We start from the raw sequence: 125,948 nt of genomic DNA, 5'->3' as shown, positions 1-125,948 counted from the left end.
ATGCAATACTTTCATTCACTCCCTAAATATTTTGAAACTATCCTTACATTATTAATTTATAAGATTTCGTACGAATATTAAGATCTGAAATGGTGTGATTTGAAATTTAGGACATCTTCACATCATTTAATATCTCGATTTTTATATGAAATACTAAAATATTTCTACTCAATGGTGGTTTTAAAATAAATGAGAGAACTTTGAAGCATTCTTTTTATATATAAATTAACTTAATAAAATCCTTAACATTTAAAAAATATATTTTAAAATTATATACTAAAAAAGTTTTTTTAGAGACTATTTGGGATGTTGAATTGAAGGTCCTATTGATTTTATGGTTTTAAATGATTATTTTTGTATGAAAACTTTTTTATTCAATAATTCTACATATTTTTTAGAAACAAAATATTTATTGCATTTCATTTAATTATTTTTTAAGTACACATGTATAACTGGGAATTTTGAAAAATGGGGTTTGGAGTTTAGGGTTTACTTTTGGATCATGAGTTTTTTTTTAAAAAAAAAATTTAACCAATCATTCTACAAATTTGTGCATATGACATTTCTAGTTAAAGTTGGATAAAATATATTGAATTTATTAGAACAAAACAAATTTGTTTACATAGTTGCCATAAAAAATATGTAACAAATGGTTACATTCTCCATACCAGTTATATGATACAGAAAGATTATTTAAAATAAAAACACTCATGTGTTTGGCAATTTTCTTTTAAGAATGTTTTTATATTCAAGTTTGTTTGGTTTGTTATATGCTAAAAGTATTTTCATTAATATGTACTGAAAAAGGTGTTTTTATCAATATCAAATTACTATAAAAGATAGATTTATAAAATACTATGAACTAATAATTTAAAATAATAGTCGTTAGAATTGGTGGAGGTGACTGTTGGCAGAGGTCGCTAGAGTTGGGTATCAGTGATGGCGGTCGTGTTGGGATTGATGCCTTAAATCTTGTGGTCTTGTAGTTTGTAATTGTATTGTATAAACATTTTATTTATCTAATAATATAAGAGGTATTTTATTCAACATTTATTTGTATTAACCCACAAAAACCAATAAACTGAGATCTAGGGTTATCTTTTGTAACCTAAACATGCATATGGAGACATACAAGTGGATCTTGTTTAAGTGATAACCTAAACAGTCTGTAGTAGATAGATAAGACTGGCATTTATCCTTGTGACACTACAACCTAAAAAGACTGATTCTTCTTTCTTTTACGAATCCGGAAAAAGTCATGTTTAACCTTGAATGCTATTAATAAATTCTAGATTTATTGGATTTGTTGCTAAAATATCGGTATTAAATCCAAAACTCTCGGCGGATGGCCAGTAACCCAAAGAAATATTTTCTTTAATAATTCAGTTAAACCAATGATTCGTTATTGTAACAGATAGCAACAACCATTTCATCCTACAAGTGAATATTTGCGACAAGAAATGAATCCTAATTTTAGGAGGGTATGGTATGTTTTGTAGTTGTTACAATTATTGTAAAGTGCTACATGGAGACATGTGAACAGGGGTATTCTATACAAAGAGTTTGTATAAAATCGGACCACGAAATGAATAGTTTCTCTGTATAACACCGTTGCTAGAAGAGGCTTACATTTCATCAGGATGACTATAGGTGACTTGACCTGAATCCTGAGTGAGTTGTGTACTTCTACATACGAAGGCAATTATTTGATTTATATGGGTGAGAGTGGACAGTTTCACCGACTGAATATATCTATCATTTTGGGGATTCGTCTGATCGAAGAGTTGGGAACACAACTACACAAGATGGAATTCGCTCCTGCCCTATAGTTAGGGTAAGTAGATAAGTTGTTCCTTTAAGGGCTAATTTTAAGGATGAACAACGTGGTGCCACATTTTCCCCTAGCTCAGGTGGGTTTGGTTATAGTTGAACTATAACTTATTGTTAATTAGAGGGGTCGGTGGTACTTAAGAAGTTAGGTGTAACTATAGGGACAAAACGATAATTTCAACCCAACTATAATTATGAGCACTTTGTGAATGGTCAATGCTCTGTTGATTGGTTATATTTAATGGACACAGAAATATATCTATAGTGTGGAGAGTGCAACTACCGATTTTTAGTGGAGTGACTGGCAGTTAATTAATCAAGTACCATTGGATCTTCACACGATAGGTCCATAAGGTCCCCTTGTTAGCTCAACTGGAATTAATGAAAATCGAATTAATTTGATTAATTTGAATTGTTGAAATTAATAAAAGGAATTAATTATATAAGATACAATTAATATAAAATTATTTATATGAATAATGTATATGATACATTATAATGTAGATTTTTATTTGAGAGAAAATAAATATTTGAATATGGTTCAAATATTCATATGAATATGATTCATATAAGAACTAAAATTAATATGAATTTGATTCGTATTAAATACTCTAGGTTAAATGAGAGAATATTAAACTATAGGTTATATTATATGTGATATGATAGGTTATTTGCTATATTAGATATAACATATGGTTTATATATATTAAATTAATTAAATAATTAGTTCTTTAACTAAATAATTAAATTATTAGGATGAAGTTATTTGATAACTCCCCCCATTACGCTCCCAACGTGGAAGTGGAAGGGCAAGGAGATAGTAGATGAACCATCCTCTTCTTGCATTCAAAAAGACATAAAAATAGAAAATTCAAAATGAATTTTGCTCAGTCAATATCAAGAACATCATCCCTTCCAAATTGATCTTGAAACCCATAAAACTCTCATCGATTCTCTATGAAGGAAATCAAACATGAGGATTTCCATGAGCAGCAGAAGGATCGTTCCAAATTCCATTCAGATTGAACATAAACAATTACACTACAAGAATGGAAACTAATAGGTCATGCACAACAAGAAATTACAGCATGTTTTAAGAGTATCAAGGGATAGAATATGCATACCTTTGAAGAAACATTCTTCAAGAATCCCTCGAATAGTCTCCTATGCGTCCAAGACAGCAACACAGCCCTCGAATGCAACGACTGGTACATTGCACGACCAATAGCATGAACACAACAAACGGCCAATAACTCCTCGAAACCAATCGAGTCACACTCGATTCACAAAGTGAGTGAGAATACCACCACAATGGTTACCTTGGTATTCTCGATGTGAGAATCCAAGAGTTGTGGGCTCTGTATGATCTTGGCTCGAGGAAGAGACTAGATGACTACAATCGAGCAAGTGGGAGATAATCAACTGGTCTATCGCATAGACGATGTGCTCGATTGTGTAATAAATGGTAGCCTATCGTATAAACTATGTCACTCGATCGTTTAGCTATGATCAACTAATGAACTATTGTATAGTCAAAGCTCCACGATCATTTAGTCTTTGTACATCTATCGCTTAGTGAAACTCTTTCACTTGATAGTTTATCCGTGAATTCTTTCCGAATCAAGTAACTCAGCAAAATTAGGAAAACCATTTTCCTTTTATCTCACGGTTACCATAAAACCACCAATAACCTCCCACTCAATTGGTTATTAGAGAAAAAGATTTAATTATCATATAATTAATATATTATAAATAAATATGATAACCAACTTATCATATTATATTCATATCCCATAGTTTTAATATTTCATCTCATGAAACATACAATCCATAGTTCTTTTTCCATCTTATGGTACTTAATGTAAATCATATTTACATTAATTCTCCACTTGATGTATCTCATACATCACACTAATTATATCATATATAATTGAATTTTCTCTTGTTAATTTGAACATGTCAAATTAACACCAAGAACTGATTATCAACTTGAACCCACTGAGCTACCAAGGGGACCTTATGGACCTATAGCTTAGCTCCAACGGTACGTGAATAGCTTATAAACTCTTTAGTCACGAGATCCACCATCCGTTAACTGTTGTGCACTTTTCTCACTACAGATATATTTCTGTGTCTATATCAACCAATCAACAGTGCGATAACCTTTCACAGATTGCTCGTAAGTACAATTGGGCCAATTTACCGTTTTTTCCCTGTAATTACATCTAACTCCTTAAGTACCATTGATTCCTCTAATGAACAATAAGTCATAGTCCTACTATGACTTGTTCCTCTCTTAATGTGGTCACTATGTTCAAAACCCGAAACCAGTCCTTACAGGAGCAATCTATCTACTTAACCCTACTTTGAGGAAGGAGTGAATTCCATCTTGTGTAACTGAGTTCTCAGCTCCCCAATCAAACAAATCCCTATAAAGGTAGGCTTGTTTAGTTGGCAATCTGGCCACTCTCGCCCATACTACTCAAAGGACCGCCCTCAAAGGCAGGAGTTCCCAAAACACTTAGGATTAAGGTCATTTCACCTATGGTCGTTATAGTGAGATATAAGTCTCAATTATTAATGGCGTTATATAAAGAGACGAATCATCTCGTGGTCCAGTCTTATACAAACTCTTTGTATAGGACACCCCTACTCGCAGTTCTCCACATGAATGGTCAGGATCAGACCATCTGTAGTAGTTCACAATACTTGTAAACTTCTACAAAGCAGACCGTATCCATAGTGTCACCAGAATAAGGTATCCCTCCTTTATCCTTATATTACAGACCTTTTAGGTTATTACTTAAGGCATGATCCATTTGTATATCTCATATACATGCTTAAGTTTACATACAATAACCACGGATCTTTGTTTATTGGATATGAGTAAATGCAAATAAAATAACTCTTATTTTATTAATAACAATGTAAATAATGTTTACAAACTACGAGGCTCCGGGAGAATTAGGACACCAATCCCAACACTCTACCCTTCAAGAATACCGAGGTTTTCGTATAGCTTTGTTCGAAATTTGGAGAACCGTTGCTGCGTTTTTTCTGGTTGTTCGTGAGTTCGAAGGGAACTAGAAGAGTTCGTGACTTCGAGAGGAACATGAATAGTTTTGGTCTTCAAAGGTGAGTGATCTTTTGATCTCTTCTTCCTCTTCAATTTTGTGTAATTGCATGCTTAATAATTAAATCAAGTGGTTATGTTTCCGTCCTCTGTTTGTACATATGTTCTGTAAAACAAAATTGGCTAAGGAAGTTCCTTACCGATTTGGAAGTCATTCCAAATATGTCTTTATCCATCACACTTTCTTGTGATTATAGTGGTGTTATGACAAATTCTAAGAACCTAGGAGTCATAAAAGAGGCAAACACATTGAAAGAAAATATCACTTGATTCGTAAGATTGTGCAACGAGGTGACGATGTCATGAAAATTGCTTTGGAGCACAATATTACTAATCCATTTACGAAGGCTCTCACAGCAATCGAGGGTCATTTAGAAATTCTGGGTTTACGAGATATGTGGCATATTGTCTAGGGCAAGTGGGAGATGTTACTGAGGTATAGTATATGCCCTAATTTATTATATTTTGTACTTTATTTGTATTGTACTCTTCTCTCCACTAGTTTTAGGACAAGTGGGAGATTGTTGGGATTAGTGTCCTAAATCTCTTATATTCTCATAGTTTGTAAACTTATGTAAACAAATTGCTATAAATAAAATAATTGTTATTTTATGTGCAATGACTCAATCCAATAATCTAAGATCCTGGGTTATTTTATGTAGTTTAAACATGTATATAGAGACATATAGGTAGATCATGTTTAGGTAATGTAACGATCAAAATCTCAGGAAAATGTATTCATTTATCTTGCATTATTCAGATTGTATTTCGGATTTTAGGGATTTGGAATTTGTTTATTTTTTAGGGGTAAATAAATTCAAATTAATCTTGATGAAAGATATGGATTTAATTCAATTAGTGAGAATTTAATTTAATTTTTGGTTTAATTGGATTAATGGTTGAGATTTTATTTCCTTTAGAATTTTATTTGAATTTTGGAGATAATGAAATTGATTGGAGTTGTTGTGATTTGGATTGATGTGATGGAGAAAATGTAAAATATCATATATTTATTTAGGGTTTTCTTTTAGGGAAAATAGTTGTTTTTGTTTTCACATAATCGAAATTACATAATACAAATTATGCATTATCACAGAAAAACAACATGCTAATAAAATTAGAGAATAAGAAATTAGGGTTTCAATAAATCTTTACTTTTGAAGATCTGATCTTCTTTGAATTTTCTCCTCTCCAAAATTGGTCACGTAATGTCACGAACTTGAAACCCTCGAACAAAGATGACCACCACCAATTGAAGCCTTCTGTATTCTCTTGGGATGAGAATCATAGGAGTTGTTTGGGCTCTGTGAATTTTGGAAGAGAGGGAGATTGAGAGGAGAAGAGATTTTTGGGAAAAAAATTTCAAATAACCGTTTTTTGTAAAATCAAGAAGAAGAAGAAGTTAAAAAATAAACTTTTCTCACTTTCCCATACACACACAAAGTAGAGAGAGAAAAAAAAAAAGGGAAAGAGTTACAACTCCCTCCTAAAATATTTTCAAAAATAAACTAAAATTATTTTAATAAATCATTTAATATATATATTTATATGATAACCACCTTATCATATAATATATATTAAACTATATGTTATATCAAATACAACATATAACTTATAGTTTAATATTGTATCAAATACAATATAACCTATAGTTTTCATTCTCTCATTAATGCATGAAATTTAATATAAATCTCATTTATATTAAATTCAATGATATGAATCCAATTCACATAATTAATATTTGAAACATATTCAAATATTTATTTCCTCTCAAATAAACTTTATATTATAATGTTTCATATATATAATAGTAATTATATCATATATATTATTAAGTAAAATTAATTATATCATATATAATTAATTCCTTCAATTAATTTGAACAATCCAAATTAATCCAAAATTGATTATCATTTAATCCATGCTAAGCTATAGAGAGGACTTCATGGACCTGTAGATTGAACTCCAATGGTACTTGAATAATTAATTAAACTCCTTTAATTAAATTATTCAACATTCATTAACTGTCGGGTACTCTACTAAAGACCAACGATGCACTTTTCGCATTACAGATATATTTTTGTGTCTATTAGGTATAACCAATCAACATTGCGATTACCTTTCACAAATTGCTCATAAGTACAGTTGAGCCAAAATTACCATTTTGCCCTATAGTTACATCTAACTCCTTAAGTACCACTAATCTCTCTAATGAACAATAAATCATAGTCCAACTGACGATTTGGCCACTCTCACCCATACAAATCAAAGGACTGCCTTCATAGGCAAAAGTTCACAACTCACTCAGGATTCAGGCCATGTCACCTATGGTCATCCTGGTGAAATGTAAGTCTCTATTATGAACGGTATTATATAATGAGACTAAGCATTTCGTGGTCCAGTCTTTAACAAACTCTTTATATAGGATACCCTCGCTTACATATCTCCACATGAATAATCAGGATTAGATCATTTGTAGCACTTTACAACACTTGTAACATCTATAAAACGAGTCATATCCGTGATATCACTAGGATAAGGTACCCACTCTTATCCTTTTACAACAAACCGTTTAGGTTATCATTTAAACATGATCCACTTTTATGTCTTTATATACATGTTTAAATCACATAAAATAACCTGGGATATTAGTTTATTGGATTGAGTATATGCTCATAAAATAACAATTATTTTATTAATAACAATTTATTTATACAATGTTTACAAACTACGAGAATACAGGAGTGATTTAGGACACCAATCTCAACAATCTTCCATTTGTCCTAAACTTGTCAAGTGTACAATACAAATAAAGTACAAAATACAATAAAGTAGGCATACATTATAACCCAGTAACATCTCCCACTTGCCCCAGACAATATGTCGCATGTCCCATAGACCCAGACTTTTTAGATGACCCTCAAACACTTTAACCGTGAGAGCCTTTGTAAACGGATCAGCAACGTTGTGCTCCAAAGCAATCTTCATAATAGTCACGTCACCTTGATGCACAATCTCCCAAACATGTGATATTTTCGCTCAATATGTTTACCTCTTCGATGACTCATAGGTTCCTTAGAATTTTCCATAGCACCACTGTTATCACAATAAAGTGTGATCGACAAAGACATATTTGGAACAACTTCCAAATCATTAAGGAACTTATTAAGCCAAACAATCTCTTTAGTAGCTTCACAAGTAGCTACGTATTCGACTTCCATAGTGGAGTCTGCGATGCATCCTTATTTAATGCTTCGCCAAACTATAGCTCTTTCATTTAGAGTAAAAACTAACCCTGACGTGGATTTTTTAGAATCCCAATCAGTCTGAAAGTCAGAGTCCATGATCCTATAAGGATTAAATTCTTATCTTCATACACAAACATATAGTCCTTTGTTCTCCGAAGGTACTTGAGGATTATTTTAACCGTTGTCCAATGATCTAATCCTGGGTTGGATTGATATCTACTGACAACCCCTACTACATAGAAAATGTCAGGTCTAGTACATAACATTGCATACATAAGGCTACTGAGCCGATGCATAGGGAATTTTTCTCATTGCCCCAACCTCTTGAGGAGTCTTAGGACACTGCTCTTAAGATAATACAATTTCATGCCTGAAAGGTAATAAACCCTTCTTGGAATTTTGCATCAAATATCTGACAATCATCTTGTCAATACACGATGCTTGAGATAAGGTTAACCTCTTGAGGAGTCTTAGGATACTGCTCTTAAGATAATACAATTTCATGCCTGAAAGGTAATAAACTCTTCTTGGAATTGTCTATCGAATATCTGACAAACATTTTGTCAATACACGATGCTTGAGACAAGGTCAACCTTTTGTACTTAAGATCCCTGATTTTCTAGATCCCTAGAACAAAGTACGTCTCTCCCAAATCTTTCATTTTGAATTGGGTGGCTAGCCATTTCTTTACATCAGTTAGAAAACCTACATCATTCCCAATAAGTAAGATATCATTCACATACAGCACAAGAAAAGCTACTAAGTTGTTGATGATTTTCTTGTAAATACAAGGTTCATCAACATTCTGATTAAAGCCATAAGATTTGATCGCAGTATCAAATCTTATTTTCCAATATCAAGATGCTTATTTTAGTCCACAAATAGACTGATTAAGCTTGCAAACCTTTTTCTCTCGATCTTATTCAATGAATCCTTCTGGTTGATTCATGTAGATGATCTTTTCAAGATTGTCATTCAAAAAAGCAGTCTTGACGTCCATTTGTCATATTTCATAGTATAATTTGTAGGTATGGATAAGAGAATTCTAATAATTTTAACATGACAATGGGTGAGAAAGTTTCTTCATAGTCCACTCCCTCAACCTAAGGTATAACCCTTTTCCACAAGTCTGACTTTAAAGGTCTGTACCTTTTCACCTACACCCCTTTTTCTCTTGTAGATCCATTTACAACCTATAGGTTTTATCCCATCAGGTTGATCTACAAGGTCCCAAACAGAATTGAAGTACATAGAATCCATTTTTTTTATTCATGGCTTTAGTCCATTCATCCTTGTCAACATCTTTCATTGCTTGTTTGTAAGATAATGGATCTTCAACACCATCATCAGCTATGATGTCTTGGACTTTTGTTAAACCCATGTAGCATGCAGGTGGGTTCAAAGAAAGCCGCACGAGATCCTTGTAGCTTTGCCTGCCGCCCTTCGGTGGTATAGTAGTCTCGATAGCAAAGCCGCCTTCGGCCCTTCGCTTAGTAAGCCCCTCTTCGAGCCTCTACAGAATTCCGCTCGCCCCAGTCCTTAGTAGCGTTGACAAAGAAGAACAGCCATGACATTCCTTGTGGCAAGAGTCGAACGCGAATTCCCTGACTGAAGGGCTGAGAATGAACACAAGGCTTTGAAGACCAGACTCAAGAAAGCGGACGGGAAGCGTTCGGTATGGTAGGGTGCCCGTCGACATGAAGTTTGGTTTATTCAAAAGCATCTGCCATAGAAAATATTACCCTCAGGCTATCTCGTAATTCGCCTACTACTAAGTTAAGTAAAGGCGGAGAGTGGATTCTAGATTATATCAGTCGGGTAGGCTGGACTGGGGTTCTGGAAAAATCTCTACGAATTCTTCTTTGCAAGAGACATCCCCGGGTGGTTTAGTGATGTCTCCGGCAGCCTTGCTGGGATCTCCAGATCGAATAATTTGTTTACAAGACAAGGCACATTGTCAGCCCTAAGATTTTGGGCAGTGAGTTCCGATGAAGAGCCGTAAGTCGAAGAGTCTGAAAGAGATGAGCTTTATTCCCGCGTTAAGTACGGTTACCCTATTCCCACAGCTAATGGTAAGTTGTAGCTACACAGGAGTATATACACCCATAAGAGGTAGTTCAATCCTGGTGTTCATTCAATCCTCGAACACCTAGCTTTGTTAGAGCGCCCAAGCACTTTTTAGGCCTGCTCCGTTCTCTTATCCATCGGTCCAATGCACTGGGCTCATCTCGTGGAGGGAAAAGCCAAAATTGAGTTGTAGTCTTGTTGTTCGCCGCCTCGACGCATTCCGGAGCATATAGATCCACCCAATCGATGAACACTCAAACCAAACTCGCCCCCCGTTCGAGACACTAACCATGTAAAAAAATGATGGGTGGGAAGATTGCTTTAGTAGATTCGGGAGTGATTGTGCTCTAAGGGAAATGTGAGACTGATCTCAAGAAGGCAAAGACAAAATGGGGCATTCGGGTGCTTCCAAGATAGAAAAGATAGTGATAGAAGAATCGACAGCTGCTCCTGCGAATGGGATCAATCACTTCTTATGGACTCGTTGAGAATGATTCTGATCAGTTCATGGCCTATTCGGCCGTAGAAGGCGCTCTGGTGAGATCCTCACAGACAGAGGGAAGAATCGTGGGACATCAAAAGTGGGAAGTTGTTGGTTTTGGCCTAAATGGATGAATGAAGAAGGGGGCGGGCAGCACTATAAAGAAAGAAGCCATAAGAAAATCCCACTACATCGAGCCAATCTCAACTCTTGAGATGGATGTGAATGACTAGATGAACCGATATCAGCAACCCTTATAGATGTATCAGCTCCTTCAACAACCCTTGTTGAAGTCTCAATAGATTCATTAGAAATTTCACTTAAAACAATTTTGCGTTGTGGTTTATGATCCTCTATGGTCTTCTTCTAAGAAGATAGAATTTGTCGCTACAAATACTTTATTCTCACTTGGATGAAAGAAGTACCCACCTCTCGTTTCCTTTGGATAGCCTACAAATAGGCATACTTTTGAATGAAGTTCAAACTTTTTGGGTTTTTCCATTAACACATGGGTTGGACATCTCCAAATTCTGAAGTAGCGTAAACTACCTTTACGACATCTTTATAACTCAAAAGGTATTTTAGAAACACTCTTTGAGGGAACATTGTTTAAAATATAAACAACAGTCTATATGTATATCCCCAAAACGAGTCAGGAAGTTGAGCATAGCTCATCATAGACTGAACCATGTTCAACAGGATTTTATTTCTCCTTTCTGATACCCCATTCTGTTGAGGTGTACCAGGGTCTGAGAGTTGGGACATAATTCCATGTTCTATCATATAGTTTTGGAATCTTAAGTCCATATACCCTCCACCACGATTAGATCGTAGCGTTTTTAGTATTTTTATCTTTTTACCTAACAAGTTTTCAACTTAAGTCTTATATTCCTTGAACTTTTCAAGTGCTTCAAACTTATGTTGCATTAGGTATTGACACCCATATCTAGAATAATCATCTATGAAAAAGATGAAATATTCATACCCTTCTCGTGCTCTTACATTCATCGGATCATAGAAATCTAAATGTATAAGCTCCAAGGTCTCTTTGGCTTTATAACCTTTTTCAGTAAAAGGTCGTTTTGTCATTTTGCCTTCAAGACATAATTCACATATAGGTAAAGAGTTTTCTTCTAAATCATTTAGAAGTGGATTCACCAATCTCTCAATCCTATTGAAATTAGTGTGACCTAAACTTAGATGCCAAAAATGGGCATTTTCTTTAAGAGAAGCTCTCGGTCTTTTAACAATTATTTCCGTTTTGAACATTTTAGTATTTAGCACAGCTTTTGAAACTAATAGCCTTAGTACATATAAGTTACTTTTCCTTGAACCAAAGCCTAGTTCCATTCCATTCTTAAAAATAAGTACTTTATTTGCAGAGAAGGATAAAGAATACTTTTGTTCTATCAGACAAGAAACAAAATTTTTCTCTTGGTATGGGGAACTACATATACGTCATCCAATAACATATATCATTTCTTGTCTAAAAATAACTTAAGCCTGCCTACAACAATAGCTGAAATGGCCTCACCAATACCAACTCTAAGAGTCATCTCCCCAGCTACTAATTGTCTCCAAGAATTAAATCCCTGATAGGAAGAACATACGTGATTAGTAGCTCCTAAATCAACTATCTGACAGAGTCATCATTCTCCACCCAGCACGTCTCCTAGACAAATATATCAGATTTATTTTATTTAGAGTTCTTCTTCTTTTTTTGCATAGTAGTGGGATCAACTCCATAAACTATATCATAAATTCCAAGTTTCATCTCAGAGGACAATCCTCATTGATTAACTTCACTAGATTTAGCAATATTTGCTTTTTCTATTTGTCCCTTAATATTCAATATGGACTGCAGTTTATCTAGGGAGCTGACAATACTGGTTTCATCGTCATCAACCCCATTTAGCTTGAATTGTGAGAACTTTTACTCAAACAATTCTTGCATTGATTGCAAAATCTAATGTACAATGACCATACTCTCAAATCTTTTGGCTAAGGCATCAGGTATGTTTGCCAAAATGTACACTCAGGCCTTACCCGTCCACATTTTGTATGCATCATGAATATTTCGTGTTGCATCAGGTGTTAGGACTTGAGGACAATCCTCAATCAAGACGATATTGAGGTCGTTAACCACGAAAAAAGTTATAATTGAATCTTTCCAAGTCATATAATTAAAACCGATTAAATTACTAGAGGCAAAAAACAGAAAAATATAGTTTAACATTTTTGCTGAAAATAAACAAATTGAGCTACATTAGATTTTAGCATAACTCTAAAACATCCAATCAATTTTAGCAAAAACTATATGAACCCATTTAACATCTAATTTTGCAATGATTCTTCAGTGATTTAGGACAAAAGCCACTGAAAGGTAGTCAGTTGTCCCTTCACTAAACTGAGACATTCTCAATTATTACACCAGAATAACTCTTATTCCTATAACAATCAATCATCATTAATTTGCTCAAGAAATCATTAACTAGCTTAACAATTTCTCATAAGTATGACCCTTCATTTTAGACCCTAAGGTACTGTAAGAGAAAAAACAATTGGGGCAAAAACTAAAGCGATCCTATCCATTTCTAGACTTCGCCTTGATATTGACCTAATGCACAAACCATCCGAAGGAGGATGCTCCCAAGACGCTTTGAGGCCGTACAAGAAGATCTCACGATACAAACTAATGAAGGAGACCGTAGGACATGTTAACATACATCTCTCTCCCATTTATTATAAACACTCTCTCCATTCACCTTAATATTGACCCATGCAAACACCATCCGAAAAGGGATGCTCCCAGGGCGCCTCAAGGTCAAGCATGAGTCTCACAGTGTGAATATTAAGGGAGAAACATGAGTGAAAAATTGACGTATCGTATACATCTTTTTCCTCCCGCTGAGTATTTAAAAAAAACTTAAGGTTTAATTAACTTAGAAAAAATATGGTTAATTATTTTCACTAAGTGATTATTTAAGTTTGCCCAATAGTAATACTTACTCTGGATAGTTAAACAATTTTGATTAATGTTCGTTAAAAACTTTAACAAACCTTAATCAACAAATGCATGCTTATAGCATATTTATCTAATTCACTTTTCTAGGTTAGTTCCTAGATAGGGGTGTTTCGTTTCCGTCAATTTAAATACCCCGACCTAGACAAAACTAGCTTTAGATAAAAGGTCCCTTATAGATATGTTTGCTACAAATTTAATCTTTTAGTACGACAAATTTAATCCTATTAAACTGATTAAAAAATTAAACTAATTTCTAATCTCATTAGAAATTTGTGATCTAAGGTCTATGTAAATCATATTTTAAAACTATTTTAAAAAATGATTTTAACCTAAGGTTTGCATGCAATTCTGAATTATTGATTTTAATTTTTAGTTTCATTTAATTATAACTTTTATAAAAGAAATGAAACAAATTAAAATAATTCATTGCATGTTATGACGTACTTCGTAAAATTATAACGATTATAAAATTACCTAAAGTAGTGTCATGCATCATGCAATTCCATTTCATCACTAAACTTATATAATACTTATAAATAAAGCAATGAAATAATTAATAACATACAACCATCCATCCATACATACCATATATTATAACTCTTATAATATAAATGATGCATGGATATGTTCTTAATGCATGCAACCATATACTATAACACTTATATTATATGATGCATGAGCATGCTATAAATATAAAATCATGCAAATATATATATTATAACATTTGTAATATAAATGATGCATAAATAATGCATAACCTATGGTGGGATTTATACTATATGACATATATTATGACATATAATAATAAAATCAAATCATACATCATATGCGTAATTTTTTTAAAAAATTATTGGACCAGGATTGAACACCTAAACAATTAACTAAATTAATTATTTAAAAAAATATAACTATTACAAATTAACAATCAAACCAGTTCGAAACAAGTGAACCGAACTTTGAAACTAGACTGGGAACAACTTGAACTAGTCACGAACTGAACAATGAACCGCACTTCTTCTTCGTCTTGGAGCATCGCGATGCTATGAAAAAAAATCTCCAAATCAGTTGCATCAGAGCATCGCAACGCTAGGGCATAGTGTTGCGACACTACTATACGACACCTACTGTACAAATTCGAGTTCTTTCGTTTCTACTCTGATTTGGGCTTCAGTTTCTCCAGAAAATCACCGGAAACATCACGAGCGACTCAAAACTATAATAATATAGACTCTATCGCAAAACTTATGCCCAAAACACTGGTCCTTACAAAACCAAATTTGTAAATTAAAGTTGTTAATCTAAATGGCCAATCCCGAAACATCCAATAATTATAAACCATTTATATTTTATACACATTCATCACATGAATAAAAACACAAAATGCAAACCCACCATAACTGCAATTAACTTCTAGAAAATTAAAAAATATTGAGACCAAAACCACGCTCTGATACTAATTGAAGGAATCTATGAAGGCCTTGAGCGGAAACATGAGCCGTCCCAATTTTTAGTTTTCACAGAATCGAAATTACAAAATACAAATTATGCAATATCACAGAAAAACAACATGCTAATAAAATTAGAGAATAAGAAATTAGGGTTTCAAGAAACCTTTACCTTTGAAGATCAGATCTTCTTTGAATTTCCTCCTCTCTAAAATTGGTCACGTAATGTCACGAACTTGAAACTCTCAAACAAAGATGGCCACCACCAATTGGAGCCTTTTGTATTCTCTTGGGATGAGAATCACAGGAGTTGTGTGGGCTCTGTGGAGAGAGGGAGATTGAGAGGAGAAGTGATTTTTGGGAAATTTTGTTTCAAAGAAACCTTCTCCTATTTTCTGTAAAACTCAAGAAAAAGATGAAGCTAAAAAATAAACTTTTATGCACGTTCCACACATGCACGAAGTAGAGAGAAAAAGGAGGAGGGAGTTACAACTCCCTCTTAAAAATATTTTAAAAACTAAATTAAAATTTATTTTAATAAACCATTTAATATATATTTATATGATAACCACCTTATCATATAATATACATTAAACTATATGTTATATCAAATACAACATATAGTCTTTAATTTAAATTGTATCAAATAGAATATAACCTATAGTTTTCATTCTCTCATTAATGCATGATATTTAATATAAATCCTATTTATATTAAATTCAATTATATGAATCCAATTCACCTAACTAATATTTGAATCATATTAAAATATTTACTTCCTCTTAAATAAACTTTATATTATAATGTATCATATACATTATAGTAATTATACCATATATATCATTAAGAAAAATTAATTATATCACATATAATTAATTTCTTAAATTAATTTGAACAAGTCAAGTTAATCCAAAATTGATTCTCATTTAATCCCTGTTGAGTTATAGAGGGGATCTCATGGACTTGTAGATTGAAGCTTCAATAGTACTTGAATAATTAATTAAACTATTTTAATTAAATTATTCAACATCCATTAACTGTTGGGCACTCCACTAAAGACTGACAGCTATACTCTTCTCACTATAAATATATTTCTGTGTCCATTGGATATAACTAGGCAGCAGCGCGATGACCCTTCACAAATTGCTTGTAAGTATAGTTGGATCAAAATTATCATTTTGCCCCTATAGTTACTTCTAACTCCTTAAGTACCACTGATCCCTCTAATGAACAATAAGTCATAGTCTAACTATGACCAAACCTCTCTCGGGCAAGGAGAGGGTGTGGTGTCACATTGTTTAAACCTCAGAATCAGCCTTTAAGGGAGCAATTTATTTACTTACCCTGACGTCGGGGAAAGAGTGAATTTCGTTTTGTGTAACTGTGTTTCCAACTTCCAATCAGACGAATCCTCAAAATGGTAGACTTATTAAGTCGGTGATCTGGCCACTTTCACCCATACAAATCAAATGATTGTCTTCATAAGCAAGAGTTCACAACTCACTCAGAATTTAAGTCATATCACTTATGGTCATCCTGGTGAAATGTAAGTCTCTATTATGAATGGTGTTATATAATGAGACTAATCATTTCATGGTTTAGTCTTATACAAACTCTTTGTATAGGATACCTCCACTTACATATCTCCATATGAATGATTAGGATCAGATCATTTATAACACTTTACAACACTTGTAACTTCTACAAAGCGTGTTGTATCCGTAGTGTCACCAACATAAGGTACACAGTCTTATCTATCTACTACAAACCATTTAAGTTATCATTTAAACATGATCCACTTGTATTTCTCTACATACATGTTTAAATTACATAAAATAGCCTGGGATATTAGTTTATTGGATTAAGTATATGCTCATAAAATAACAAATATTTTATTAATAATAATTTATTTATACAATGTTTACAAACTACGAGAATACAATAGAGATTTAAGGCATCAATCCCAATAGTTTTGAGGAAGTAAGTGTAGTGGTTATCTGACAACCATTATTTATTGGGTAGGTTATTTGGAGATATTTGAGATAAAACTTGGGTAATTGGAATTTGGCCCTAATGATAAAAAATTAAATTTAGTTAATGTTTAGTGTTTGATTCAAGAATTTTACTCAAGATAAGGAAGAGTTGGGATTGCTAGTTTGCTTAGGCTTAGTATCAAGGTAAGTTACCTACTACTTGTTCGCCCCCAAACCCAAGTATGTGTTAAGTATTGGTTCCATGTTTGTTGGTCAGCTGGAATTATGGAAGCTTATGTTTATGTCATGAAATTTCGATATTATGTATTGTTACAGGGTTTGATTGATACATGAATTGTGAAACTGTTCTGAAACCTAAGCATGATTTAAGACTTTGATTCTATGCTTATGCCTATGTGAGATTGATAATGATTGTTAGCATTTTTTTTATCAGGCTATGTTCATTGTATGTTGTGAGCCTTTAGGTTCACACTTTATGCTTCTGTACGGTGCTCCCCTTGGAATCACCTCGTATGCTTATGACTGTGTCCCTCCGATGTCACTACCTATGAAAGTGTGCCTTCGGGTTCGCCCCTTATGCTTATGCTTATGCCTATACTTGTAATGACCCAACCCTCTATGGCTTAAGTTAGGCCGTTACTAAATACATGCATGCATGAAACTCAAAACGACACTCTGTTATGGCGAAATAAATACTAATTAAATAAGGTACATTTAAAAGACTTTCATTAAATTCAAATATTAAAACAATAGTAGGGTACCCAGAAATCATAAAGGATAGTAAATAAGTCTGAAAACGATTCTTAAAAGTAAGTCTGAAAAACGATTCTTAAAAGTAAGTTTTAAACATCAAAACTAAAAGTTAAGAGAAACATGAAAAGAACTCTAAATTTCATGAGGGGAAGCGTAAAAACTAGTCCCAGTGGCTCGATCACGAATTTCGCTTGTCCATCGCCGGTGCATCTCTACCTTTACCTGAAACAATAACATGAGAAAGAATGAGTATAAAATACTTAGTAAGTAACCCCACTACTGGGGTCAGGCTAGGCATCTATGTCCTCTAAATACCTACCTCTGGTGAAACATATAAACTGCTCTAGTCCTCATGGGACACATGTACACGTGAAACAAGAAGGAGACTGAGTTTTATCCTACTGTAGTTAAGTAGGCCCACTACCTCTGGTGAATCCTGAAGGAGACACAAACTGGTGAATCCCGAAGGAAACACAAAATATAATGGGCATCTAACTAATCAGTAAGGACATTTGCACAGTCTCAACATCATAATCATCACTCTACGAATCTATGACATACATATAAACCTCAACATCATAGCTCTACAACATACACATATACTTCAACATTATGGTTCTACAACACACATTTATACCTCAACATCATTAGATCAAATACAACCATATAGAATCACATATCATCTCATACTAGCATTCAAGTGTTTATGTGCACAAATAAATAATCCAGATCTCGTACCAAAATATACTTTGATCATATTATACTATCAGTCTATCATGCTGTCATTCTGCCATAACATTCATTTACCATGCTAGCATACATCTAATGCCTGGTCCGTGGGCAGTTCCAGTAGTAAGATTACTTACCTCAAAGTTAAATCCAAAGAAACCCAAGCAAGCTTATCCTTTTCGAAACAAGCAACACCAAGATAAATCAATATTTTGTGTCTAACACCAATTAACCAAATTATTCAAAGACCTCAAATTTTACTTTACCTAAACTATAGCTCGGTCTAAACTTAATTCCAAAACCCAATTCTACTGGCTACCTAAACATACACAAAGTTCAAAATTAATAACTTAATTCTCCACAATTAATCTTAATTCAAAATAACTACCCAACAACTTACTCCAAACTTAACAAACTTCAAAAGATAATTGGCCTTTACTTTGACGAGCAACACCCTAAATGTCTCAAGTCTTGAATCTAAAATCCAAACCCAAGAGATATAAACAATTTTAACCCAAAACCAAACATATAAAATTTAATCTAACAATCCCCAGACCAAACCACAATGGGGGTTACCAAGCCTTGGAACTTACCAAATCACCACGAAGAAAGAACTTCAACACCCGCTGGACAGCACACAAATTCTCCTCCAAAACCCCTAATTAACCTTTAAATGCAAAGAGGAACACTATTATAAACCCAAGACATAATAAGTGATCCAGAAAACAACCAAGAACAACAACAACACCCAAAAACTTACGCAAAAAATCTTACTCCAACCAAGATTCGATCAAAACCAAGTGGCGAAGGAGATTTGCGATGGAAGCTGGGTCGACGACAAGGTCGAGCTAACGGTGATAGGAGGGCACGGCTGGCTGGGAGTGCGTATGTCTAGGCGGTATGGACCTGGGCGACTGGGCGTCGACGGCGTGACTTCAGTTGGCGGGAGCAGATCTGGGTAGTGGCTTTGGTGGGAGACCGGAATCAGATCTGGGCGGTGGGAAGGTTGAGGCGCGAAGAAGCCGAAGTCGAAGCTGGGCTGCTCACGGCTCGGATCTGGGCTGGCGGTCAAGGTCTGTGGCGAGGAGATGCTGGTCGAGGTCGGCGGTAGGAGATGCTGGGTTTACGTGAGGAAGAAGATGGAATGGGGGGAAGAAAAAGAGGAAAGAAGAAAAAAGAAAGAAAAAGAAAAGGAATAAAATAAAATATATTTTATTTTATTTCCTTCCTATTCCCCTTTATTATTATTATTATTATTTCCATTCTCTTCCTTTTCATTTTTAAAACAACAAATCTTACCCTTGATTTCCAACACTAAACTCCAGAATTAATTTCCAATATTAATTTCCACTTAAATGATTTAAATTCCAACAATTGCACTTAAATGTCTAAAAATTTGAAAAATGTCCTCGATTAGTAAAAATTTACTGAAATTACATTATTACTAAAAAAAATATACTGAGTGTTACAATACCTATGATGCATTCGTACACTTGAGTCCCAATAGGAAGGTTAATCACTACTAGGTATATTTATATACTCATACTTTTCTCTTCATGTTTTTTTTTTCAGGTAAAGGTAAAGATAAACCGGCAAATGATAGGAGGGATCTATGATCTGACCATTGGGACACATATTGTTTCCATACTTATGTTTCTATTGATTTGATATGTTTTGATTTAGGAGTCTAGCGTTTCAAACTCTGGTTATATCACTCATTCATTTGTTAATTAATTTATTTGTTTAATTTGTTTTAAATTAGAGTCAGGGCTACCCCAAACGATGCATTTTTTTCAGGATTTTATTATTTTAGAACTTTACTTAATGAAATAAAAGTTTTGGTATTCTTTTATTTATCATTCAAATTTTCCTTTGAAAAATATAATGTCAAGCTTATGCATGCATATAGTAACACTCTAAAAATATAATAGAAAGTTTGGGTGTTACAGGTAATAACCTAAATGGTCTATAGTATATGGATAAGGTTGGATATCTTATCTTGGTGACACTATGGATACAACCTACTTTGTAGTTGTTATAAGTGTTGTAAAGTGCTATAAATGATCTGATCCCGATCATTCATGTGGAGACATGTGAGCGGGGGTATCTTATACAAAGAGTTTGTATAAGACCGGACCACAAAATCAATAATTTTTTTTATAACACCGTTGCTAGAAGAGACTTGCATTTCACCAGGATGACTATAGGTGACTTGAACTGAATCTTGAGTGAGTTGTGAACTCCTGCCTATGAGGGCGGTCCTTTGATCTGCATGAGTGAGAATGGTCAGATTTGCCGACTCAATATGCTTACCATTTTGGAGATTCGTCTGATTGAGGAGTTAGGAACGTAGCTACACAAGAAGAAATTTGCAAGGATAAAAACCCTAACACAGCGAAAGAACCCAGACCCAACTCGAAATTAGTCTAGACTCCAAAATACCAGTATACTAGCAAAATATACAAATTAAGACAGTAAAAGAAAAACTTCAACCTATAATTTAGGTTAAGCATGTTTTACCTTTTGGGAATTTAATTTTATAGAGAATGGAAAAACATCACTTACTTTCGTTGACGACTTAGATGAAAAGACCAATTCTCCTTGGGATGGAATACATGAACACCGCCACTTGGGAACCTCCCTATTCTCTAAGAAATTGGGATTATTGCTTTGTGGGAACTAATCTCAAATTGGGAAAATGAGAGAATTTCAAGAAATTTTTTTTTTTCACCAAATCACTTTCTATGATCGATCTTCTTCCTTCTCCATGTTTATTTAGGCGTGAGAGACTAAGAGTTAAATGTGGGAAGTATCCCACGTTTTATGATAACTCCCTTACGTGGAAGTTATCTTTTAAATTCATTTAGTTTAACAAATTAAATTAAATGATTAATTTAATCGATTAATAAAAAAAATTAATAATTAAATCTAATTTATATTTCATTTAAATCATATTTAAATGAACATCTCTCACATAACCTATAGTTTTAATTTAATTAAATCAAATTTAATTTAATTTAATTAATTAATTAATTAATCTTCAAATTAATTAATTACTAAATAAAAATCACATATTTAATTTGACATACACTTGAATCAAATTCAATTGTATTTCTTTTATAACCTATAGTTTTAATGTGCATCTAACACGCATTAATTTTAATCTATAGTTTTAATATGAATCCAATTAATATTAAATTAATATTTGAACTTCTTTAAATATTTAATTCTCTCATAAATCAATTTTGAATCATATCCAAAATTAAATTTATGTTATAAAGTTTAATTAAAATATAAACTTTATATTATAATGTATCATTATACATTACCAGCGGTCATGAGCATCCTCGTCGCTATGGATGAATTTTGAGCAAAGATTGGAGGAGAATCCTCCATTAAAACAAACCGCATATTATTTTTAACTAGAATCGTATTCAAGTTAGATTTTCACGTTGCATAGTTTTCATCTGTTAATTTTTCATTCTTTAGCAATGATATAATTGTGGAAAACATGCTGAAAAGAATAACAAGCAATTGACCCTATGAGTTATATTTGTTTTAACCCATCACACAAAATACAAGCATCCAATCAATTCAACAAAAACAAACAATCAAAGAACCCTAATTTAGTTTTTGCAACAATACTCAGAGGTTTAGAGCAACAGTCACTGAAGAATGACCAATTACCCCTCGTCTGAATTGAGACATTCTCAACTAATTACTAACTCCTTCAAATATTTAATTATCTCATAAATTAATTTTGAATCATATCCAAACTTAAATTTAATTATAAAATTTAATTAAAATATAAACTTTATATTATAATGTATCATTATACATTATACTATTTCTCTAAGTGAATTTGAATATTTCAAACTCTATTAAAGACATAATTAGCTCAATACCCTTTACGTACTACCAATGATATGAGATTAATTGGCTAAACTCATTAACCACATTAATCAATATTCATTAACTATGGGTACACTTCACTAGAAACCCACAACTGCACTCTTTTTACTGCAAATATATTTCTGTGTCCACTGAGATAAACCAACAACTGCAAGTTAGTCCTTCACGAGTGTTCGTAACATTAGTTGGATCAAAATTACTGTTTTACCCATGGGTTACTTTTTTTTATCCTTAAGTACCATAACTCCTCTAATGAACGACCTATTTATGGTCCAACCGTTAAACATAAACCCCTCTCGGGCTAGTGAGAGGGTACAACCCTTTGTTCAAGTCTTGGAAACATCACTTAAACGACCACTCATCTACTTACAATATAGTCAGGAAGAAGTGAAATTCATCTTGTATTATTATGTTTCCAACTCCCCACTCGATCTTGTCCTCAAAACTGTAGGCATATTGAGTTGGAGAACTGGTCATTCTCACCCGTATAAATCAAAAGAAAATTCCTCATGAACAGGAGTTCATAATACACTCAGGATTAAGACTAAGTTACCTAGTCATCCTATTGAAATAGAAACCAAACTAGTCAACGGAGTTACATTTAATGGTTACTATTTTGCGATCTGATCTTATGCAAACTTATTACTTAGGATACCTCCACTTGTATGTCATTTACACAAATGCGTTGGATCATTACGTTTGTATCAAATACAAAGTGGGTTATATCCCGCATATAATCGAAGGCTCATAAGACAACCTAGAATGTTAGTTAATTGGATTTATGATTACTAAGACAAAACAAATACAACACAATCAATAACACTTATTGAAATAAAATTGATAACTCTTTATTGATGACAGTCAATTATTTACATTTTCTATCCACGAGCTTCAGGGCATAAAACCTAATAAAATTCACTCATTCCTTATTGGTAGGGTAAGTAGAAAAATTGCTTCCTTAATAGCTGATTTCGAGTCTTAAAAAATGAGGCTTCACCCTCTCATTGGCCCAATAGGGGTTTGGTTATAGGTTGACTATAACTAATTGTTCATTAGAGGGATCGGGGGTACTTAAGGAGTTGGATGTAATTACAGGGCAAAACGTTAATTTTGACCCAACTATACTTACGAGAAATTTGTGAAGGGTCAACGCACTATTGATTGGCTATATCCAATGGACACGAAAATATATCTATAGTGTGAAGAGTGCAGCTATTGGTCTTTAGTGGAGTGATCGACAGTTAATGACAAGTTGATTAATTTAATTAAAGAGTTTAATTAATTAATCAAGTATCATTGGAGCTTCAATCTATAGGTCCATAAAGTCTCCTCGTTAGCTCAATTAGGATTAGTGAGAATCGAATTAATTTTGGATTATTTTGAATTGTTCAAATTAATTATATAAGATATAATTAACATAATGTATCTGATACTATATATATATATATATATATATATGATACATGATAATTTAATGGGAGAAATAATAGAGACTATAGGTTAAAATTAATATGAATGTGATTCATAATAATTCCATAGGTTATATGAGAGATTAATAAACTACAAGTTATATGTTATATGTGACATAACATATAGTTTTATTAATATATAATAAAGGTAGTTATTACATATTTTTATTTAAAATTCAAAATATTATTTATTTAATTTTTTTAAAAAATAATTATACAAGGAAGTTATTTGGGCATAACTTCCCCTTTTATTTTTCAACAATATCCTCCCACGTTTTTTTATAGATGAGAGATTATCATCTTCTACCTCCTTTTGATTCACGTTTGACTCCCCCTAGTAAAAGCTCTCTGTGAAAAATTCCAAGTGATTTCTCTTACAAAAATCATTTGTTCCCTTCTCTACAAATTAATCATAGCGAGCTTACAACTCACGGTGATTCTCACCCAAGAGAATAACGAGGAAGTCCTTGTGGTGGTGTCGTTTTTTTTCCTGCCATTGTTGCATTCATGGAGGTAAGACCGGAAACGTTGCCATTTGTGAGGCCGGGAGAGGATTCAAGAAGATTGTATATTTTACAAGGATAAGTAGAATTTCTTTCTCTTTTCCTCTCTAGCATGTTGAATTTTGAGTATGTTTATTTTGTATTTTAATTGTACTTTATATTTTCTGGTTGTATCTCGAATTGAAATTAAATTCGTACAACATTCACACGTTTTTGCTTGAGATTCAATCCCTTCAATTGGTATTAGAGTCAGGTTATACGATTTTAATTTCCCAATTTGTTGCGAAAATAAAAGTTTAGGTGGGATTTTTGTTCTGCATTGTGAATGTATGGATGTGATATATAATTCTGTAATTTTGGAATGTGGTTTGCAATTGGATGTTTTTGGTCTTGGCACCTTATATTTGTTGCTTTAATATTGATTAAAGTTGTAAAGAGTCCATTGTTTTGGGCATTTATCTTACTGCTATCGAGTCTGTAAGTCCGACTCTCGGTGTTGGCAAGAGTTGTTAAGGATCAGGATGAAGAACGAAAGAAATCGATGCATTTTTGTGCTTTGACGCGAAGCGGAATGCTAGTTTTTTCCGTACCGTCGCGACGCTAAGGTACAGCGTTGTGACACTTTGAAGCTGAGGCACACGTGCAGTCCATTCATGTAGTCACGAGTTTGTCTTCCTCCAACTTTTGGGGCAGCAATTTTTCCTTGTATTTATGCCTTTTATTTATTTTAATTAATTAGATTAATACAAAATAGTTGTACTAATGTAATTAATTTTAATGGTGCCAAAATTCGATCCAATTTGCTGTTTAATTTACTTTTGCATTTGATGTATGGTTAAATTAAATATATGTTATATTGTATGTCATATAATTTTATTTAAAAATCCCACATTGGATTAACATTATTCATACATCATATTTAATATAAGTGTTATATTATATAGTTATGTGACTATTCAACATGTTTATGTACTTTTTTTAATATAAGAATTATATTATGAATACATGTTTAATATAGTTTCATTAATTTAATATAAGAGTTATATTATTAATGAAAAGCAAGATCATGCATCATTTATATAAGAGTTATATGATATGATAACATGCATTAATAACATGTCCATGCATCATTTATATTATAATTGTTATAATATATAGTTTAGATGGATGAATGTTATTTAATTTTTGTTATTTTATTATATAATTGTTATGTATGTGTTAATGGAAATGGAATGATGAAGCATGACATCAGTTTAGTAAAATTATAATTATTATAATTTTTAAAGTATGTCATTAGATGCATGTATAGGTTTTACTTGTTTTCTTAAGCTTTATAATTGTTATAAGTTGAATGAAATTAGATTTAAAATCTATCATAAATAGTTGCATGCTAACATAGGTTAAAATCGACTTTAAATAGTTTAGAATTGATTTCACCATTAGACCTATGTTAATAAAATTTTTGATATGATTAAAAATAGGTTTAATCTTTTAATTCCATTTAATATGATTAAATTGGATTTGAATAAAAGATTAAATTTGTAACAAATTTATTTATAAGGGACTTTTGTCTAAGGAAGGTTATGTCCAGGATGAGGTATTTAAGGTGATAGAAACAGAACACTCCTATCAGGGAATTGACATGGAAGGCGAATTAGATAAATTTGTAATAAACATGCAATGAATGCTTATGGTTTATTAAAGTGTTTAATAAATAAAAATCATTATTATTTAATTATCCAATGTAAGAGTTATATTGGGTAAAGTTAACAATCACTTAGATAAATTATTTAGCCGAATTTATCTAAGTAATAAATCCTAGGTTTTAAATGCTTAGTGGGAGGAAAAAGGTGTATTTGATACGTCAATTTTTCCTCTCATGTTTCTCCCTTAACATTCAAATCATGAGACTCATGCTTGGCCTTGAGGTGCCCTCGGAGCGTCCCCCTTTGGATGGTGTTTGCATGGGTCAATATCAAGGTGAATAGAGAAAGTATTTATAGTAAGTGGGAGAAAGATGTGTGTCAATGTGCCTAATGTCTCCTTCATTGCTTTGCATTGTGAGACCTTTTTGCACGACCTCGAGGTGTCTTGGGAGCGTCCCCCTTCAGATGGTTTGTGCATTAGGTCAATATCATGGCGAACTCCATAAACAGATAGGACCACTTTAGTTTTTGTCCCAATCGATTTTTTACTTCGATTGGATCATCAAGGCAAAACTCTACGGTCTAAAATGGAGAGTCACATTTACAGAAATTGTTAAGCATGTTAATGATTTCTTGACCAAATCAATGGTGACTAATTATTATAGGAAAAAGAGTTATTTTTGTGTAATGATTGGTTCAGAGTATCTCAGTTCAATGAAAAGGTAACTTACCATCCTTCGGTGGCTTTTTGTTCTAAATCACTGAAGCATCATTGCAAATTATATGTTAATTGGGGTTTATTAAAATTTTGGTAAAATTAATTGGATCTATTGGAGTTTTGCTAAAATCTAATATAGATTAAAATTTTTAATTCATCAAAATGTCAAGCACAAATTTTCTATTGTTTGCTTCTACATTTTTTACTGGAACTAATTATACAACTTGGAAAAGTTAAATTAAAACTATTTTCGTGGTTGATGACCTTAACTTCTTTTTGACTGAGGAATGTCCTTCAGTCTCAACCCCTAATGCAACACAAAGTGTTTGTGATGCACATGAAAAGTGGACAAAGGCCAATGATAAGGCTCGAGTTTACATTTTGGCGAACGTACCTAATATCTTAGCCAAAAGATTTGAGAGCATAGTCACTACACTTCAGATCATGCAATCAATACAAGAATTGTGTGAGCGAGAGTTCTCACAATTCAAGTAGGATGAGGTTAATTTTGACAAAACTAGTAATGTCAGTTCCCTAAATGAACTTCAGTCCATATTGAATGTCAAGAGGCTAGTAAAAAAAAGTCAAATATTGTCAACTCTAGTGAAGTTTATCAAAGAGGTTCGTCTTCTGGGATAAAACTTGGAGTTTATGATGAAGGGTATCAAGTTAACCCCACTACTCTTCGGAAAAGGAAGAAATCCAATGACAGTAAATCTGATTTACTTGTCCTGAAGACGTGCTTAGTCGAGAATAATGGTTCTGGATAGTCAATTCAGGGGCTATTAATCACGTATGTTCTTCCTATCAGAGATTTAATTCTTGGAGACAGTTGGAAGCTGGAGAGATGATTCTTCGAGTTGGTACTGATGAAGCCGTTTCAGATGTTACTGTAGGCAGACTCAAGTTATTTTTAGACAAGTAACAATATATGTTATTAGATGACGTATATGTAGTTCCTAATATCAAGAGAACTTAATGTCTGTTTCTTATTTGATTGAACAAAAGTATTCTCTTTCCTTCTCTGAAAATAAAGTGTTTATTTTTAAGAACAAAATGGAGATAGGTTTTGCTTCAATAAAAAGTAACTTATATGTATTAAGGTTGTTAGTTACAAAGGTAGTTCTAAATACTAAAATGTTCAGAATGATAACAACTACTAAAAGACCAAGAGTTTCTCCTAAAAAAAAATCCCACCTTTGGCATCTAAGGTTATGTCACATTAATCTCAATAGGATTGAAAGATTGGTTAAAAGTAGACTTCTAAATGGTTTAGAAGAAAACTCTTTACCTATATGTGAGTCATCCTTGAAGGCAAGATGACAAAATGGCCTTTTACTAGAAAAGGTTATAGAGCCAAAGAAGTCTTGGAGCTTGTACATTTAAAGCTCTATGGTCCGATGAATGTAAAAGCAAGAGAAAAGTATGAATATTTCATCTCTTTCATAAATGATTACTCAAGATACGAGTACCTTTACCTAATGCAACATAAGTCTAAAGCACTTGAAGAGTTCAAGGAGTATAAGATTGAGTTTGAAAGCTTGTTAGGTAAAAAGATAAAAACATTACAATCTGATCGTGGTGGAGAATATATGGACTTAAGATTTCAGAACTATTTGATAGAACATGGAATTACATCCCATCTCTCAGCTCCCAATACACCTCAGTAGAATGATGTATCAAAAAGGAGAAATAGAACCCTGTTAGACATAGTTTGGTCTATGATGAGCTATGCTCAACCTCCTGACTCATTCTGGGGATATACAGTGGAGATTGCTGTTTATATCTTGAACAACGTGCCCTCAAAGAGTGTTTCTGAAACATCTTTTGAACTATGAAGACATCGTAAAGGTAGTTTATGCCACTTCAAGGTTTGGGGATGTCTAGCTCATATGCTCATGACAAATCACAAAAATTTGGAACCTTGTTCGAGAGTATACCTATTTGTAGGCTACCCCAAGGAGACGAGAGGTAGGTACTTCTTTGATCCAAATGAGAACAAAATGTTTATGTCGACAAATGCTACCTTTTTGGAAGAAGACCACATGAGGGACCACAAACCACGAAGCAAAATAGTCTTAAGTGAGATTTATAATGATCCTACTGAGATTTCAACAAGAGTTGTTGAAGAGGCTAGTACATCAACAAAGGTTGTTGATGTTGGTTCATCTCGTCAAGTACATCCATTTTAAGAGTTGAGGTTGCCTCGACGTAATAGGAGGGTTATGAAGCCACCTGTTCGCTACATGGGTTTAACAGAAGCCCAAGACATCATATCTAATTATAGAGTTGAGGATCCATTGTCTTACAAGCAAACAATGGAAGATGTTGACAAGGATGAATTAGTTAAAGCCATGAATCAAGAAATGGAGTCTATGTACTTCAATTTTGTTTGGGAGCTTGTAGATCAACCTAATGGGGTAAAACCTATAGGTTGCAAGTGGATCTTTAAGAGAAAAATGGGTGTAGAAGGAAAGGTATAGACCTTTAAAGCTAGACTAGTGGCAAAGAGATTTACTTAGGTTGAGGGAGTGAACTATGAAGAAACTTTCTCACCCGTTGTCATGTTAAAGTATATAAGAATTCCCTTGTTCATAATCACATATTATGACTATGAGATATGGCAAATGGACATCAAAATTGCCTTTTTAAATGGTAGTCTTGAAGAGACCATCTACATGAATCAACCAGAGGGATTCATTGAGCAAGGTCAAGAGCAAAAGGTTTCCAAGCTTAATTGGTCCATTTATGGACTGAAACAAGCATCTCAATCTTGGAAAATACTGTGATCAAATCTTATTGGCTTTGATCAGAATGTTAATGAGCCTTGTGTTTACAAGAAAATCATCAACAGTTTAGTAGTTTTCCTTGTATTGTATGTGGATGATATCCTATTAATTAGGAATGATGTAGGCTTACTAACAGATATAAATAAATGGCTAGCCACCCAATTCCAAATGAAAAATTTGAGTGAGGAACAATTTGTTCTAAGGATCCAGATATCAAGGATCGTAAGAACAAAACATTGGCCTTGTCTCAAGCATCGTATATTGACAAGATGTTTGTTAGATATTCGATGCATAATTCCAAGAAGGGGTTATTATCTTTTAAGCATGGAATTGTATTGTCTAAGGAGTAGTGTCCTAAGACTCCTCAAGAGGTTGAGGCAATGAGACGAATTCTTTGTGCGTTGGCTATTGGCAACCTTATGTATGCAATGTTATGTATCAGACCTGACATTTGCAATGTAATAGGGATTGTTAGTAGATATCAATCCAATCTAGGTTAGATCATTGGACAACAGCCAAAAAAATTCTCAAGTATCTACGAAGAACGAGAGATTTTATGCTTGTGTATGGAGCTAAGGATTTGATCTTTATAGGATACATAGACTCCGACTTTCAAACTGATCGAGATTATAGGAAATCCATATCAGGGTCAATGTTTACTCTGAATGGAGGAGCTATAGTCTGGCGAAGCATTAAGCAAGGATGCATCACGGACTCCACTATAGAAGCTAAATATGTAGCTACTTGTAAAGCTGCTAAAGAGGCTGTTTAGCTAAGGAAGTTCCTTAATGATTTGAAGTCGTTCCAAGTATGTCTTTGTCCATAACATTTTCTTGTGATAATAGTAGTGCTATGGAAAATTCTAAGGAACCTAAGAGTCATAAGAGAGGCAAACACATCGAGAGGAAATATCACTTGATTCCGAAGATTGTGCAACGAGGTGACATGATTGTCATGAAGATTGCTTTGGATTACAACATTGTTGATCCGTTTACGAAGGCTCTCACAGCTAAAGTATTCAAGGGTCATCTAATAAGTTTGGGTCTACGGGTTATGCGGCATATTATCTAGGCCAAGTGGGAGATGTTACTAAGGTATAGTGTATGCCCTAGTTTATTGTATTTTGTACTTTATTTGTATTGTACTCCTCTCCACTAGCTTTAGGACAAGTGGGAGATTGTTGGGATTGGTGTCCTAAATCTCTTGTATTCTTGTTGCTTGTAAACCTCTGTAAACAAATTGTTGTAAATAAATTATTTTTTTATTTTATGTGCAATGACTCAATCCAATATAACTAAGATCCTATGTTATTTTATGTAGCTTAAACATATATGTGGAGACATAAAGGTGAATCATACTGGTAATTACCTAAACAGTCTGTAGTAGATGAATAAGGTTGGGTACCTTATCCTAGTGATACTACGGATACGACCTACTTTGTAGTTATTACAAGTATTGTAAAGTATTACAAATGATCTAATATTGATCATTCATGTGGAGACACGTGAGTGGAGGTATCCTATACAAAGAGTTTGTATAAGATCAGACCACGAAATCAATAGTCTCTCTTTATAACATCGTTTCTAGAAGAGACTTGCATTTCATCAGAACAACCATAGGTGACTTGACTTGAATCCTGAGTGAGTTATGAACTCCTGCCTATGAGGGTGGTCCTTTGATTTGCATGGGGTGAGAGTGGCCAGATTCACCGCTTCAATATGTCTACCATTTTGAGGATTCATTTGATTGGGGAGTTGGGAACGTAGCTACACAAGAAGAAATTCACTCATTCCTTATTAGTAGGGCAAGTAGAGAAATTGTTCCTTTAGTAGTTGATTCTAGGTCTTGGACAATGAGACCTCACCCTCTCATTAGCCCGAGAGGGGTTTAGTTATAGTTTGACTATAACTAATTGTTCATTAGAAGGATCAACGATACTTAAAATGTTAGATGTAACTATAGAGGCAAAATGGTAATTTTGGCCTAACTGTACTTACGAGCAATTTGTGAAGGGTCAACGCATTGTTGATTGGTTATATTCAATGGACACAGAAATATATCTGTAGTGTGAAGAGTGCAGTTGTCGGTCTTTAGTGGAGTGACCGTTAGTTAACAAAAGAATGATTAATTTAATTAATGAGTTTAATTAATTAATCAAGTATCATTGAAGCTTCAATCTATAGGTTCATAAGGTCCCCTCGTTAACTCAATTAGGATTAATGAAAATAGAATTAATTTTAGATTAATTTGAATTGTTCAAATTAATTAAATGGAATGTATTTTATAAGATATATTAATGTAATGTATGTGATATATGTATATATATGTGAGATATAATTAATATAATGTATACAATACATTATAATATAAATTTTTAATGAGAGAAATAAATATTTGAATATGAATCAAATATTATAATATGAATTTGATTCATATAAGATATAATGTATATGATACATTATAATTTAATGGGAGAAAAAATATTTGAATGTGATTCATATTCATTCTATAGGTTATATGAGAGATCAATAAACTATAGGTTATATTATATGTGATATAACATAGGTTATATGTTATATGTAATATAACATATAGTTTTATTAATATATAATAAAGTTAGTTATGATATATTTTTATTTAATATTCAAAATATTATTTATTTCTTTTGTTTTTTAAATGATTATAAAGGAAGTTACTTTTGTATAACTTCCTCTTTTTTATCTCCCAACAATAACCTACAACCTTTTTACAAAGGAGAGATTATCTTCTTCTTCCTCCTCTTGATTCATATGTGTGACTTCCCTTGGGAAAAGCTCTCTGAAAAATTCCCAAGTAATTTCTCTTACAAAAATCATATGTTCCCTTCTCCACAAATTAATCATAGTAAGCCCATAACTCCGCAATGATTCTCGTCCTAGAGAATAACGAGGAAGTCCTTATGGTGGTGTCTTTTTTGTTGCTGCCATTGTTGCGTTCATGGAGGTAAGGCTGGGAACGTTGCCATTCGTGAGACCGGGAGAGGATTCGAGAAGATTGTGTATTCTACAAGGGTAACTAGAATTTCTTTCTCTTCTCCTCTCTAGCATGCTGAATCTTGAGTAAATGTATCGTGTATTTTAATTCTTCTCTATATTTTCTGATTGTATCTCAAATTGAAATTAAATTCGTACGCCATTCATGCACTTTTGCTTGGGATTCAATCCTTTCAATTGCATGATGCATGACACCACTTTAGTAAACTATAATTGTTATAATTTTTAAAATATGTCATCAAATGCATGTATAGGTTTTAATTGTTTTATTTAATCTTTATAATAGTTATAAGTTAAATAAAATTAGAAATAAAATCTATAATAAAGAGTTGCATGCTAACATTGGTTAATTTTTTTTTTAAATAGTTTAATAAATTTCTAATTCGAATCGAAATAGGTTTTATCTTTTAATTCAATTTAATAGAATTAAATTGACTTTGAATAAAAGATTAAATGTATAACAAATGTATTTATAAGAGACCTTTGTCTTAGGATAATTCTATCTAGGCTGGGGTATTAAGCTGATGAAAACGAAATACCTCTTCATGAGAACTAACCTGGAAGGTGAATTAGATAGTTTTGTTACAAGCATGAAATGAATATTTAAAGTTTGTTAAAGTGTTTAATGAACAATAGTCAACATTGTTAAACTATCCAACGTAAATGTTATTTTGGGCAAAGTTAAAAAACACATAATAGAAAATTATTTGACGAATTTTCCTAAGTTAATCAACCCTAGGTAGAATACTCAATGGAGGAAAATATTCTATATGATACTTCAATTTCTTTTCACGTTTCTCCTATATAATTCACATCATGAGGTCTATGTTTGACCTCGAGGCACCTTTGCTTGTGTCCCTCTATGGGTGGTGTTTGCATAGGTTAATAACAAGGTGAATGGAGAAAGTATCCATAGTAAGAGGGACATATGTCAACACATTCCACGATCTTCTTCATTAGTTTGTTTTAAACTTTCATACTCGACCTCGAGACACCTTTGCTTGTGTCCCCCTACGGATGGTGTTTGCATGAATTTTTACTCAAACACCAGAAATGGACAAGATTGCTTTAATTTTTGTCCCAATCAATTTTTTCCTACGGTTGGCTCATTGAGGTGGAACTCTATAATCTAAAATGAAGGGTTACACTTACAAGAAGATGTTAAGTAAGTTAACAATTTTTAGATTAAATAATGGTGACTAATAATTATAGGAATAAGAGTTATTCTGATTTAATTATTAGTTGATATTGTCTCGATTTAGTGAAAGGATAACTGATCATTCTACAGTGGCTTTTACCCTGGCCCACTGAAGTATCATTACAAAATAGATGTCACATAGGGTACACTAGATTTTTTACTAAATTGATTGGATGTTCAATTGGGTAATGCATTTAATAACTAATATAAATAAATTGTATGGTTTCAACAATTTCATTATGATGACCGCTACTTTAAACCTACTTTCCATTGATAAGTTAAACGATGATAACTATACGAGCTAAAAAAACATTATTAATACTGTATTCATTATCAATGACTTGTAATTCGTCCTGGATGAGGTGTGTCCTCAAGTCCCAACTGCCAATATAGCACGAAATATTCGGGAGGCATATGAGTGATAGGTCAAGATGAATGAAAAGCCCCGAGCGTATATCTTGACTAGCTTGTCTGAATTTTTGGTCAAAAAGTGTGAGCTTATGCTCATGACCTATGAGATCATGGAGTCCTTGAGAGGAATGTTTGGACAACCGTCCACATAGCTCAAGCATGACGCTCTCAAGTTCATCTTCAATGCCCGAATAAAACAAGGGACATCAGTTTGTGAACATGTTCTAAACATGATGGTCCACTTTAATATAGCTAAGATGAACGGGTTTGTCATCGATGAAGTCAGTCAGGTTAGCTTCATTTTGAAAACTTTACTTGAAAGTTTCCTTCAGTTCCGTAGCAACGCTGTCATGAACAAGCTTGACTACAACTTGACCATTTTGCTCAATGAGCTGCAGACTTACCAGTCCTTGATGAAAGTCAAGGAACTGAAGGGTGAGGCAAATGTTGTCTCGTCCTCCAAAAACTTCTACAGAGGTTCGACCTCTGGAACAAACCCTGCGCCTTCTTCCTCCGACACCAAAAAGTGGAAGAAGAAGAAAAGAGGTCAAAGGAAAGCTAATCTCGTTGCTGCTCAAAGGGAATTTGTTTCCATTGCAACTAGGAGGGATACTAGAAGAGGAATTGTTCCAAATATTTGGCATAAAATAAGAAGGTCAAACAAAGTAAATATGATTTACTCGTGTTGGAAACTTGTTTAGTGGAGAATGGTGATTCTACCTGGATAATTGATTCAAATGTCACTAACCATGTTTGTTCTTTATTTCAGGGAATTAGTTCCTGGCGCCAGCTAGAGACTAGCGAGATGACAATGCGAGTTGAAACTAGACACGTTGTCTTAGTTATGGCAGTAGGAGGACTCCGTTTGCCTTTAAAGAAATCATATTTTTTATTAGGCAATGTATATGTAGTTCTTGACTTAAAAAGAAAATTGATTTTTGTGAAGTTTGTTAGAACAATCATATACTTTAAATTTTATTGAATAAAACGTTTATTTACAAAAATTGTGTTGAAATTTGTTCCGTAAACTTAGAGAGTAACCTTTATGTGCTAAGACCGTTAGCAACTAAGACCCTTCTTAATACTGAAATGTTTAGAACTGTTGTAACTCAAAGAAAAAGACAAAAAGCTTCTCCTAAAACTTTGGCACCTAAAATTAAGTCATATTAATCTCAATATGATTGAAAGATTAGTTAAGAATAGACTTCTAAGTGAGTTAAAAGAAAATTCAGGCAAAATGACTAAGAGGCCTTTTACTAGAAAATGTCACATAACCAAATAACCCTTAAAACTTGCACATTTAGACCTTTGTGGTCCTATAAATGTTAAAGCAAGAGGAGATTTGAATATTTCATCACCTTCATAGATATTATTCAAGGTACGAGTATGTTTACTTAATGCCACGTAAGTCTGAAGCCCTTGAAAAGTTCAAAGAGTACAAGGTTGAAGTTGAAAATGTATTAAGTAAAACAGTAAAACAATAAAGACACTTCGATCTGATCAAGGTGAAGAATATATGGATTTAAAATTTCAAGACTATTTTGATGAAACATGAAATTGTATCCCAACTCCTGGCACCTAGTACACCTCAATGGAACAGTGTATTAGGAGAAATTGAACCTTGTTAGACATGATTCGACCTATGAACAAAAACATTTACTCTAAAAAAAATTCTAAATATTTTTAAAAACTAGTTTCTTGATATTTTTCAAATATAGAAAAATGAAACTTATTTATAAATATAGCAAATATTATTGTTTATCAATGATAGACAATGATAGATGCAAATAGACGATGAGATTTTGCTATATTTGAAAATATTTACAATAATTTTGCCATTCAAAACAATTTTCCTAGTTTTTTTTTCCTTTAACAAATGCATCCAATATACTAAAACCACAAGCATAAACACACAAGTTTAAATTTTGAAACGAAGGAGAAAGAAAGAAAGAAAAAACATGGCCATCAGCCTTTAATCTTCATCCAAATAAACCGTTTTTCTAGTTTTACAATAAAAGCCCAAAAGAAACCTTCCCGGTGAAATCGGACATGTTATGTTCTTTAGTAATAGAATATGATATGTACGTTTCTTTCCGGTTGTTTTCAAATATAAAAAAATGAACCAAAATATTTACATCTAATAGTAAAATATCACAATATATTTGTGATAAATTGTGATAAGTTAGTTGTAAATATTTTTAGTTCTGTCATTTAAAATAATTTCCTTTTCTTCCCCATAATTCTTCAAACCAATGCAATAACAAGAATGGAAGGGTCATCGATCATGTCATGAACATGTCAAACGATGAAGTTCAATTGGAAGAACATTTATATGTCTAAGCAGACATGAGTCTACTTCAAGTTGTATGGTCCATTCTTGGGCAAATTGCAACTAAATAAAGCTCACGGGGTGCGTATTTGATTAAATATAATAGCTCCCAACCTCCTCATCAGAATGGGGCTCGATGTCTTGAATCTGAGGATCATGTCCACCAAGCAAAGATGACACTGCCAATTTTGCTAAACTATTGCGCCAAGAAAGAAGTATTAAACAGATTCACATCCTTGAAAATGATGACCTATTTTTGTGATAGTGAATGCAAACTCTAAAACAATTAGAGAAATATGTTTTGGATAACCCCGTTAGAAGTTTGCAACCCAAGTATTAAATTTACATTTCACCACATTCGGCGATGACACAGGCCAGCTTCGGTCGGTTATTAGGGCCAGTAGCTACATTTTCAATCTTCCTGACAACCAAAAGGCCGTCACCCAGCACCCTCTGCAAGAATATCACCAAAGGATGATTAAACTACATTTCATCTCAGACTACTGTGCTAGGAAGCGGAAAGTAAAAATCGAAAAATACTGATTGAAGAATTCCTGCCTGGACTACAAAATGAAGCAGGAGGTCTAGTCACTGGTGTCTTATATAAAGTATAAACAAAAATTAAAAGAAGCAGAGCATAAGGGACTAATTACGTTCAAAGAAAATTGAATGACAGGAACAACTATGAATGAAGATAGGGAACACAAGCATATCAAAACATAGAAATGGAAGGCAACACAAAATATGCATGTACTGTTCCATTGATCATTAATCATCTGATAAATTAAAACCAGGCTAGCGTTCACAATGCTTCTTCACTTTTGATGTACATAGAAACGTCCTAAGTTGAAATTCCAAGGAATCATTTGATTTACAGATTTCCAAGAAAGGGATCAACGGAAATTTGGTGCATCAAAGTGAGATCAATGCACAAGTCTCAATTCCGATTCCTTTAAGCATAAATTAGCATACGGTAATTGGCAATCAGTCAATGGGAGTGAACGTACTCAAAAACAAAATTCCCATTGTCACCTTTGTGGCAACATGTACTTTATAGTGGATGATTATGGTAGTGCTTGAAACCTTCCATTCTAGGGACACATCTCGTTAAATTCAAAATCACAATAATGACTAATGAGATGCTTCTCTCCAATGAATCGTTCCAAGGGATCAACCCAGGATAAGATATGATTCTCTTAAACCAGACGGTCTTATGTTTTTAGTAACAAATATATTGCCACTAAAATATACTACAAAAAGTTGAAGGACTTGAAGCATACCCCAAAGACCACGTGCTTGTTATCAAGCCAATCGCATTTGGCACAAGTAATGAAGAACTGTTGCAAAAGGTAATCAATGTAAGAACAAAATACAATACCATTCCCAATGATGTAAATGCAGCTTTAAAAGAGTTAATAGCCCACCAGAACAAATCACATCGACCACCCATCACACTACAATTGTAATAACATCCAAGATAGTATTCACCATCTGTGATTATTGAAATACAGCTAATTGTTCCAACTTCTAAATCCATATTAGCCCTCTTATCAGAATGGCCAGAAAGCACATGTGGACCTATGAAACACATATACTTCATGTGAGGTAAAGAATTTATATCAGACGCATATCGGATACCGATACTTTCAGATACTTTCGAGATACGTATCTGACATGCGATTTGACATATCTATTTTTATGCTTACCTTTTATAAAGAAAAAGGATGAGCAACTCATCTAATCTTTCCCAACCAAAACTAGGCAGTCTATTTAAAAAGCTCACTACTTGAGTACAAAACTAAAAATAAATAAATAAATAAAAGACCAAACCCTAGAATATCATCTAATTTTCATCTTCACATTTGAGTCCCCACAAAGACTTCTAAAATATAACCCACTTAAATATCTTCAACAATTCAACGAAGTTCTTCGTTTATCTTCATATTTCTCCCTCTAATCTTCTTCTTCTTCTCTGATCAATATAAGTCACTTTTTTATTGCATTTTATTGACTATTTTACTTCATCATCTTAGATGTTTTTTGTATTGTATTTTAGTGTTTGAATTGTATTTTATACTATTTTCATTAACTTGTATGCTAAATTTATCTATATCTTAGATTTTTCTTAAAAAAAGAAAACGTATCTTTAACGTTTCAATATCTTAGTTTTTTAGAAATTGACGTATCACTGTATCTAATCGTTTCTGTTTCTGGTATTTGTATCCGTGTCTATGCTTCATAACATGTGGTTGTTATCTAGTACTGATATAAAAAGGGAAATCAGAAAGACTTAGAAATTATGTGGGAGCGGAGGTTTGATTCATATCTCATCTAAATAACTCTGAACAACACATAGAGGTCCAGAATCATGAGAACATATTGTAGTTAAAAATTTAAAATTCTTTGGAAAATAAACATTATTCCAAAGGGATATATCAAAGGAGGGATTAGATTTCCATGCCAACCCAGGTACTAGCAGTTTCTCGGAACACCATCCAATTAACATTAATAAGAATAGTCGAATTGTTATGTATAAAGTCCTCATGAAGGGTACAACAATGAGAGAGAGAGAGAGAGGAAGTTGTTGGAGTACCTGACATCCATTTGTGCCAGGCCCACTATTTGCCTGAAGAAGAAGTAGGCAATCATCAATAACACATTGCAAGTGGTTCATAAAAGTACAAGTTGTGTGTATTCACACTACATAAAAATTAGTGAAATGTGACATTCCTGAGACAATAGTTTATAATATTAGCAAAGCTGCAATTGCAGATCAGTTATTGTGACAAACAAACATGGTGGTTGATTAATCTAATATCATCAAACCTTTTCCCACTAGCTGAGTATAATTTTCCACCAAAGAACTCAATATAAAGAAACACTGTATCAAGTCAATATACTAGTGCAAAAACGGAGGAAGAGTAAACCTTCCATCTTGCCAAAAGTTTCCTATCTAGAGACTTAATGTTATTATGATGGCAGAAGGTCTCTACATTAGCTGAAGATATTACCATTCGTGCGTGCATTTATGAAATTAAACAAATATTACTGAGGATAAAGTTAAACAACGTATGCCAAATTGCACTGACATAAATGAAGCATTAAATCTCATTTCAACAGGAAAGCATACCATTGACAATAAACCAGGTCCAGTGTGTTTAGCAACAAAATTTTCATCCTCAAATTTATGTCCATAAATAGAAACACATCCACTGCCATCACCCTGCAAAACAAAGAGACCATAAAATGCTTATAGATGTGATAAGGGGAAAGGCAGTATGAGAAGTAAGCAACAAAGCGATGCAAAAAGTCACGGATTTTCTTAGAACAAAAGAAGATGACTAAGTTGATATGTTTCAATGACATAAGGAAAGAGAAGGAACTATGCTAACATTGAAAGTAAATTTTTGAAATAACAGAAATTGAATTTATGCCTGAAGACTACCTAATGAGCACAACAAAATAATCCAGTAGTCCCAAAAGAAACTAAGAAAAACCAAATACAACTCTTATGCCTGAAGGTCAACATCAATTATGAAACTGTAATGTATCAATAATCATTAATAATGGAAGAGTTTCATCTAATGTAAAATACGGCAGGAGAAACATAACTGCAAATGGTTGATTTGATCACTTTGCCTTTCAAGATAGGGAATCTCTAAGAACTATGTTCCTGCTCCCATTGCAGTTTACAGAAAGAGAACATGGAATACTAAATATGAGGATATAGATGCTGCTTAGAGTTCTCATCAGCACATAATAATCAATGCCTAATGCAGATATGTAGTTAACACCTAGAATGCCAAAAAAAACAAGCCAATAGACTCGATTATTACCTTCACAAAGTCACCAGCTTGAATCATGAAATCCTTGATTACTCTATGGAATTGGCACCCCTTATAACCAACAGGTAATCCAGCTTTCCTGTCAATCGAGACCAAAAGTTGAAATAAGTTTACCAAACATGAAAAAAACTTGGATTGAAGAAGCCTTAAGGCTAAAGGCTACCTTTCACCTTCTAAGTTCGCTTCAACAATAAATTAATATACTATAAGAGACATTATACTCAAAAAAGTTTGTGGGGAAAAAAGTGTAATTTTAGTAGTCCTAAGGGGTAGACGAAGGGGTTCAAAGCTAACCCCAAACCCCCTTTCGGATCTCAACTCTATACCTTGTAAGTTGAGGTTTCCTGATTATTTTAACTTTGAACTTTAACCAGTTGAAAAGTTTTTCTTTGAGAACAAACCTCATAGCATCTTTTGTATGCTGACAATATTTACATGTCACCAGCTTGATGCCTTTTTAATGAGAAAAAGAAGCACAATTCTACGAATTTAAGAAACAAGAATTTAAGTAATTAAGTCATCAAATTCTTCACAAATCCGTGATTGAGTTGACACTAGTCTAATAAACTATTTTAAAATATAGGCTGACAATGAGAAAATATACATGGTTGTAAAACAGATATAAGCATTAGAAGATGAATATAAAAGATCAATAGAAGTTCTATTGCATCACTTGCATGATTCTTCCTAACAAGATTATACTAAAAAGCCTACCTATTTATTTAATGACTTCCTCACACTTAAGCTACACAAAAATTCTACCATAAGTCCAATAGAGAAATACTTGTTCAATTCTGGTTAAAGTTTTACTTGCCTGTATTCTCCAGTGCAGAACTGCCTGTCAGAGACAAAGTCATCGGAATTAGGGGATGGAACGAGATGGGGAAAATAATGCCAAAAAATTTAGTTTTTAAAGGAAGTAGGTGAAATCAAAACCAGATTCTTTGACTACCAAATATATGAACTCATATTATTAATAAACGAAATAAGTACAAACAAGCGAAAACTACTCAGAGAAAATTCACCAGAAGAGACATGATAGCTACAATTACATATAGCTACATGACTCCACGCAATAATATACATACATATATATATAATTAAATTCAACCTAGAAAAACAATACTTCCAGCCATCTTTTAACCAAGAAAAAAAATTCCTAATCCTCAATGGAGTAGCAAGTGGAATTTAACGGAGAAATAAAGCACAAGTACTATTAAATCACCTGTTGACTCAAAAAGTTGAGTCGACGACAATACTTTAACACTTTCCAGTTGTAGACTTGATAATTTTTAGAAGGCCCTAGAAATCAATATTAACTGAGAAGAAAATGAGAGTTCGAACACCAACCCAAGAACTCCTATTCTTATTCCATATTAAGTCAGTTGATGATTTTAGTAAATTTAATTATATCAAGACTTTGACAATAACTCCAACTTCCTGCTAACGCAAACTCATTATTCCATAACAAAGCTAAAACTTCAGCGACCCCTCCCCCCCTCCCCAAGAAGGAAAGGAAAAAAAAAAAAAGGCTTTTCGACTAGTAAACAAGTCGCATCGCTTCGCAGCAATCGTAAACAAATTCAAAGAACGAAAAAGAAGAAGAAGCAAAGCAAAGCAGTGAGAATACCGAAAATTCTCGGCGGTTTTTGGAGCAATATCGGCGAATAGCTCCATCTTGATACGACCGGCAGGGATAGTGCCAATGGTGACGTCGAAGAAAACAATCGGGTTCTTAGGGTTTGGAGGCCTGACATGCCACTCAACGCCTCCACCGGCAGCTCCTCCTACCGACGCCATAGTTCTCACTCTCAAAGCTCCTCTAAAGTTCAAGTACTCAGTTTTAGTTTTGCGAAGCTTGTGGAAGTGAAACCATGACTTTGCCTATTCTGGCATTTGGGCTGTAAGTGTAATTCTAATTTCAATCTCGAGTGAAAAATCCAAATCAATCGATATTTCCTTAGAGTAACTTTGAAAATCATACCTAAGTTCAACGGGAAGATTTTCTAAACGACACCAATATATTTACGCAAGTTTGATATAATTATTAGTTTACAGTTTAAATTCATTTGATATTTTTTAATTTTTTTTCTTTTTTTTTAAACTCTTTCTACGTTAAATTATAAATTTAATTCATAAATTTAATTTTTTTTTTAAAAAATCACGATCTTACTAGAAACAACATTATGTTTGAATTCTATTAAAAATATAATTTAAATTTATAATAAATATATCCAGTAATTTTTTAAGGAACTAAATAGACACAAATCTCAATATTTATGCACTAAACTTGTAATTTAATTTAATTACTAAGACCCCTTTTGGTAACCATTTGGATTTTTATTTTTGTTTTTTAAATAAGTCTATTTAATCCACATTTCTTATTACGATTTGCGTATTTTTTAAATACAATGATTGAATTATTAGCTAAACTCCGAAAATAAAAATAACTTTTTTAGAACTACTTTTTAATTCTCAAAATTTGATTTGATTTCTTAAATCATTGTTAAAAAGTAAATAACAAAGAAAGAAATTTGGAAGTAGTAATACCCATATGCTTAATTTTCAAAAACAAAAATAAAAAGGTAAAATAGTTACCAAACGCGGCCTATTTTTTTTCAAATAAACTTCTAAATTATAAAGTTTCTAACTTTTCAATTTTCTGTTTAATAAGTCACATAATTTAATATCCAACTTTTAAGCTGCTAATCTTTTTATTTTGTATCAAATTTTCAATTTTAATTAATCGTTTAAAAATATTTTGATAAATTAATGTCACCATCCAAAGAATAGTAATATCCCAAAAATTGAAATACAATGAAGCACAATCGTCTAGTTATATATTAATTCTATGGTTTTTCTAAAAACATTTGTACCCTCACCTCATGTAAAATGAATACATAATTCTTCTTAAAATGACCTAAAGATTTGTATGTAAAAAAGTACATAACTGTTTCTTAAATCAGTAAACGTAATACTTTTTGCCTTGGAATGTTTTTAGAAGTGATCGTAAAATAATATATAATTACGCAACATACCAGAATGAACATAGTTCAATTGATAAAAAAAAAAAATAGAAAAGAGAAATATACAAAAAATAGAAAAACTAACTCAAAACCCTACTACCACCACTACTACTATAATAATTATTATTATTGCCAATAGGCATCTCTCTATTATTAAAACTTGCTACTATTTCATTTTAGGGAAAAATATCTTTTTGATCCCGAGATTCTGTATTTAATTTTTATTTAGTCTCTAGGTTTTTAAAATGTTACACATTTAGTTTAAATTTTGAGTTTGGTTTAATTTAGTCCATAGATTTCAAAATGCTACAATTTTACCCTTGATATTTGAATTTTGCTTCAATTTAGTCCCTATGCTTCAAGCTTTACACTTTTAACCTCAACTTTTCACCAAATACTCACTTTTCATCTTTTGGAGTTAATCAATGTTAATAAATTAAAAATCGTTAAAAAATTATAATTAATTAAGTTTGACTATTTTTATCATTTTTAAAATTAAATTTAAAATTTCACTTCTAATTATATTTAATTAATAATTAAAAATTAAAGTCAATGATTGAAAGTAAATATTTCATAACAAATTGAGGTTAAAATGTAAAATCTTGAAGTCCAAGGACCAAATTGAAACAAAACTCAAATCTCAAAAGTAAAATTATAACATCTTGAAACTTAGAGACTAAATCGAAACAAAACTCAAAACTTTAAGATTAAATGTGCAACATTTTAAAACCTAGAGGCCAAATAAAAACTAGAGCCAAAACCTAAGAACCAAAAAGATATCATACCCTTTATTTCCATTAGCAAAAAGTGTTACTATATATTTTTTTTAGCTAATTTTCTGTCACATTCAATATTGGTTCAAATAATTCCTCAATTCCATCTAGATTTCAATTTCACATATCACAATTTTTCTTTCGTACAAGAAGATAGAGATTTGAATTGACAACCTTAAGATAAGGAGTGCATGTCAACTACAACTAAACTAAATTCAGTTTCAATATTAATACTATGATGGAAGAATTAATCTAAAACAAATTAGTTAAACTTGTCAACATGAGTATTGACCGAAAATAATAGACATTTACTCACTTTTGATGTTAGAAATTCAAACCTCGACCCCTACTAGTGAGTAGTAACAAGCGTGAAAAAAAAAAATAAAAATAACTTGGACCCTAAATTTCAAAACATTAATCTAGTCCTTGAATTTAGTTTCAATTTAACCCCTAGGTTTCAGCACAATTTTACTAGAGATTTAAATTATGTTTCAATTTCGAACCTAGATTTCAAAATTGACTTCTAACCTTGATTCTTCAATAAATATTTAATTTCGGTCATTAATGTCAATGTCTATTAATTAATTTAAAATAATTATAAAATAAAATTTTATTTTTAATTTTAATAGTAGAACATAATTATTTTATAAATAAATGGATAGTCATTTGAAAAATAGAAATTGAATATTTAATGAAAAATCAAAGTAAAAAATGTAAATATTGAAACATAGAGAATTAATTGAAAAAAAACTCAAATCTCAATGATAAAATTGTATCATTTTAAAACCTACGAACTACGTTGAAATGAAACCTAAAACTTAAGGACTAAATGTGTAATATTTTGAATGTTAGAACAAATAAAAATTAGATTCAAAATCTAGAGAATAAAAAAAGTTTCCCAAAAATTATTAAAGATATATGTTGAAATAAGTTCATTCAACTACTCCACAACCCTGGTTTCTTAAAACATAAAACATAATTTGAAATTTGAAAAAAAGAATATCCTTATTGGCAATATCAAACAATTCCTGGAACAAAATAGACCAAAATAAATATAAGCAAGAATATCAACTATTACAACATGAATATTATCGAAAAAAATAGATTAAAGAGAGAGCGAACTCCTTCCTAAGGGGAAAGGAAAAACACAATATTCATACAAAACTGAGTGAATAAACAAATTCTAAACATCATTTAAAAAAGGGCAAGGTAATAATAATTTACGCAGAGGACGATGGAATCTTGTACTGTTTCTTGAGAAATTGGGAGGCTTCAGAATCATTCCTGTGACACAGTATTCTCAACAAAGTTTTGGAATCTGCTCCTGCTTTGTGTCTGCCGCTCTGGATGTGTCCCCCACTAGCACTTCTCAAATCCTCAATTAATTCTCTGGTCTGCAAAACAAGAAGGGTTCATTGCGCTTATGCACTTTGAGGAACATTGCATAACAATTGCTGTTGAATGGTGAAAGTAGCTAAAAATAACCCTACTTTTTTCATTTAATTTCCTGAGATTTAGAAGCGTTCTTTTAAAAAAAAAAAAAAAAAAAAAAAAAAAACATATGTCCGAGTAGATATAGAAAAGCTAATTTATAAAGAAAAATACCCCTAAATTTTGAAGTACGCCTATACCTTCAAAAGTACGTTTGTACTTCCAAATGTTGCAAAGAAAAGAAAAGAAAAGACAAATAGATCAACATTGAATAATAACTAATAAGATGATGAAAAGTTCTAAACCATAGCGCTTTTATTTGAGATGGTAAGAAGAACATCCATAGCTTGCTTCAACGTTTCTTTCACTAAAAATTAGAACTTTTTTCAACCAAAAAAAATGGTGTGCAAGCTTGAATGCGGTGCCTTGGGTCTAGGCGCATTTAAAACACTGCTTGGAACCATCATATACAAATGCAGAACAGAGAAAAAACTAACCTCATAACCATGCAACTTTATTACATCCCGTACATGTGCTACCAGATTTTCAACCACCCCTCGTGGAAGACCATCTCCTCCAGAAATGAAAAATTCCTAGGAATCGATAAGAGATTAGTCTTTTAATATAAAAAACATTACGTTCAAGAAAACAAAGGCAACTCAACGTTTTCGTGAGGATTCTTGACCCTAAGAATTTCAAACATTTTAAAATTCCAACATCCCCAAACTGAACTTTTATCAAGTCCTGAAAAGACTAAGAATTATAAGTACCTTTAAGACCTCTAAATCTTCTTCTAATAGTTTTGAATCACTCATACTAAACACTCGTGATGGTCCCCCATCTAGTATCACTCGAAGAAGGCCATCCTGAAAATTTAAACCAATATAGTTAAAAATAAGAAAATAAGTGGTAATCCAAAAAAAATAGTGGCGAAGACTCAAAGGCGAGAGGGAGTCAGGAAAATAGCAATAGCTGGAGCCTTTGATTTATCCTTCCAGAAAACAAAACCAAAATAAATGTTTCCTTAGTACAAGGGAGAAGAGATTGACCAGTGATGCTTGAAGGAGGCTCGTCACAATGCGATCTCTAAGTGGCTCAACGATAATATCGCAGAGTTTACTTAGTTCCTGCACAATGACCACAAATGTGAGAACTAAGAATCTGGAGTACCAACCACATCTCCATTATCTAAAATGTCACACGGACATCCAAATGGGTGAAAACTCATAATTTATGGATACTATAAACTTTTCAGGGTTCAAGGTAAGCTATATATTAGTGAAAGAATTCAAGAAATCTTGAAGATTGTATGAACAAACATTTCACCTTAGGTTGACAAAACAAAACTATCATTATACATGAAGATAGTAAGCAGACTCCTACCGTGTCAAGGGGTTCAATTAGGGCTTCCAACCTAGAATGAAAAACAGTAGGGTTATAAAGACCGTCGATGAATGGCTCCCTCAAATCCCAGAAGACAATTTTTGTTCCTGAAAATAGCAGACTTTTGAGTTTTCCGAAAAATTTGTTCATGCAAATCGACAAAGATGAAATCCTTCAAACCTTACCAGTAAACTCACAAATGCGGTCAGTAGCAATATTTATGTCCTTCCGGCTTCCATCAAAAGATTCCTTTTTCTTGGCGCCACTTTTTGACTCCTCTCCCATTGATTTTTCTACCAGAATAATCAATATTCACAAATTATTAGGGTAGGATAAAGCAGGTTTATTATTGTACAATGCAGTTCTGAAAATGACAAATTCGAAAGTATATAGATATCATGAGATTCAAAAGTGACTCTGATATTGATGAAATACACAGCAAAGCTAGAATGCATATGTACTCCCCCGAATGCAAACTGTATAGTTCAATTTTCAGAAGTAAATGAGGAACCATCCAAGTGAATTCTGAAGTTATATAAATGGGGATTTCAATTTTTTTTTTTTGGTCATAAAAATTTCCAAAAGTTCATAAACATAATAAGAGTTGATTCACTTGGGAAAGGGCCTTATTTTTCTCTCAAAGGATGCAATTTACATATACGAATTACGGAATCTGGAATCCGCTCATTCATTGTTTTTGCATTGTCCGTATGCTCAATTGTCTAGGATCAATTTTTTCAAAATTTGTCTGGGTGAAATTTTGGTTGTAAAATACTAAATGGGCATGCATTGTGGAAGTCTGAAATTTCGTCTTCATTTTAATTACTCAGCAGAAGTAGGACATACCCAAGAATTTATTAAACGATGCAAATTTTCAATTTCACTTCTGGGCTTACAATTTAAAACACTTTTGATACATTGCATAAGGAAAAAATTTCAGTTAGTTTTAACTGGTTGAAAGAATTCATCATCCTCTTATAGCTAAATTATTTTCTATTAATACCGTTTCCACCATCTTGGAGGAAAACATATCACACATTTAGCACAAGATTTAAAGATATAAGAGCAATAAATATATATTTAAGAAATAATAATGAAGGTATATATCCGTACGATTTTTTTTGCTTGTCCAACGATCCCAGATACTGTCCTCCAATTTGTTCAGCTGGCTAATTGCATACTGTGTGAATGGCCACAAACAATAATATCATTACAACTTCAGGACTAGGAAACAAACGAATGAAACAAGTCTACACGAAAAGCAAGGTTGACATTAGATAACAACTGAAACTCACATATAATGTATTCAACTGAACGCATAGTGTTGGTGTAGTCAACACATTAATTTCAGTAGATCTTCTTTCATCAGACATCTTGGAGTCAAATTTTTCCTTCTTCACAAAAGCTTTTATTCCAGCTTCTTTTTTGTATCGTGTGAGAATTGGAGGAGGCGGAATGAGATCCTCCTTGCTTGCTGCATGACCAAATTAGATAGATCCTAAGCTAATTTTAAAGCAAAACCACGAAAAGAGAAAGATGTGAAGTGCTCAGATATAATAATATAATGAGTAGGGTGATAGGAAAAGGAAAACCATTCACATGAGAGATTTGGAGACTTCCTAATAAAAATTGCAACCTAGAACAAAATAAAGAATGGTAGAGAGAAACAAAATCATTAATAAAAACAGTTACATTGTCAACTGTGACAACGAGGATGAGGCCGTGATCCTTGGGTAAGCACTATTCTTCACTATTTTATGGAATTTTTGGCTTGAAAGAGATAGGAGAATAAGTAGAGATTTTGAGGTCTTAGGGGAGGCTCATTTCAATCCCTCGTATTTGGCATTAACATAATTGTTCATTTTAGGGAAAAATCAATTTACGTCTCTAAACTTTGAAGATTTTATCAATTAAAACTTCAAACTAATAATGGTTCAAATTAACCCCAAACTTCGGTGAGTAATCAATTTAGACTATTGGTTAGTGACTTATAGCTATTTTCATTCTATTCTATTTAAATTGGACATTTAAAAAAAATTCAAAGAATAAAAACATCCAAATAAAATTATTCTTCTCCCAAAATAGCAAAAGCAAATTATATACACATAATTCTTTTGAAATAAGTAGAGAAAAATAGAGGAAGATAAGAAGATGAAAATCATTTAAATTAATGAAAAACAGATTATCCACATAATTCGTTAGAAATAAGTAGAGAAAATCACTTAAATTAATGAAAAACAGATTATACGCATAATTCTTTTGAAATAAGTAGAGGAAAATAGAGGAAGACGAGAAGATGAAAATCACTTAAAAGTCTTCTTCCCGTTTCTAAAAAAAAAATAGCGAAAAACCACTACTATAAATTTTTCATTCTCGCACTCCCCTCTAATTTACATCAATACTTGCATTTTAAGTGTTATCCATGTGTAAAAATTATGCATTGACAGTTTATGAAAGTTTATGATTAAAATTGACACAATTATTAGTTTGGGTTTTAATCGACACAACCTTAGGGGCATAAATTGATTATTTTTAATTCTTGCACTTCCCTCTAATTTAAGTCAATCTTTGCACTTTTAAAAGTCTTATCCACGTGTAAAAGCTATCCATTAATAGTTTTTAAAATAAATTTTAATAGATGATCCAAATTAATTTACTCATGAAAGTTTAGGATTAAAATTGACAAAAATATTAATTTGGAGTTTTAATGGACACAACCCTAGGGGTATATTGATTTTTTTCCTTTTCTACTTTTCAATAATCCATTGTTTGTTTATTTAACCCGGGGGGTATAAATTGTGTGTATTTTTTTGTACACCCTTTTTACTTTCAGAGAAACAAGGTCTCTTATTGAAGAAGAAAATGGAATAAAAAAGTGAGTGACTGATTAAATCAAAACTGTGAATGCAACGCATACCTAAGTTCTCGATCACACGATTGGCATACACCTGAAATGCATTGTCGATTCCACGAAGCAAGCAATTAAGTTCAGTCAGCCTCATTGGGACTTGGAGGGCAAAAAATTGATCCACAGTCTGCACCAAAACGGCCAAACATGTTTGATGTTTATAAGAAAATCGAGTTTGATAGGCACATACCCACGTGGGCACATCTGCACACACATTTAAGACCACCTCAATAATTCAAAACATAAGCACAAAATTTCTAAGAGCTTCCGATAAAATGCAACAAAAAGCTGCAAAAAGATTTGTTCTTTTTATCCTTTTTATCACAGAGCATTATTCTCTTTTCATTTTTTTAACAAAATGTTTCATGTTCTTTTCTGGAAAAAATGCAATAAAAAACTGCAAAAAGATCAAACATAGTGAAACTATCCTTCCAAAAATCTTGTTTATCCACAAAATACATTGGTTTCTTTGGATGAAAGCTCCACAAGAGTGCTTTGACCTCTTTATAACATAACAATGGAACTTATGATGTAACCTAAGGAGCTTTCACGAGTAATCCTCCAAGAATCAAGCTTGTGAATCTTTTATTAGAATAATAATATGGCTTGTACAAGAGGGGGAAGACGCTTATTTATAGAGTTTATTATAAGCAGGGGTAAAAGAGGAATTAACCTAGAATATTAGCCAATTAGCCCTGTTCTTCCTTCATCACCTTAAATTTTCAGCCTAGGACCAAAGAACAAAGAAGAATGATATCTAACCTCGTACGAAGCAAGTTTTAACCCCTGGAACACATAGCCATAAAAAACTCAAGATGAAGAACGCTAACAAAAAGCTATTAATCTTGATAAGTTCAAAATGGTCTTCCCAATCAAGAAAGTTATCTACAAAGATAATTTGATCTTTCCAATCCAAGTTTAAATCTCGTTTTGGTCCCTAAACTTTCAATATTAATTCCTTTTTGGTCCCCAAACATTTCAAAATGCCCATTTTCATTCATAAACTTTCAAGTTGTTCGATAGTCCATCAAATTTAAAAGAGTAATCATTTTGTTCCTTACTGATATTTTGATTTTAACAATTAATAAACTACAAATATACTAACATGTTAACTAAGGGTGAGCAAAGAAATAAAAAAAATCGAACTGAACGACCGAAATCGGCCAAATTGAGGTCGGTCGACCAATTCTGAAGAGTGGTTAGTCGGCGGTCAGTTTGCTTTCCAACAAACCGAGCAGTCGATTGGGTGGTTCGGCAAAAAAGAGCATTCTGACTGAATCCAATTGGTAGTTATGACAAAATGATTATATATTAAATTTAGTATAATATAATATATGTATATATAAAAATCAAAAGATGTTCATAGTGAGAGGTGAAGTTCAACTGGCAAAATAATTATTTAAAAAAAAAAAGAAATTATTGTAAATGACAAAAATGCTGAAAAAATTTACAAATACTGGCAAATTATCACAGTCTATCTGCAATAGACCACGATAAACTAGACACAGATAATAGTCTATCGCAGATAGACTGTGAAACTTTGCAATATTTGTAAATATTTTGGCTCATTTTCCTAGATTTGAAAACAACCCTTTAAAAAAACTATTTAGGTCATAGGTAATTATTACTTATCCAAATTAAATAAACTTATTTTCTTTTTTACCTTTTTTTTTCCCTCTTTCATTTTCTTTCTCACCTTGTCTGATACCTCTCTTCCTTCTTTCCCTCATGCTTCCTTCACTCTCTTCTTTTACTTTTCATCTTTCAAGATTTCCTTTTTGGAGTGAAGTACTTATTAAAATCGTAGACTCCGACCAATAGCTCCATGGCAACAGTTCCCTTTTCCTTCTTCCTTTCTTCTATTTTCTTCTCTCTCTAGTTTTTTATTTATCTCTCCAAATCAAAGTTTTTCTTCTCTTTGCCGAAGCCCAAAGCCACATCAAATAAAATGTCTTCATCTCAACGACTACGACAAAGCTTCCTTTTGATAACCACCCGACGTCTTCGCCCATCATAAAAACGCCAATAACCAACCGACGAAAACTAACTTGTTGATGGGCGGCAACGGTTTTTGCCAAAACCGATGCTACTCGATCGATGATCACTCCTAATGTTAACATGAAGTTTGTTTCTATTCTTAAAAAACAACACATCAATATGAGCATATATTTAGACCACATAGGTTAAAACTGGAGCATTGGATAAGTGAATTTTGAGTGGGAAAATAATATAACAATGATCAAAAGTTATTTTTAGAAGTTCTTTCTTTTTTCTTTTTTCTTTTTTTTTAATGAAACATTTCACTGATAAATGAAATAAAGGGGAGACCTCAAACACCAAAAGGTGATTACATAAGAGAGCGTCAACTATTGGCAAAAAAGATGAGTTGAAATGAGTAAAAATGTGCTTTGTTTTGCACCAAAAAAACACCATAGATAACCAATTCCATATAACGATTAAAAGGAAAAAAAGAGACATGTTCCTTTCGCCCCATAAACTCCAAAAAAAGCACGTAGGAAAGCCAACCAAACGGTCTTCTTAGTTCCATCAAAAGAATGACCCACCAATAAAGTAGCCAAAGCACCAGTAAGATTATATCGAAAATATAAATCCCAAGCACAGGAACATGTAACCTACACATAAGTTGCAATGGCGCCCAACCACTGAGTAAGACGATAGAGCCTTGGATACAAAGTAGAAAGAAGACCACAACTAAGTCAAAAGTCATACCAAAAAGAAGTAGTAGCAACATATTAGATATTATAATTAAATTTACCTTCACTCATAAGCTTAAGCTTTTGGGGTCAATTGATGATTTAAGATGGTATCAAAGCATGTGGTCTAGGAAGGTTATGTATTCAAGCCCCTGCAGTGTTGTTTCCTCTCAATTAATATTGATTTCCACTTTTTGGGCCTTCTTCATATTTCAAAACCACAAGTGAGGATGAGTGTTAGATGTTTCCTCCCCAATTAATACTATTTCCACTTGTTTGACTCTTCTTCATATTTCTTCAAGCCCACAAATGAGGGGAGCGTTAGATGATATAATTAAATCTGCCTTTACCCATCAATATAAGCTTTTAGGTTAATTGATGATTTAAGATGGTATCAGAGCAAGTGGTCCAAGGAGGTCATGTGTTCAAGCCCCTACAATATTATTTTCCCCCCATTTAATATTGATTTTTACTTGTTGGGTCTTCTTTATATGACAAGCCCACAAGTGAGGGAGAATGTTAGATGACGTTGTTTCCTCCCCAATTAGTACTATTTCCACTTGTTTGGCTCTTCACATTTCAAGCCCACAAGTGAGGAAGAGTGTTAGATGATATAATTAAATCTGCCTTTACTCATCAACTTAAGCTTTTGGATCAATTAGTGATTTAAGATGGTATCAGAATAGGTGGTCCAGGAAGGTCCTGTGTTCAAGCCCCTACAATATTATTTCCTCCTCATCTAATATTGATTTCCACTTGTTGGGTCTTCTTCATATTTCAAGCCTACGAGTGAGGGGAAATGTTAGTGTTATATAATTAAATTTGTCCTTACACACTAGCTTAAGCTTTTGGCTCAATCAGTGATTTAAGATTAGGGATGTACATGGGTTCGACTGGGTTGGGTTATCGGGTTATTTATTTTTCTTTTCGTATTTAATACATTTTTTATTAACCTAAAATACTTAAATTTGTCTACAACACATACTAATAACTAAATTTCATAAAACTCAAATGTTAAATATCAAAATCCGAAATATCTATTACAAACTTCAAGCAAACATCATAAAAATATATATAAATTATAATATTTTAAAGTTAAATATATACATTTTTTTTCATAATAATAAAAATTTGAGTTAGATTTGGTCAATCCAAATTTTCAAAAGTGTAACCTAAACCCAACCTAACCCAAAAAAAAAATAATAATAATAAATAATTCAACCCAACCCAAAATTAAAACTAACCCAACTCAACCCTTATAATTTGGGTTGGGCAGTCCGGGTTGTTCGAGTTGTCGGTTATTTGAACACTTCTATTTAAGATGGTATCAAAGAAGATTGGATCAGAATGTCCTGGGTTCAAACCCCTCTAATGTTGTTTCCTGCCCATTAAATATTAATTCCACATGTTTGGCTCTTTTTCATACTCCAAGCTCACAAGTGAGAGAGAGTGTTAGATATTATAATTAAATTTACCTACACCCATAAGCTTAAGCAAAGTCAATTGGTGATTTAAACAACCATCACTAATCCGATGACGGATACAAGCAGCAATTAAACCAATAAACTAACAAATAAACCTCCAGGGGGTTTTAGATGAAGCATGAGGAGTAGGCCAAATACAATCGATGGGATAATACTTAGCCACAATGATAGATCTTCGTAACGCATCATGTTGAGTTAGGAACCGCCAAGTCCATTTAGCAAGAGGGGTATAATTCTGATGCTTAAAGTTTCCAATACCAAGACCACCAGATAGCTTTGGACGCTGAGATATCTTCCAATTCACATTGTGCATACCACTATCACCAATGAGAACTTTCTTAAAAGAAATCAAGAACCAGTTTGCCAAGACAATTAATGACAAAAGAGGGATCCTGAATAGAGATAATAATATGTAGGGAGATTAGAAAGAGTAGCCTGGATGAGCTTGTGCCACCTTTCAAAATATATGCATACTTCCAATTATGAAGTTTATGTTGAAATCTCTCCACCACCGGCCACCAAAAACTAATTGGTTGATAATCTGAGACTGATTTAGAATCCACTTTCTTAGGAATCAAACAGGTACATATCTTGTTCAACTCAACATTAATAGTTCCATTAGGGCTAGGAGATTTGCTTGTTCCAAGAGAGGAGATAGCCATATAAACCTCCTCTTTAGTAAAAGGACGCTCCAGGTTAGTCGCTTGAGAGGAGGTTATGGTACTCCAATCAAGATAACCTGTCGCTTGAGAGGAGGCTATGAGACTCCAATCAAGATTGGTTGGGAGAAAACGTTGATTGCCATCTTTAGTAAAATGAGAATAAAATGCCAAAAATTCAGCCTCAATGTCCAAACCTGTCAATAAACTAGTGTCATTCCTAGAAAGAATTTAAGTAATCGAACTTTTACAATGGCGAGCAACGACAATTCTATGAAAAAAAACAGGTATTTTCATCTCCCTCGAGAAGCCATTTGTACTTACATCTTTGTTGTCAATGGATATGATCTTGAACAGTCAAGTTCTCAATTTATTCTCCAAGCAAGCAATGCCAAGCTATCTAATCGTCATTAAGAGGAGAGGGCCTCTGTCTTCCAAATGATCCTATTGTGTTAACTGAGTCACAAGGGAGGGAAGGGTGAATGCTTCACTGCACTGTGCAGAGTTCCATTCTCGAATAATAGATTTCAACCCTTGTAATTTCATCATAAAACCATGACCAACCAATCAGTAATAAGGTGTAGGTTCCACCAATCCTCCACAAAAGTACGGAAACAAGGAACTTTAAGCCACGAGTTTTCAAATCTAAAGGGACAAGGACCCCAAGCAATACTTTTCGTAGATAGGGCCAAAGGAAAGTGGTCACAAGTGGTTCGATCCAGTCGTTTAAGAGAAGCAAGCCCCAATTTCTAGAGACAATTCTCTGTGAGAAGCAAACAATCCAGGAGTGACAAATACTGAATAGGACCAAAGCTAGATCATGTAAAGCATCTATTCGTCAATGGAATATCACATAATTGATAATTGTATGGATACTGGTTTTTTTTTTTTTTTTTTTTTTTTAAACAGAAACAAGACTTTTTCATTGAAATAATGAAATGAGTCTAATGCTCAAAATACAAGGTACAAGATACAAAATAAAGCCAAACATTAGAAATTACAAGAACAAAACCAAAGCAATACAATAACAGAACTGAAAGGCTAATCCATCTAGAATAAAAGAGGCTTTGCTAATCAAAGAGACCACAATTAATAAAATATGCAACCGGAGAGACATCCAACAAAGTATTGAACTAGAATCTTCAAAAGAAATGAAACTTTGGGAATTTAAAATTGTTGAATGTGAACTCAAAGCATGAAAAGCTGGTCTGTAACACATACTACAGCCTTACTAGAAGCTAAAACTGCAGAGAAAAAAAAAGAACTTCTGAAATAGCCAAAACCCAAAACTTCAAAAGTACGCAGAGAAGTCTTGCACATTCCAAAACAAAGGTCATACGAAGGATCTTCATAAAACAGAAACCGAAGAAGATAAAGTAGCAATTTTTTTGTTAAAAATAGACACTAAAACTTCAAGCTGAGCAAAGAAAACTCTAATCTTTTACACAAAAGAATATCTCAATCCAAAAAAATTTTCCATTTAATAAATCCTTTAAAATCTTCAGAGATTCCTTTACAAAGAAACCTGAGGTTGTCTTTCTCCTCTCCATCCGCTAAGTTAACAGACTTTCAGGTTTTTATCTCTTGGGATAAAGTTGCATACAAAAACTTAGCTTTAGGAGATTGATGAGATGTTTTCCCAAGAACCAGACCACATTTTTCAATTAGAGAAGAGAACTTAGGAGGAGTTTTGAGAAGGTGGTACTGAAGAGATCACTTCACAAGGCTTTTGAACAGATTTTCCTTTCGGCAGACTTAGGAAAAGTGCTACAACTTCTTCCCCTAGAACGTCTTTAGATTGTACATCTTCAGGCATGGAATTAAATACCAAAATATCAGGTTCATTATCACTGCTTACACTTACAGAAGAGTTCATCTGATTCATCATGAGACTCAGAAGATTTTGGAGGAGAGAACCTTGGCACCTCCTTAATGAATGTCACCCCTGAATCCGAGAAGGCAATAATAGATCTAGAAAGAACTTGAGAAGAATGGGAACTTGATGAACTAGAACTTGCCTTTCTTGAAGCCAATGAAGGAATTTGCAGTCAAACACACCTTTTCTTCTAGAACATCTGGATTCACTTCGTGTTCTTTAAATTGATTGACCATAGCCTTGGCACATTTGAATCGTTCATCCTATCTAAAACAACTGGTAATGGCCCATTGATTTTCGGAGAGAGATTGTCCAATAAATGCTCAGACTCCAAAATGTCTGATCTTCAAACTTCAAATTGACTGGCTATAGGTGCTGAATCTTTTTTTCCTTTTTCCCGAGAGTAATGAAGTGGGAGAGCTGGAAAATGGCTGGCTGAAGTTGAAATGTTTTCATCAGTAAAGCCTGCATAGCTGTCTTTTGATGATTTATGAAGGCCCTTGTGTTTTCTTTGACTCTTAGACGTGCAAAGGAGAGGTGAAGTCCTCTATCAGTTTGGTTTGAAAGATGAAGGGAGCCACCACATGAATCACCTATGTGCTTGAAGATACCTTCTATCTAAAGCATTGGGGCGATTATGGACATCGATCCATCCTCCATATGAGGCAACCATTTGTTGTTTAAAAGATAAAGGAGAAGCAGGTGGGAGGAACCTGCAGCAAGGCTTTAATTTTCTGCTGGTCAATTGTTACCCAATCAGTATTGTTGCAGAGGGTTTGAGAGGTTTTTGGGTTATAAACCTGCAGCAAGTATTTATCATCAGAAATAGGGTTAATGGTGCAACGCATTGAGCGGGATGATTGAATTGCTTCACAAATAGATGCCCATGAATCATTTAGCTTATAGCGATCGGCTATCACCATTGCTTCCCAATCGAATTGTGGATGATTAAGTGCTGGAAACATGGTTGGGCTGTCACAAATTGGCGGGGCTGTGACCTTGTTTAGTAGTGGAGGCTGGATGGGTTGAACAACAGTCCTATATGTTTGTGGTTTTTCTATCCAAGATCTAAGCCTAAATTGGAAGCATTTCATTTTTTCAGCACACTAGTTTCTGTTGTCTTGCTGTTTTTTATTGCTTTCTTTTGTATTGGAGTTTTTTTTTTTTTTTGGTATTAGTTTGCTAAAAGTGTTTTGTTCCAGTTGTATCATGGGAGTTATAATGTTGGGTTGGAGTGTTACATTGGTCTATGGGTTGTTTTTTATTCTTTCGTTTCTATATATGATGAGAGTGCTAAGGGGTGTCAACATAATTGAGATGTCTGGGTGCACTCCCTCATCTATAGGATCTAGTGTTCAATGTATCTCTCTTTTGTACCTTGAGCATTAGTCTCATTTCATTATTTCAATGAAGAGGTTTGTTTCCTTTTTCAAAAGAAAAGAAGAGAACCATCCCAACTTGTTTTCCATAGACGGAATGAGAATGTTGGTATGGCAACCGGAGTGTTCCAGGAGAGTGAGCTCAACAGAGTATCCATTCTTGTTGTTGTGTTTTCAAGCCAAAGGGTGTCTCTTTCATCATTCAACTTCCTACAGAACTTATGGTTACATAGGTCTTTGAAAAGGGAATTGAAACATGAAGCAAGCCATTCAAGGATCTTCCATGAAACGAAAATGGAGTGGGCACTGGATCATTTGTTTGGTTAATTTGAAATGTTTCCCCTGGTTGGAGCAATCGAAGAAAGGGAAAAAGGCTTCCAATCAATATGAATTGACTGGGTGATGGCAGAGGAGAAGGTGGTTGGCGGCAGAGGGGGCATGGTGGTCGGAGCTAATTATGGAAAGGTGGAGGGAGAGAGGAGAGAACATTTTCATTGAGAGAGGAGAGAGCATTTTTATTGAAGTTCAAGTAGGCATTACATAAGTTCTAGGTCCAATATGAATATTTTTTTCAAGTTCAAGGATTAAAAAATATTTTTTTCAACTTCAAGGATTAAAACATACACCTCAAAAGTTAAAAGTACAAAATAGACATTTCAAAAGCTAATGGTTAGATAAGTATAATGGGTTTTAGAAAACGAAATAAAGAGATCACAGAGATTTAATCTGTGAGAGTTTTACTAAAGTATAATATGTGTCAGACAACGAATCAAAATTCTTTCTGAACTATATATCTTTTAATGATAGTGGACTATCTATAGCTCTACAAAAGTGTAATAAAATAAATAAATAATTAATTAGTTATTTAAAAAAAAGATACTCAACAAAAGTAACGGATACCAATAATACAACCAGTAATACAACTTTAAGACAAAGTCGCATCCTTGCATAAACGAACTTAATCATCAATTTCATCGTGTCCCTTTGTTTATACAATGCCCGCAGATTTTACCAAAGCACAAAAAATGTAGGCCAGTGTCCACACCCTCAGAAAGAATCACAAGAATGTAATAGGAATCGCTAATATAATAAAGTAGTTTCAAGTGAACAATCAGAATCGGGAAGAAGTGTCATAAAGAACATAAAAGAGTAATTACCATACCTCCTCAACAATTCTATAGACTTCAACAATTGAACTTCCATGACGCTGCTGGGGTGATATTGGGTTCCATCGCTGTTGGAACAGGTGATAGAATATGCATCTTACTATTAAGACATTGAAGAGTTGGATAGTAGAAGAGAAGGAAAAAGATAATCAATAATAAAAAGCAAGCTGTTGGGAAAGAATATAAAATAAACTTATTGAAACCACAAAGATGACATGAGACATCTTTGACTTCTTAACCCTTCTTTTCTATAATGTTTAAAGCACAAGTGGCAATTAATTTTACAGGTCAAAATATCCTTACACGGAAAATTTAGTTCTTCAACATTAAACCTAATTTAATGATTTAGTAAAAATAATTTTTTTAAAAAAATTCCACTTTAGGCCCTCGGTGTCTTTCAAATAAATAAATAAATACTTGTCCCCACCTTTTCTTCTTCCTATTCATTGGTTCAAAAAGCCCAGAAAAGTTCCATAAACAGTATTTTTGCATTTGAACCTAAAAAACTCGATATTTTGGAGAATGGGATTTCTTCTCCTTGATGGTCCATTTTTATAGGTTAGCCTAAAATTTGGCGGATATTTTGGTCATATACTAGCAGCATGTTTAGTTATGTGTCATTTTCAGAAGGGAAGGTTGACAACATTTTTTAGCATACGTTATTTATAAAGATAGGGTTACAAACAAGAAAACTATATAAATTCAGTTTACTTTATTACTAAAATTACTGTGCGCGCAGAACTTGAAAATAAAAGTAAAAAATTATTGCCATGTCAGCTAGCTTAAAATATTAATATATATAAGTATTAAGAAGATAATTTACCTTTTTTTTCCTGTAGCTAATAAACAGCAGAGGCAAGGTTCAATATAACAATTTTTCAAAACCTCAGAATAAAAATATCACATTCTGAAACCTAGGACTAAAGTGAAATTTGATCCAAACTTCAGTGACAAAAGGTACTTCCTAATTATATAATTACTATTTTGAATGTTTACGTTTAGAAATTGGAACTACAGGTATTTATAGGTTTAGACACGGTAAATAGGCTTAGTAACATAATATTGATTGTCCCAAACTCAACCAAAAGTCTAATTTGTCATATATATATATATTCATTATTCTGACTGTTCACACCCAAGTGAAAATAGGCATGATAACATTGTTTTTATTGATTTACTGTGGCCAACTGGCATAACTAACCACTGGAATCACATGAGTACTCCAAAAGATATTACAAAAAAGTGATTGATATAACAGCAAGCGAAACCATACATCAGACATGGGGAAAACCCGATCACTGACTATGACACAGAAAAAGTTCCAAAAAAGCAACTGTGTTTCCTTTTATGGGGCAGTACAAACCAACCACCTATCCAAAGGGAAACACAACTCAACATAATTTTCACCCTGATCAAACAAAATCATACTTTTTTTTTTAAACAGAAACAAGTCTCTTCATTGATATAATGAAATGAGACTATTGCTCGAAGTACAATAATGATATACTATGAACAAAATAAATTGGGAGAACATTAGATGCACCCAGGAATCTCAACTAGGTTGACACCCCCTTGGCATCCTCATCATATCCAAAAGAGCTAATGCAAACTACAGTACAGTACAAATGCAAAACTAATCTGGAAAAATAAAAGCGTGTCAATTTAAACGAAACCATAATTACTTTCTATAGGGAACACGGATAAGAAATCCTTACCAAATTCTTTTATAGGAAACTATTTTATTGATGATATGGAATCAACACAAAAAGGGTGAAAATCCCACCCAAATAAGTTATAAAAAGCTTCTCCAATTGGTTATAAGGGAAGTAAAGCTATAGTTACTGAAAGAAAAAATTTTGCACTAAGAGATCAGTGAGGACTGCCATTTTTTTTTTTTTTTTTGATAAGATACAACTTCATTTTATTGATGAATGAAATATCCAAAGAGTTACAAAAGGGGCCCATAAATGGATGGCTGCCGTTGTTTTCTCAAACAACTTGACAAATTCTGTACTTTCTCTTTCCATGGGATTTCCTTTTAAAAACACATCCATCTGATAAAAGAAATTGAGGGATAAAGAGAGAAGAATTCTCCAATAAACAAAATCACAAATCCAACAGCGTTTAATCTTTGAATTGATACAAATAACAAGATGGCTATCTCGTGAGATTAGTCGAGGTGCGTGTAAGCTGGCCCCAACACTCACAGATATCCAAAAAAAAAAACCCAACCAGATGGCTTTGCAGTATTTTAATATAAAACTTCCAATTTCATTTTCAAGATTTTTTTCTTCCATGCCTGAGACTGTATGCCACTTGTACAAACCTCTACGTCAAAACTCATGACCAAAAAAGTAATCGAGATCAAGTGAAAACAGTCAGGAGCTGATTTATAGAATAATCTTCAAATATTAATCTTAGTTTATTTGATACTTCTCCAGATACAATACAAAACTATATTTGAATATTTATGCAACTGCCCACTTCTTTCTTAAATTTATATAACCAATATTATTCCAACTCCCAAGTCCTGGATGAATGGTAGAAGAGAGAAACATAGATTTAGGAAGTTTACAGAGAAAATAAGTTATGTACTTGCCTCTAGTTGAATAGCTCTTTCCACCCATCCTAAGATCCGTCCAAGTTGTGAGTTGACCCACCGCAGCACCAATGTTCCAGATATAGATTCAATCTAAAAGAGTTATGTAGGTCGATGAGAACAGAGGAACGATATTCATGGGCAGAACCAAGTACTGGGAGACAATAGCAATTTTAAGATTTTATAACTATATATATGTATATACACACACACATATATATAGAAATATCTATATATCTATATGTATGCATGCATGCATGTAAATAATATATAATATTGATTTACAAAGTTTCTGAAAGAATTTGGGGTTGAGTTTTGCTTCCTAAAGAAGATTGATAATTGGATCTTGGAGATGCTTGATGGAAGATTTGTTGGTGGTAGAGGAAATCCCATTTGTGTATAAAAATAAAAACTATATTTAATAGACCTATCTCCTCAGAAAAGTTGACTCGAGAGCAACAAGAGGATTTTTAGAGGGTGGAGTTCTGTGATGGCCTTTTATTTTTTATTATTTTTTTTATATCTGTGAGTATTTGGACAGCTCCGTACCTTGACTAATCTAATAGGACAGCCCACCTGACCTTACAACATTTGGATATCAAGGAAACCCGTAGGATATTAAATCCTAGGTAGGTGGCCACCATAGATTGAACTCATGACCCTTTATCCCTTTGGCCTTTTTTTTTATGTTCCCATTACCACTATGTCAACCCATGATGATTGGTCCTTTGTTTCTGATTGTGAATAGTTGGAGCCTTTCCGTGTTTGTTTTAGGCTGATTTTTGTATTGCCAGGTTGTGTATCCTTTTATTCTTTACGGAAGTATTCTATTTCATTATGTATTTTATTCTTTACGGAAGTATTCTATTTCATTATATATATACATACATATACATATTCACACGCACGAAAACATATAAGCATAATCAGATTATACTTGAGGACTGAAGCTCATCGAGAGAAAATTTCACTTCATCATAAATAAATAAAATAGCACTCCCAAATTGAATGCACATTACCATACTCCGTAATGCATCTATTATCCAAAAGAAAGCAATGTCAAAGGTTTCACGTCCTGTTTATGTGGTGGGCCTCAATAAAACATCGGTAGAAGATCTTTTTCTAATAAAATTATAATAAAACCCTACAATTGAAATTAATAGTGAAAGTAGTGGAGTTACAAAACAATTTTTGTTGAACACTCCAATGTGGCCGGTGGACTGTATAAGATCACATAAAAGCTCTTAAGAATTTGTCTTATCTGTGAAACATTGGGAACAGATTTTTTCTTGCCAATTTTGATAAAGTTGATAGGAGTTCAGTTCACTGCTAATGATCCCTTCAATCCCCAACTAATAAGTAATAAGAACAATTGATATCTAATTGATGGGCAACACCATACCATGATTCAATAGCAAGCGTTGAAATCTTTTTAGAAAATGAAGTATTAAATTTAAATTTCCCTACTTATAAACCAAGAACCCACATCTTATTATTAACATTGCCTCACCATTAAGAAGCACAGACACAGATATAGATACGATACGATACGGCGATATGCTAATTTCTAAAAAACTAAGATACGGATACGTTGAAGATACGTATTATATATATATATAATGTCTAATTAATTGCCATAATATATATTTTAAGTTAGATTATAATAGATTCAAGAAGAGAGTGAAAACTTGAAAAAAATCCAGTAACGTCGAGTGATTGTTGAGTGACTAGAGTAGACGGTGCGAAAGAAGTAGAAGATGAAGATTGAATAATGAAGTTGAGGATGAAGGAGGTGTGAATCATGATTTAAATAGTGAGAGAGAATGGAAGAATGATTATTTAATTACGTTTCGGGTTTTTTTTTTATTTTTTTATGTTTTATCATTTTTAATTTATTTTGTTTTGGATTGCTCAATTTAAGTGGACTTTTATGTTTGGAAGTAATTTTAAAATGGTTGAAATCACTTTTGTCATTTTCAAAATCACCGTGAAACATGCTTAATTCTTCAAAATTAATTTTGATGATATGAAAATTGCATTTAAAAGTGTAAAATTGGAAATTAAATTAATTTTGAGTAATTAAAATTGTGTTTTCGAGTGATTTTAAAAATGAAAAAAAATGATTTTTGATGATTTTTAAAATCACTCCTAAATATGTACTAAAATAAAATGGGTTGTAGGTTGGGTTTTTTAAATGGTTGGGCTTAAATTTGAAACAAAAAATTGACCCACGTATCCTCTTCACGTATCTAGAAGCAGATACGCGTATCTGAAAATTAAAAATAAAAATAAAAAAAATCAGATATTTCAAATCACGTATCTAGACGTATCCGTATCATATCCGTGTCTGATACTGATTCTTTGCACAATTAGAAGTATCTGTGCTTTCTAGCCTCAACATATCTTATATCTATAATCTTTTCTCCCGAGGCAGAAATTGTGCCCTTTGATTATTTCGAAAGAAATTTTACCCACTTACAAAGGAATGGAAAAGAGATATTTTTTCTTTACAACACAAAGGAAAATGCTAGGCAGATCGCGACTAGATGATGTCTAACCTGGTATAGAGCAAGTTTTCTGATGTGAATCTCAGCACCCAATTCTTCACATGCGGATGTGATAAGGGTTAATATATACTCCTCAAGGCTATTGGCTGCCGGAAACACAGAGACAACATCCTCGGTCAGATGTTCAACTCCATCAAGGAAGGGCTTCTACAGGTTTCCAATGAACTTTAGATTTCAGAAGAATACCCCACTGCTCTATGGATTAAAGAGACAGAAATTATGAATGTAACTTGCATTCCCAACAATGGCTACTAGCTTACCAGTTTGTGACCATAAAGTTTATGGAGAAGTGATGCTGAAACGATAGTTGCTTGAGCATCCCTTTGAGATAAGATTGGTATGAAAAGAGATGAATCCCTCTTTAGAAGCTTTTTTGTTTCTTCAGCAAGCAACGCTAGAGAATGTTCATGATTTGTCTCAGATTTATCCACACAATTCAAAACCTGCAGGACAGAACAACTAGTAGTACCACAAATAACATTCAATGCAGGGAAATGAAGTTTGTCAAAAGTTTGCAACTTTTTTTAAAAAAAGGAAACTAGTCGCTTCATTGAAATATTTTTTTTTTAATAAAAACAACTTTCATTGAGAAAATATTAAAAAAAAAAATACACGGACAAACAAAAAACCAATCCCCCAGAAAAAGGGACTCCAACTATACAAAATAATGTCCAAGGGACAATTACAAAAAGTCTTCGAAATCGAACCCCAATGAGAAACATGGAAACGGACAAGAGACCAAATTGAAATAATGAATTGAGACTAATGCTCAAATAATAAGCCAAAGGATCAGCAAATGCACTCGGACATCTCAACTAGGTTGACACCCCCTTAGAACTCTCATCATATCCAAAACAATAAAACAAGTTATAGATGGTTGAGTAGTTAATCTCAAATTATTAACCAAAAACTTGCAAACGTCCTGATAAGCTTTTACTAAAAGAGATGGGGGAAGATATGAACTTCTACTCATGTGATAAAGTATATGTGGGTGATGGAAAAGAGTGAAATAACTCTCTTGATTCTGTTGACCAACTGGAATCCTTTGTGTATCTCAATGGCTATTTGTACATCTTTTTCTTCTCTTTGGAATAGTAACAAATTTCATCGATGAATAAAATAAAAGGAACTTAAGAGGCTCCCAACACTTAAAAGTGAATTACAAGAAAGCTCGCCAATTGAAGATCATAGGAGAAAGACTGATCTCTAAAAGGGTGTTTACGCTTACACCAATAAAGGCATGAAATACAATCAAATTCAAAAAAACAATCAAAGGTTGCGAAAGTATTCCTGGAGATTTGCGCATTCCTCTCACACACCAAAGATACCAGTGACTATTTGTTATCTCTCCTCTTGATGAAACTCAGTTTCTTTTCATCATGATGATTTTGAGATCAGGCCAGGATGTTTACTTCTTTCTAGTGCTCTCTTCACGTTGGCTATCATAATTATATTTTGAAAATCATATTTATGCTCATGCATAATGAATTTGTTAGTTTCCCATCAACGGCAGGTGATTATGTAGATCTTTTAGGCATAGTTGTGTAAATTGCTCTGTATAGAATTCCTGACTTGTAATCAGTTATTAAATTCTATAACATTTTGCCGGTGTGTTCCTTTCAATTCCCTTCCCAGAGTCCAAACTTTATTTGGTAAGAAAGGACAAAGTGAAAACCTATTGCACTCCAAGTTGAAGTCTAGGGGCGCAATGCTACAAGTTAATTCATATTATTCTAACCTTTTCAAAAATATTAGTTCACAAGCCAGAAGTCAACAAATCATACCACAATCTCCATAACATACGTCCATCCATCACCCATCAGCCAGAAAATAAAGCACAAATAATGTTTTCACTTACCCTGGAGAATGCATTCTTAAGGGATGATGATATGTAGAATTCAATCTGCTCTTTATCTGTTCTCGACATTGATTTTGCTGCCTGTAATGTGTATAAGAAATAAAATTTTAACATTTCATACATCTGAAGCACGGGAAAAAGAAATAGAAATGGGAAAATAAATTCAGTGGATGAATATTGTCAAAGAAGGCATTATTAACATCTGGACAACTTTTTTTTCTTTTTTCATGTGAGACTACAAGTCATGCCATACTTATTTTAGAAGGGTAAAAATGGAACTGTAGGATTAAAGTCGGTTAAGAAGAAGATAGAACTTCAAAATGTAAGTGCCGCGAGTACTGGGTGAACATCATTTTCGGGAAGTTTCTGTTGGATAAAAGTATCATCTCAAAGACAGCAATTCCTCTAGGTTCAAGAGCTTACTTGTAGCAGAGGATAGTTCCTAAATTAAATAATATACTACAGTTTTTTAGCCTGTGTGAGAGAAGAACCCATCACTGAAAATATTTGGAGCGTCCACCTCCTAATAAAAACATTGACGTACAGTTTCAGATTCTTCCAAAAGCAGCCTCCTGGCAAGCATTGCAACGGTGACAATATTCCCCATCTTTCTTGGATCCTGCAAGGTGCATAAGAAATATTACAATATTGGATACCAATCTATAGATGTTGCACAACAGAACTTAATATTTAGTGTTAAATGATATATAATTAAAATTATCTTTATCCACCAGCTTAAGCTTTTAGGTCAATCGGTGATTTAAGATTTTATTTTATTCTCATTACAATTCTTTCCTTTTATGTAATGAGCCTATCTCCTATATAAGAAGGCCATGTATCTTACCATCGAATTATTGGAATAAAAAACTATTCTACTCCATTCAAATATTCTAGATGGTATCAAAGTCAGGTTGGTTCAAGATGTCCTATGTTCAAACCCCTGTAATGTTTCCTCCCCAATTTATATTGACTTCCACTTGTTGGGTCATTTTTCATATTTCGAACTCACAAGTGAGGGGGACTATTAGATGATATATAATTTGTCTTTACCCACTAACTTAAGCTTTTGGGTCAACCAGTGATTTAAGATTTTGAAATATTGAAAACAATAAGGAAAAAAGAGAGAGAAACTAAGGCATACATGAAAAGAATCTGACACCTACACATTACGAAAAGCAAAACAGACATGCCAAAGGAGGAAGAAGAGAAGTAGGGAGAGAAAGAGAGAGATTGATTACTACTCAACCTTGAAAAACACCCCAAACGTGCACACTCCAAGAAAAAAAATTGTAAAAGAAACATTTCATTGATAAATGAAATCAAGGGAGAATCTCAAGCACCAAAAGATGATTACAAAAGAAAGCATCTTTATTGGACTAAGAAAGATAAGCTATAATGAATGAAAGGGTGTTTAATTTTGCACCAAGAAAAAGCAGCAGACAGAACCAACTTCATAAAACTATTTGAGGAAAAAGTGTCCTGGAAAAGCCTTCGATTTCTTTCACCCCACAAACTCCAAAAAAAAATCTCAGTAGAGCCAACCAAATTGTCTTCTTAGAACCACCAAAAGGATGACCCACTAATAAAGAAGCCGGAATATCATAAATGTTATTTGGGCAAGTGAAGGACCAACCAAAGGCCTGCAAACCAACATCCCAAAAGCTAGTAGCAAAGGGACAGTGCAAGAACAAATGAGCAGGAGATTCAGCGTGTCGGTGACACATGTGACACCAAGAAGGAGAAATAGCTACGACATACGATACTGCAGACAATCAACAGTATTAATGGCACCCAAGTTAAGTTCCGAAATAAAGATCTTAATCTTTTTAGGATAATGATCTTTCCAGATCACAAAGTAAAAATCCAACAAAATAGGATCCACCGTGCCCACCAAATCAGTCACAAGGGATTTAACTATGTCGAAAAACAGCTTGTAACCATAGGGGTATTTTAGTAATTGTATGTACCCTAGGGCTTCCCACTAGTCTATTTATTTGGCCTATTCTCTTGTACTTTGTGTATCAGAATTAATAATAAAAATCAGTGTCTATCGTGGTTTTTCACCCTGTACTAGGGTTTCCACGTAACTGTGTTGTTATTCTCTTCCCTACTCTTTTATTTTTAACATGGTATCAGAGCCCGACGACGAAACCCTAGCCGTTATGGGAGAGAATCAAGCACAGTCATCTTCTGCTGTTGGAACTTCGATTTTTGACATGAAGACAGCTATTCGAGCAGTCGTAAAAGATTGTTTTCAAGCAACCTTGCCAGAGTTACTTTTGGTCATCCAACAGCAGTCAACGGAGAGCCGCCGTCCGTGGGAGCAGCCGCATCAGACAGATCTAATCGGTCCAGGTTACAGGGTGCTGCCTTCCGTGCCGTTGGAGTTCGCCGCGAGTCACAGACGTCCGCCCCAGTTGTAGTCGCGCCAGTCTGCCGGTACGCTTCAGGTCCGATCGACCTCCAAAGGTCTGCCTCGAACGCGAACGCGACTGGTCTACTTCCGCCAGCGAACGCGAACCCGACCGGACGATTCCAGATGACCACCAGACGAGCGAGTCCAAACGGGTCTTCGACGGATGGACAGGTATGTTTTCGGTCAATTCAAACCGTGGGTCGCCGCCAGCCGCACCGGTTGCGCTAGATTTGTTTGATCTACGAGGAGTCGCGCCGAACACGGTAGATCCGTCCACGCCTGGCCCTAGTTCATTCGACCAACAACAATCCGACGACCACCTTCAGCCGTTGACCCCCCTCCAGCCGGTGATCTCCTTCCAGCCGTTGTGGCTGCCCCGTTTCCAACCAGTTGTGGCTCGACCCAATACCCAGATGAAAACCTGGTAAATTCTTTCCCTATTTTACCTACTACAAATATCCTGCCTGGGTTTCCCTCAGTTGACAGTATGACCGGCCTGAGTATGGTTGGAATCAGTACCATCGCCCAGTCAGGCAATATACAGTCTTTCGGTCTTATTAGTGTAAACGGTAAAAAACCTTGGATTGTTGACTCAGGGGCGATGGATCATCTTACTGGTACCTCTGATCAGTTTCTCTCATATTATCAAAGTGCTAGTAACGAACGAATTAGGATTGTAGATGGGTCGTTCGCACCTGTTGCAGGAAAAAGGGGATTTATCTCCGTTTGAGGGTTTGGTTTTGCGGGACGTTTTGCATGTTCCTAAAATTTCATATAATTTGTTATCCATCAATAAGATTATAAGAGATCTGAATTATCAGGCAGTTTTTTCACCCTATTCTGTTTTATTTCAGGATCTAAGCTCGATGATGATGATTGACACTGCCCGGCACGATGGGGGGCTCTACTTCCTAACTAATGATGCTTCCTCTAGGAATGATTATAGGACTAGCCTTGTCTCCTTAAATTTTTCTAACTCTGAGAATGATTTTCTATTATGGCATTATCACTTAGGGCATCCAAACTTTCAGTACATGAAATACTTATTGCCACAATTATTTCACAATATTAATGTGTCATCTTTAAAGTGTAAAGTGTGTATTCGTGCCAAACAGAGTTGTGTCTCCTTCCACTCCCAGCCCTATAAACCATCCAAACCCTTCACCTTAGTCCACAGTGATATTTGGGGTCCCTCACCAACCACAACCTCTACAGGGAAACGCTAGTTTGTCACCTTTATAGACGACCACACTCGGCTTACTTGGGTCTTTCTTCTCACTGATAAGTCCGAGGTGTTATCTGTATTCCAATAATTTTATGCCACTGTGGAAACCCAGTTTAATGCCAGGATTGGTATTTTGAGAAGTGACAATGGGCAGGAATTCTTTAACGCTCCCTTCCAGGAATTTCTTGCATCCAAAGGGATTATCCACCAGAATTCGTGTGCCTACACTCCCCAACAAAATGGGGTAGCCGAGAGGAAAAATCGTCATTTGGTGGAAGTTGCCAAGTCCTTAATGACATCACTCCCGCCTTACCTATGGGGTGATGCCATCCTTACTGCTGCTCACTTAATCAATCGAATGCCTTCCCGAGTCCTCAATTTTCAAAACCCATTAGACTGATTGAAAGAGTCCTACCCTACGACTCGTTTAGTCTCCGATGTACCACTTCGTGTTTTTGGCTGTGTTGCCTTTGTTTACTTCCATGGTCCAAGTTTGGAAGGCTGCTGTTATGGAGGAGATGAGAGCCCTGGAGAAAAATGGAACGTGGGACCAGGTGATCCTACCTAAAGGACACAAGATAGTTGGGTGCAAATGGGTTTTCACTATAAAGTACAAGTCAGATGGGACTGTTGATCGGTACAAGGCCAGGTTAGTTGCCAAAGGATTTACTCAAACCTTTGGGGTAGATTACTTCGAGACATTCTCTCCCATAGCTAAACTCAATACTATCCGAGTATTGCTATCAGTTGCAGTTAACAAAGATTGGCCTCTGCATCAACTGGATGTAAAGAATGCCTTTCTCAATGGAGAACTTGAGGAGGAAGTCTACATGAATCCTCCTCCCGGATTTGAAGATCAGTTCAAACAGCGAGTCTGCCGGCTGAGAAAGTCGCTATATGGGTTGAAACAGTCTCCAAGAATCTGGTTTGACAAATTTGCCACCTTTGTCAAAGGACAAGGGTATACCCAAAGGCACTCAGATCACACACTTTTTACAAAGAAGTCAACTTCAGGAAAGGTAGCAGTTCTCATTGTGTACGTTGATGATATTGTGCTCTCCGGTGATGATGATGATGAAATTGTAAAACTCAAAGCAAAGATGGCCAAAGAGTTTGAAATTAAAGACCTTGGAAAGTTAAGATACTTTCTCGGAATGGAAGTAGCTCGGTCTAGGGACGGAATCTCAGTGTCCCAACGGAAATACACGATTGATCTTCTAACGGAAACAGGAATGACTGGGTGAAAACCTGCTGACACCCCAGTTGAATATAATTCAAAGCTCAACAATACTAGTAACAATGTTCCGGTCAATAAAGAGAGGTATCAGCGATTAGTTGGGAAATTGATATACTTATCTCATACGAGACCTGATATTTCATATGCAGTGAGTGTCGTCAGTCAGTTTATGCAGGCTCCTTGTGAAGAACACATGACAGTCGTTGAACGTATCTTACGATATCTGAAAGATACACTAGGTAAGGGGTTAATGTTCAAAAAGTCTGATAAACGCTGCATTGAAGCCTACACTGATTCTGATTGGGCAGGGTTTATTGTTGATAGAAAATCAACATCAGGATATTGCACATTTGTTTGGGGTAATCTTGTGACCTGGAGGAGCAAGAAACAGGGAGTTGTGGCCAGAAGTAGTGCAGAAGCTGAGTACCGGGCCATGAGTTTAGGAATATGTGAAGAAATCTGGTTGATGAAAGTGTTGTCAGATCTTCATCAAGACAATGAGCTCCCAATAAAACTGTTTTGTGACAATAAGGCAATAATAAGTATTGCAAATAACTCTATTCAGCATGACAGAACAAAACATGTTGAGATCAACCGACACTTCATCAAGGAAAGACTTGACAACGGAAGTATATGCATCCCTTATATTCCCTCAAATAAGCAAGTTACAGATGTGCTCACAAAAGGGTTACTAAGACAAAGCTTTGATTACTGTGTCAGCAAGTTGGGCCTTATTGATATTTATGCCCCAACTTGAGGGGGAGTGTCGAAAAACAGCTTGTAACCCTAGGGGTATTTTAGTAATTGTGTGTACCCTAGGGCTTCCCACTAGTCTATTTATTTGGTCTATTCTCTTGTACTTTGTGTATCAGAATTAATAATAAAAATCAGTGTCTATCGTGGTTTTCTCCCTGTACTAGGGTTTCCACGTAATTGTGTTGTTATTCTCTTCCCTACTCTTTTATTTTTAACAAACTGTAAAAACCAAGGAGGGATCAAGAGGCCAAAACCATGAATTAGAACAAGATCGTAGTCTAACAAAGGCCAGGTGATGAGATAAGGATGCCCAATCAGAAATCTCCAACTCAGTGAGATTACGACGTAATTGCAAATCCCATGCTTGTGAGGAGGGAATCCAAACAGTAGCCACAATAGCAGCCTGATGGAGAGCAAAACGATGAAGTCAAGGATAACCTGCAGATAGAATACCACAGCTAAGGCCGGAGTCATTCCAAAAAGAAGTAGTAACACCATCACCAAGCTGACAACGGATATGGTCAGAAACCAAAATAATGTACTGACAAACAAATCTCCAAGGAGCTTTGGATGAAACTCAGTGGAAAAGGAAGGCCAAGTGCAGTCAGAATAATAATGCTTAGCCATGATCAGTGTCTCCATAACGCATCTCTTTCAGTTAAAAACCGCCAAGTCCACGAGAAGAGTTGAATTACGACTTTTGAAATTATCAATACCAAAGTCACCCAAAAGTTGAGGACATTGTGAAATCTCCCAATTCACGTTATGTATGGCACCATCACCTCTGGAACCTTCCCAAAAGAAATCCCGAACCAACTTGTCCAGACAATTAATAACAGAAGTTGGAGCCCTCAACAATGACAAGTAATAGGTAGGACGACTAGAAAAAGTTGCCTAAATAAGGGTATGACGACCCCCTTTAGAAATAAAAGCATACTTCCAATTATGAAGTTTATGTTGAAATTTCTCTATCACCGACTGCCAAAAGCTAACAGAATTAGAATTTCCTACCAAGGGCAAACCCAAGTAAGACATTGGCCAAAAACCCCTTTTGCAACCAAAAGAACTCAACAACCAATCAAAATCAAATTCAAGTACATGAATCCTAAGGAGCTCACTCTTGTTGATTTTAAGCCCTGATGCACATTCAAAGATACGTAAAATGTCAAAAAGGTTCTGTAATGCATGATGCTCAGCGATAGAGAACAACAATGTATCATCAGCAAATTGTAAGTAGTTCAAAGAAAAGGTCGAATTCCCAATAGGGTGTGCAATAGTAAGACCCAAAGAGAAACTGTCGTCCAAAAGACAACTGAGGCAATCAACAACTAAAATAAATAGGAAAGGGGAAAGTGGATCACCCTGCCTGATACCCCGGGTTGGAATAATCTTTTCCACGAGGACGACCATTAATAATAATGAAGTAGTTGGCACTAGTGATGCATTCTCGGATCCAAGAGCGCCAAAGACAACCAAACCCCTTAGCTTGAAGCAGAGAGTCAAGAAAGTCCCAATCGACTGTATCAAAAGCTATCTCTAAATCAAGCTTATGTACCACCCCTGCTTTCTTAGAGAAAGACCAATCATCAATGAGCTCATTAGCAATCAAGGAAACATCAAGAATCTGTCTGTTAGCCACAAAAGCAAGTTGTTTTGAAGCAATAATATCGGGAAAGACCATCTTCAGACGGTTTGAAAGAACACGAGCAATAAACTTGTATCCACACGGAATAAGGCTAATCGATCGATAATTCGAAACTTATTTAGAGTCAACTTTCTAAGGAATAAGGCAAATGTACGTCTCATTCAATTTAGCATTAATAACTCTAGAGGTAAAAAAAAATCCTGAATCAAAAGCATCATATCAAATTTAATAGTGGACCAAAAGTACTTGAAAAACGTTGTAGTGAAACCATCAGGACCAAGATATTTGCTAGTGCCAAGAGCAAAGACTGCTAAAAAGACCTCTTCAATAAAAGGGCATTCTAGATTCGCCTAGGAAGAAGAAATAGGACTTCAATTCAAATTTGTTGGAAGAAAGCATTAACCTCCATCTTTAGTAAATAAGGTCGAATAGAAATCCAAAAATTCAATCTCAATGTCCTGTGCAATTAGAAGGCTAGTACCATTACTGTAAAGGATTTCAGTAATCAAGCTCTTATGACGGTGAGCAGCAAAAATTCTGTGAAAAAAACGAGTGTTTTCGTCCCCCTCAATAAGCCTCTTAAGCTTACAACGTTATTGCCAATTAATATGTTCTTGTACTGTCAAATTTTCAATCTATTCGCAAAGCAAACGACGACCAATGGTCTAATCCTCACTGAGAGGGCCCATATCTGCCAAATCATCTAACTGAGAAAGTTGTCACTAGAGAGGACAATTTGGAAGCCTCCAGACGATGAGTATTATTCTAATTGCAAATAATAGATTTCAAACTTTGTAGTTTCTTCATTAATCCATGACCAGGCCAATCAGTAATAGGGTGAAGAGCCCACCAATCTTCCACAAGAGGACGAAAAGAAGGAACTTGCAACCATGAATTCTCAAATCGGATTGGGAAGGGGCCTCAAACAACATTGCCAGAGGAGAGCGCCAAAGGAAAATGACCAGATGTAGTTTGGTCCAAACGTTTAAGAGAAACTAACCTAAATTTTCGAAGGCAGTTTTCTGTAAGGAGGAAACGGTTCAATAAAGACAGATATTGAGTAGGACTAGAGCTGGACCAAGTGTAACATCCATTCCCCAATGGGATATCACATAATTGATAACCAGAGATCCATTGATTAAAGGCATGCATGCTGGAAAAAATGTTTTTGTCATGAGATTTCTCCCAAGACAATCTAGTGACATTTAAATCGCCCCCAATAACCCAAGAATCACCTCCCAGACCAGCCAAGGCATCAAGTTCTTGCAATAATCAACTCTGAAAACATTATTAGATGGACCAGACTACCGTGAGCCAGAAAGAGAAACCATGTACCAGAAAAACATGTATAGATACAGAAAATGACTCTAGATAACCTCATGAATAGAAGAATCAGGTTCACTCCAAAGAATAAGAATACCTCTGATGTGTCGATGGCATCCAGTGCAGTCCAACCAATAAAGGACGAGCTCCAAATAGATTTAATAAAAAAAGAGTCAACTGATGTCAATTTCATTTCCTAGAGGAGGACAATACCGGGGTTGTGTTGCTGGATTAACCTTTTAACCATAGCACGTTTCTTCTAGGAGTTGAGACGACAAACATTCCATGTTAAGAACTTCACTGGGTATCGGAAACACCCTCCCTAATAGCCAACGTGGCTGATTTGTCATAATAAACTAATGTATATAAGCCTTGGAGCTCTCTCTCTGTAACTTTGGTTTCTTTCCCGTAGTGGATAAAGGTTTCTTGAATTTAGTTGGAGGCGGGAGAGATGGGATGGCCATAACACAAAGACCCATGACTTGATAAAAGGGAGGCCAAAATCCCAAAGGCTAAAAGGGAGAAGGGGAGATGGATGTGGCTGGCTACGAATAGGAGGAGGGGAGTAAGGGTTTGATGGTGCAATGGGTTGTGCGGAGGGGTTGAAACCAATAGTTGGAGATGTTGGCAGAATGTGGTCGGCAGGTGTGTAGGTTGGGCTTAAGTCAAAAGGAAGGGAAGGGAGAGTGCATAAACGAAGATGATTAGATTCATCAGGTTGATCGCCAAAGATAGCCAAGTCAAGTGGGTGAGTTGTAAATTTGGCAACTTTGGTAGGGCTAGAAAGGTAACCTTCGGTAACGGAGGCAGCAAAAGGAATGTTTGTGAGAGAGGACGAGGTCGAAAATTTGTTTCCAACGTAGAGGGAAAAGTAACAGAGGAGAGAGAGGGTTGGGAAAAGGAAGGGGATATATACTTATTGGGCTAGGGTTACTAGTTTGGAAGCTGAAGGAGGTGGAAGGCTCAGTATGTGGGGCTACTGTTTGACTTGGCAAAAAGGGTTGGTCCACAGATTTATTTGGCAATAATGGAGGGTCCACAGGTTTGTTTGGCAAATTTGGGTGGTCTACGGAATTAATTGGCAAAATTAAGTGGTCCACAAGTTGATTTGGCAAATTAGGTGGGTTTAATTGCTTCATTAATGCAGGAGAATTGGCCAAAGGCGCTTGAGAAGGAGAGAGAAGAATTAGCCAATTTGATTGAATTAATTTTGGGAGATTTTCCTTCTTCATTCAAACAAGAATCAAGGAAAATTTTATTCTTAGCATCGTCGACATCAATGCTTCTTTCCAACGGCATATTTTAATCTTTCTGACGACCATGGATTCTGACAACCAAAGCTTGTATGCGAACTGTGATATTTATGCCGGTCAGCTCTAATGGAGATGGATCTCGTGTGGAATAAAACCCAGAGCATTTTCTTTAACTTTCAAAAGCGCAAAAGTAAGATTTAATCCTTTCTCTGTTTTGTTGGAGATTTAATCCTCTCTCTGTCCAAAGAATAAGATTAAAAACATCAATCCAACCACCGGTTGTAGCCACCATTTCCTGCTTGAAGGAGGTGGGCCTAGAAGGTGAGAGGAATTTGAGCTAAAGCTGACCTATATTAGTCCATTCGGTGTGTTGACTTGCTAACTTTGTACCATAAACATGTAGCAAAGCTTTATCATCAGAGAGAGGGTTAGTGGTGCAGCAAACTGAGAAAGTGTTAGGTACTTAAGCACCTTGGAGAACCACACCCCAAAACTAGCTATTGGGATGGGAGAGCCAAGCCACTTAAGTACCACATTGGTCATCTCATTTTTTTTTTAAAAGGAAACAATTCATTAAAATAAGAGAAATGTGAGCAAAAGCCCAAAGTACAAGAGGGTTATACAATGAGCGGAATAACAACCGAAGACCAAACGAATCAGCAAGTGCACCCAGACATCTCAACTAGGTTGACACCCCCTTAGCGCCCTCATCACATCCAAAAACAAACTAAAACTAGCTATAAACATAAGAATAGCACAAAACATTACACTCCCCCAAAATGAACAAACACAAGGACAAAAAAACAGAAACATACAATCTGAAAAATCAAAGAAAACCATAGACTACAAAAGAAGCTAAAAACCATCGCTTGAAAGGGAGGCAAACACTCTCCAGTTGAGATTGAATTCTAATAAACTGTAGCTATTAAAATGCTTGGAGAGGATACACCAAGAAGAGGCAAGCCGTCAGGCGGATTCAAAGCGATCTTGGCAAACAAGAGCCTTATCATAAAACACCCTTTGATTTCTTTCAAACCAAAGGTCTGCCAAAAGAGCCTTGACTGCATTAAGCCACAGTATATGGCTGGATTTGTGGAGATTTGTTCCAACTAAAAGCTGCAGCAAGTTTCCATTGAAATCATTGCTCATAACCCAAGAATAGTTGAAGAAGGACAGCAACTTCTCCCAACACCAAGCTGAATAGGAACACGCAAAGAAAAGGTGGAGGGAGTCTTCAAACGAATGTAGGTACAAAGGGCATATCGATGGAGAAATATAGATGGTTGCCAACTTCCTTTGCAAAACCGAAGCTACATTCAGCTGTCCAAAAAGCATTATCCAGACTAGAATATTAATCCTTCGCGGGCTACAAGTCTTCCACAAGGCCGAGTAAAGAGATTTTTCCAAAGGGGAGGAGAGGGAAAGGTGTAATTTAAGGGAATTGACCATGAAGAGACCCGAGGCTGAAATGGACCACTTCCTTTTATCAAAATCCTCCGAAACTCTTCTTGATGCAAGAACCCCAAGCAGCTCTTGAAAAGAAAACATCTCCTCATCTTTAAGCAAACGATGAAAGGTGATTGACCAAGCGGCCAATCTGCTGTCCCAATGTTCAGCAACCGAACCATTTGGAAACAAGGTGATTCTGAAGAGACTTGAAAATAAGGTACTGAAAGGGGTCACTCCTTCCCAAGGGTCTAACCAAAATGCAATCATGCTGCCATTTCCAAGTTTGAAAGTAGCCAACGGCTCAACTTTTAACCAAGACTTCGAAATACTGATCCACGGGCTTCTCAAACTTCTGCCCCCTTTACCTGCCGTGTGCCAATTAAAAGAATCTGAGCCATGAATGCTTTTGATAACTTGGCCCCAAAGAGAGCCTTCCTCTTTAAAAAAACTCCAGCCCCATTTAGCAAGGAGTGTTGAATTCATAATTTTGAATCCACCAAGGCCGAAGCCTCCATCTGTCAAAGGTTTTTGCACCAAAGCCCACTTCACCAAGTGATTTAACTTGCTGCCATTGTGTCCTTCCCAAAAGAAATTCCTTATAATCCTCTCCAATTTTGATGCAACTCCATCCGGCAATAGGAAGATGGACATAAAATGAGTTGGGAGGTTAGACAATACTGATTTGCATAAAGTGACTCTACCTCCTCTTGATAGGTTGAAACGTTTCCATTTGTCCAATTTAATTTGAAAATTGTCCAAAACCGATTGCCAAAAAGACAAATTTTTCGAGTACCCACCTAAAGGCAGTCCAAGGTATAGGAATGGAAGGTGATCAGCCTTACAATTCAATGAAGCAGCAGTGGAAATCAGCTCATTTTCGCCCACATTTATACCATAAAGGGCTGATTTATCCCAATTTACTTTCTATCCCGAACACCATTCAAAAAACTCCACCGTTTGCTTAAGTTTTGCAAGCATGTTGCTGTCATATTTACAAAATAATAGAGTATCATCTACAAATTTGGAGGATGGAAATGTGAATTTTATCTTTGCCAACCACAAAACCTTCATAAAGACCGGCTTGAATAATCTTGTTCACCAAAGCACTTAAAACTTTACTAACAAGAAGAAAAAGGAAAGGTGAGAGGGGATCACCTTGCCTAACACCTCTTGTGGCAGCCACCCTTCCCCTTGGCCTACCATTGATGAAGACTGAAAACATTAGATTTTTAACGCAGCCCATAATCCAATCTATCCATTTCTGACCGAAGTTTTTGCTTCTCAACACCTTTTCTAGAAATTCCCAATCAATATGGTCGAAAGCTTTTTCCAAGTCAAGCTTGAGAATCCACCCCTTCTTCTTTTTCACTCTATATTCCTCCACAACTTCGTTAGCAATAAGAATGGGGTCTAAAATTTGTCTTCCTTCAATAAAGGCACTTTGGGAAGAAGCTATAATGCTAGGCATAACCAATTTTAATCTTTCAGCCAGCAACTTTGCAATGACCTTATATAACACTATAGTTAAACTAATTGGCCTGTAATCACTAACCTTGACTACTATTTTCTTCTTTTGAATAAGACAGATGAAGTTTTCTTTTATACACACATTAAGCTTACCATTCTTATAGAAATCTTCAAAGGTGGATTGCAGACTGCCCTTGATCAGGTTCCAAAATTTCAACAAAAACTCCATAGTGAATCCATCGGGTCCAGGTGCTTTGCATTTTCCAAGTTTCCTTACAGTTGCCTTAATTTCTTCGGGTGAGAACTTGGCTTGTAGGCATAAATTCTGATTTGAGTTGATGCATGGCCATTCTAGGTTCAAAGGAATATGCCGCATCCCCGAGGATTTAAGGAAGATACTACTGTAAAAATTCAGGATTAAGCGTTCAATCTCTCTAAAAGATTTCGTTGGCACCCCTTGATCATCTATTAGTTCAGATATAAAGTTTCTTCTCTTCTTTGCAGCTAAGAATTTATGAAAAAAACTTGTGTTTTCATTTCCCAATTTGAGCCAATTCAACTTACTTTTCTGAATTAGATGTACTTCCTCCAGTCTATAAAGAGACATTAAATCTGACTTCAAAGTAGATCTAAGCGCCAATTCATTACTAGAAAGGGTAGAGCAATCCGCAAGAGCATCCCATTTTTCAATTTCTTTTAACAGCCCCTCTTCTTTCCTTCTTTGATCTTCTTGGAATTCCGAATGCCACTCCTTTACTGCTGTCTTTACCTTTTTCAGCTTCTGATTAAGGGCAAAACCTGCCCAACCTTGAACATTACTGCTTAACCAAACTGTTTCAATAAGTTTGACACACTCCTTATTGAGCAGCCAGCTGTTACAAAATCTAAAAGGGGAAGGACCCCAGCTGAAAGACTCTGCTTCTAGCAAAATTGAAAAGTGATCTGAGAAGGATCTAACTTGCCTATTAGCTCTAGAATTTTCAAGCAGCTCATCTCATGCTTTAGACATGAAAAAGCAATCTAATAGAGAACTTGAAGCTGAAACACCTTCCCTAGACCAAGTAAAACTGTCATTTCCCAACCAGACCTCCAATAGATTGGCTTGGTCTATGAAGTTGTTAAATTTCCTCATTCCTTTAGTGCTTCTGCCCATAGGAAATCTTTCATGCGCCCATCTTGTAATATTGAAGTCTCTCCCAATACACCAAGCTTCTACACAATAATATGAAAAAGATAGAAGTTCTGGCCAAACGAATTTTCTTTCTTTCTCCCAATACACCAAGCTTCTACACAATAATATGAAAGAGATAGAAGTTCTGGCCAAACGAATTTTCTTTCTTTGTAATCATTTGGTCCATAAACATTAGTGATCCAGCAAGTCTTTTTACAAGCAGTGATGCATTTTACTGATAACGAATACCCTCCTTTCAATGTTTCAACCACAGAGATCAAACTCATATCCCATAATGTCAGTAAATCACCTGAATTGCCATATGATTCCACAAATTCCCATCCTATTTCTTTGGAACTCCAAAGGGATTTGATGAATCTTACTTCAAAGCTATCTTTCTTTGATTCTAGAATTAGAACTACTGTTGGTTTATGTTTCTTTAGAAAACGCTTGAGAGCTAACCTTTTATTAACATCTTTTAGGCCTCTTGTATTCCAAGTCACGATTTTCATAATTCAGGGCCAAAATTTGGTTGCAGCCTCAGCAACCAACTGCTAATCCAGAATAAGGCGGCAATCAGTGACTATGGACTTCAGATGGGCTGGAAGGTCACACGGAATGGCTGTAGAGATGGAGCCGATAATAAAAGCTTCTGAAGAGATGTCCTCCTCTGTCTGAAACAGGGGATTTAAATCAGATACAAGAGGGGCTTCTTTTCTTGTCTCCTCTGAATATCCTTCTGATATAAACTCGTCCACTTCTTCACTACTCACACTGAAGGGAGAATTAATGAAGACATCCCCTTTATCTTTTGAAAAATCACCCGGGCTGGAGCTTGGAGAACTTCTCAGAAAAGTACACTCTGAATTAGGTAAAGAAAAAACAGAGTGTTCAAACAGAGGAGGGAGAAGAGGAAGGAGCGCTGACCTGAAACTTTGGAGTTGACCTTGAATTGAAGTGCAATGAGCTTCTAATAAATCCGGGTTTTGAACAGCCACTGATTTGGCTTTAAGACTTGATTTCTTGATTGAATCCTTCACAAGCTTTCTTCTGATGAAATGCTTTGGGAAAGATTTAAAGAGGTAGGGGGATGTTTTGCTTTATAGTGTTGTTTAGCGCCTGATTTGCTAGGCCTTGGCACTGATTTACTATAGGGAGGGAGATGTTGCACGAAGGAGGAGATGGAATTGTTTAAGGAGGACGCAGGAACCGGCAATGGCAAAGGAGCCAATTTTTTTGCGAAAACAGGAGAAGGAGGCTTAATCGGGTTAGAACAAGGGAGAAGTGTAATGGACTTGGGTGACGAATGGACTTCTTTGGTGGTTGGGGAAAGCAAAAGTGCTTGCCTCAAATTAAGATTCGAAATAGATACTTCCACGTCACAAAGTCCCAAGGACTTATCACCTTCTTGAGTGAGCGGCTATTCAGCTTCAAAAGACAAAAAGCCAGCTACACAACCTCCTTCTCCCATCTCTCTCTTCTTAAATACTCGAGACGCCTTTTCAGATTTGTTATTAAAGGACTGTGTCTTTTCGATTTCTTTCACATGAGACCCTTTACTTGTTGGTGATTGTTCGACTTCTTCGGCTAAAAAGGAGGAAGGAGTGGTTGAATTTTCCGTGAATCTTCCCAGAGAATGTGGAAAATGTGGCTTTTCACCTTCCTCCGCAAAACTTGCAGCTCTTTTCAGGGAACGCTTTTTTGAGATTGGATTCGGGTTTCTTGAGAAATTCGGCTTGGATTGAGAGGAGACAAGGAAGGTCCAATCTGAAATATCTAAATGGAAATTGACTCCTTCATCTTTAGTAACTTGATTCAACTGAACAAGGTCAATTGGATTAGAAAAATCCTTAAAGAATTAATTCCCAACAGACTAGGATGGAGCTTCTAAACATTCAATATCACCAAAATTTAAATAAAAATTACCACGATTTTCATCCTTAATTTCGATTGTAGCCGGCATGAACCCACAGAGGTTTCGTCTAACTTGAATTTTGGCTTCTAAATAATTTGTGAGGTTGAGAGTTTCTAAAGCAATTGATTCCAAACCCCCAAAATAAGCACCTATGGCTTCAAACGTATTTCTTCCCCAATAATCTAGTGGAAGGTTCTTGATTGATAACCAGCCTCTGAATCCTTTCATTAGTAAGGTTCTTCCATGCCTTGACGGATTCCATTTTTCGAACATCAAATGAAACGGACCAAGCATTTGCCATTTGCTCGGGTTTAAAATCAGAGCATTCAAATCACCATTACTGACCTTAATTAAAGCTTTATCTGCAAACAGAGGATTTATAGTAACACTGGAATTGAAGGTCTCACTCAACACTTTTGAAATTTCCTTCCAATCATTATAAACCAGGAGTCTTGAGATGATCCATAAGCTACTAAAATCTTCTTTGAGAACTTCATGATCCTTTTGAATCCAAAAAGAGCTCTTACTCTGTTTTACTAATCTCTGAACAGGGGACTTCTGATGTGAGACTACGTTAAGCTTTGGGGTTTTGAAACCAACTGAGGGAGCTCTTTTCTCCCTTTCACCACCTCTGAGTAACTTCTCTCTTGATGATCTATTAGAAGGAGCTTTGAATGAGTATTATTGACCTGAGCAATCTCATAAGGAAGTTTAAGGGAGGAAAAACTTACTTGTTGAACAGGTGGCTCTTTGAAGATGTGAATGCCGGCTTCAATCATGTCCTTGAACTCTTGCCAACCAGATTTATCAACACCATACGGAACGTGGATATTCTTTCTTCCCCCTGAGGCTAGCCACACTGCACACTCTACAAACCACATATCATTAGCTCGGAATTTGGCAAAACGGATGAAACTCTCGTCCACTCTTTCCTTTAGCAAAAAGAATTCAAAAGTTGGACCAAACAGCAGTCTTCTAAAGCTTTCTTTAAGCCAAAGAGCTGAGGCCATAGAAAGGAACATGGATTGGCCTCTTTTCAGATCTTCCACAAGGAACCCGGAACCCTCTTGCCACATACAGAAAAAGTGATCCAGAATACTACAATTTTTTATCTCCATAGCCGAAAATCACACAAACACAAAGCCCAGCGAGCTGCAGGAAGGAAAACCACCTAAGAGTGAAGGAGATGAGGGAAACAGAAGGGAAAGGGGCGCGGTCAGGGTGAGGATCCATAGTGAATACCGGCGGGGTGGGTAGAAGAGGGGGAGGGAGGCTGAGTTGGGACGAGGAGGGAAAGGGAGGGGAGGGAGGGGAGAGAGACATTTTCCGTTTAGATCAAAGCCCTTTTTGCCTCGTGATATCCATTGGTCATCTTATTCTAACCAATGTGGGACAAAGGCATCCCATACTACCTTGGTTCCTAACAATACCCCATCCTCGGAAAGCCGATGTCCCGGCGACTACTCTGGCGGTACTTCACCCGGTCAAAACCCTCCGCCGTTTCCACTCCGGAACGTCGGCAACCGACTCTAGTACCATTGTTAGGTACTTAAGCAACTTCAAGAACCACACCCCAAAAGCTAGCTATTGGAGTGGGTACCATAGTGGTCATCCCATTCTAACCAATGTGGGACAAAGGCATCTCATACTACCTTTGGTTCCTAACAGAGAGATGACTTCAGAGTGTTGCAAATAGGTGGCCAAGAATCACAGTCTATAACGTTGAACAATCACCACCGCCTTCCAATCAAATTGTGGGTGAATGGGAGATGGGTTGACACTCTTGCATAGAGCTGGGGCCTTGTTAACCAAAGGGGGATTGGTTGCTTTGGTCGGGCCACAGTACTGTATGATTCGGGTTTTTATATGGTTGTAGATTTATTGGGAGGAAAAGGATAGTCGGGGTAGTCTGAGAGCAAGGAAAAAAATGAAAACCAGCCCATTTTTTCTTCCATGGATGGGATGAAGAGGTTAGTGCAGCGACCAAATTGCCCTAAAAGAGTGATCTCAACAAAATAGCCATTCTTATCGTTGTGTTTTTCCAGCCAAAGAGTATCACATTCATCTATCAGCTTCCTAAAGAACTTGTAGTTGCAGGGATCTTTATAGAGGGAATTGAAAGATAAAAGCAAGCCAATCTAGAGCCTTTGGTGAGACAAAGAGAGAATTTGTGGATGATCGGCTCTGTTTAGTAATCTTTAAGTGTTTTCCTTTGATTGGTGCAATCGGAAAAAGTGAGAATTTTTCCAATCAATAAGAATTGATCAAGTGGTGGTGGAGGGTAGGGTGGTCAGAGGGGGAGGCATGGTGGTGGTGGGCATGGTGGTCGGAACTAATTAAGGAAAGGAAAGGGTTGAGGGGGAGAGAGGAGAGAGGAAAGAGCATGACTTAAAGAAAAAGTTATCGGTATGGTCTTGTTAACTAATAAGAAAAAAGGAGAGTTTGTGAATTCTATGTTAGTCAATAACTATGAAACTAAATATGTCCCAAGCTTATGTGGGTGCTAAGGGGTGTCAACCTAATCAATGCTCAGGTGCACCTCCTAATCCATTCTTTTTGTTCTTTTATGCTCTTTGTATCCATATTGTATTTTGAGCATTAGTCTCACTTCATTAATTCAATGGCGAGCTTCGTTTCCATTTCAAAAATAAATATATACGTCCCAAGCTTAACTCTATCTTACGAATTTTTTATTTAAGGAAATGAAAATAAACTAATGTTCAAAGATAAAAACTCCAAAAGAAGTGAAAAAAAAATTTAAAAAAAAAAAACAGTGCAAGAAAGCACACGAAGACCAAACCAGCAAATATAATAAAGCTAATAAATGGTGTAGAAAACTTAAATACAGTTTAACCAAAAAAATTTATAATGTAAAGTACTTTTAGAAAATAGTAGTTTTCAAATATAGAAAAATGAACCAAAATATTTACAAAATATAAAAAATTTCAAAATCTATCAACGATAGATTTTGTAAAGTACTTTTAGAAAATAGTAGTTTTCAAATATAGAAAAATGAACCAAAATATTTACAAAATATAAAAAATTTCAAAATCTATCAACGATAGGCACTGATAGACTATTATCAGTATCTATCATTGTCTATCAGTGCCTATCATTGATAAATTCTAAAATTTTACTATATTTTGTAAATATTTTCAGCAGTTTTGCTATTTGAAATAATTTTCCTTTACGAAACATAAGATATAAAAGTGTTTTATTGAAAATATTTATATAGAGAAAAACAAAAATAAAATAAAAAGTGTTTAAACTAGAAGGTATTCCAAACTTAACATACAAGAAAAAAAAAATGATGGATGAGTTGGAGTTTTTTAAAGAAAACACAACTTTTCATTGATAAATGAAAAGAGGCTAACACTTAAAATACATGGAATCAAAAAAGAAGAAACAGGAAACCTAAACAGTACAATCTCAAGAGTATCCTAAACTAGACCAATGATTAATTAGAGAAATAAAAGTCCCCAAAATAAAACAGATAACATGAAAAGAAAAATTCACTTCGATTCTTCTCAAACCAAAGTTCATCGAGTAAGGCTTTGACTTTGACAGCAAAAGACCATAGCAACTAACCCTTTGATGAGTTAGTTGGGTTAATTTTTTTCATAAGCCAATGAAATGAAAATCAATCCAACAGATCTAAAATTCCAATAATCAAACTCAAGCATAATACTCACAATGGTTGAACAAATAAAGCATTTTTGAAGTCTACTTTTAAACAGATGCAACAATTTCATTGGTTAAGCACCAATGCTAAAGACCCTACGTGGTCTGGGCAAGAAAATTTTTCCTACTTAACAAAGTTAAAACTCACAGCTCCAATCCAGGTTTTGCAGCAAGAAAATGGTTTACCGAACCTCAGAAAAGTGCAGATGGTAGTCTCCTAACAGCCTGTCAGCCCAGCTCTGGACTGGAACAATAAAGGATTTTAAGAAAGAAAAATCTCGAGAACTCCCTTCCTCCTCCAGTTCCGAATGCAAACTTTTTAAGTGTAACCTCTCCTGTGGACCCCTTTGTTCCTTCAATGGTATTTTCTTCAACTGCTCAATTGCATGTTGCAGCATGCCTTGCTCGGATGTAATAACAAACTGTAATACAAGATGAAATAATGATGAAAATCAAAATATTAAAATCAGAAGAAAATTAATCCATGATGTCAGAAACAAGACAACCCATAATTTAATATGTCAGACATTTAGTGCTTAGTAGATTCAATAACAAAGGAGACTACCTAATGCAGTTGTTCAAATAACCATATTCTCAGTTAAAAACTTTGTTTCTCATAAACTTTTATATGGATTTCATCTCCATGATTTGATTCAGTCCAAGCCCCATGATGTACTCCTACTCCATATAAGATAAGCACTCCTTATCTTATCTCCAAAGAAAATAAGACTTTTCATTGGTGAAATGAAAAGAGACTAATGCTCGAAGTACATAAATCCCGAAGGAAGAAAAGAAAAGAAAAGAATACCTAAAGAACATCGATAAAAGGAAAATAAACAAACCCAATATTCCATGAAGGAGCCTGCAAAAATGGAAAAAAAAGTGTGACAAGATGAGGCTTTGAGACGATCTAACTTCAAACGAGCAAAACACATCAGATCGTGAGAAAAATTCCTAGAAACCCAACAACAAGGCCTGTCTAACCAAATTACCAAGAGAAAGGCCTACAACACATAACCCCAAGAGAAAATGTGATCTGCCAACGACTTTGCAACAAGACCAAAATAACAACTTTTCTGTCTGCAATAAATGCTATACTGCCACACAAATGAAAGTAAACCCAAGACCATAATAAAACCAAGGGGATAGTTCAAGTCAAATTAGAGAAGCTTTGCACGATCAAGCTGAGACCGATGAAGAATTGGATGGGATACTTATCAATTGAAGCCCACAAAAGTCAACCAAATAGGAAAATTTAGATGGAATTTGCAAGGGAGGCTTCCACCATTGATCCTGTTGCACTCTGATTTTTTCTTTTTTCTGTCTACAAATAAATTTTCAAAAGCCTCCCCAACTATATCCTTTGAAGAAAGCTCAGGAAGCTCTGCTTCAGGAGAAACTAATTCAGGTTCTTCAATACTAACTCTAAAAATCAAATCCTCATCTGGATCTAAATCAATGTTTTACTGTTCTTTCATTGGAAAAGTAGAATAGTATTTGAACCAGGGTGAGCGAGAGTTGAATGTCTGATAACTTTGGTGTCTGCCTACTGTTGTTTATATGAGAAGCATGCTGTTGGGATGAAGGCACCAAAAGGCAAATGCAGTCTTCCTTTAACTTATCAGAATTACACTCGAAAAGCTAATCTACTACTGGAAGTTCTTTTTCCAAGTGAAATGGAACGGAAATGGTTTTATCAACCTTCCAGTCAGCTAACCAAAATCCTCTAAGTGGACTAGCAGACTCTAATAAACCATATGGTTCCTTAGTAAAAGCTTGCTCGAAGTGCCAATGATGATATCAGTTAACAAAGAAAATAAAATAAAATAAAAGCTTCATCAAAAACACCTACTTTCTCAATTAAATCATAACCTTCAGGAAAAGACGAATCTGGTAACTCAACTTCATCATCAACCGAACAATTCTTTTAAGGTTTGTTCAAAATTTTCGAAAAATATTTTCTACTTGTATGTATTGTATGTGTGATTGCACAGTCTGCCAGACATAAATTTGCATGGCTCATTTTTTAGCCACTCAACCTATGAAAACACTTCATGTTTCTTCATTAAACAAAATAATTACACAAAGAGCAACAAAAATTAGAATATAAAAGATCAAACTTCTTCCCTCGTTTGCCCATTGGTCTACTGTCGACTTTGGCTTTATAGTTTATGTGCTCTCTTGTTTTGATTTCCTTTTTGGGAGCTGTTTAGCATAGCCATTGGACTACTTAAGTACTTAACATACTTGGAAATACAAGAACAAAACTAAACCAATACTATGAAATAATTGAAACACTAATCCTTCTATAATAAAAGGCTATGCTAAACAGCAAAATAAAAAATAAAAAGGCTTTCCAACCGAAGAGACATCCAGTAGAAGCCAAAACTTGAACTTCAAAAGAAATGGAGCTTTCAGAGCAAAAGATTCTTGAATGTGAACTCCAAGCATGATGTGGAAAGCCAACCAGGATCATAATGTTCATGCACCGAGGGCTTTTGGATTTCCAAAGAGCTTTCTTCAACTGATTGTCTAAAAGGGTAGCATAGGACAAGTGAGTCACAAAGAATTTACTGTGAAAACTCCGTCAGCTTCAATAGACCAAACCCCAGCTCCATCAAATTTTCTAGCACCAGTTCAAGGGCAAAATAAATTACGGCCTTCCTACACCACTGTACTCTGCCTCCACGTCTCAACCGAGAATTATGTCACAAGCTTCAATAATTGACATCAAATGTTGAGGGATATCCTTCTTGATAAGGGGACTAAAGTTTGGCTCCTATCTAACCAATAGTCTTTTCAGTCTTTCTGACTGAAACAGGTTGTGTATATCTTCACCAAAATCCCCAGCAAAATCAGTATCTTCTTGAACTTTCTCAGTTTCAGAGCAGTCGATGTCTTCACTGCTAGCACTTACTACTGATCCGAGTCTAGCTGCTTGGGACAAGAAACACTTGGAATTTTGTTTGAAATGCCTCACACAAATTGCACATTTGATCCTGGGACTTTAAACACTAAATGATGAAAATTAATCAACGAAGAATGGGATTTATCTGACCTTTTGGATGAAAGGCCAAGAGCTTGTATTCAAACACAGCACTCCTCAAGCAAATCAGAGTTCACTATTACATACCATGCATTGAGAAAGGAGGTCCTTTTCCTAATGAAATGTTTAGGGAATGGCTTTAACAGATGTGGACACCTCCTATACAGTGGTGGAGTTGAAATGGCCGGCTTGATCTTCTTTTTTCCGAGAAAGCATCTTTGGAAAGAGAAACTACTTTCGTCGAACTCAAAACCTGGAGAGAGACTATTATTCAATGGCACATCTGACCTAGAGAAGTTAGGAGAGTGATCTTTTGACACAAAAATAAAATTCTTGGGAGTAGGAGTAATTGAAGCGCCTGAGTTGATGGGGGTCTACTAACTGTTGAGCATCCAAGATAGGAATATCAAAGGTCATGAAATAAATGAGTTGTTTAATGCCGCCAAAAGGGGGAACACGGTTTGGCGGGCCCAGAATACTGAAAGCCGACTATCAATGTCAAGTTGATCGTACCTTATTCGTGAAATCCTCAAACGATAAAATTACAGGGAACGATCATGAAGAGAACCCCAACCTTAAAAGGATGCTTGCAGCTGAGTTTGAAATGAAAGATTTGGAAAGTTTAAGCTATTTTTTAGGCGAAGTGGCTTGATCCAAAAATGTTGGTCACTTGGAAAAGTAAAAAACAAGCGGTTGAGCAAGTAGTAGTGCAGTAGCTGAATATAGAGCCCTTGCTTTGGGAATTTGTGAAGGAATATGGATTCGGAAAATGTTGAAAGAACTGAAAATTGATACTCATTACTCAGTTAAAATGTTTTGTGACAACCAATCAGCCATTAGCATTGCAAAGAACCCTGTGCATCATGACAAAAGAAAGCTTACAGAGCTTGATCGTCATTTCATATTTAAAAAGGTCAACAATAACAGAGTCTAATTATCCTATGTTCCATCTCGTCATCAAATTGTTGACATTCTCACTAAAGCACTTCTAAGGACAACTTCTAAAGAATTCAACTCTTGGCTTGTATTTTATATACAACCCAACTACTTGAGGGGGAGTGTAGATTTATTCCTATTTGTGTGAAATATTGTTTCCTTTTTTAGGTTATTTCCTGTTCTATTTTTTATGGATTATATCTCGTGTAATTGGAGTCATTTTTGGAATAGAAAATTTTGCCTCCAACACCTCAGTCCTCAAATCCTCATCCACCACCTCATCTCCTTTCCAGACTCAAAGGTGAGGTTCATCAAAGAAGTGCCTATTTTTTCCTATACAAACAAAAGCTTCCTAGAATCAAGAAGACTTAAAACATGACTCCACTGTCAATGTAAGTGACGAAGAAAATTATTGTTTGGCTTTAAATTCAGTGCTGGAAGAAGTCCACTCTGATGAAGATATAGTTGAAGATGTTGCAACACTTTTCCAAAGTTCACAACTCCCACCTAAATTCTCCTCCTTGATTGAAAAATATTGTTTGATTCCTGGGTAAGCCTTCCATCCTTTCCTAAAGAAATTTTTTTGGTCGCAATTTTATTTCAAGAGTCAAAGAAAAGTTGCGACAGTTTTAACATAACTTGTCGAAAGTTGTTAGGTTGTTTTGGTGATAATTGGTTGCATTAGATCAACTGGCTCGGATTCTGGGGAGGCTCCTACTTTGGCAGCTTGCAACTCAGTCTTGTTATGAGTTCATTCTCAAGCCTCTCCTGCTTTCAAAACTCTATGCACTCAAGTTTAAATCTTCATTTGGGAAGTTAGTCACAATGCCATCAACGCTAGTGAAAAAATATAGTCACCTCCCCCACATAGCCATCTCTCCCCAATTCTGTCACATTTATAAGTCCAGCCCCGATTCATCTAGTCACCTCTTTCTACATTGCCCCTTTGTGGAGAGATTTTGGAAGGAGATCTTTCTCTCTTTTGGTTGGTTTACTGCCCTCCCTAAAGACCCACATGGGGTTCTCACATACATTTTCACCGGTCATCCCTTCAACGAACACAAGAAACTTATGTGGATGCACATGATACGAGCTTTCTTATGGATCACTTGGAATGAGAGAAACAAGCGCCTCTTCAAAGATAAGAGAAGCTCTTTTGATAGCTATTTTGATCTGAGGACAAAATGCACTTTTGGTCCCTGAGGTTTGACTTAGCTTCCTATTTGGTCTAAGTTTCAAAACATACACTTTAGTCTATTACGTTTGTGAAACGATTCTAAATGGTCTCTTGAGTGTTATTTGACTAATAGAAAAATGAGGTGGCAGTGATGTGGAAAAAAACATATTAAATTCATCTTCTTCATATCTCCTTCCTTCTCATCTTCTTCATATCTCCTCCTCTGGCGAGGCCTGATATTGCCTCTGCATCGTATGCGACCCACTACACCATGCGAACTTCTCTATTTTCCTGTTTTTCTCATCAATCTTGGATGGGGCCCTCTTTGTATTTCCCATCATTAAGGTTTCGGGAGGAAGATCACCTATTTCCCTGCTTCTGTGATTCGAATGCTTTCCTTTGGTGTTTCTCACAAAACGAAACAAAATAACACAAAACAAACAATGAAACAGAGAAAGGAAAACCCACCACCAGCAGCATTACTTTAGAAAACAAAGTTACAGATATTGAGAGTGCGTGAAAAGATCATAAAACGAGGCATGCTTATTTTTGCAATGGGAATGTTAAGTTCACTAATTTTTCCACCTTTTCTAGTTCATACAGCACCTAAGATTCATTCTTGAAATGATTGGTTCTTTCTTAGTTAAAGATATCAGTTCCTTATAATTATCATGTATAGAATACTTTTATGTTCATTAACATAGTTTCTTCTAAAATGTGTCGTTCTTATTCCTCACGTGCAACCGATCTCTATATTGGTTATGTGATTTACTTAATTATTTCGTTTGTTAATTTTCATCATCTGAGAAACACAAATGTGCCTGAAATTTTGAAATTAATGAATGATGAATTAACCTAATACTAATGGCTTAAAATTTTCATATGATAATTTAGTGACTCTCGTACCTGGCGAAACAGTACCCAAGTAAAGCAGGTGTAATGGATGGTCTCTGTGATTCCAAGAACACGCCAGGTTGACTTCAAGAGTTCGAGGATTTCTTCTACCTCCTGAAAATATAGACGGGTTACACCATGCAGATCAAGAAGAATGCCACACTACTGCATCTAATTTTCTTTTCAACTATAAGTGTAAATGAGAACATGTTTTCTTTTTTAATATTAACTTCTCACTAAAACAACGACAAAGATATAAAATTGTTCAAAGGATGGGGTGGAAGAAAACTATAAAAGTAGACTTAAGCAAGAACAAAAAAAAAAAATTAGGATAGAGTCTTTTCCATTTCTTTACTTCTGTCCTTTTTCTTCTTTTTTCCTTCCTTCTATGAAAACTCAAACTGGAAATCAAGAAACAATTTCTAGTCATAAAACATAAAGGCATAAATTGTGTTTAAAGAGCATGACCCCGCTTAATTAAAAAAGGGTTCGGATCTAGAATGGTTTTTTTTAAACATGTTTGCCTAACTGGATGATATATAGGAAGTTATCTACCTCGGCCAATTAACTTGCTTGCTACTAGATAAAGTGAAATGAGAAACCACAAAAGGAAACGAATAAAAACAAGCTTTTTAAAATTTTGGTAAATTTGAAGATTACTGGTGTCATTGCTTTGTCATACAATACGAGTATAGCACATGATGAATGAGAAGGCAAAACAAACTAACCTCAGTCAACTTTCCCTCATCTAACATATCAAAGACACTAACAAGAAGTTTCTCGTAGAGCCTGACATTGAGATGATAACCATCAGCCCAGTGACAGACTTCACCTGTTAAGTCGCCCCGAGCTGGCCTCTCAGCGAGTGAAATGGCAATCTCTCGAAGCGATCTCAGGCATTCTATTCGTTGAAGTTCCCCTGTGGAAGGTGGGAGAGACTGAAAATTCCAAAATGTCAGCTTTTTTTTTTAAGAGGAAACGTAAATTTCATTAAGATAATGAAAAGAGATAGTCTCAAAGAATACAAAGATAATACCAAGAGACAAATCAACCTAAAGGATCAAGAGGTGCACCCAGGCATCTCAACTAGGTTGACACCCCCTTAACACCTTCATCACTTCCAATAACAAACTAACAAGGTAAATGAACAAGCCAAAATTACAACAAATTCAACAACTCCCAAGTATAATTCCACAAAGATCTTAAAAATAATCTTAAACGTAATTCAACAACCTAAATACAATTCCACTGATATCTTAATAACAACTTAAACGGTAAATATAAAAGCACTACAATTTAAGCAAATGTCATGAATGGAGGAGTCTTCGAAGGATTTGGATAGAGAGCACCATGATGAAGCGTTTAACTAGCCACTTCCAAACGATCTAACCACCCATGTCGGCTACAAATGTGTATATACATCTATAATCTATAATATATTAAAGGTGAGAATGTTGAAAAAACTTTTTTGGATACTTTTGTCCACTCTTTATTTTACTTATTTACACAATATGCCATTATCAATTAAATATAAATATTAAATTAATTAGTTTATCCATAATTATCAATAATGAATATATAATTAATATTAGAATGTTAGAATGTAAAAAAAAAATTATTTCCTTCCACTTAAAGAAGTTTAATTTTTACTTTTATTATAATTAATATTGGATTTTAAGTTTTCGGATTCAAAAAGATTATGTAACTCTCACCTTCAACTATTATCAAAAGGGAGTTTTCTTCTACATTTTTTACCAACATTTGAATTCCATTTTTTCTCCATTTTTGTTCTCTCAATTCGTAGCTCCCAAAGCTTTTCCAATTTTTGAATGATCTCAAGATATTGGTGTTAAATTCAAGTTACAAGATATGCATGTGTGGAATCAAGATCTAAGATTCTAAACTTTAAAATAAAACCGAAGGGATTCTAAGCTTTTGCTACTTTACTTTACAACTTCACTTTTGATGAAGTTGAATATTAGTGTCTGTCTAGCAAGTAAGCAAATCTACCACAAAGAATGTGAATAGCTAATGTCCTTTTTTTTTCCTTTTTTTGTTACTATTTTCTCTTTCTATAGTTCTTTTAGAATTAGTATGTATTGTTATTTTACTTAAAATATTTGTTGGAAAAACAAAAGTTTACCAATCAATTACAAGCTTACGTTAGTTTTGTTGAGTAAAAAACGTATGTAACCCTATGCCTCACAAATTTTTTATCAATTATAAATAGGATATTAATCTATTGGATTAATTAATAAAAATAAAAAAGTTGGAATAAAAGAACTGAAAGGTTGGAATGCAACAAGTTTTGTGAAAGAAATTTTCTTTCATTATAATATGAAATCAAGTTAGTAACCTAATTATATCTTTATTGAGTTTGAAAAGTTTATTAGATCACAAAGTTCGTTTGATTTTTCTTTTTTTCTTTTTTTTTTTTTTTGGATTTCTTAATAATATAGTAATTAAAAAAAAGTTAATGCTAGACAAACATAAATTTTTAGAAACAAATCCTTCAATATAATATCAAAATTAAAAAAGAAAAGACCTACGTTTTATTTAATTGAAATATTAAAGAACTATAAAACGTAACATAAATTTCTTAAAGAAAGTGGTAGGAAATAATTAATACCTATGTTTTATTTAATTGAAATATTAAAAACTATAAAATGTAACATAGATTTCCTAAAAAAAGTGGTAGGAAATATGTAACATAAACTTCTTAAAGAAAGTGGTAGGAAATAATTAATGCAATTTTAATATATACATAGAAGTTAAGTGAATGAAATATGAAAAGTTATACCTCTGCCTAAATTATTCTAAAATTACAATTTAGAATTTCAAACGTTTTTTACTTTTTTTCATTCCCTTCAAATCTAAATATGTAGATTCCATGTATTTTTCACAACAATTTGAAAGTTATGTTGTAAGAAACTAAAAAAAATAAATAAATAAATAAATGTTGAAGCATATGCTAATAATAATTAAGATCTGTTGATGATAGAATAGATGATAAAATAGTGGTAATTGGAAAGACATAAACTAATTTAGATATCACTTCCATCATTATAAAAAAATGCATAACTGTTTATATAAAACAAAACTAATTTGAAATATTTGCACATTTTAGAATTATAATTAGTTCTTCTATTATATTTTTTCAACTACACTTTTTTTATAAGTTTATTATGGGTTTATAAATTTTTATTATATATTTTTTTATTTTTATAAATTTTAATTTTCAATTCTTTGATTATCAAATTTATGGATTTTAATTTATCTAAATTATTTAAACTCCTCTAAATAATGTAAATAATTCGCTCAAGCTTAAGTCTGTACTCCTGCAATTACATTGTTTAAGTTTTTCCCTTTTTTGCCCATTTACTTTTAAGCATAAAGTTTATTTAAGTTTCTTTATTAATAAAATGTTTGACGGGTGACTTATAATTACACTTTTATTTTTAAATATATTTAACTACTGAAATTCTATTGTTAATGATAATTGAAGGTAAGAAAAGGTAGAATGTGGAGAAACTTCGGTATTCAAAGTTCTCTAACATAATTTATAAAATATTTATAAAATTTACGATTTTACATTTAACTATAATTAATATTAAATTTTATTTTTTAAAATTTATTTATTTGTAAATTTTAAGAGCTAACTTGAAAGTACTAATGGATGGATCACTTAATTAGTTATTGTTCAATAATAATGTGAAAAGTTAGAATTTGAAGAGTTATAATATAAATGGTTTGAATTTATTAGAAGTTCTTTTTTGGATAAGAAACGATTTCACTGATTGAATAAAATATCCAAAGAGGATAGGTAAAAGGGGGGCCCATTCGGAGGATACAAAAAATGTTTTCAATTAGCGATAAGGAAAGAAGAACTATGACTATCTATACCCAATAAATCATTACACCAAAAAAAGCATATTGTATACAAATATCAATAATGTCCTTTGTCGATATAGCTTTGTCTTGGAAGATTCTAGAGTTCCTTTCATCCCAAATCTTCCACAAAACAGCACTGATAATGCTCCACCAAAAATGCCCCTTTGAAGCTTTGAAAGGGTGGTGACAGATCAGCAATCGAAGCCAGCTACGAGTATCTTATGAGAGAACCACCAACCAGCTAAAAGCTTCCAAAATCTCATACCAAATCTCTCTAGTGAAAGGGCAATCAAAGAACACATGTTGCACGGTTTCAAAATTCTGTTGACGGAGGCAGCACCATGAAGGAGAGAGAGGCTGATCCAAGGGCAGCGTTTTTTAAGCCTATCCATAGTACTAGGGCATGAGTGGGTCACTTCCCATAGAAGGAATTACACTCTTTTCAGACAGGGGCAACTCCAAACCGCCTTGAACAAGACATCTGAAGAAGCAAGCAAGTTAGAGGTGAGATGGGTGTAAAGAGATTTGGTGGTGAAGCCTTTAGGCTCAAGATTTCAAGACCATGTGCCGTCAAGATCAGTAATGGGCAGTGTTAAGACTCCACCTGCCAGAAAAGAATTCCCACAACTATCCAAGAACAGAGGATTACTCTGATAGAATTTATTTATGGACTTCAAAGGATATTACAAGAGAAAAAGATCATTCATTAGTCTGATATGAGAAAGAAGAAAAAACATCCAAAAAAATATCCTAACCACCAGCACCTTTCAAGAGGGCTGGAAAATCCTCTCCACTAGCAAGATGCTCCTTACCAGAAAAATTCCCCCTTCCCTACACGGGGTAGCCTCCCCTTTTAACCTCATTCTCAACTGGCCCCACAGATCCCACTGCTAACTAACACTAAATTCCTTTCCTTTTAATCCTCTCCTCTTTCACTATTTTCCTTCTTGCCTCTATATTTGTAAGTCTTTATAATTGGAGGCCTTACAATACCCCCAATTTTTCAGCCACCTTGTCCTCAGGGTGGAAGAGTGGGTATTGAATCTTCATTTCATTCACCCCTTCCCATGTAGCCTCGCTTTCCGTGAACTTTTTCCATTTCACCAACCATTCTTCTCTTAGCAACTCAGTGTTCCAACGTACTCCCAAGACGGTCTCCAGTAGTATTTGTAGTTCGAATTCATCTATGAGATCAGGTGCTTAGGCTTGTACTCGCGCTATTTTTCCCAGGCAACGTTTCAATTGAGAAACATGGCAAACATCATGAATCCTAGCATCATTAGGTAATTCCAGTTTATAGGCCACCGCTCCGATCTTGCTCACCACCTTATATGGTCCATAGAACCTAGGAGCTAACTTCTCACATCTCCGTTGAGCCAGTGTGTGTTGTCGATGTGGCCTGAGTTTTGGGAATACTAAGTCTCCAACCTCGAATTGTACCTCCCTGCGATGTTGATCGACATATCTCTTCATTCGTTCTTAGGCCATTGTCAAATGTTCCTTCAAAGCTACTAAGGCCCGATCTCACTCCAGTAGTTGTTGCTCTATTGTATCGTTAGAAGTCCTTCTATCTCTGTAAGAAACTAAGGGAGGAACTGGTCGATCGAATACCACCGCGTATGCTGTTGTTTTGATGGAGGCATGGAATGTCGAATTATACCAATATTCCGTCCAAGATATTGATTCAAACCATTGCCTAGGCTGTTCATTACAAAAGCAACGTAGGTACGTTTCGACACAACGGTCGACTCTCTCGGTTTGCCCATCCGTTTAAGGGTGGAAAGTCATACTTCGCTTCAAGGCCACTCCTTGTATTGCACAGAACTCCATCCAGAAATTACTCATAAAGATCTTGTCTCTATCAGATACAATGGAGCGAGGAAAACCACGGTGGTGCACCACTTCCCAAATGAATACCTCTACTATCTTCTTAGTCGTGCATGGGTGAGAAAGTGGAATGAAATGCGCATATTTATTAAGTCAATCCACAACTACCATTAACGAATCCTTCCCGAAAAACTTGGGTAATCCTTCCACAAAATCCATCGAGATGTCCTCCCATACTCGATCGGGAATGGGTAAAGGTTGGAGTAATCCAACAGGGGTCACGACATCACTTTTGTTTCTTTGACATATCATACATTCAGCTACATGTTTTTTAACATCTTCTTTCATTCCTTTCCAGTATAGTTCCCCAGCTAACCTTTTGTAAGTTCACAAGTAGCCTGAATGTCCTCTAAGTATTGAATCGTGGAATGTTGCTAGCAAGGTGGGGATGTATTAGAACCTGTGAGATAACACCAACCTCTTCTTATAAAATAGTATCCCCTGTTCTAACGAGAACTTGGCCACACTGGTAGGATCCTTTCCAATTTCTTAATTTTCTGTAACTCCTCGTCTTCCATCACTTCTTGTTGAACCTTCAAGGTGTCAATGAGTGAAGGTGCAGCTATAGTCAAGAGCTCAGCCTCCTGAGGTCTCCTAAATAACACGTCTGCCGCCTTGTTGTTAAGCCCGGGCTGATACAAGATTTCAAAATCATACACCAATAACTTAGTGAGCCATCTTTGAAACTGTGGTTGGACTTCCCTTTGTTCTAATAGGAACTTAAGTGCCTGTTGGTCAAAGATCACCGTAAACCTTCGACCCAATAAGTATGGTCTCCAATTTTGAATTGATAACACCACTTCCATAAGTTCTCTCTCGTAAATGGATTTCCCCTGTGCCCTGGTTGACAGAGCCTTGACTAAAATAAGCCACTTGTCGTTGACCTTGCATAAGTACTTCCCCCAGCCTTGTTCCCGATGCATTCGTCTCTATAACAAAAAGGCAGCTCAAAATTTGGGAGTGCCAAAACCGGTTACCGTGGCTTGCTTAAGAGACTCGAGGGCGGTGGTTGCTTCCTCGTTCCACTGGAAGGCTTCTTTCTGAAGTAATTTGGTCAGGGAGTCACTATCTTGCCATAGTCTTTTACAAACCTTCGGTAATATCCGGTGAGGCCTAAGAATCCCCTTAACTCCGACACATTCTTAGGAATCAGCCATTGCATCATTGCTTTCACCTTATCAACATCTGCTTCGACCCCTCTGCTGAAACTCAATGCCCCAAATATTGGATCCTTCGCTGTCCAAATGTGCACTTCTTCTGATTTACGAAGAGTTGATGATCTCACAAAACATTCAATACCATTCCCAAATGCTTAGCATGTGTATCTTCATTAGGGTTGTAAACTAATATATCATCAAAGAATACAAGTACGCACCTTCTCAAGAACAGTTTGAAAATTTGATTCATCAGTGATTGGAAGGTGGTTGGGGCATTGGTCAGACCGAATGGCATCACCAAGAATTCGTAGTGGCCTTCATGTGTCCTAAAGGCTATTTTTTCCATGTCCGGTTCGTACACATCCATATCTGGTGATAGCTTGACTTAAGATCCAACTTGGAGAAGATCATGGATCCATGCAACTCATCAATTAGCTCCTCTATTACTAGGATAGGAAATTTATACGCAACGGTAGCCTGATTTAGCTTCCTATAATCCACACAGAACCGCCAGCCCCCATCTTTTTTTTTTTTTTACTAACAACACTAGACTTGAATATGGACTGTGGTTTGGCCAATAATTCCCACGCTCAACAAACCAACTTCTCTATTTCGTTTTTTTTATCATGATTATACCGGTATGGCCTGACATCCACCGACGGCTCCCCCTCTCGGGTCAAAATTCGGTGGTCGACCTTCCATTTGGGTGGCAGGGTCTTTGGAATCTCAAATCGATCTCTGAATTCTTCCATCAAATTCTGAATAAATAGAGGTACTTCCATATGTCCTTGATCCCCTGTTCCACTACTCTTTCCCTCCTGAATCTCTGTTTCAACATGTTGGAATTCCACCAGAAATCCCAAGTCCTCTACATCCCATGTCTGTGTGAGAGCTTTAAAAGATACCTTTGCAGTTGTCAATATAGGATCCCCTTTTAAAGTGATCTTGTGTGGTCCTGACGTGAAAGTCATAGTGAGGCTGGGCCAATGAACCTCCATATACCCCATGTTGCACAACCATGTCATACCTAGAATTAGGTCAACTCTCCCCAACTCCAGTGGTAAGAAGTCTTCCGTGACCGTTAACTCCGATAACATCCCTACTATTGACTTGCAAACTCCCTTCCCTCGGATGGCATCTCCATTTCCTACCACTACCCTATAATTGGAGGTATTAATCAACAGTAGCTTCAGTTCGTCCACCAATCTTTTATTATAAAATTGTGTCGCCCCACAGTCAATCATAACCACCACCTCCTTCCCGACTAATACCCCTTTCAGCTTCATGGTGCCCTTCCCGGACAATCCCAGTATGGACCTCAAAGATATTTCCATGCTGTCAAAGACATCCAATGACTTGATCTCTGGCTCGGCTTCTTCACTCCCGCCACAGCCCTCCTCGACTTCCTCTTTGTCGTGATAGATCAACAAGTTCGGTGCCCTTTTTCCCTCAACTGGCAACGATGCCCTGGGGAGTATTTTTCATCGCATAAAAAACACAGGCCCTTTTCTCTCTTCTCCTTCGCCTCTGAATCCGTCAGCCTCCGATACGGTCTCTCTCCCTTTCCCATCCCTTTTTTTCAGGTAACAACACGTTTTTTAGGGTGTTTCATTTAAGGGTTTTGCTGCTTGATTTTTGGGCTCATTGGTGCCTGTCTGTTTAGGTGCTTCTTTCCGGGCCAATGCTGGGCCTAGGCCCAATTCTTTTGGGCAAGACGTAACGCAAGATTTCGGTCGCTTACTGCTTGGGCCTCCCTCATACATGCATCCAAACCCACAGGGTGACGATTAACGACTTCAGCCTTAAGTTCCGGTGCAAGCCCATTTAAAAAGTCTCCTCTAAGACTTCCTCTGCTGTCGTCGGTAAAGGAGTTAGGTAAGTCTCAAACTTCTTCTAATATTCCTCATAGGTTCCTTCCTGTTTTATTCGCAAAAGACGAGAAAGAAGCGTACCTTCTTGGGTGGGGAGGAATCGATCAATTAGCCTCCCTTTTATTTCCTCCCATGTTCTGATTGGCGGTTATGAGCCCAACGAAACCAGGCAACTGCTTCCGACGAGAATGTGATGATCGACACTTTCATTTTTTCCAAAACCAGACATTTTTTTTAGTATCTCAAAAAAAATGCTTCGCCCTATATACCCAAGCATCTGGATGTTCCCCTGAGAAAGTTGGCATCTCCAACCTCTTATACTTGCTACGGTCGATCGCGTTCCCATTCGACGATATCTAGGAACTTTCACCCTTTTCCCCCCTTTTTCCGATTTGGAATCCGATGTGACTCCGGTGGTGCTGGAAGTTTCCTTATCCCTCACCTCAGCTAAATATTGCACCCTGACAGAAATTCACTCCAGACTCTTCCTCATCTCAGCCATTCCTTCCTGTAGCTCTGTGATACATTTCGTATTATTCTCAATCTTTTCCTCCATTTCTCTTTTCTTCTCCGCGTGCATTTTCCCCAATGTTATCGAATCGGCTCTGATACCAATTTGTTAAGACTCCACCTACCAAAAAAGAATTCCCACAACTCTCCAAGAACAAAGTAATCCTCTGATAGAATTTATTTATGAATTTCAAAGGATATTACAAGAGAAAAGATCATTCATTAGTCTGATATGAAAAAGAAGAAAAAACATCAAAAAGATATCCTAACCACCAACACTTTCAAGAGGGTTGGAAAATCCTCTCCATTAACAACCTTACCAGAAAAATTCCCCCTTCCCTACACAGGGTAGCCTCCCCTTTTAACCTCATTTTCAGCTGGGCCCCACGGATCCCACTGCTAACTAACACTAAATTCCTTTCCTTTTAATCCTTTCCTCTTTCATTGTTTTCCTTCTTGCCCCTACGTTTGCAAGTCTTTATAATTGGAGGCCTTACAAACAGATTAGGAATGAGTTGAGTGAAAGCAACCTATTCAAAAATTTCATCATCCTTAAGGAGTCTTCTAAAATTCAGCCTCCAAGAGCATTGATCGGAATTCCAGACCACCTTCACAGGTGCATCTTTAGTGCCCGTCAGAAGGTAAAGCTTTGGAAAGACATGTTTGAAGGGGGATTCACCAAACTAAATATCATGCAGAAAGATAGATGACTTATTACCAATGTTTCACCATATGTTGCCATAAATAAGGTCCTTCTGCTGCAGAATGTATTTCCAAGGACTTCTAGAAGAAGATTACCTTCCAACAGAAGCCTTGAGGTCATAATGTGGAGAGCCATATCTCCCCTTAATCATGATACGCCAAAGCGATTCCTTTTCATGGTGGAAACGCCAAAGCCGTTTAGCCAAGAGGGATTTGTTATGTTGATTGATGTCAAAAGTTCCCAAACCTCCTTCCAAAGGCTTCTTGATGCAACCCCATCTAAGAAGGTGAGACAATTTTTTGTCCCGGTGGCCAGACCACAAAAAGTTCCAGAACAAACGTCCAATATCATCAATAATTTTTGTGGGAGCATGAAAAAGTGATAGGTAATAGATGGGCTGATTGTAAGAGTGGCATTGAGAAGGGTCTAATAGCCAGCCACCTTCAGAGAGAAAGTTGTTCCGCCCAAGAGTTTTTTTTTTTTTTCAATATTGTCCAAAATGGGCTGCGAGAAGGTAGTGGAAGATGGTTTTCCATATAAAGGAAGACCCAAGTAAGTGACAGGCCACTATCCCACTTTGTAATCATATTTTGCAGCAATAGAATAAACCCATGAATTATCACAATTGATACGATCTAAGATTTGTGCCTATTAATGTTCAACTCAAAAGCTCCTTCAAAAAGGCCATTAAGATTGACAAGATTTTCAATCTTCCTCTCATCGTAGGAGGAAAACAGAAGAGTGTCATCCGCAAATAGGAGGTGGATGATGTTGAGAGTAGATCTAGGAACTTCATAACCACAGATGAAGCTCGTATCACCTGCCAATGAGAGAATTCAACTAAGACTGTCCATAATGATGATGAAGAGGAACGGATAGAGTGGGTCGCCTTGTCAAAGGCCCTGAGTGGCTTTAAATTTCCCTTTGGGTTTTCCATTTATAATGGTGGAGAAGTTGATAGAAGAAATGCAACCTCCAATCCAGCATCTCCATTTGTTACCAAAACCTTTGACTCAAAATTTCATCAAGATCATCCCAGTCCACCTTGCCTTTTCAATGTCAAGTTTGATCACCACCCCTTTAGCTTTACTAGAATGCCAATGTTCAATAATCTCATTTGCAATCAGTGAATCGTCTAAGATATGTCTTCCTTCAACAAATGCGGATTGGTAGGCCATTATGGTAGATGGGAGGACTTTCTTAAGGCGGTTTGACAGCACACGGGCAATGATTTCGTAAAGGCAAGTGGTTAGGCTAATAGGTCGGTAATCCCCCACTTCCATGGCATCATTCTTCTTTGGAATAAGGAAATGTATGTTTTGTTGACATTGGCATTGATGATTTCATTCTCAAAAAAGGAAAATCTTGGAACACACTAAGTAGGATAGATTTTAGGCTGAATTTATTAAAAGTTATCCCTTCATTTTAATATAAATAAAATTCAAAACTTATGATTATTTTTTAGTTATAATCAATAATGAAATATCTAAGTCTTAGAATTTCAAGAATTTTGTTACTCTGTCTCCAACAACTAAATAAATATCAATTTTATACTCATTTTCAATAAACTATTTGTTTTTCTCCTTTAATAATTTTCGTACTTTTGCTTATAACTTTTGGTTTGATTGCTTACTTTTCCTCATAAATTCATTTTTATAAATATTTTTATATTCTATTATATTAATAACAAGAAAATTATTATTATTATAAAAGCAATCACTATATCCTATAATTCTTTTTTAAAAAAAATAAATTGCAATATTTGTTCACTTATCAATTTCTCTTTTTCTGAGTTGAACAATACATGAATATTACATATAAAAAAATAAATAAACTATTTATTTAGATAAAAAAAAACATGCAAAGCAAGTGTTAAAATACTAGTACATAGAAAAGAGCGGCACAAAAACTTCTTTTTCCAAAAGAACTATACTTCTATTTTCATTAAAGAAAATTATAAGAATGATTTTTTGGTAAGAAACATTTCATTAATGAAGAAAATTATAATAATGATAATGAACATCCAATCTGATTCTAAAAATTTGTTTACTATTAAAAAATAATAATTCTATTATACATATATATATATATATATATATATATATGCGCGAACGAGAGGAGACAAAAATTCATTCAACCTGCACCTACTCTATCTGACTGTAATTGAAGGCTTACCATATTTCAAAGTAAGAAATGGAAGGAGAATTAACTTTTGGAAAGACCCTTGGCTCAATGGATCTATTTTGAAAGATATCTACCCTCGGTTATTTGCTATAGCTTCCGACAAAAAGGGATCGACTAATAATTATTGGGACTCTTCCACTTCTACATGGGATATCAATTTTCGAAGGCTTTTGATGGATGAGGAGATTTTAGAATTCTGATGCAGTCCATATCTACTTTTTCACTAAACAACAATGAAGATGCTCACAGTTGGTCACTTGAACCTTCTGGTCAAATCCCTGACAAAGCACTTAGTTTCCTCCTCTAAAATGGACAGCAGCAGCATCAATGCAGTTTGGAAGACTAAGAGTGCAAAGAAAACAAATATTCCAGTGTGGATCATGCTAAATGGAAGCCTCAATGCAACTGATGTCTTACAGAGAAAACTTCCAGGTCAGATGCTTGTGCCATCAGTGTGGTCTTTGTGTTTCAAGGCAGGGGAAACAACTGGCCATATCCTTTTTTCACGTACATTTTCCCAGCATTGTTGATCCCTGCTTTTTGCTGCCTTTAACATTAATTGGGATTTCTCCAATTCATGGAAGGATAATGTTCTTCAACTTCTCTGTGGTGTCAATTGGAATTCCCAAGCTTTTTGCTATAGGTTAAGATGGTCAAAGCATTGCTTTCTGAGATTTGGATGGAAAGGAATCATTGCATCTTTTAGCAATCTTTCTAACATTATTTTTCAATCTTCGATTCAGTTTGGCTAAAATCTTCTTCTTGGTGTTTTCATTCCAAAAAGTATGAAAGGCATACTATCCAGGAGATCTATGCAACTGGCTGGCTTTTATCAAGCCTGTCTAAGATTCTATTGTTGAGATCTTGTTTTAAGTTTATTTCCTTCTGCGTTTCTGAACTGTTTTTGCTTTAAATTACTTCTTATGTTTTTAAATCCCCTATTATGGTTGGTGAATCTCGAAACAATAGTCTCTTTTCATCGTCTTAATGAAAAGTTTTGTATCATTTTCAAAAAAAAACAAAATAAAAGAAAATAAAATAAAATTATTCCTATCCTTCCAAATCTCCTTCAAATTCACCAACATTGTATTCATCGATGTGATTGTTTGTCGAGAAATAAAAGATACTGAGGCATCAGGCACCCCTGGTTGCCTATGAGGCGAGCATCCTTCCTTGATTTTCATTTCACTTAATGAGAAACGGTTTTTCGATCAGGGAGAAAAAAACAGAAAAAATCTCCATACAAGAAAATTAACATAATAATTGAGTAATTAAGTAAAATTGGATAAAAATAAAACTTAATGAAAAGAAAACATACCTCAGATTCCTCAATCTTTGATAATAGAATTCTCAACTCACTTGCCTTGCGCCCTGACTCTCCAAATCCCACAACAGGGTGATTAATAAGCCCCTCCTCCAATATGTTCAGCTGTACGTATATAAAATATCATACTCAGCAGGAAGACTGAGCACTTGATGCGTCAAATCAAGGGTTTATCATAAAATTTATAGAGAGAGAGTGAGAATAAGTAAAGAGAAAGAAAAAACTTACCTGCCGTCTTTGCCAGCGTAAAAATGCTTTTCTATCAGAAAATTCTGTTTTTGAGATACAAGACAATAATTCCAGAGGAACTAAGAGGGTGTCCATTCTTTTTCCTACTTTTCCTGAAAGGGCATTTAGGAGGCCTTTCCGTGTTCTTACATCCATGGACTCGGATATCTGCAAATATATTGGAACTAAAACTTAGCAGAAAAATGAACTATAAAGCTTTCCTTCAATCAGAGAAACAAATGTGTTGAAAAAAATTAGAAGTATAGTAGGATCTTTAGAGGGGTTGAGAGGTCTTTAGAAGAGGTGTGGGAGGTGGTGAGGTTTAATGCCTCATTATAGCCATCCATTAATATAACTTTTTGTAATTATCAACTTGATCCTATTTGACATGGTAGGATTAGAGTAAACTAGGATATCTTGGTTAAATCCTTAATTGATTAAGATTAGGATTAGTTTTCTTGAATCTTGATTAAGATTATGATTAGTTTCCTTGATTTCTTAAGATTAGGATCAGTACCTTTGATTATTTAGGATTAGGATTAGTTTGATTAACAATTCTCTATTTGTTTTCTAAGATTCATAACTTTTGTTACATAATAAGGATTTTGATTTTATTATGGGAGATTTCTCTTCTTTTATCTCTTAGGCTAAATCATTATTCTTCTGGATTGAAGTCCTTTCTTGTAGGTTGTCAAGTACTCCTCTGTGGACTTATTTTTTCTTGTATGTCTTTGTACATTTTTTTTTTCATTTTTTTCACAATGAAAACTTGGTTTCTTATTTACAAACAAAGTCAAATTACTGAATGAATTGTATGCAACATATGTTATATTTCATTTCTATGAATACTAAACATCCATAAATAATAGCAAGTACTTAAGAATCTGCCATGCATGTAAATCAAGTTTAAAACTTATAATCGCATCAAGACAAAAAGTGAATAATAGAACTACCTCCATTTGTACTCGCATGGTCTCCAACAACCCAACTAACCCAGGTGCACGTTGAGGTTCAACAACAATTCCACTTTTACTACTACGTCCAAGCTTCCTCATCAACTTAGACCTTTTGTCTTTCTTCTTCTCTGTTGATGGTACAATAAGACCCCTATTTAAATAGTGAACAAAGATTTAAGAAATTGTGAAATAACAAAATATAATGTGAAGATGAGCACCAAATGCTAACAAAAACAGGAACTGATTGATATAACAAGAATATGATGCAGTGACTTAAAAGGCTAAACATGTATTTTATTTTACCTTGCCTTTTAGCATTATTAGTTGATCTTGTACTAGCTTGCAGTTTACTAATTACTTGAGTGGTCTATTGTTTCTCAGTAACTTCTTTAGCTAATTAGTTGGCCGAAAACCACCATTATGCTTTGTTGTCGTAGTTGTGTTTTTTTTTTTCTTTAATGAATAAGAAACTTTGGAGACTTCTTAGAGATTCTTCTTTTCATATACAAGAAACAGAGATATATTAAAAGAAAGAGGGAAATAGCCTATGGGAAGAGGGGTGAGGATCCTAGGCTACATCATATGTATCAGACCAATGTTTTTGTCTAGGCCGATGGCTGCTGCAAAAGAAAATCGGGAAAATCCTATTGACAAGATCACATTAAGGAGGATAGTGATGCTGTTTTTGAATATTGAACATCATGAAACAATCGTGAAGTCCTGCTTAAAAGATTAATGACAATTTATGCCTTATAATCTGAAATATCAGTTTTATGTATTCATTCCTATTGAAAATACCTATTATCCAAGTTCGAGCCCTCCAAGTACCTATAGCATTATCTTGGTCTTTTGATGAGCTAAAAGCAACACTTTCAAATTGAATATTTCTACATCACAAGAAGTAGAATTCTATTTTCTTTTGTGCCTTATTTTTCTCTGTCCAAAAGAAAAAAGAAAAGAAAAAAACACGAGATAAGATGCTATACCCCGAGGCCCCAGCACAAGCCAAAAGAACCTCATATGCTGTTTCTCGAAGGTCGTCATCTGTAATTCCTATAACAAATAAAGAAAAAAGTTAAAACCCACTCTCCAATGTTCTACTTTAAATTAATAATCTCAGCCGAGTATGTTTTCTGCAGACAGAAAATTAAATGCAGTTGGAATATGGTCAAACAATTGGAAAGATATAACCTCAAAACTTACTATGCTTTGAAACCTAAAAACAGATGGAGGCAATCAGTGTAGTTACATTAGATACCCTAGAAAGTAAAAAAGATTTGGAGAACATCGGAATAAGCAGCTAGGCATGCTTGCTGCTTTCTTTGGATCTATAGCTACACAGCTCCAGCACTTTCAACACAGATGAACAATCCATCAGCCAATAAATTTATTACTACCTGTTGAAAAAGAAGGCAATTTGAGAGCAAGATCAGCTACGTCATTTGGGTTTCTTCTTGACATCCTCATACTATTAACCTCAATATCTTCATCATCCTCAAAATCTTCTATGTCATCCACGGTCAATTCCCGAGCTTGGGAGGACTCAAAAGACTCTGATCTAGATACATTTGTTTCAGTTAGTGAAGGTGTGGGCACAAGTGGTGATGCAATTACTGCTGGAGGTGTATAGACAGGAGGAGGTGTGAAAGCAGGAGCAGGAGGCGGTGCCCTTTTTGGAGGTGACCCTGAAGAATCTAAATCCGTAACAATGAAAAATTCATCCCCAGAACCTGAATTATTCTGGAATGTCAAAGATAACTTAAAGATTAGCAGTGGTTTCTTGACACGAATAAGATCAAATACGATAGATGGATCGGCAGGGAGAAACATTACATTCAGAAAACCTACAGCGTGTGAAGGAAAGAAAGAAAACAAGACTAAGAGAAGAGTGGGGGGCTGCATTTAAATCATACTTACCATCTGAGGAAACCCCGTAAGGTCATGATAATCTCTAATGGCTTCAGATAGTTCAAGCATTGCACCTGTTCAACAGATGATGACATAAGAATGTTTTTTAAATGGATGAAACTTAAAAACAAAAGAATGAACATGTCAAATCACCTTTTTTAGCGCAGTTAAGAACATAATCCACACTAACTTGGTCTAGATCCACATCATCGAGGGTGACCGCACCAGGAGGCATTACAACTTTCTTTATCAAGCTACCAGACAGTACAAAATCAAGAAGTGTCTGTCTATCCCGCCTGTAGCGTTGCAAAAGCTCAATGGCATTTTCCCTGTATGGAAGGTAGACTACATCGTTCATCCAAAACAAAAGAAATGGAAGTCCAAATAGGCAAACACTAGTAACACTAAACTTATAAGCATTCCATTTCTCTAGCTTTCATAAAGATTGTCACTAGATATTCGAGAGACGCTTACTCTTCCATGGTCAAGCTCGATGGTACTAAAAGTGAATCCCTCAATTTCAGACAATGTGCATCCGCTCCATTTCTGAGAGCTAAGAATTGTTCTGGTAGCAAACCCACAAATAAATATACTGTAATATGTAAGAGCAATGGCCAACTGATAATCGAATGTGGACACGTGTCGGACACTGATACGTCCGACACGCTCTTGACACGTGTCAGACACGCAAGAATCCGTGCCCCAAAAATAATAATAATAATAATAAATCCAAACTTTTAAACGAACCGGCGGCGATGGAAAGGGAGCTTCGGCAAAGGGAGGGAAGATCGAACAACTTTGACAGCAGCGGCAGAGAGAGGCGTGCCCAAACGTCGAGATCGGCAACAAAGGGAGAGAAGCGTGGTCAAACCTTCACATCGGTGGAGGGGGAAATGCGGAATCGTGAAGAAAGTGGGTGTGCGTGGAAGTCTGGGAGAAGATGGGATAATAGTATTTACGGTTAGGGGTTTTTATTTTTAATTGGGCTTTCGGGCCTTCATACATAATGTGGCCGTGAGTTTCATTAAATAATGAGTTTTTTATCTTTTTTTTCTTTCAAATGCTCTTTTCTTTTTTCTTTAGTAATTTTTTATTAAAGAAAGGGAGATTATCAAAAATAGACCAAAAGAAAAATACAAACTATTTAACGAATATTTTTTTAAAAATTCCAAAACTACCCTCGCCATTCTTCTTCTTTCTCCTTCTTCGTGAATTCCATCGATCACAGGTACAATTGTGAGGAAGAGTTAATACTTGAAGAGTCGGTTTCAAATCAATTGCTTAGCTTTTTTTTTTTCTTTTGGATTTTGTGGCTTTGTTTCTTCTTCTTCACAAAATATTGGATACAAATATTGAAAGAAAAAATGGTACTGAACAAATAAGCTTCATAATTCCTTTACAAGCAACGAAAAATTACTGATTCTCGTAAACGCATAAAAGACTTTACCGAAAATGCATAAATGATTGATGATGTATTGTATTATTATTTGTCTATATGAGATAGATAGATATAGATGTTTATCTTTTTCCATCAAGGATAGACAAAACCAAGATAGAACTCTATCTTTGTCTATCACAAATAGACAGACATAGACATCTATCTCTGTCTATCGAGGATGGACAAAGATAGAACTCTATCTTTGATTGATTCTCACTTGATTTATAATAGCTTATATGGTTGGAACATCAAATTCACACGATCAACATCTTATTCGACTATTACAAGAAAGAAAATATGCATATCTATAACGAAGCTTACATGAACTTCTCGTTCCAATAAGCACCATGATCCTGCGAGTAAATCAAATTTTAATTAATAAGTACGTGATATGTTTATAAAAACTCGTAAAGAATACAAACAAACAATAATTTACAATTTGTTATGGCTTGATTCAACCCAAAATTAACTCTAAATCTTCATTTAATATCTAGTTAACGAACTTGTTTACCAAAGAGACAAAGGGATAGACAAATATAGAAGTCTGTCTTTGTCTATCACTGGTAGACAAATATAAAACTCTATATTTTGTCTACCATTGATTGACATATATAGAACTCTGTCTATGACTGTCACATATAAACAAAAATAAATGCCTTTTTTTTTCTATCCCTAATTCGTATTGAATTTAATTCACTACTTTGTATTGTATTGTATTAACGAGATAGAACTATTAATTGATAGACAATGATATTATCACCGTCTATCACTCATTATCGTGTTTGAGTGTATCGATGATAGATAGAGATAGAAGTCTATCTTTGTCTATCACTGATAGACAAGGATATAACTCTCTCTGACTATCACATATGGACAGGGATAGATGCCCATCTTTGTCAATCTCTGGTAGACAAAGATAGATATCTATCTTTGTCTACCTATTTATTTTTTTCCCCGTTTTGTTTTGAATTGAACTCACTACTTTATATTGTATTGTATCAACGATATTGACTTATTCATTGCGGTTGGGTGTATCAATGATAGACATAGAAGTCTATCATCTATCATTATCTCTATTTACCTCTCATAGACAAATATACAACTCCATTTCTATTTATCACTATTGGATGTTTTCATTATGAGTTTCTTACAAAATCTTAGTGATATTTTCGTCATGAGTTTCTCATATAATCTCTTTTTCATTTTGCAGAATACTGTAACTAAACCTATAGTTGTTTTTTACGGAGAACAGTAGAATGATTATCAATACCATGAGAATTACGAGCTTGGTGGAATTTTGCTTAATGACTGCATAGACTATAATGGTTTAGTTGGTTTAATATATAAATAGATTCAATTGAATGGGTCGGTAGATTTGTCAATTTTATTGGATTTTGGTAACAATGGTATTCAAACTGTGGTTCCAATAAAAAAGGACAAATATGTTTTTTGGTATCTGATCTTGGCTAGAGATGTAATCAGCAGATTTATTAGTTGCTCATATAAGTGTTTGTTCTTTTGAAGGGTCTTCTATTACTATTAGTAATGTAAGTGACGATGGTGATAGAATGTTATATTTAGGTTATTCTTCCTCTTCAAACGATGAAATTATAAGAGAATTTTTTATGTTGATCAATAATTAGCAATTGCTTGATAGATGATGTTAGGTTCATATCTACTAATCAATCCATTCCCAGATACATTATCCATAAGGCTCGTACAAACTTGGAGTTAATATAAGTTATCAAAAAAACTTGGAGGGCAAAAGAACACATAGTAAATATGTTAAAAGGAGATGCATTTGAATCATACACATTGATTCCAATATTTTTTGAAAAGTTGAATGAAATGAATCCAAATATGATGCATTTTGTTTAGCAAATTTATATACGACAGACAGCGATAAACATCTATCACTGTCCATCTACATAATTTTGTTACTATTTGCGCTGATATAAATGTTTTTATGTGTTTTTACAGGTACCTACATTGCTTTAGAAATGGATGATAGTGGTCATTTTAGGTCTTGCTTCATTGCTTCTAGTGCATCAATCGAGGGGTGGAAGTAATGTAGACCCATCATATCTGTTGATGACGCATTTTTAAAGTGTAAGTTTTGTGGCATGCTATTAACAACCTCATTACTGGATGGTAAATCAAATCTTTCCTCTTATATTTGACATCGTAAATCATGAAAATGACACATCGTGGACATGTTTTTTTTTAAACATACGAAGTAGTTTTAGGGAACGGGAGAATTCAATCATTGTTTCTTATAGGCATCTGACATTCCAAAGGAGTTTTAAGAGTGTTTAATGATGTTGAACACTACCTGTGCATACAATATCTCTTAAGAAAATCAAAACCTCATTTTAAGGATCCACTGCTTGACAAATATTTCTTTAGTTGTGCTAATGCCTACACTATTGCTAACTTTGAGTACCACATGAGATCCATGGAGTCGATCTATCCAAATATTGGAAGTTATCTTAGTAGTGTTGGGTTTGAGAAGTGGTATCAGGCATATTCATGAAGAATAAGGGTATAGAATGATGACGTCGAATGTTGCAGAAAGTATAAACTCAAATTTTAAAGATGCTTGAGAATTACTTATAGCCATGGCTAGCTTGTTTAGTTCGATTAGAGATATATTGCAAAAGTGGTTTTATGATCGAAGTAAAATCATTTTTGCAATGAAAACTCTTTTGACTTATTGAGTTGAAAACATATTACGACGAGAACACGAAAAGTCAAGAAGTTTCTTAGAAAGAATTTTGATTTTTTTTCTTATTGTATATCTATCGCTGTCTATCTCAGATAGACATTGATAGTGCTCTGTCTTTGTCCATCTATGTCTATCTAAGATAGACAATGATTGTATTTTTTTTTTATAGTGATTACTTTCTCGTGTTTATCTATTAGGTTGATCCCATTAGCAACACCAATTACTTTTCATTCTCCGAATGCTTAATTTAGATACCCATTTTTATGTAGTTGACTTTTATTACATAGGAGCATTGTCAGCAGCATATAATGGTTATGTTCGACCTGTTGGAGTTCATTTGGATTGGAGAGCTAAAGATGATGTCATGAAAACGTCACATCCTATTGTTAGACGTCAAGCTGAAAGACCTAAAAACAAATAATTCTATTTGTAGGTGAATTTAAAAGTTCATTAAAATGTACTCATTGTATTCGTAAAGGCCACAATAGTAGGACTTGCAAATAGAACCAATTAACCAAATGATTTAATCATTAATTTTCCATTGTAATACATGTACAAACAAATGGATTGACATTGAAGTTTATGAATGATATTTTCCGATTTATTATGTTCTTGAGTTGTAAATATTTTTAATAGTACCTTCACTTTTCAATGAAACTGAAAGAAGCACAAAAACTATCTACTGATATCGGGTAGGTGATAGGCACAAAAACTAGTTGCGATAGGCACAGAGTGTCTATCTGGCTCTATCTGCCGATATCAGGTAGGTAAGCTTCAGTAATAAAATTAATAGTTAGACACAGATACATAACTATTTATGTCTATTGATGGCTGAAAAAACGGAGGTAAATAAATATGCGTTCATCGTTCATTCTCCATGCGTTGGACTAAGGGATATGCAATATGCGTTTGATGACCATGTGTTTCTGCCATAAGTTTTCTTGTTCTCTCGCCAAGTATAACGAGATCGCAAGTTTCTCGGGTGATCCAAGGTCGAACTCAGGGACTTGTAGCTAAATGTTACGAGGTAATGTGTTTGTGGCGAATAATAAAAGAATTTGAAGGTTATAGGCTATGCGCTACTCCTACTTCTAACTAACAGATTAAACAGTGGAAGTGTAACTGTAAGAGATAGAGACACGGCAACTATTAACGCGTACTAAAATGTATGGAAAAATAAATAGAATGGGGGGGGGGGGGGGGGGTGACCACCGCATCCCTAAGCTTGATCGCAAGGGTAACCCCAGCCAACGTAAGCTATGCGATTATGCTACACACACTTGACAAAGACACATGCAATGTATATGCGATAGTGTCGAGAGGCCTTATGTCTAAGTCTCTATTCTTGCTCACGTGCTCCCACACATAAACAAGATGATCGCACACTACCGTATCCTACTCCTGGACGCATGCGATGTGACCACATACTTTCATATCTGTCTGTGGGGTGTATACGCTGTGTAATAGCAAACAGACCTTATCTCTAAGCCTCTATTATTGCCTATGCGATCCAATCTGACTCTCTCAAACCTATATTTGGTTTTTAGACTACTCTCTCAAGTATGCCTAAATGATGAATGATGCACTCATAAGACAAAATAATCACATAAACATGGTTGACATAAGATTATTCCTATCTCTAGAAACACTGCCTATTTTGCTTAATGCGTTCCACCACTCACCCTTTTGGGCAGTTAGCTACCACTTAACAGCTCATAGACAAGCATTGCTCCAGCCTTAGCCTAAGCAAATAGGATTTTCTCACAACACTTGCACAACGCACACCTCTCGGTGGTTTGCTACATGCTTCATATGTCCATGCCGCACGGTTAAGTATGCGATACTCTAGTAATCTTACTTAGTCTTTATGATGAAAATAAAGGATGATAAGAAAATGAAGATGGAATCGAAGGAAATAGAGAAATGCATTGATCACAAAATGTATTAATCTCTTAAGCCACAATGTAATACAATACAGAGGTAGAAGAGATATGGAGGGCCAGATGGGAAATGTCTTACGTCCATCAGATGTGTGTCAAAGCTGCCGGTGGTGCCATGGATGAGCGGTGAAGTAGTCTTTCTCGAAATCTATCTCCGACGAGGCTCCGGTCGTCACTCGGAATGGTAGAAAGAATGAATAACTCTCAAGAATATCTTCTCACGCTTTCGTCTGGATCACAATGATCTGCCTGAAGGGAGAAGCTCGGATGCCTTTAGGCAGAAAACCCCGGATGATCTGAAGTTGGGCTTTAATGCTTCTATTTATAGAGCTTGATCGCCAACAGCATTAATGGTCATTCTCTGAATTTATGCTGCTAACAGCGTGATGGACCTGCTTTGAATCTCTGCTGCTAACGGTATGATAGGTGAAATGTCAACATCGCATTTTGATACTCCCGAGGTACGTGTTCATGCTTGGGTTCCGGAGTATCGTCGCATTCCACCACCCTTGCGGCCATCCCTCTATTATGGTTATACTCTGTAGCCTCAACCTTTATGCAATGGACGCATGCGGTTAATGGCCGCAACATCCATGCGTCGAAAGTATGCGATTGCGCATGTGACGCCTCTACGATGGCGAGATTCATTGCATGCGATCGTTTCCTGCGATAGCAACAAAAATAGACAACTGGGCGCAAAATAACGCATAATAGTGGGTTAGCCGAGATCTTCATTGTTGATCGATGCAAGCTCAATTTCTCATTAATTCTTAGAATAATCGTCGCATATTCTTCTTATCAGCGCTCATAATTCTAAATAAAAGGTCTATAATAATGTACATTTCTGCCTGTCATCATCTATCACAGTGTAAATAAATCACGACATCTATTTGAATCTATAGATAGTTGCAACATTGTCTATCACTAAATATACAAACCATGATTGCTTTCCTAATTGTACATCACACATTCACTGCAACTACATCCCCCTTCTTTATGTCAAATCATTAAATGATAGAGCTCTATAATTCATTAAAGTCACTCATCCTTAAAACCCAATTCATTGAAGTCTATCACTCTTTATCTCAGATAGACAATGATAGTATTTTATCTCTATCTATCTCATATAGACAATGATAAAACTATATCTCTGTTTATCTCAAATAGATAGTGATAGAACTCTATCACTGTCTTGTTAGGGTTGATGCCCTAAATCTCATTAGGTTCTATAGTTTGTAAACATTGTATGAATAAACTCTTATGTGATTGATAATATTTGATATTTTATTCACTTTGTCTATAAATATATGTGATATTTTAGTTGCATTGACCACAAACCAATAAACTAATATCTAAGGTTATCATTGTAACTTAAACATGTATGTGAAGACATACAGGTGGATCATGTTTAAGTGATAACCTAAATGATTTATTGTATATGGATAAGATTGGGTACCTTATCTTGGTGACACTATGAATATGGTCTGCTTTGTAGGTGTTACAATTGTTGTAAAGTGCTACAAATGATCTAATCCCGATCATTCATGTATTAGACATGCGAGCGGGGATATTCCATACAAAGGAGTCTATATAAGACCATACCACGAAATGTTTAGTCTTATTATATAACATCGTTCATTTAGAGACTTTAATTTCACCAGAATGACCATAGGTAACATGACTTAAATCTTGAGGGAGTTGTGAACTTTTGCCTATGAGGGCGGTTCTTTGATTTATATGGGTGAGAATGGCCAGGTCGCCGACTTGACGAGCCTACCATTTTGGGGATTCGTCTGATTGGGGATCTGGGAACACATCTACACAAGATGAAGTTCACTCATTCCCCAAAGCAGGGGTAAGCAGATAGATTGCTCCCTTAAGGGCTGATTCTGGGTCTTGAACAATGTGGTGCCACACCTTCTCATGGCCCAAGAGGGGTTTAGTCATAGTGGGACTATGATCTATTGTTCATTAGAGGGATCAGTGGTACTTAAAGAGTTAGATGTAACTATAGGGGAAAAACGGTAATTTGGCCAAGCTGTACTTACGAGCAATTTGTGAAGGGTTATCGTACTGTTGATTGGTTATATCCAATGGATACAAAAATATATCTGTAGTGCGAAGAGTACAATTGTTGGTCTTTAGTGGAGTGCCCAAAAATTAACGGATGGTGGATAATGTAATTAAAGAGTTTAATTAATTATTCATGTACCGTTTGAGCTTCAAGTTACAGATCCATAAAATCCTCTTGGTAGCTCAAAAGGATTCATTTGAGAATCAATTTTTGGGTTAATTTGAATGGTTTAAATCAATAAGAGGGATTTAATTGGTTTAATTATATATGATGTAATTAAATTATTTCAATTATATATGATATAATTGTTATAATGTATTTGATACATTATAGTTTAATTGGAGGAAATAAATATTTGAATGAGATTCAAATATATAATCTATGAATGTGATTCATGGTTGTTAAATTCAATATAAATATGATTTATATTAATTACCATAAAATAGAGAAAAGAAACTATAGTTTATATTGTATATGATACAATACTAAACCTATAAGTTATATGTTATATTTGATATAACATATAGTTTAATACAAATATAATATGATAAGTTAGTTATCATATTTATTTATATTATTTATAAATAATAACTATCCTATCTTCTCTCCAACTACCTTAGTGGGTGGTAATTGTTTTTGTGGCAAAAGGAATAAAAGAAAATGGTTTTCTTCTTCTTCCTACACGATTGGACATTAACATTGGATATACGATTGAGTTTTTACATAAACGTTCTGTGTGCCTCGGTCTTCTTCTTCCTCCAAACTCAAACAAACCCTCAAAACCAAAATAGTCAGAGCCCACCACTCCTGGACTCTAACCCTGAGAATACCGAAGGCTCTCTGTGGTAGTGTTTTCTTAGTTTTGGTTCGTGAAGTTCTTGAAGAAAGTTTTCAAGGGTTATTGTGTTCGAGTTCGTGACCGTTCGTGACTATTCGAGGGATTTATAAGAAGGAAGGCTCTTCAAGGGTAATATCTCTTGAGTCCTTTTTCCTTTGTAAAAGGCATCATGTAATTTGTTTATGAATGCATATCCAGTATGTTTATTGTAAATTTAGTTTTCAATAAAAATGGATTTGGACGATCTGCTTCTGCTCAAGGATCTCTATAAAACGAGTTCCTTCAATTGATATCAGAGCCAGGTTGTAGTTTTGATTCCAAATTCCATTTATGTATTGAATCGTTTATAGTAGTGGTGGTTCTACATTGCATTTATACGATAAATCTTTGTGGATGTTTGTTGATGGATGTTTCGGGATAGTAATCTTTGTTTATGACTTTCTGTTTACATTTACAAAATTAATTTGTAAGAGCCACTATGTTTTTGGGCAATAAATTGCAATCGAGTTTGTATTTGTTTAAGTTTTGAGTCGCTCGTGAGCAGTTCGAGGCGAGCGGTTCAAGACCCGGTTCACTTGTTCCAAATCGGTGGACTCATTTTTGTAATAAGTTGGCCTTTAATTTTTGGTTTTTGAGATTGTCTATCCCGATCCATCAAATTTAAATTAAATATACATATGATGTATGTTTATTTTATATGCCATGATGTATGTCATATAGTTTTAAAACCCACCATAGGTCATGCATGTATTTTCATGCATCATTTTATATTATAAGTGTTATAATATACTAATATGCATGATTTAAATTACATAAAGCATGCTCATGCATCATATAATATAAGAGTTATAGTATATGTATGCATGCATTATAGCATATCATGCATCATTTATATTATAAATGTTATAATATTAGATGAATGGTTGTATGGATTGTATGCTATAACATAGTTCATTACTTGATTATATAAAAGTTATATATTAGTAATAAATGAACATTGCATGAAGCATGACACTACCTTAGGTTAATTTATAATTGTAATCATTGTAATGTTGGTTGGTTTTAATTGCTTCAATTACTTATAAGTGTTATAATAAATGAAATTAGAATTAAAATCAATAACAAGGAGTTGCATGCAAACCTAGGCTATAATCATTTTTAAAAGTGTTTTCAAATTTGATTAAGATAGACCAAAGATCACGTTTCTAATGAGATTAGAAATCTAAGTTTATTCTATTAAATCAGTTTAATAGGATTAAATTGATTCCTAATAAAAGATTAAATATGTAACAAATGTATCTATAAGGGACCTTTTGTCTAAGGCTGGGTACTTAAGTCAATGGAAACGTTGCACCCCTACCCGGGAACCTACCTGGAAAGACGAATTAGATAGATTTGTTACATGCATGCAAATTTGATGAAAGTCTGTTAAAGAGTTTAATGGGACTTGAATCAAAGTTGTTTAATTATCAAAGACAAGTGTTGTTCTTTTAGCAAATTAAACTATCACTTGGATAAAATCAGTAGTTGAATTTTCTAAGTTAATGAAGCCTAGGTAGAACCTTCAGTGGGAGGAAAATGGAGTATATGATACTTCACTTTAACCTCTACACGTTTTTCCCTAAAAGTTCACACCGTGAGATCTACTCTAGGTCTCGAGGTACCATGGGTGTTCCCCTACGGGAGGCGTTTGGGTAGGTCAATACCAAGGTGAATGGAGAGAGTGTTTATAGTAAGTGGGAGCAGGACGTGTGACAACATCTCCCTCGATCTCTCTCATTAGGTTGGATGAAAGTTTCATGCATCGCCTCTTGGCATCGTGGGGTCCCCCTAAATGATGACAGTTTTGCATGACTCTTTATTTGATCTCCAAAAATGGATAGGGTTGATTTAGTCTCTTGTTCTAATTGGCTTTTCCCTAAGGTTGGCTTATTAGGGCAGGACTCTATAACTTAAAATGAGGGGTTACACTTATACAGAATTGTTAAGGATGTTAACAAATTCTGGACCGAACAATGGTGACTATTAGTTACAGTTACCATGAGTTATTTCTGTCTACTGGTTGAGAATGTCTCATTTCAGTGAAGGGACACTTGATCACCCTACGGTGACTTTTGTCCTGCCTCACTGAAGCATCATTGCAAAATAGATGTCACTTAGAGTACACTAGACTATTTTGCTAAAATTTGCTTGGTTTTCTAAAAGTGGTTTAATGCAAGTATACTTAATTAAGTTTGTTCTATTTCAGAAATTTATTGTGGCTACTACGACTCTAAGTTTACTTGCCGCCAATAAATTAATTAGGAAAAACTACACTAGTTGGGAAAACACCATAAACACGATTTTGATCATCGATGATCTACGGTTCATTCTCAGGAGGAGTGTCCTCCCAATCCACCTCTTGGCAAACGAGAAGGCCCGAGCATACATCTTGAAATGTTTCGAAAGCGTATAAGAGATGGACAAGGGCAAACGAGAAGGCTTGAGCATACATCTTGGCAAGCTTTAACCAAGTATTGGCTAAGAAGCATGAGTTCATGGTCACTGCACGTGAGATCATGGAGTCCCTGCGGGGAATGTTTGGACAACCGTCCACACAGCTCAGGCACGACGCTCTTAAGTACATCTTCAATTCACGTATGTAAGAGGAGTCATCTGTTCGGGAACACGTTCTCAATATGATGACCCACTTTAACGTGGAGGAGATGAATGGGTCAAGCATCGATGAGGCCAGCCAGGTTAGCAACATTCTGTAATTTTTACCAGATAGCTTTCTTCACTTCCATAGCAATGTTTTTCTGAACAAGATTGACTACAACCTAACTACTCTACTCAACGAGCTGCATACTTTCCAATCCTTGTTGAAAAGTAAGGAGAAGAAGGGTGAAACAAGTGTTGCTTCATCTTCCAAACAGTTCCATAAAGGTTCTAACCTCTAAAACTAAGTCTGCACCTTTTTCCTCCGATACCAAAAAGTGAAAGAGGAAGAAAGGTAGAAAAATGAAGGTTGCTACTAACCCAGGAGTTGCTGCTCCAAGGGGTAGACAATCAATGGGGGTTGACAAGGGAAAGTGTTTCCATTGCAACTAGAATGGACACTGGAAGAGGAACTACCTCAGATATTTGGCAGAAAAGAAGAAGGCCTGATGACGGGCAGAAATGTACGTTATTATAGGCCTTTTATTTAGAATTATGAGAGCTGATAAGAAGAATATGCGGCGATTATACTAAGAATTCATGAGAAAGTGAGCTTGCATCGATCAGCAAGGAAAATCTCAGCTATCCCACTATTATGTGTTATTTTGCGTCCAAATGTCTATTTTTGTAGCTATCGCAGGAATCGATCGCATGCGACGAATCTCACCATCACAGAGGCGACCGCATACGTTTGACGCACGGATGTTGCGGCCACTAATCGCATGCATCCATCGCATAGAGGTTGCGGCTACATAGTAATAACCGTAATAAAGGGATGAACGCAAGGGTGGTGGAATGCGATGATACTTCAAAAACCAAGCACAAACGCATACATTGGGAGTATCAAAAGGTGATGTTGACATTTCATCTACCACACCGTTAGGAGCAGAGATTCAGAGCAGGTCCATCACGCCGTTAGCAACAGAAATTTGAGAGAAGGACCATTAATGATGTTGACGATTGAGCTCTATAAATAGAAGCCTTAGAGCAAAACTTTAATCCATCTGAGCTTATACCTTCGGGCAGATCCTTCTTATCTAGACAAAAGCGTGAGGAGATATTCTTGAGAGTTCTTCATTCGTCCTACCTTTCCGAGTGACGACCGGAGCTTCGCCGAAGGTAGATCTCGAGAGAGACTACTCCACATGGCACCATCGACAGCCTTGACACACATCTGATGGAAGCAAGACATTACCCATCTGGCCCTCCATATCTCTTTTATCTTTGTGTTGTATTCCATTGTGGCTCAAGAGATTAATACATATTGTGATCAATGCATTTCTATATTTCCTTCTATTCCATCTACATTTACTTCTTCTTATCATCCTTCACTTTCATTGCAACGACTGAGTAATATTGCTAGACTATCGCATACTTAATCATGTGGCATAGACATATGAAGCATGTAGCAAACCACCTAAAGGTGTGTGTTGCGCGGGTATTGTGAGAAAATCCTATTTGCTTAATGTGAGGCCAAGGCATCACTTGTCTATGAGTTGATCAGCAGTGACTAACTGCCCGAGAAGGTAAGTAGTGGAACGCATTAAGCAAAGTAAGTAGTGTTCTTAGGGATAGGAATAATCTTATGTCAACCATGTTTTATGTGATTATCTTGTATTATGAGCGCATCATTCATCTTTTGGGCATACTTGGGAGAGTAGTCTAAAAACCAAATCAAGGCTTGAGAGAGCCAGATTGGAACGCATAAGCAAGAATAGAAGCTTAGGAATAAGTTCTACTTGCTATTACACAACGTATGCACCCTATGGATAGGATATGAAGGTATGCGATCACATCGCATGAGTCCAGAAGTAAGATACGGTGGTATGCGGTCACCTTGTTTATGTTTGGGAGCACATGAGCAAGAATAGAGACTTAGACATAAGTTCTATCGACACTATCGCATATGCATCGCATGCGTTTTCGTTAAGTGTGTGTAGCATAATCGTGTAATGTTTGTTGCTATCGTGATTTGCTCTAGGAGTATTTTGTATAAAATAAATTGGAAGAATAAGTTCTAAGTGTATGTGATACATTTATGCGTTGGTGCATTTAAGTAAATGTAACGTGTTGGGGCGTCAGATATTTGCAGCAGAACGCACACAACTTCTTCTAATGACGTTTAAGTTTTCCTAAACTAGACCCAAGTATAAATCTAATTTAAGTTCCTGGTAAATCCATGATCGAACTCAGGGATTCAGTTAACCAAACGTAGACCTTGCGTTGTATCTACTGTAGGGGTTTTCCTAAATAAATGTGAGAAATGAGTTATTTACACTGAATTGTTGTGCCTGTGCAAGAGATGCAAAAGAGTTGAGTAGTGAATGATGGATCATGCGAAAATGGAGTTTAAGGTAAGTGGACGCGTCGGTTTAAGATGAGTGTACACAACTAGGATGTGGTGTGAATGATATGGGATGGTTTGCTTATCTTTTGTTTATGCGTCAGACTTCATTCAACATTTCTCAATGTGAATAACATACCAAGCCTATCTCTAGGATGCATGCGTCTAACATAAAATACAATAGACACCAGTAAGTCTATCTCTAGTTGTACTGGGCGTCCTACTTAATGCAGCTTAGTTATTCTTTCGAACAATCTAAGTTAAAGATGCTTTTACCAATTTGTCAAGTTGGCTCGAGCTTTAGAATGAAGTTGTGCATAAAGTATTAATGCATTCAACATATATAGGAAATAAACAATGGCAAGTATGATGGATCAAACATATGAGTTTTATAAAGAAACAGAGAGTCTTTACAAAAGGAATGTTTAATAAAATGGAATGAAAGTGATAAATGAGAAGAAGGAAACTGAGTCAAGCCAAAGAATACAGCCAAAGAATACAATCTCTTGTATTTCTTTGGCTCAATCTCGTTGTGTACAATCACTTGTTTAGTAATTGGATGAAGTTTCTTTCTCAAGATTAGCTTCCTCCGCTCTCCGACCGGCGGCGGTGGTGGTTCTCATCCCTTCTGATCGTCTAGCACAACAGCACAGCCTCTAAAGAACTAAAACTATGACTACAATATACAGAGAGTAAGGATCTTGATAATTTCCGAACTCTTAACTTTGGAGGGACTTCATCTATTTATAGGCGTTGGTCACGTCCACTTGGTGAATGGGCAGCATTAAAGTCCATGTCCTTGTTAGCATTAAAGTCCATGCCCTGATTAGCCGTCTGACTCTCGGAAGCTTTTCAGACGCCGCCTGCTGCGTGGAAGCTTTTCAGACGCCACTTGCTACAGGTGCCCATACTTGCAAGTGGTGATATGACACAATCAGCCTGGAGCAATGAATCTTCTATGCGTTGAACTCCTTCCGACGCATGGCCCATGCGTTAAAGCTTTTCCTACGACACTTGTCTAATGCGTTAGCGTTAATCCTTGCGTTGAAATCCTGCAATACAATGCGTCAGTGCCGCGATATTTAATAATAAAACTTCTTTTGCATGAGTTTGGTAATGTTTGAATAAATCCATGCGTTTCTTCTAAAAATGAGGAGAATTTATAATTAAAAACCTTCGTTGTTCCAACTTAAGAGCAAAAATAACTTGTATTTCTACAAGTTATCATGTAACTTGTGTTGGCTGGGGTTACCCTTGCGATCAAGCTTATTCATATGGTGAAGTCATCCCCGCCATTTTATCTATTTTCCCATGCATCTTATTACGCGTTAACAGTTGTCGTGTCTCTAACTCTCATAGTCATACCTCCACTGCTTAATCTGTTTTGTTAGGAGTAGGAGTAGAGCATAGCCTTTAACTTCAATATTCTTTTATTCTTTGCTATAACACATTACTTCGTAACATTTAGCTACAAGTCTCTGAGTTCGACCTCGGATCATCCGAGAAACTTGCGTTCTCGAAACTTGTGGCAGGAACGCAAGGTCATCATACGCATATTGCATATCCCTTAGTTCAATGCATGACCAGCGACGCATGGAGAACGAACGATGAACACATATATTTATCTACTCCATTTTCCACCCATCAAGGCCAAATAAGGTAAATGTGATTTGCTTGTTTTGGAAACTTATTTAGTGGAGAATGATGATTTTGCCTGGATTATTGACTCTAGGGCCAATAACCATGTTTGTTCTTCATTTTAGGGAATTAGTTCCTAGCAGCAACTTGATGCTGGTGAGATGACAATACGAGTTGGAATCGGGCACGTCGTCTCAATTGTGGCAGTGGGAGGTCTCCGATTATGTTTACATAACAAATTTCTCATTTTGAATGATGTATTTGTTGTTCCTGATTTAAAAAGGAACTTAGTGTCTGTAAAGTGTCTTTTGGAATGTAATTATCAACTAAACTTTTCTTATAATAAAGTGTTTATTACTAAGAATGGTATTGATATATATTCTGCTAAATTGGAAAATAATTTGCATGTGCTAAGGCCGTTAGCAACAAATGCCTTCCATAGAATAGAGATGTTTAAAACTGTGTAACTCAGAATAAACGACCTAGAAATTCTCCTAAGGAAAACGTCCAACTTTGGCACATAAGACTAGAACACATTAATCTCAATAGGATTGAGAGGTTGGTGAATAATGGACTTCTAAGTGAGTTATAAGAAAATTCTTTACCTGTGTGTGAGTCATGCCTTGAAGGCAAGATGATTAACAAGCCTTTTACTGGAAAAGGTCATAGGGCCAAAGAACCTCTAGACTAGTGCATTCAGACCTTTTTAGTTCAATGAATGTAAGAACTAGAGGAGGTTATGAATATTTCATCACTTTCATTGATTATTATTTAAGGTATGGGTACGTTTATTTAATGCAACATAAGTCTAAGTTTTTTAAAAGTTAAAAGAATTCAAGGTTGAAGTTGAAAATGCATTAAATAAAACGATTAAAACATTTCGATCTGATCGAGGTGGAGAGTTTATGGATTCGAAATTCCAGAACTATTTGATAGAACACGGAATAGTATCCCAACTCTCAACACCTGGTACGCCTCAACAAAATGGTATATCAGATAGGAGAAATCGAATCCTGTTAGATATGATTCGGTTTATGATGAGTTTGTTTCCTTACCTGACTCGTTTTGGGATTATGTAGTGGAGACTGAAACATAAATCCTGAACTACATTCCCTCTAACAGTGTTGCCAAAACACCTCTCGAGTTATGGAATGTTCGTAAAGCTAGTTTATGTCATTTCAGAATTTAGGGTTGCCCAACACATGCGCTTGAGGCCAATCCTAATAAACTGGAACCACGTTCAAGGTTATGCCTATTTGTAACCTACCCCAAGGGACGAGAGGTGGTTATCTCTATGATTCTAAAAAAAACAAAGTATTTTTATCGACAAATGCCACTTTTATTTAGGAAAACCACATAAGGGAACACAACGCAGAAGTAAAATCGTGTTGAATGAGATTTCCAAATAAACTATTGAATCTTCAACAAGAGTTTTTGAAGAGCCAGGTACCTCAACAAGAGTTGTTGAAGTAGGTTCATCTAATAGGTCAAATCCGCCTCAAATGCTGAGGGAACCTCAACATAGTGGAAGGGTTGCGAACCCACCTATTCGCTATATGGGTTTAACTGAAATCCTAGCCATGGTAGCTGATGCCGAGGTTGAGGATCCAGTGTCTTATAAGAAGACAATGTAGGATGTTGACGGAGATGGATTGATCAAAACC

At 35.1% G+C, this 125,948-nt stretch overlaps 2 protein-coding genes across 3 annotated transcripts; both read right to left on the bottom strand.

The window, feature by feature from the left end:
• Positions 1-36,668: 36,668 nt before the first annotated feature.
• Positions 36,669-42,583, bottom strand: LOC120080818 (Cyclophilin-like peptidyl-prolyl cis-trans isomerase family protein). Its single transcript, XM_039035468.2, has 7 exons — positions 42,188-42,583; positions 41,372-41,395; positions 40,549-40,636; positions 39,843-39,935; positions 39,306-39,338; positions 37,993-38,049; positions 36,669-37,165 (listed from the first exon to the last, which is right to left on the bottom strand). The coding sequence occupies exons 1-7, from the start codon at positions 42,355-42,357 to the stop codon at positions 37,055-37,057; spliced, it is 576 nt and encodes a 191-aa protein (XP_038891396.1). The 5' UTR covers positions 42,358-42,583; the 3' UTR covers positions 36,669-37,054.
• A 2,802-nt stretch (positions 42,584-45,385) lies between these two features.
• On the bottom strand, positions 45,386-109,620 carry LOC120081265 (plant/protein (DUF810)). 2 transcript variants are annotated; one of them, XM_039035992.2, is made up of 27 exons: positions 109,338-109,620; positions 109,065-109,155; positions 108,744-108,919; positions 108,600-108,664; positions 108,080-108,422; positions 107,669-107,735; positions 106,680-106,833; positions 105,727-105,894; positions 105,493-105,603; positions 92,700-92,909; positions 91,984-92,085; positions 86,110-86,340; positions 66,925-66,999; positions 66,381-66,461; positions 64,783-64,965; positions 64,514-64,669; positions 61,956-62,048; positions 59,353-59,424; positions 50,088-50,205; positions 48,466-48,644; positions 48,284-48,350; positions 47,356-47,463; positions 47,171-47,277; positions 46,837-46,914; positions 46,558-46,653; positions 46,285-46,380; positions 45,386-45,750 (listed from the first exon to the last, which is right to left on the bottom strand). In XM_039035992.2, exons 2-27 carry the CDS (start codon positions 109,070-109,072, stop codon positions 45,577-45,579), a joined length of 3,318 nt encoding a protein of 1,105 aa, XP_038891920.1. In that variant the 5' UTR covers positions 109,073-109,155; positions 109,338-109,620; the 3' UTR covers positions 45,386-45,576. The 2 variants fall into 2 exon arrangements, with proteins under 2 accessions (XP_038891920.1, XP_038891921.1); XM_039035993.2 differs by having other exon boundaries at positions 106,680-106,810; positions 109,338-109,604.
• Positions 109,621-125,948: the final 16,328 nt, after the last annotated feature.

The sequence above is a fragment of the Benincasa hispida genome, chromosome 7 (assembly GCF_027475165.1).
Source record: "Benincasa hispida cultivar pf3 chromosome 7, pf3_genome.v1.1, whole genome shotgun sequence".
NCBI lineage: Eukaryota > Viridiplantae > Streptophyta > Magnoliopsida > Cucurbitales > Cucurbitaceae > Benincasa > Benincasa hispida.
This window is presented reverse-complemented; position numbering and strand designations above follow the sequence as displayed.

Coding starts and splice junctions, on each gene's coding strand:
- LOC120081265 (XM_039035992.2), bottom strand. Junction 64,670..64,782: donor AACTTTATGGTCACAAACTG/GTAAGCTAGTAG, acceptor GGAAACCTGTAG/AAGCCCTTCCTTGATGGAGT. Junction 47,278..47,355: donor CCGCATTTGTGAGTTTACTG/GTAAGGTTTGAA, acceptor TGCTATTTTCAG/GAACAAAAATTGTCTTCTGG.
- LOC120080818 (XM_039035468.2), bottom strand. CDS start 42,357: ATGGCGTCGGTAGGAGGAGCTGCCGGTGGAGGCGTTGAGTGGCATGTC. Junction 39,936..40,548: donor AAGCTGGTGACTTTGTGAAG/GTAATAATCGAG, acceptor TTTGTTTTGCAG/GGTGATGGCAGTGGATGTGT. Junction 39,339..39,842: donor GACCTGGTTTATTGTCAATG/GTATGCTTTCCT, acceptor CTTCTTCTTCAG/GCAAATAGTGGGCCTGGCAC.